Source organism: Ixodes scapularis, unplaced genomic scaffold (genome assembly GCF_016920785.2).
Source record: "Ixodes scapularis isolate PalLabHiFi unplaced genomic scaffold, ASM1692078v2 PGA_scaffold5__190_contigs__length_132052651, whole genome shotgun sequence".
Taxonomy (NCBI): Eukaryota; Metazoa; Arthropoda; class Arachnida; order Ixodida; family Ixodidae; genus Ixodes; species Ixodes scapularis.
Genome location: NW_024609880.1, coordinates 106474852 through 106619030, shown reverse-complemented (window position 1 = coordinate 106619030; position 144179 = coordinate 106474852). Strand labels below are relative to the sequence as shown.

Here is a 144179-nt window from a genome sequence, read left to right as displayed (position 1 = left end):
TCTTACTGAAAGAGGGTTACTCCACTACATCATCAAGCACGTGCCGCTCAAGGCCAAAGCGGACGGGCCTCATAAATAAAACACAAAGAAAAGCACAACAACGGAGATGCTTCGTCACGAAAGCCGGCTGGTGCGCGCAAGGTCAAAGCGGACGCGCGTACTTTATTTTCGCAATAAAATAATGAACACACACACACACACTCTAAATACTTCTTTGGGAGACACCCTGTACCTGTAAAAGCTTGGTCTGCTGGGCAAGTTGGTAGTGGACATTCATATTAAAAATAGCGCAAAAGAGACGGGACAAAAAGACGAAGAAGCACACAGGACAAACGCTAGTTTGTCCTGTGTGCTTCTTCGTCTTTTTGTCCCGTCTCTTTTGCGCTATTTTTAATATGAATACCCTGTACCTAACAGCTAGCTTTAGGATGGCGCGTGCAAAAAAAGAAAACTTTATATACGCAAAGCAAGAAAAATAAAGCGTCATCGCCTTGCGCCAATCCAAAACGCGGTTCGGATTTCGCCCATACGGAGTGGTGACGACGCAAAAGCTTTTTGCGCATGCTATTTTAAATCCCCCTAATATGTCGGAAGCGGGAGTTCTTCGCGGTAGAAATGACGTATCTGACTCACATGGGGTTTCCGTCAAATCCCTGGCCACCTGAGTCCCACCGAGGAGACGCCGACGAGAGTGAAGCTCCGAGCCGCCGCGCCGACAGTCGTGCACTATACTGGCACTAACCTTGCAGGCAGAGATAACTTTTGTTTGCTCTTTCGCTGCCCTTCTCTGAACCATATATCGCGCTGACATGCCCGCCCCAGCGTGCAGTACTTGAGCGAGAACAATGGTGGGGAGAGTAGATAGGCGAGAAATAAATGGACACGCGATAGCAGCACGGCCGCAGTCGGCCTGGTGCCGAAAGGATCGCATGGTGCAAAACTTCCTTTTGAGGTGTGCAGCAAAAAAAGAACTACGCGCTAATAAATGAAAAATAAAAATCCCTCGCGGTGGCTTTCCTTTCTTTCTTTCTTTTTTTTTCTTTTTCAGGCATTCATATTGCTAAACTCGTGTCCTACCGCAGAGCAAGCATAGTTCCGTCCAACACATACTTGTGCTTGAATAGTTCAGTTTCGAAGTCAAAGGAAAATTCGTCATCAGATGTTTAAACAGCACGAGTTTAGTCTGCCAGAATTTGTGGCGACATTATTAAAGGTTATGACGAGCCGGCGGATACTTTCTTCGGGGAAAGCATCCAATGCTTTAGCCATGTCATGATAACTGCATGTCTGAATCTGTCCGGTGATTATGTCGAGAAGTAGCTAGAGTGTATGTATCCGGATGATTTCATCTCAAATCGTGCAAGCAAACAGGGAACAATTTTGTTTTTTTAATTCTGGCGAAAATATGTATGTTCTACGGGAATTTTCTACTTAGAAGAAAGGGTAAAAGCCGCGTGTTTGGAGAATTTCTCGTTCTCGAATTTAGGAGCGCGGAAGCGGACGCGGGGGAAAGGAGCGTTCGAAGGCCGCATGTTTGACTCACTTTCCTTCCGTGGTTTTTGGCCTCTGCGTTATTTTGATATGTGTCTACAGCTCTATGGACAGTGTGACGAAGTCCTAATTTAATGAATTATTTATATGCGTTTTACATTTTTTTTTTAAATTGCCAAGCTCACTCCTCAGGTTGATTTTTTTTTTTTTTGTATGAACTTTACAGGTTGTTATTTGCGACCTGCTTAAGTTATATTTATAAGTTTCATGTCCATGGAAAGCCCGAAATGAACTCTTTGAAAAATATAAAAATAATTCAGTTTTGCGCAATATCTTCTTTGATGTTATAACTTAAAACCGTACAAATTGAGGGCACCTGCAAGTTTGAGATTAATTTTCTCAGAAAACAATATTTTTGTTCGTTTTTGTCGAAAAAATTAATTTCTAGAAAACATTATAGTATATAAATGTAATATTTTGTTTGTTTGGATTCGATTTAAGCCCCAATATTCTCAAATCCATGTTCATATTTAACTAGCAAAACAGGCAACTTAACGACCTTGGGCATCTCTGATTTTTTTTTAAAATATATTGGCGTATCCCTGGAGCGATATGTCCACGCCCTGGTGGTGGACTCACTGCGAGGCGACAGGAACGAGACCGAGAGGCGAGGCCGGGACTCCTCGTTTAGCGCGTGCTAGGAGTCGAGTATGTCGCTGCAGGCGTCGATCTTTGTTTGATCACGTGACTCGAGTCTGTAGTTACATAGCCTCCTCTCTACTGACAAAGCCTGGCAGACCGCCACCAGACGCGGCCGCCGAAAGTGAAAAGGTAGAGAGGAAGACAAAGGCATGTAACGGGCGCCCCGCTGCGGCGAGACGCCGAAACACACTTGTTTCGGGTCCTCGCCGCTGCAAAAGCTGTGCGCCGACTACAGGCTCCCCGAGAAATGCTACGTGCTACCAGATCCTCACGCCCCAAATCTGCGACCGGGCACTCATGGGTCCTTCCTTCATCGGACTGCCAGGCTTTCTCAGTATAGAGGAGGCTGTGGCAGTTAATAGGCGGTAACAATAAACTGTAACATGACGCGTCGGCATTCGTACGACGCGCGAACGCAGAAATTATGACCTACGCGTGGGTCAAGAGTCTCGATGTTTATCCGGTAAACATCGACGCTCAAGTGCGGACGTGTTGCCTGATCCGCTACAGACGCGCGTCCCCCAAAGATAGGCGCAAAGTAAAAACGCACAACGAAATAACCATTCACGTGTTGTTATTTCTTTTGGGGCGAAGCGAAAAGGCCAGGAGTGCGAAGACCCATCGCATGCTTACTTCATCGACGGTGATTTAGTTGTTCTCTGCAAGACCGAAAGGCGATCGCCACGGTCGCCTGGGCCAAGGATTTTCTTCTTTTTTTGCAGGGCGTCATAGAAAAAAAAACTTTGTCTAATTTCGATAATAAAACTTACCATCTACTGATAATGGTTGGCTGAATATTATCTCAAACACAACGCATTGTCAGAGAAAACACGTGCACAACGCAACACTGTTAGCGCGAACAAGCAATCGCCGGTTTCTCTTATGCCATTTTCATAGGTACGAAAGGTTGGCATAAAAACTACTATACTATATAGTGCGATGTAAAATGCTCACTCGGGGTTGTAACCTGATCTGTAAAATTTGGCGCCCACCATTTTCATTTCGAAGTAAAATGCGAAACGATGCTCCGTTCGTGCTAACAATGCCATACGCTGTGTATTCTTGCACACCTCCAAAAGCGTCCGCTTCTCTCCTTCTTTCACAATATAGAATACCGTTTCTTTCTTTATATGTGTTGTCGCCATGCGCGTATTGGAAAGGAGATAGAGCCATCGCGCTCCTAGTGGCTAAATTGAGAACTACACCAATGGGGGACAACAACGATGTAGACAATTTGCTTGTGTTTCGACGCAGCGCTTGGCCCACGTAGCCGAGGGTTGCGTCAGTGTTCGGCTGGGGCTCACGTCCAGTTAGAGAGCGAGAAAGAGAGAGAGAGGGAGCGCAGCTAAAAACTGGACACGAGTCGTGCACAATCTTTGCCCCGCGCTCAATCGAGAAAGACGAAGTGAAGAATGCTGTGCACGGTGCCTATTGTTGGTAAACACAAAACCCCGGAGAAAACAAGCTGGACGTCCTCTGGTTCGATCTCCTCGCCAATAGACAGAATATAAACATAATGAGAAAAAAAAAAGATACGTTCAAGATTGACATATTACTACCTTTTGACATCGACGGATGACTTGCAACCGAGGAAAAACGAGGTATTGATTCGCTGTCTCTACGTTGCTTGACATAACGAGGTTTACTGAGCGTCGGGGGTACATCCGCTTATGAGAAGAAAAAAAAAATAATTAAAGTTGCGGTATCCTTTGTTTGCTTGGTAAGCTTGCTTGCATTCAGTGCCCATAATTTATGTCGTCTCTCGAACAATTATTTTTCCGCCCGTATAATTTATTACTAAGCAAAGCGGACGAACAAAATATATGATTTTCAACGTTTTTCCATCTTCTCTTTTTTTTTTTTTTTCTTTAGAACGCAGTTTTGGTGGCTCGTACACTGGTACAAATAAGAGGAACAGCCTAGAGCCACTAAATGAGCTGCGCTCATTTAGTGGCACTAGTACAGCCAAATTCGCAACGTTCAGCGATGGTGGTACCGCGGTGTGAGAATCGCGCTTTCTAGCCCCTGGATGATCGGATTCACAATAGGGGTGCTTGCCAACACCTTCCTGACGTGAAAAAAATAAAGTAAAAAAAAAAAAAGAATACTGCTCCTATATAGCAAAACTATAATTACGCGTCGCACCGGCCTCGTACCACTGTTCATCGACGATCATCATGATGACAGCCATTTTGAAAGGCACCTTAGCTGCGCAGCAGTGCGGATGCTGCGTGTAGATTAACGACACGTACTTATAAAAACAAGGCCGGTAGCCTCATTACAGTCACCGACATGTTAAGAAATGTATCGCGTGGCGAGCCCCGAGACAATCTTATTATTGTTCAGCAACCAAATGAGGCTGCGGCATTAGCAAATAAAAACGCCGAAGAAAGATTCACAAATCAAAAAGCGTGAACTTAATCAGCCGCGTCCTGCGTTTATTAAGCTGTCAGTAAATATAACCCCCAATGCACGGTAAAAAAAAAAAAAAAAAATCGTGAACATTTACGCATACTTTTCGAGTTTGTTATACACGTGTCCTCACTTGTAAGAGCTGTTTTTTTGCTTGTTTAGTGGTACAGTTATGAAATGTTGCTAGTACCGGGAACGCGCAATAGATTTACCGAGCGCAAAGAAAAAAAAGTATTTCTTATTTTCTACATTTGGTAGTAAGAGAACTTTGGACTCTTCCAAGCTTTAAATTCATTTGAGAGGCAACTACTGTACGGTTTTAGTGCACTCCAACTTGCTGCTTTGGTGCTTGCGATCACTGTTTACGAATGAAGACAAAGCCTAAACACAAAGCCTAAAGCCTAAACGTCGGCGACGCTTGCGCGAAAGAGACGGAGGAGCGCCAAGCTGCCGACGGTGAGTCTTGTCCCGCGGTCCGGGAGAACGACGGCGGCATCACTGTTTCTAAGGTATCGGAACTGGATACCATTACCGACGCAGCGGAGGCTGTGGCTGTTCCAGGATCTGCACAGGTCTCGCCCTGTTCGCGTACGGGAGAGGCCACTCTGATCGCGGAGGCGGCGTCTTTTGATGACAGTGCAATCAACTTCGAGCTGAGCGCCAACATCTCGGAGCAGGAGCTTGATCAGCTGCTAGAGGAGGAGGAGGCAGCGGAGGAGGAAGAGGACAAGGTTTACGTGGATAAATTATATTGCGACTAAGTATTTGCGCATTGCAGGGCAATAAAGTAATTCTGAAAAGTTTTCTTGTTCGGATGAAAGTCACACGATCCGTTTACCTCACAAAGGGCTCCTGCTTCGTTCCTGGACAGAAAACGAAGATGCATGGTAAAAACGACCCAACTTGTGCACACTAAGTCATTGTAAAATAGAACAATGAAGCAGACCGCGCTTCTTCCAGCCAACGAGTTGCTATGAAAAGTTGTGTTTGATTCAACAATGGCCAACACAATTACAAACTTTCATCGGTTTACAAGTTTATTCCCGGCTCGGGTGATTCCACAGTGTTTCAAACCTTGTGTTTTTGCCATGCATTGTCTTAACCAAAAGGGGATCTCGCTCACTCTAAAACCTTGAAGTTGTCAAGCTATCTATAAACGCACGGTGGGATAGTGCCTTATGCACTAATGTCTACAGCACGTGAGGAAAAATTCCACGGAAGTCTTCCTGTTACTTCGTAGACCAACAAGACAACATATATATTTGTAGCTCCGGACATTAATCCAATTACTGGTTCAAAGGAAGCATGGGAATTCTTGTACGCGTTGTGCGCAAGCCAGACCGGTTTTTCGCGCGGCCCGCGAACCACTCGGCGGCGAAGACGAGCAAGGCGACTCCGTTGCAAGCCATGAAAAAGTAGAAGGCCGTCCTGATGTCTCTGGGGGACAGCTGCTGGGCCTCATGGGTTAGACTCCTGGAGCTAGAAGTCTCGATGATGCAGCTGCGAAGGCGGGACACTAACTGCTCCTCGCGGTAGAACTGGACGCCGGACTCTATCAGCCACTGCGTCCTGAAACCAAACAAAAAGGAAGACTGAGGCTGGGGAGCAGTTCCGTACGCAATAGCTACATACTTCGTTAGCCGACGCTACGAGTTAACGGGACCCCTCAAGCAGAGTCAGAAGGTGACGTCGCTGGGACCTTTCTGTTTGTAATTGGGTCAGCAATGATAGAACACGTACAGAAACCTCGTAGAGTCGGCTGCGTCTGGATCCAAGGCGAAACGAAGTATAGTTCACCTCCGATCGGCAAAGAAACCAACGTCTTTGTGCATGGGCTTCCCGGCTAAACGTATACAGTGCCGGTAATGCACGGTGCCTCTGAAAGCGTATAGACCCAACACCTCCTCAATGTGCGTGGCGTTTCACTTGCTCGTTGTCCATAAACACATCGGATTATTTTAAAGATCTAATTTTATCAGTACAGCTTCGACCTTTGTTGAAATCTTTCTATTGTTACCCGTGACTGGCTGCGTCCACTTTCTTTAGTTTTCAATAAAGCTGGAAGAGCGTCTTCCAGGTCGGAGTCACCATATTCTGCCATGCAAGCGAATATAGCAGGCGGTGATTCTTCACTTCCCGTGGCTGATAATGAACAGGACCAAGGTCCCGCTTATGTTCATGTTACTACAGAGGAACAACGAGTAGAAGACAGGTGCTATAGACGCTGCGTGAAAAATGTTCGTTGAGAAGATGCTACAGGTCGCCGTATAACAGACAACACCATTGTATCCAGGGCAGTGTACCTTTTGGTCATGGCGACCAGGAAGCGGCTGGGCAGCGTGTCTTTGTTGGAGTACCAGGCGAGCCACATGTGCATGACGGGCTCGCTGCCCACGTGGAAGTGCCTGCCTGGCTTCGAGCAGGCGACTTCGTGCCGGTCCGAGAAGGCCACCTCATTGCTAAGTTGCACCGCCCGGCCTTCCATGATGGCGTCGAAGACGCGCGGCGAGAACAGGTCCCAGTAGGAGGGGATGTAGCCGCCACGACGCAGCATCAGCGAGTGCATGATTTGGTATTCTTCCAGCGTCGACTCCTGCAACAGACAGGGTGTACGATAGAGCCACGAAGAGGAGACATCCACACCATCTTGGAGCCCTCCGGACGGAGTGTAGAGTCGTTGAGCTTTGCCAGATCACCAATTTTTCTTAACTGCACTAAACTTATAGGTGTCTAACTGTATGAAGCTGCCATTAAATACACAGACAAACCTACATGCGTGATAGATTTGTTCTGGGAAAGCTCCAAGATACTTAGTAAAACTAACAGACAATACGACCTTCTCCTCTGATGGAATAAACACAATAATACAATAAATTATGCCCTGTGGGCCGTTGCAACGTTTGATGTCACAAAAGCTGTGAGTGTAACATCTCTACAGTAACTCATCTTTACAATTTAAACTCTTGAATTGTTTACTTCTTTATTGCTTCACTTTGCTGGAACATTTGAGAAATGTTCACTGTGCAAAATGTTTGGTTTTGTGAAATTCGATTTGGGTAGGCTCACCCTTCAGAATAGGTTCATCCTGCAAAATTTTCGTACAAAAGGTCTATAAACACTTACAGCTTATCATTGGAAAACGAACACCGTAATTGCTATCCTTAGGGAGCGAATAATAAAAAATATAGAGATTTAAGGCCATTCTAATCCCTCTGCACCGTTACTTGAGCTGCTGTCCCTCCCTCCTTCCATCCCAATACAAAAGAAAAGCTTTCCAAAATTTAAGTTACACGGTGCCCTGATAATTATTAGTCTGATTCAAGATGGAGTTATCATAACTTCACGAAATCAACGAGACACGCGATGTACGCTCTCCTAAAGAAGTCCGATGACTCATCTAAGATGCTGAATCCACGGGACCACGAGGCAATAGGTGCTTCACGGTGTATAAAGGGATGTTTGTACTCCAACGTAAAGGCAGCGAGCGCCCCAGCGCTCTTGCGCAGTTGGTTGTCTTGATATTCACTTGCAAAATGAGATTGCATTTGCCTAGAGTAGCGTCGCTCAGCTCTGTTCGCTTAGAGTGAAGCCTTATGACGACTTTTTCTGCTTCAGCGCTAATTAATAACTTGCTTGGATGCGAACAGACACCGAGCGACGCCGAGAGACACAAAATCACGACCGTTCCACGCGAGCACGTTGACGTTAAACTGGAGTAAAAATAACACCGAAAGTATAGACACTTCAAGTGGTTCACAGCTGATAATAATAATAATAATAACTATAATAATAATAATAATAATAATATTTATTTCGACTCAGGAGGGTTGAGGTATACCAGAGAGGTAGGAGGCCCGTACCAGTTGGCCTAGTACATCGAAGAAGCAAGTGCTGTAGTACTTGGTGACTATAAACAAAGATGCAGTGCGGTGTGCCGACCACATAGAAACATTATGTGCGGCTAGTGACTATATACAAAGATGCTGGGCGGCTTGGAGACAGATCGCCTCCTCTGGGTCACTGGGGTGGCAGTCGGAGCGCGGGAGAGAACGTCACAGCTGGACAGTGCATGAAAGGAATAATTTCCGATGGCACAAGGTGCGTGCTAGATTATGGGACAGGCGGCCGTTTCGTGTGAGACGGATCTGGGAGCCCAACAGATGGGGGGGCACAGGAAGGATGAAGTAGTATCAAGAGAATCCGGAGGGATTCTGTATCAAGCCGCAAAGAAAGGCTGCCAGCGAACTGCACGGACTAGCTCTGGAGTTCGCATTTCTCTGTAGACACGAGTGGGGCAATGCACCAGGCAGACCACTGCACAGGCGTACATCCCTGGATACTCTGCGTTCTCGCCAAACGAGTTTCCTGGCGACGGAATCAGATTAGAGTAGCACTCAAACTGTAGTCGCATGAGTGCACAACAAACGCAGAGCGTCTGCTCTGGCACCACGTGTAGCACCTTGTGAGAAAGCCAGCATCACAGCCTCCTTTATATTGACAAAGCCAGGCAAATCTCCAAGAGACGCGGCCGCCGTAAGTGAAAAGGTAGAGTGGCAGACAAGAGGCATGTAACGGGCGCCCTGCTGCGGCGAGACGCCGAAACACACTTGTCCCGGGGCGATAAAATGTCCGCTCGTGCTTCTCGTGTTCCTCGGGCTACCGCTTCTTTTCTCGTCGGGTTTGAAAACCATGTTTCGGGTCCTCGCCGCTGCAAAAGCTGTGCGCTGACTACAGGCTCTCAGTAGGGTGCCTACATGTCTGTCTGTCTCAGGGTGAAGACATCCATTGTTGCCCTGAATGCGCCAGCGCGTGACGCTCTCGCGCACTTGGTGCGTGACTTGGGCGGTAAAATGGCGTCTATGCATTAGCCAAAGCTACGCGCTCGTGCTGAGTGACACCGGATTGCGCGCACTTCAAAATGCATAGAAAGAACGATTGGGCGGAAAAATGGCCGAGATGTCACCACTCAAGCAAAAGCGCGCGTGTGTATGAAGGCACTCTAGCTCTCAGAGAAATGCTCTGTGCTACGAGATCATCGCGCTCCAAATTTGCGACCGGGCACACTATGGCTACATCATCGAACTGCCAGGCTTTGTAAGTATAGAGGAGGCTAAGGAATAGCCTCCTGTATACTCACATAGTATAGAGGAGGCTACGAAATACTCATGATGTCCGAACCTATACAGCGCCGCGAGATTTTGCTCCACACCCACAAATCCCGCAATCTGCTGCTCCAAGAAGCATAGGACCAACTTTGTGCCTTGCGTTGAGGGGGTTGTCTATTCATTCCCCCTTTCATGCGGAAGACAATACGTTGGACAAACTGGGCGATGTTTAAATGAACGCCTTCGAGAACACTCCAACAACATTGTAAACGCTAACTCTGGCCACTTGGGGATACACTGTCGGGATTGTGGGTGTGTCGCGCACTTCAACAACAGCACCGTGTTGGGCAAAAGTGTAAACCAATTAACAAGGGAAATCATCGAAGCCGACAATATCATACGACTAGAGGACAAATGTGTTAATACGCCGTCGATAACACTATCACGAAAAGAGATTCATTATTTAGCCGCGAATTAGCCTAAGCGTTAGACAGGAATTTTTACTCTTATGTCGTTTTTTTTTTTTCTATTTGCAAATCGTCAAAAATCTGAAGAAGTAGAAGCCGAAGTAACGAAATACAAAGTTGTTAGTGAGCGCTGTGTGAACGGAGTGTTGTTTGGGTGTGTGAATGCTTGAATGACAGTTTTTTGAGTGCGCTAAACGTCGACAAACATGAACAACCAACTCGCCCAATCTCAAGTTCTCACAGGTTTTATTTCTAGTACATCGGGCCCCTTCAATCTTTTTCCTGTGCAACCAAGCGTCTTAATTACGTGGATCGCCATTTGCATCTGTCAAGCACGGTCGTACGGGTACTGCATCCGGCTACACATGTTACCTCCTGAAGTCAAGAAACTGTTCGGGGGGTTTTGCCCCGTCTATAGGCCATAGAAAAATAATTTGCAAGATTCTCCAGGCAGAATGGCATTCAAGCCAGGCATTACAAGAATTGCCTCTTCATACAAATGAGAGGCAACGGAAATTTCCCCTTTCGTAGACAGCGAGAAATTTCCCTCTTACTGGACCATACTACAGAACATCTCTGGAGACTTACTTTACAGCATCTTCGCATCAACACCCCTAGAAAAGAGAGAGGCTCGTGCAACCCAGTGCACACAATAGCTGCAGTCTTTGTACCAGATTTTGTGCAGCACGTCCTCAGTCTCGGTCCTAAGTTTGCTGTGGAGCCTAAAAATCGCCACCGGAGCTGCTTTTCATTGTGAGACAAGTGTCCAGGCAAGCTCCCGAAGCTGAGATTGATCGTTGCACTTATGAAGGAGTGGACCTACTCCTTCGACATAAACCACCTGTCACACCACTACCTGTAAAGAGAGTAGAGTGGTACCTAAAGGAGCATTCCCTAGCACTCATGCCTGCTGACAAAGAAGGAGGTTTTGTCCTTATGCGCAAAGATACATTCAGCGAAAAGGCAAAAGCAGCAATTGAATCCGTCTTCAACAATCATGACAAGATGGCATTAGGCAAGGTAAAACAAGCCGCAAGGCACTTTTGCCAATCGCTTGACCTCAAAAAACTTTGTTCCCACATTGACCGCAGCAAAACGTTATCCTTACAAGTATTTTTAGTGCGAAAACCCACAAGCCTGACTGCCCCCTAAGAGTCATCGTTTCAGAGCGGGGAACGTGGCAAAAATCAGTTGCCTTATTCCTACAAGATAGACTAAATATTTTAACCGTAGACGACCCCTACCTAATCCGAAGTTCCTTCGAAGTCTTCAACTCCCTAGAAGAACGAAAACACCAAGAGATGCAAGTTTTTTCAATTGACATTAAGGACCTTTACTATGCATTGCCCCAAGACCGTCTCTTAACAAGTATTGAAGACAACATTGGCACCTTTGGCGCTATTGCATTTCAGAATGCCTCAGGCATGCCCCACAATAAGTTTTTGGAATTGCTTAACATCTATTTTAAATCCACCTTTGCTGCCTGGGATGGACACACTTACTTGCAAAAGAGAGGAGTGTGCATAGGTTCGTGCCTTTCACCTGTACTCAGCGACCTATATCTCGCACATATCGATAGGATTCTACAACAGAGGTTAGATGGCACAAAAGTAGTGCGCGTGTTTAGATACGGGGACGATTTTTTAAATTTTTTTAGCCACCGATGAAAACAGTTGTTCAAGCTCGGTGGACAACGTCCTCTCGGCATTTAAAGACTGCATGAGTCCCCTAGAAATCACCCACGAGTTGCCGGTTGAAGGATCCTTAAGATACTGGGATCTCCGACTGGAGGTGCTACCTCACCACGTCTGCTGGTCCTATGAACCCGGGGGTAAAAAACCACTCCTCCCTTTCAACTCCGCGCACTCAAAACTCGTGAAAAGAGGCATAGTGCGGTCATGCCTTAAGAGCTCTATCGCAAAGTCGTGCTCGCATTCCATAGAAAAGAGTTTCGACGGGCAAATTGTAAGACTGAAGTCAGCAGGGTACCCTTTTTTCTTATTGGTTTCAGTGGTCGAAACTCTTCTTAAAGAAATGAAGCCAGAGAACTGTGTCAAACAAACACACAGAGGCAGGACAAGAAGACCAGTGATCGTCCCTTACATCCACAATTTTTCCCACAGCCTCAAGAAAACAGCGAACAGAGTCAATGTGGACATCGTGTTTTCAGCACTCACCAAACTGTCCAGCCTTTGCAAAAACGTCACCACACCCACAAATCCCGCAATCTGCTGCTCCAAGAAGCATAGGACCAACTTTGTGCCTTGCGTTGAGGGGGTTGTCTATTCATTCCCCCTTTCATGTGGAAGACAATACTGACAATACGTTGGACAAACTGGGCGATGTTTAAATGACCGCCTTCGAGAACACTCCAACAACATTGTAAACGCTAACTCTGGCCACTTGGGGATACACTGTCGGGATTGTGGGTAGGGTGCCTGCATGTCTGTCTGTCTCAGGGTGAAGACATCCATTGTTGACCTGAATGTGACAGCGCGTGACGCTCTCGCGCACTCGGTGCTAGACTTGGGCTGTAAAATGGTGTCTATGCATTAGCCAAAGCTACGCGCTCGAGCTGAGTGACACCGTATTGCGTGCAGTTCAAAATGCATAAAAAAACGATTGGGCGGAAAAATGGCTGAGATGTCACCACTCAAGCAAAAGCGCGCGTGTGTATGAAGGCACTCTAATTGTGGGTGTGTCGCGCACTTCAACAACAGCACCGTGTTGGGCAAAAGTGTAAACCAATTAACAAGGGAAATCATCGAAGCCGACAATATCATAGGACTAGAGGACAAATGTGTTAGTACGCCGTCGATAACACTATCACGAAAAGAGATTAATTATTTAGCCGCGAATTAGCCTAAACGTTAGACAGGAATTTTTACTCTTATGTCGTTTTTTTCTATTTGCAAATCGTCAAAAATCTGAAGAAGTAGAAGCCGAAGTAACGAAATACAAAGTTGTTAGTGAGCGCTGTGTGAACGGAGTGTTCTTTGGGTGTGTGAATGCTTGAATGACAGTTTTTTGAGTGCGCTAAACGTCGACAAACAGGTACCAAATACTGCGAACCTGCGGCACATTATCCGTACATTGGCGTCGATTCAGGGGGAGGGGAGGGAGCCCCCCCCCCCCCTCTTTTTTCCCCTACAGACAGTTAAAAATATTAAACAATACGAGGAAAAGGAAAGAAAATCCCCGCACCCCCCCCCCCCCCTTCCCTCTCGCGAGTTCTTCTGACGCCTCTGCCCAATCGCCAGAACGGTGGAGCACGTGAAGATATCGGAGAAGTCCTCCTCGCCTGCCCGGCATATGAATATGAGCGAAATGCCCCCCCCCCCCCCCCCCCCAGTGGTACGCCGTCAGTAGTTTACCTTACATGATTGATTATTTCACTTTTCTTGTGGATCACTGCGGACAGAACAATCCAAGCCATCCTGAAACTTATGAGGGAGACAAGTCTGGCGAACCGAATGTGACAGGATACACCGAACAAAGAACAAAATAAGAGTATATTTTCTATGCCGCCACCTCAAATGTCCTAGTCATAATTCGGACACCTATTAAATATCCATTCTATCTGGAACCACCCTTTTTTCGCATCTCTTGTAGCGACTTGTCCCGTCGTGGAGGACACAATCTTTTCTGGCTTTTTCGCTGTGAACTACAAAGCAAACACTGCAACAGCGTATTCGCCCTGACGTGTGTTTCGAGGTCGAGCCCGCCCGGTGTCGCAACACAGATCAGGTGACCATCAGAACTACACGATGCCCGGAACGCGTATTCGAGCGGTGTGTTTAGTGTTCGGTACCACCCATACATAAAATGTGGTCCCGAAGCGGGCATGAATGACATCACAAAAGCCGGCGTGTCATGTCGGACGTCGCAATCCTGGCGGCTAATGCTAAAAGTCCCTGTAAGAGGTACGAACAAACGCGGGTGCCGCTACCGTCGCAGTGTCCCAACTCCTGGTTGCCGAAGCTTCCGTAAACTGTCACACTGGAGAGCGACCCGCAGCAGGACAGGCGTCTACCACATCCACCATTGATGTTGGGACACCACCAGGATTACGAATTTAAAAGTAGCGCTAAAGACGAGGACAAGTAGAAGACACAGACACGGACAGGCGCTGACTCGCAACTGATATTTAGTGATATTTAGATATTCACTAAATATCAGTTGCGAGTCAGCGCCTGCCGTGTCTGTGTCTTCTACTTGTCCTCGTCTTTAGCGCTACTTTTAAATTCGTAATGTATAACCAACTAGCCCGTCACGTGATCCTTGTACCACCAGGATCGCGGCGCGACAGCACGACACCTGTATGACGTCATCAGGCGGAAACCAGGGGACCACTTGTGTGGACGCAGTCAACGTACCAGTCGGAAACGCGTCCTATAAGCACCATAATCAGGACCGCTCTTACACCGATGCCGCTCTCGATGAAGCCCATCTTGAGCGTGAACGGCGTCATGGGCGGGTCCTCCAGCTCCCGTTGGACCACGTCTCGGACGCTGTTGATCCTGGGCGCGGGAACCTGGACCACCAGGCTGCCCCTGATGGCTCCGGAGAGCAGAGTGCCCAAGAAAAGGCAGCCCAGCGACCAACCCAGAAACACCAGGCGCACGGGGTCGCTGTCCAGGGGCATGCTGGTCGCTGCGAGGGACATTTGCAAACACCCAGAAGTCTCTCGGTGTAAAGTCTCCAACAGTATAAGAAGACCCATTTTGGCAGGCGCCCTGAATTGGATTTGGCCAGGTTCTCACTGTTTACGTTCAGAAAATAACTGAACCATTGCTCGTGCTTTCTTTAAAAAATAGTGCCTCTAGTCATCGTGTGTTTAGCACCGCGGAACAAACGGCCTCGTCGAATGGGTCTCTCATACTGTCGGAGACTGTACACTTCGCCGCGGTGCCCTCGAAATTCCAATCGTCCTTTTTTAATCCGTTTTGTCAGCTTTATATTATCCGTACCATATATGCTATGCGGTCTCAGTGGCAGAAAGGGTGGGCGCCTTGCTGAACACCAGCGCGCGGCTGTGATGTGCCACTGCTATGGTGGCGCTGCTGTCGGCGTACGCGCAGCTGACACTTCACTTCACACAAATATAATTTCTGAGCACGCGCAGTGCTCCCACCCGGTCTGGGCAAATGTGGACTTGTTTGCAAACAGCGTGCCGGTTAAAGAAAGACAAATTATTGCTAGTTTGAATGCATAGTAGTATGCATGCAATATCCGAGGATGTAAAGGGCTGCAGGCCCTTTAGAATGCCAGAGAAGGGCTGCAGGCTGGTGTTATTTTCAGCGTTGGTGCACACGACGTGTGCTTTGCTCGATTTCCGAAGAAACAAGCGCGCGCGTGAAACCTGGGCGGTGGAGATGGCATACGCTTCTTGCCTGAAACACAGCTGAACATCAATTTGCACTCAGTTACACTTTCATCGCCCGATGAACATCTATCCATTACACAAACCCCAGAAACGTACATATACTGTTAGAGCGGTGTAAAATGAGGCACAGCAATAACGTTTCTCGGTTTATAGAGACCGCGCGGAACAGAAAAGGTGCTTGCAGTCGAGAAAGACTGAAAAAAAAAAAAAAAACACTAAAAAACGTGTCTAAAAACAAAAGAAGCGTGGTACAACAAGTAAAATGTGTAAATCAGTGAATATACGCTCTACCGGCGTCTTCCAGTCACGTAACTCCTCTAAACCGTTTAGAGGAGTTACGCGACTTCTGAACTCAACATTTAAAATGTTGACAGAACCACCATGATTCTACCGGGTGAAACAAGGAGACGGTAGGCTCTTTAAATCGACCGGAAAATTCGGTTTCTTAACCTATCGCGCTACGACTTTGTGCAGCGTCGCCCACAGATGGCGCATTTTTTTCGTAAAATTTGCAAAGAGCGAACTTACCCGAGGAAAAAGTAAAGAAAGAAAAAGGCTTAGCTCCTATGGAAACGCAGCGACGCCACCGGTCTGCAATCAACACGACGCCGTTTCGCACGGTAGACAAGAGATGGCGCAAGCGGTCGCGACGCCAACTGCCGCCAACGAACGAGCAGACGACGCCGAGAACCGGCGTTTTTAGCAGACAAGGAACTGCAGTTGCTTGTTGTTACCGCGCCTGTCTTTGTTTCTGCAACTGTCGCCGTTTGCGGAACGCGCGCCGCTTTTGATTGGAAAAGATCGTCTGCTAAAAACGCTGGCTCTCGGCGCCGTATGCTCATTCGTTGGCGGCGTTCGTTGCGCCATCTCTTGTCTGCCGTACAAAACGGCGCCGTGTTGATTGCAGACCGGTGGCGTCGCTGCGTTTCCATAGGAGCTAAGCCTTTTTCTTTCTTTACTTTTTCCTCAGGTAAGTTCGCTCTTTGCAAATTTTACAAAAAAAATGCACCATCTGTGGGCGACGCTGCACAAAGTCGTAGCGCGATAGGTTAAGAAACCGAATTTTCCGGTCGATTTAAAGAGCCTACCGTCTCCTTGTTTCACCCGGTATTATAGACATTGATAGCTTTCTAAGAAGCGCTGGTTGTGGCTTATGATCACGCTTCTTGCTTTCAGATTCCAACTTTGGTGCCCTTACCAGCTAATGCAGCAGTTTTATTCCCGCATAGCAGGTAAGAAAACTGACAGCTTAGATAACACTGAAGGTGATGACAGACTGTTTGATAGAAAGAAAGGGAAGAATGTGTAATTATGTTCCCCCGAGTTCTCCATAAACCATACTCCAAAACCGCTCGTTTGTTCTGTAGCTTATAAAGCAAAGAGAGTTTTCGTATGCATTCATCGCCATAATACGGTTGTTTTCCCTGGATTGTAACATTGTCTCACGGCTGAGAAGATTTATTAAGCATACGCCTACGTCCGGCTTACCATTCATGAGTAGCACTTCGAAATAGGATAAGAACTGCCCCGTGAGAGACAGTCTGGCGCGCTGTTGTTGAGCGCCGCTCTGGTACATGCTGAGAAGCCACGTGACCAGAGTCACTCCAATCCAGGAAAGGAGGATGGACAACCACACCTTCAGGATAAAGAATGTAAGCTGATCAGATGTCCGTTGAAGAAGATGGGATTTATAACGCTTATCTAGTTAAGATTTAAAAGCAAACGGTTCTTGGGCTCCAATACAAAAAAAAAAAAGAAAAAAAAACGCGGTGGCTTTTTATGAGGATAATAAAGCTGATAACCTTGAAGAAAAAAAAAAAACTAACACATATATGGGAGATCGATGCTAAATAAATATCCTAACAAAAACCGCGCTCATGCGAAAAAGATAGCACAATTGATCGCGAATGTTCGAATAAAAATGTTAAAAATATGAAAAAACGACAAAAACATTTTGCTGCTTAAAAAAAAAAAAAGACGTTGAAGTCGAATTTGGGGGATTTAAGTGCAAAACCAATGAAGGAAATCTGGCACATTCCAGTGAAGGAATGAGGATAATTTGACGTGCTACTGAAATCTCGGATACAAGGCGACTTCTCCGCAATACGCCTCCGTCAGATTGCGGACCACGTGGCCGGGATTTGAACCGGAACTTGGGGATTCGTAGGCCGGTCTTTGCTCCAAAGCGTCCAAAGCCACCAAAACCACAATAAAAAAAAAATTCTATTTATAAAATGAGTTAATATTTTACTTAAGAAAAAAAGAAATGAAAAAAAAAACGCCGCTATGTGCTTTTGGGCGATTATTTTCATCACTCTTCATAAAATGGCAATACATTTATTGGGTTTCTTTCCTTTTTATTTTCTTATTGTGAAATAAAATTGCCGAAAAACTACGTATAAGGTTACTTTCTGCGATTCACCATAAAATTGGTGTTTTATAAATGGTAACTTTCGATAGAGGCCAGTCCAAAGCCTTCATGATTAAGTTACATTGCTGCACCTCTGCATAATCGACATTCGCAATTTACTAAAAAAATATTTTGCAGTTGTATTTCAATGAGGCCGTCATACGCAGAATGGACCTTTTCCACATACCGACGGCACCAGGCGGTGGCCGCACAAACTAAAAATCGAGGAAGTGACCTACCTACCTGTGCTACCAATCGATAATGGGAGCTACAGCACGAGTTTCTTCGGTCTCTGAGCTGCGGCGCGTGCCCAACGCGACTTTCAAGAGGGGAAAAAAAAAAAAACACGACCCAAGCGTCGTGTTTTTCTTTCCGTTCACTTTCTTTTTTTTTTTCTTCTTTTTTTTTTTTTGTGTGTGTAACACAATTAAATATATGCTGCAATTAAGTGTTCTACTCGCTGATCCCCAGCCTCCTTCCGAATTTCCTCGATTTCTCGAGCCGACTTCCGCCGCTAGGCATCGGGCGCTCGCGCGTGCGCAGAACGCTTCTAGGAAAAGGTCCATTGTAATCTGAGTCTCGGTGTTCCAGGCACGTCATGCCGTGTCTAGCGTCGCCAAATCCTCTTTTCGTTCCGTTTATATTTTTTTTTTTTTTTTTTTTTTTTTGCGTGTGAGTGGTTGTTTTCGAAGCTTTCGCAGCTGGCGAGGTGTTTTCGAAGCGTCTCGGAGTCCTTTCTTCCGTCCCTTCTCTCTTTTACTTTTTATTCTTTAACAGTTGTGTTCCGTGGCTGACAGAACTCGCGGCGAGGCGTTTGACAGCCGGCCACTCTCTTCGAACGTAGCACGCTACACTTTTTCCGGGCTAAATCGTTGTTAGCTTCAGTAAAAATGCAATTCTGCATTAAAAGGAACTGTGACATTCAAAAGCCCACGTGGTATGGGGATCGGTACTCTTACGTTTGGTTCGAACGTAGTCGAAATGGCGAAGTCATCTTCCACGTACAGGCGCTTCATTCCGCTGACGATGGACACGGGGTCGAACCGGAAGACGGGGACCGAGTGGAAGTCCTTCACCAGGTACTCGTTTACGGGGTACGTGAAGAACGTCATGTCGACTTCCTGCGGCATAAAGGGCATCTTTTAGTGCGTGGCGGTGCGCCACGGACTGTTCTTTCGGCTCCTCCCGCACTGGGCAACCTTACCCCTCTCTGCACCATGCCGAAAATTCCGCGGTAAGTCCCGTTCGGATACCGAGTGCCGTGCTCGTCTCCAAGCACGATGTCGTAACTGCGGGAAGGGGTAGCGATTTCATCGAACGCGATCAATGCCCGGACCTGCACGGCACGGAAGCACCGCCATGAGCGATCTGAATAGACATATATGGACCCCAGTTACACAGGCGGAGTGAACTTTGCGTTTGCTGACTTCGTCCTGGCACGCAATGCACCGCAGACAAAACGCTACGCTCGGTTCTGGCTCATTAAAATGTCACAAAAAAAAACCGAGTTGTGATTAAAATTTAAAACAAAAAAAAATCTAAATTTTTGTTTTTAGCCAAACGTCGCTCTCCCTCCTCCTGCGTCTCCTTGGCACGTCCAGCACGGTTATACCAGTGATCAGTTACACCAAGAACGTTGCCGCTTTTGCATAGGCTTTTACAGCGCTTATCACCCGGTCGAAAAATGCTGATTCGCCGGGCCGTGAGCGAATGCACTGCGTGTCATTTTTTCGTGGGAGAGAACATTTGCGCACGTTCACGTTCAAGAACGCCTTTCACAGTCCAGTATAGACAAGGATGACAGCGGGCAGAAGGCGATTACAGTGAAACCCGTTTAGAACGAACCCACGTGCAGCGAATTATTGTCGATATCGAACTCACAGAAAATTTAAATAAAAATGCATGTAAAAAGTACTTTTTATAACAAACAACATATTGGCTATATTGAACTATTTCCCCCCGGGAAGGCTTCCAGAAACGCGCAAACAATGGTATTCTGCCTGCCCCTCCCCCCTCCATCCCCCCCCCCCCCCCCCAAAAAAAAAAGTATAAAAGGATGAAAATTTCAAAAGATCAAGTTGCGAAAAAATTTGACCGAAGAGAAGCGATTCAGAAGGAGAGAAAGCTAAAAAAACACTGAACGCACGCACAGAAGAAAAAACTTTTCATCTTAAAGCGGTTGCCCACGAAGAGAAGCGATTCAGAAGGGGAGATGAGCTAAACCACCAAGCTCTGCACGTATACAAAAAAAAACACACACACTTTTTAGCGCGTTGTTACAAGGCAGAAGCGAAGAGTTTAGAAAGAAAAACAAGCTCTCGCCTTACAACGAACGCATCGTGGAAGTTCGTTGTAAATGGTTTTTGCTATATCGAACTCTTGTTATATCGAACTGATCGTAGCGTTTCCTGCTGTTCGTTATAAACGGGTTTGACATATTGCCTTCCTCTTGCGAGGCATTACGGAGAAGACTGCGGCACACCCAGTGAACGCCACGTCCCGCGATAAAGAGAGGAAAACGGCACGTGTATCTCACTCTCCCGCGCGCATGCGCGTGTGTTTCGATGTGATGACCGCACCAAGCCTCAATTTGCCCGACTGAGAGGAAATCAAAGCTAACATAAAAGAGCGACGTTTCGTAAGTTTGGTCGACATTTTCCGAGCCTGAACAAACATTTTGACGAGGATTTGCGGAACACAACAAAGAGAACTATAATTCCACACCGTGCCATTCCCAGTATTGACTGAGTAATTGTTTTGTTTCCTTCATCCTTCCACGCGTGGTCTACGCAATCACACCAGATTTGTTCCCTCCGACAACCTCAGGCCCTCCGGGTTATTAATTTAATTTTGAGAATAAACTAAAAATTGGTTATTCTCAAATGTGCTGGTGAGGGCCTAACCAACAAACAAAAAAGTTGTTTTTTTTTTTCGCAAAAATAAACTACGCTTTGCCGAACGCTTATGATCCACACTAATGTAGCCCTAGAGGTCCGCACCAGATGCCAACGTTTCAGCACTAACCCTTATCTTATGAAAAAGGTATAAGTGATTTTCTGGAAATTTCAATGGGAAAATGGCAGCTAATTAGGTTTTGAAATAAGAGAAGCTTCATGGCCCCAGAAACCGAAAACGGGCGAAAATGGACCCCATTTTCACAATTTAAGTTTCAGAAAATCACTTATAGCTCTCGAATAAAAATATCGGTTCGTGCTGAAGCCTTGGCATCTGGTTTCGACCTCTAGCGCTACCTTTGGGCGGAGAATGGGCGTTCGGCGACAAGTTATTTTTGCGGTAAAAAAAAAAAAAAAGGACAGCATTTTTTTTTTTTTTTTTTTACAACCTGTATATCGCAGCTGCGTCTCAGACGGGGGACCCTCGGTATGTTGAGTGACCAATTTTGAGACCAGCAAAACTACTGTGCGTGTTGAGTATACCCTCACTCTGATCACTTACGCGAACAGCCCGCCCGTCAGTTACACCATGTGTTCCGGTAGCTCAAACTTGGAAAAAGGTGAAAGCTCCAGCCCCAGCCAGCCAGAGCGCTGGAGCGAGGCGCCTAATCAGAACGAGCCGTATACGTCTGCGGAGAGCTGTAGCGCAGGTTCGCTCCGTCCGTGTCGGTGCTATTGGCTTATGAAAGACCGCAGCTCTGGTTCTTTCGGAAGTAACTCACCTCACGTTCATCGAGTGAAGCACGGCCGACTGGAAACCGCCGACGATGCCCGTCTGTTCCAGGCGTCCGTCAACTTCGAAGTAGTTGTTGTAAGGGGGCGACTTGGGACGTGGGTGAGAAGACAGTTAGATCTTTGCCGTACAGATAACCTGCAGCCCCCCCCCCCCTTCCCAAACGTCTCTGTGTAGACGTTTGGTGCACGGTGGAAGATTAAAGTGGTATCTGAACAAGGACAGATAAGGGGCCAAAATTTCACTCGAGTTTCGCGCATCTCCCGGCTGGGGCACTGTCGGTTTAGGGCCCCCGGACAGGCCAAGTCGCGCGGTTATAAAAAAACATGCACGCGAATAAGGACGGTTCCTCGAGCTCCTAGTCATGTTCTGTACCTCACGGCGTGTGCCAGAAATGCGAACGAACCTTCGAGACACGTGCTCCACGTACGTTTTACGGCGAGGCGGCGCCGTTCAGACGCCTTTTCTTCCACCGTGGTTCGGGGGAAGGGGCGGAAATCCCTCCCACTACCGTCCCCCATCTCCCGAACACTTCGACGTCATTGCACCGTGCTGGCGGTCATTCCCCCCTGTTCTTGCCGAAAAAGAAAATAAATGGTGGGCAATGTTTGCTTGAGAGGACGCACTCAACAGCGAAGCCACCATAATGTGATGATGTTAGCGCAACCACACAATAATAACGACGGGCATCTCGAAGGACTTTGGATGAAAGGCTGAGAGAAAATCCTGGCCGCCCTGAACTGGCTTCTCGCGCCGTCATCAAACTTTTCTGTTCTGGGGTGTCGGCAGTTCTGTCGGAAGTGTTCGAGAAACGGCTTATTTCGGATATCTATCAATCAGGTTCAGCAAATGAGGCAACCCAAAAGACAATTCAGATAAAATATATCTAAGTCAAACTAATGCAGAACAAATATTTCAAATAGCAATTGATACGGTTGATTGGCCATCCGTGTGTGTTGCGGGGGAGCACATACATTTATTTTTAAAGTGTAGAGAAATTCGAAGAACATGAAAGGGAATGCGTAGACGGATACGTTGAGTGCGCTTCTCCTCCGACAGAGTCATGCAGCAGGCAAGCAACCCCCACAGGGCGAAATCGGAGAAGCGAAAGCTAACCGCTCATTCACACTGAAAGCGGATCCGCGTTCGCAAAGCGGTTGCGAACGCGGTTGTATAAAGATCCAGTACAATTGCACGCGCACTCGATTACATCAAGTGCGCGTGCAATTGTACTGGATCTTTATACAACCGCGTTCGCAACCGCTTTGCGAACGCGATCCGCTTCCAGTGTGAATGAGCGGTTAAAGTGACGGCACTTTGTCTCGCTCGTTAAGTAATGCAAAAGCATGACTCGAAGCACTCCGTTGATGCTCCACATGGACTCGAGAAACAATCAGCGCATCACTGAATATCCCGTGTAAACAAGGGCTAAAATAAAGAAAGAAAAAGGGGAAAGGGGACGTGTTTCTGCTGTGCTTCACTGCAGATTACGGTAAAATGCGGTAGGTCAACGACGAATTTGTAGTCAAAGGTAGGTGAGATGTTTACTCTAACACTTCCCCAATTAGTTCACTTTCTATCTATGCGTAGCACCAGTTCGTCTGCTTCTTTTGTGGGGATTGCGGTGACGTCGGAACGCCGAGCTCTGATTGGCTCTGAATGAAGGATAGCGGGTAGACCTCGAGGCAGCTAGCATTGAGGTCTACCCACTATCCTTCAATCAGAGCCAATCAGAGCTCGGCGTTCCGACGTCACCGCAATCCCCACAAAAGAAGCAGACGAACTTGAGCTACGCATAGTCACCGACAGCGTAAAAAACGCAGAGTGAGGCTCATTACGTAAGTCCCCGCTTTTGACTTTGTGATTGGTCCTTCGTCGTTCTCGTCTGCTAATGGCACAATCTGATTGGTTGCGAAGTGATAATGATATGGTTGGGGCTCGCCACGCCCCGTGTCCCTTAAGCTGTCAGCGAAGCACTTTTCTGAACACAAAAAACGAAAAAAAAAAACGCTATCACGTCAAAAAGAAAGAAAACACTGAGAAAGATGTTTTCGAATGACAAGTCCAAAGAACCGCAAAATCGCAGTCCCACTGCATATACACCGTACAAAAGACACGGAGTTTTTCCGCAGACATGACGGCAGAAATATTCGCGGATACGACTCAGAAATGTCCGAAGCATGCTTGGTTGCGTACGTATGCATGCTTTCGAACATGTCTGCAGTTTTTGTATGACGAATGTGACGTCATAATAAGGAAGAAACTCTCCACAGACAGTATCTGAAGACTCTCGTATGATCTATTAGCAGTTTGACCGCGGCTTAAGGTTACGCCTAAACATCCAAACACATCGAAAAAACTAAAGGTCATGCGGACGATTACCACGAAGCCACCAGCCTTCAAATTCCGGTCCAGCAAAGGAGTCGCCATTACTGCAAATGAACTGGAACTGCGCGTACAACGGCGGTGTGACAGCCTTCTGCGTATGGCTCGAAGAAGTACCTTCTGCCGGTGAACCTTGCTTGCACTACGTGACAGCCGGTTGACATCGTGTGACACGTGTATGATATGTAGCGACAACGTTGCCCCTCGATGTTTGATCGAGCGATGGACGCATTGTGTACTGTTGATGTTTGAGCAAGCGTCCGTTTTCTTCTTTGTGTGACCGAGAGATTTTTCATGCCGTGTTTGTGTAGATATGACTCGCTCTTCGGGAGGTCGTTCCGTTTGCTGGCGTCCTTTTGTTGACTAAGCTGAGATTGAAGGCAGCTCCTCGTTTGTTTAATCCGGGTCTTTGCGAGAGGATCGGACCCCATTGTGACACGACCTTACTTAACGGTCTCAAATGATTTACCGACTTCGGAACGCATACTGCTAAAGGGAAGCAGTATTTCAATTTTACTTACGGTAAATTCGCTCACGTCGACATGCTGCACACAACATAAACATTGAATAAATTTACAAAGAAATTAGTACATACATTGGCTAAAATTAATACATGAGAGTATCCGCGCTTCAAAAACTAAAGAGAACAACCCCGATCAATTCCCCCACGGAGCCATGGAGCGCCTGGCCGCCGGAAAAGGTGAGGAGCAGCGCCGTACGGTTACCGATATGGTAGCGTAGAGTCACTTCTGGAATGGCCTATAGTAACTGTACATGCTCTACTCTACATAGACCTAGAGTTCCTGTATACGCTCCCTACGTCTGTTTTCTACGTGCCGCACGCCGCTGTTCGCCGAAATCGATCACGTGAGGGGCAAAGAATCCAGCGCCGTGCAGGAAAACCACCGACAAGGTCGCGTCGCCGACCTTTCACGCGCCTCGGCGTATGTTACCCTGCTTTTGCCTCCTTCCCCTCCTTTCCAGGCGCGACGGCGAATGCGGCGCCATTCGCCGATTTCAATCACATGACGAGCAAAACTACAGGGCAATGCAGGAAAGCCGACGCTACGGCCACCCGCCGAGGATGAACGCGCAACTGCGCTACCGTAGGTAGCTATTATGAGGAGTGTCTGGCGAAGGACTATGCCAGGCGCACGTGCCACGCACGTGCCGCGAGAGGACGAACACGGGATGGGAAAGACAACGACGACGGACCGGGGGAACGTGCAGTTAGGTTCTGGGATTAAAGGCGGATGGTAAAGGTTCCATCCTAACAAGTGGGGGCCCGTCCGGGATCGAAGATGGACAACCTGGAGGTGCCGGATGAACTGATAGCCCGCCTTTTAAGACAACCCGACGGATCCGCGATGCAGCGGGAGCAAGTTTCTGTTCAAGCGCGCCAACTGCTACTGACTGCAGGGGGGCTATGTTGCGCTTTTTGCACTCCCAGGAGACTAGGGAGAGGGAAGTGACGTCAACAACGCAGCAAATGCAGATTGGATGTTGATTTTGTTTTCTTCTGTCAACATCCAATCTGCGTTTTCTCTAGTGGTTGACGTCACTTCCCTCTTCCATGTCTCCTGGGAGTGCAAAAAGCGCAACATAGCACCCCTGCAGTGCCCCCAGCCAACGAACCCGAGGTGACCGCGGCTGCAGTCCACCCGTCTGGCGGCCCTCTGCCGAGAATTGCGGCGCAGTTGCCGAAGTTTACAGGCTTCACTGATCGATAGTCGCCCGAAGAATTTATCGAGAGGCTAGAAAAGTCACCACTGAAAACCGTCTTAGCCAGGTCGTTCCGGCTGCACTGGAAGGGAGCGCCAAATTATGGTGGCGTTTTATCGGTAACTTCGGCAGTTGGGATGATTTCAAGACGGCGTTTCGTGCCGAGTTTGCCTCAATCGACGCCAAGCGACGTCTAAAGGACGAGTTGAGATACCGCACTCAACACCCCGAGGAGAACCTCAAGGAATTAATTTACACCATCGGTTGTTTTACGAGAGAATCTGGGAAGAGGTGCCCGACTCAGAAAAGGTCGACCGCGTGTTACGCCAAATGCATCCCCAGCTCCAGGATTTGGCGGAAGGGAAGGCAGCGGACGGCCTCATGAAGCGTGCCTGGCGGCGTCTTCAGTACAAGCCGCCCCCCACAAGAAGCAACCAGGTGGCCCGTGACCTAGCTTTCCGGGCACAAGGTAACAGCGACTTCCCCGGGACGGAGGCTGCAATTCCCGCTACTCTCGCACCAGCTCTAGCAGCGGCTGTGTCATCTGCAACAGTCGCTATGCCGTCGACGTATCGCTGGCCACTCCACCCCGCGGCAATCGAACCAGCCTACTACAGAGACCAGCTTTAAGGACCCACAACGTCAGGGGGAGTTGCAGATTCAGTTCTGCCGATGTCTCAGTGGCATCAGCGCCAACAAGGAGTCGACCGTTGCCGGAGATGTGGAGGAATCGGTCACCCCGCTCGCACATGTGCCACGGGTCGGCGTTTGGGTCCAGGTCTCTGCTTCAGGTGCCAACAGCCTGGCCATTTTCAAGCACAGTGTCCGGGAAACGGACACTGGTAGATGCTGTCCCGGTGAGCATCTACGAAAGAGCGCTGCAAGTGGCGACTACTGCCGGGGGAAAAGAGCCTCTCCTTGACGTTACCATTAGGTCATCAACGTTCAAGGCGCTGCTCGACACAGGCTCCAGCGTCAGTCTCTTGGGTCGGCCGGCCGTCGTAGCTGCTCAAGCCACAGGTGCCAGTCAAAAAAGGGAAGTGCGCACGCTGCGACTGGCAACAGGGTGGTCCCAGTCCACTGCATCTCTTCGGTGCAAGATCCGGTGGGCGGCCGGTTCCCGGAGACAACGTGTTCTGTGTATGCCCGACCTCTGCAGAGACATTGTTTTAGGAAGGGATTTCCTTACAGTGACAGATATCTCCTTGGATATGGCGCTTGGGGGATGGACAATTGGAACAGAGCCCCAGCGCATTGTTCCATTTGTGAAGGCCATAAAGCAAGCAAGCAGCGAGCTTGGGGCAGAAGAATATTCGTACTCCCTGGAGAACCTCTTCAAAGAGGAGTCAACTTGCGCCACCACATCCAGCCATAGTGCTACCGAAGGCGATGGAGACTCTGCAAAGACACCGGGAGTGTATGCTCCTGTAAAGAAATTGTTGGAGATCTTTGGGCCAATCTTCACCAAAAATCCCGGCTGCACTTTCCTTGCCGAGCACGGAATTGACACAGGAGACAGTCCACCCGTTCGTTGCAAGTTGCGTCCCATCAATTCCAGGAAACAAAAGATCCCATTAACAGTTGCCTTCAAGACTTGCGGGAACAGGGAGTTGTGCGTCAGAGCACCAGTGAGTGGACCAGTGCACCTGTTCTGGTGGCCAAAAAGCCCGGAGGCTTTCGCCTGGCCATAGACTACCGGCCGCTCAACGCACGCACCAGGGTGCCAGTGTATCCGATGCCCCGAACCGACTGGCTGCTGGCACAACTCGGGAGAGCGGAGTGGTTCTTAAGCTTTGACCTTTCGCAGGGTTTTTTCTAAATCCCTATGCGCGAGGACGACATTCCGAAGACGGCCTACATATGCCACCAGGGCACCTTCGAGTTTGCAAGGATGCCGTTTGGTGTTGCAGGTGGTCCAGCCTCCTTTCAAACGCTGATGGACAGAGTCCTAAATGGAATCAACCACCGATTTGCTATGGCATTTATGGGCGATGTACTTGCGTATTTAGAGACGCTGGACAGCCATAATGCACATGTCCGAGAAGTCCTGGAGCGCATCAGATCAGCAGGACTCACCATGAACCCCAACAAGGTTCAGGTGTGCTGCCAGTCGCTGAAGTTTTTGGGCCATGTAATAAGCCCTGTACAATGTAGGCCGGGCGAGGGGAAAGTATTGGCGGTGCTCGACTACCCCGACCTACCACAGTCAAGCAGTTGCAAGCCTTTCTGGGTTTGGTTGGCTATTACCGGAACTTTATCAAACAGTTCTCCATTATTGCCCGCCCTCTCACCGATCTTTTGAGAAATGACCGAAAGTGGATCTGGAATCACCAGCAGGAACATGCCTTCACCCTGCTCAAGGATGCACTGGCTCACGATGCGGTGATGAGTTTGCCAGACCTGAATCGGCCCTTGGTCGTCGAAACAGATGCCAGCGGAGTTGGCATAGCTGTAGTGCTTCTACAGCAAGTCCCCGACCAACTGCAACCGGTGTCATTCATCAGCAGGGTGCTTACTGAATCTGAGCGACGTTACACCGTCCAGGAGTGGGAGTGTCTAGCAGTGGTCTGGGCAGTAGACAAGTTCAGACCTTACCTCGAGTTACCGAGTTTGAAATCCACTGCGCCTCTAAAGTAAAGGTTCCATCCTAACACTATACAGGAACTCTAGGGTGATGACGATTATGATAATTTTTGGGCTGTTCCCTTCAAATCGTGCGGTTTGAAGTGCATTAAATCCTAGCCAAGAAGAAAAAAAAAAACGAAACATTTTTTTATTGCTTTTGTGTCCCTACCCACCAAACTTCCAGCCGCCTTTTAGTCCTTTCGGTTGAGTCCTTGCACTGCTCGCCGGGCCTTGGCGTCATTCCAGCTGCTGCCGTGTCGGTTACCACACCCTGCGTTGTCCCAGGTGTTTGGAATCCGAGCGGTTTTGACAGAAATTAATCACGGCTTAGGGCCCCGCCAGGCTGCTGTTCGCTGTCTTGGTCTTGCCACCTGTCCGCTGGATGCTTTGAGTGAAGGCTTGGACATGAGAGCACAATATGCTCGATGGTTTTGGGTGATGATCCACATGCCCAGCATGATGTTGATTCCACCCTTTGATCGAGGCGCACTCGGTTCACTAACGTTCTCAGCCCTCCAGCACCTGCTTCAAAGAGCAGGCGGCTGCCCAGGCTACTCTCATACAAGGTGTTCTCCGTCGATATTTCACATTTCCAGAGGCTGTACCGCTTCAGGGTTGACTTCGACCTGGTCGCTTCTGCTCATCGCAAGGCCTCCTCCTCAAGCACTCTCTTCCGCACCTCCGTTTTCCACTTCTGCTCTGTAGTGGCAGCCACGGGAACAGCGTGGAAGTCGTATTTTTTTCCCAGTTGGTACAGTCGCTTGTTCCACTTGGTCTGCACTCCTGTCAGAAATATATACACAAACAGTTTCTTGTGACCAGGAAGCCAGGCGCCACGCGGCGGCCTGTGGCCTCTCCGCGAAACACATCTGCGTTTGGATGTTTCCATTACCTCCGACTCCGAGATCATAGTCCAGGCGCGGTCAGCGCGGTGAACGAAAAAGCAGGCCACGAAAGGGTGCTACCGGCGCATGGAGAAACGGGAGGGTCGACGCAAAACTTTCTAATTTCCCAAAAGAAACAAGGCAAAAGGAACGCGTCTGTGTTTCCGGATTTCACCGCAGGGGCATCGTTTGGCGCTGCCTGACAGACACCCTGCGCGCGCCCTCTTCCCTGATCTCCTTTTCCCTTTACAGCGGCCAAGTTCTTTCGCGATTTGACAGGCTTTCTAGAATAAAGAAGGCTGTGATTAAATATGTAGTTGTCTAATTAAATCAAATGTTTATTTACTTTCAAGATGTCTCATTTTTGTGGGTGTAATATATGCGGTATCCCAAGCGGACCTTCCGCTGTAAAACGAGCCGGACAAATCGGCGCCTGCACATAAAAATCTCTTTCACCGAATATGCACTGAGCAGGTAAGTTTTACCTTGCGAAATTTCAAGGTGAAGTTCACTTCCTGTAAGAAATTAAAGCATAAAACTTGCCAGTCAATTAAGATCGACACCTTCGCAGACGACCGAGCTAGCGACTTCTGGCGACACCTCCTGATAGGCGCAGCAAGCAGACGACGAACTTTCTTGTCTGCTCGCTGAGCCCATCGGGAGATGACGGCACAGGCAAATAGCATGTAGAGTAACTGTATAGGCTCTAAAGCGCTGGGTACAAATACGTCCTATCCAGCGCTTTCATAGCATCTAGCGAAACTGTATATGCTCCCAAATAGAAGTTATTTCATTAGCATCTACGCCGTGTCCTGTTAGCATATATTTGCTTCTGTCCGTCTTTAGTTGTTTTACTTCAAAGTAAATAGCGTCGCTAACTCGTTCGAGCCAACCTTGACTATGGCATGTTTCTTGCTCTAATTTTTTTTTACAGGAAGAGAAATGCGCTTTGAAATTTCACGAAGTATGAACTGACCTGCTCAGTGCACATTGCGTGAAAGTTTGAACCTTCTATATGCAGGCGTCGATTATTGCGGCTTGTTTTACAGCAGACGGTCCACTTGCTGACACTCTACCTCATTATGGTCCAGCAGTGACGTAAAATTTTAATGAAACAATTAAAGGAAGGTGAGGAATGCGTTAGCATGACCCTTGGGAAACACCACACACGTCCCTCTTTGAAAAACGCCAACGCGGACCCCTTCACTTTTCTCTTTTGGTTCCTCTATTTTTTGCTTCCTCTTTTTGCCCTCGTTACGGGGTCAGTGTTCGAGATTCCCAAAGGGGGACGTGTGTGGCGTTTCCCAATGGTCATGTTAACGCATTACCTAAAAATCCCCAGTGGATCTCTCTTTAATTTTTTTCACCCGTCTCCTGTACTCTGCCTGTCAGAGCACGTCGACGCCTTTGGATACGGTCCTCCATACCACTAATGGAAAGAACCACGTCCATATTACTCGTGGAGGAAACCGCATTCATCGTTTGAAACAGGCAAGGCTGGTTAGCACATTTCCGTCGACCGCGTTGCGTCGTGCAGCACAACGCCTCCCCATTGGCTCGTCGTGTCGCCATAGCAACAGCTCGACGTAAGCAGCCCTGGATTAAGGGGGCTGGAGCGGCGGGGCCGCGGAGGGGCCCTCGCCCGGGTAGCCCTTTCTCCCTTGTATAGGATGCGAAAGACCCCCAGAACAGAGGCATTTTTCGCTTTTCTTGTGTGTTTGTTACTGGCGCGTCAAAGAACCGCTTTGACCATAAATCACCTTGGCCTGGGACAGTTGTTACTCGTCACTAGCGCGTCCGAAGCACTAGTGGCATCAATTTTCTGTCGGTTTCTTCAAAGGCTTTTTCCTCTGCAGGGTCATTTTACTTTTTCCAGCGCCGACCATACTTCGCTTCATCTCGTGTTGAACCACAACGGAAGGCTAGGGGCCTCCACAGCCAATCGAGCACCAGTCCAGAGGCGTCGTCACGCACTAATGCACGCCCGAGGAGCCAGGCGACGTCACTTCTGAACTTGCGCTTGATTGGCTGTGGAGGCCCCTAATCTTCACTTTTCTTTCTTTTTTGCGGGTCATTAGAAACCAATATTTTGAAGGGGGGATCATACTGAACGTCTGTACTTTCTGGGTGGCATTGGGGTGTTTTGAAGCTTCAATCTTTGGCTTAACAACAGAAAACGCTTTACGGTGGCCGATCGTTAAGGCCTTTTGTTCGCGCGTCTGTAAGCACTTTATTTATTTTTTTTTTTTTTTTTGCTTGCCACTTCGCTTTTGGATAGGGGCAAGTTGACAATCGCCTAATCCGCGTTTTTTTGTTTTTCTTGTTTTTTCTTTCAAATTACAACCAGACACGGACCTTAAGCGCCGTTCACACTCTTGCGACCGAGTAAGACCGAGAGAGACCAGACCGGTTTTTAAGCCTTTTGCGACTTCTTAGGACCGGATGCGCTGCAGCGGAGCTGGTCCTGAGAGATCGCAAGAGGCTTAAAAACCGGTCTGGTCTCTCTTGGTCTTACTCGGTCGCAAGAGTGTGAACGGGCCTTAAAGTGCCGTTCACACTCTTGCGACCGAGTAAGACCGAGAGAGACCAGACCGGTTTTTAATCCTCTTGCGACTTCTTAGGTCCGGATGCGCTGCACCGGAGCTGCTCCTAAGACGTCGTAAGAGGCTTAAAAACCGGTCTGGTCTCTCTTGGTCTTACTCGGTCGCAAGAGTGTGAACGGGCCTTAAAGCGCCGTTCACACTCTTGCGACCGAGTAAGACCGAGAGAGACCAGACCGGTTTTTAATCCTCTTGCGACTTCTTAGGACCGGATGCGCTGCAGCGGAGCTGGTCCTGAGAAGTCGCAAGAGGCTCAAAAACCGGTCTGGTCTCTCTCGGTCTTAAGCGCCGTTCACATATATGCGACCGAGTAAGACCGAGAGAGACCAGACCGGTTTTTAAGCCTCTTGCGACTTCTTAGGACCCGATGCGCTGCAGCGGAGCTGCTCCTAAGACGTCGTAAGAGGCTTAAAAACCGGTCTGGTCTCTCTCGGTGTTACTCGGTCGCAAGAGTGTGAATGGGCCTTTACTCTGTCGCAAGAGTGTGAATGGGCCTTTGCTCGGTCGCAAGAGTGTGAACGGGCCTTTATAACCGCTCGATTTACGACTGCCAAAATGCGTGTCCTGCTTGGCGCGCGCGCATGCATCATTTGTTTCACTTATAATTGTCTGTTTCGAGAAAGCATTGTAAGCAGCGTACCCAAGAGCACGGCCCTGCCCGTAGAGAACACATATGGCAATCTTTCTAAAGAGCAACTTGCTGCGTGGAACATCAATGATGGGAGGAGCCACAAGCACAGGGATTACTGCGCATTGAAACTTGATGGGTTCTGCTGGGTTGAAGGCGTGCACATACGCGCGGATAACACAGTGACGTATCGTGTTCTTTTTTTTAGATTTGACAGGACTAGCTCATTTTCAGCCTTAGTGTCATTCACGTGCAAAGGGGAATACGTAAGATTGTATTCTGTATGATACTAAGTGTATATATTGTGTAGTCAGAAATTTCATTGTAAATATTGTTAAAAGATATCGCGCTAACTTAGTACATTTCCAGGCATTCAAAGCAGGAACGTTTTAATAAAGTAGTTCTTTTTTTCTTTTACTGGAACTTTTCATTTTTGACCAATATTATCATCATCACTGTCGTCGTCATCATTATCATCATCATAATCTCAAATCCCATCCCACCCTATTGGAAAAACCAGCATGAAAATCAAACTGGCCAAGCTGGTAACTAAGCTGGTCAATCTGGTCAATGTGGTAGTCAAACTGGTTTAACTCGCAATCAAGCTGGTTTAAGCTGGGCAAGCTAGAATTTAAGCTGGTCAGTCTGGTTTAAGTAAAAACCATCATAGTCTCACTATAATCTGGTTTTAGATTCAATCTGGTGTAGCTGGAAGCCAGTCTGGTCTTAACTGGTCAAACTGGTTTTCCATGGAGCCAATGTGGTCAAGCAGGGAGACAAGGTGGTTATGCTGGGAGACAAGCTGGTGAATCTGGTCGGACTAGTGATCGTGGTGGTCAAGCTGGTCATGCTGGGAGCGCGCACGCCAAGGTCGGCTAGAGATAGCCGAACTGGCATTGCTGGGAGCGCGCGCGCCAAGGTCGGCTTAGGCTGGAATGAGGCCACGTCCTGTTCTTTGTCCTCTCGTTTTTGGTAGACGACCGGGCGCGTCAGGCGCGCTGCAAGCTACCTTTGTGTGCGAAAAGAGAGAGAGAGAGTGGCAGGAACGGAGAATTTGCGACGCGTTTGGCTATCTTGGACAGATTTTCGAAGGGACGGCTGTGTGCGCGTTGTTTGGAGACTAGTTGAATGACGGTGCAAGCGAAGCGGGTTTTGAGGAGACAGCGAGCGGCAGTCCGTTCAGTGCGGGAAGATGTCGGACGTCCCGACTGAGGCGTCACTTCATGTCTTCGAACGTGTGTGTGCTCAAGAATGACGGCGGTGCCGAGGAGTATCGCCAATGCCATCCAAACCACACGGATTTCCTCGCCTCAGCCGACCACGCAAGTTGCCGCTTCGCTCCCATCACTGGTGGGACCCAGGTTCGCTTCTCTCATGCGTGTAGTTTTTTCTTTAGCTATTGCCTGTTTTTGGCGTGTGTCTAGTATTTTTCGTGTTGAAAGATAGGCAATCTGGTTTTATTAACATTGTAGGCTTTGCACCGAGAATCACTGTCTGTTCGTCGGTTAGTTCTGTGTCAGCGCCGAGGATGTGTAGCATCCGAGTTCATGTGAGGCGGCCGCAAGTACGAAAATAATAAATTGGATGCCGAGTTGGCTTTTCTGAAGAGCTTGGCTTGTTTATCCTGTGTATTAATTTAAACAGGTTAAACTGGTTGGGAAGTTCACCAGCATGACCAGTTTAACCAGCATGACCAGCATGCCAAACTGGGCATGCTGGGGCAACAACCCAGCTTGAAGCTGGGACCAGATCAACCAGCATGACCAGCATGCCAAACTGGGCATGCTGGGGCAATAACCCAGCTTGAAGCTGGGACCAGATCAACCAGCATGACCAGTATGACCAGATCAACCAGCATAACCAGCATGCCAAGCTGGGGATGCTGGGGCAATAACCCAGCTTGAAGCTGGGACCAGCTTAAGCTGGTTTTTTCACTAGGGCAGGGCCCCGAAATCTCTTAATCCGGCCCTGGGCGTAAGCAGTCTTAACGAGACGCAAGCGGCTGCAGTCGCACTAGAACGCAACTGTGTGAACGAGCCTCAACCTACAATATCACAGCCCACGCACCGCTGCTACGGAAACCCAGAGCGAAGAATAGTGAGTTTTAGTAAACCGTGTTTCCCGCTCCGCTAAGCCCCTCCGCTACCCGGAACTCTACAGCCAAGGCCATCGGCGCGCAGGCGCAGTGGCGATTCCGCGCTCCGCTCTGCAGAGCGGCTGCACGAAAACGATCTACTAAAACTCCCTAATGTCCGGCGATGGCAGAGCGGCAACTAAGCACTCCCGCATTCCACCGCGCCGCGCCGCGGCGCCTCCTCCTCTCTCGCTCCGCGCCAGCTGTGCGACGCTCCTTTGACGAAAACCCGGCGGTGCCTGTCAGTTCGTCAGCGCCAGCGAGAGACAAGGAGAGGAAAATGGGGACGCGTGCTGGACGTCAGCGCTTCGGACCAATGGGAGGAGCGTCTCACGCGTTACCCTTTCCCCTTCCTTCTCCCTCTTTCTTCCCGACGCTGACAAACTGAGAGACACCGCCGGGTTTTTGCCAAAACGAGCGTTCTGATATGCTAACGCATTAAACAATCATAGCGGGCGATAGGGGGTGAGAATTGTCACCTTCACAAACGGCCTCTAACCAAAACTAAGCGAGTAAAGAGCGACGGTGACGCCGACCCCTTCGCTCTGCGCTTCTGCCGTACCGCTGACACCACCAGCAACGCTGGCACATGGTTAGCGGATTGACCGAAAAGCCAAAGGTTTCATCTGAATGCTGGTTGCTTCCTGATTCTGAAATGCTATTTCGTTCCCCCAGATTCACTCTAGTTAATTTAAAGAAGTGATATTTTGTACGCTGTTGAAACCGAAGCTTCGTTCTTTATAGTCTTTTCCACCATCCCATTCCGAGTGGGCTAGCGTACACCAGCTCGGCGCACGTGGAGCGAAAGCTCGCGCTGCAGAATTCAGGGATCCTGGGTTCAATCATTGGTTCAATCCCCATCCTTGCCAGTTTCGATCTGGATGAGCATTGCACCGCCGTGCGGTCGTGTATCACTATGCGTGGTGCACGTTAAAGACACCAGGCTAGCGGTTTATACTGCACTGGCTAAATTTCTCATCTACAGCTGGGGGACAAGTTGCCGTTGAGGCAGACTAAGCTCTAGGCTGTATAAACATACACCTCCCTCCCCCCCCCCCCCCGGGTCATTTAAGCGTGACGTCACCGGTGGGAAGCGAAGCGAGTGGCTGGCAATTAGGCAGGCTCGTGCTCGCCTTTCTCGTGTATAACAGCGAGCAAACAGGGGCGTTTGTACTGTCTGAAGTTGATAATAATATCTATTTTCACAAAGTATGACTTTGGCCGACGCGCTAAACTAGAGGAAAAATATGAAGCCATTCGGATTTTGAGAAAACTGTTTTTGCAACTGGGTGCGCTCAAGCCGCGGCTCGCTAGTTTTGCGAAATCGCTGGCGTAGTTTTCCTACCACAAACAAACAATTACACAAACAACAACAACAACAACAACAACAACGTCGAAGAGTCACGCAATACATTTTTTGACAAATTACCTAAGCAACACGGAGAATGCACGGAATGTGGGTAGAGGTGCCGCACACGCTCGTCTCACCAAAACGAATGTGCCATTTGTTTTAGATATTTTTTTAAGCTATTGCTCCAGACGCCAGCACGTGTGATTGCTCTTGTAGCATGTATCTTCACTTTGGATGCTTGGGTAGTTTAGCAAAACGTATATAGCCCATTCGAGAAAAGCGCCTCTGGTCGATGCCATTTTCAGCGTCCGTGCATACCTCGGCAAACCTCACTCATGAGGGCTCTCACTCACCCTTAGTCACCCTCAGAGAGCTTTTGAACCAGGAAACTTCATGAGTTTGAGAGTGGGTGAGGGCCGTGAGGGCCGTGAGGGCGGTGAGTGCGTGAGGGGCGTGAAGGCCGTGAGTGTGTGAGTGGCATGAGTGCGTGAGGGGTGTGAGGGCCGCGAGTGGGCGGCGAGTGCGTGAGGGGTGTGAGGGGCGGTGAGTGCGTGAGGCCCCAGAGGCCCCCTTCGGACGGAGCGACTTTCTCAGCAATTTTAGTGTTGCTGGCGGGTTGTTCCCTAGCTTTCCCTAGATCGACACCAATTGCTGACATCGGGTCCCGCTCGAAAGAAGCGAGCAACTCGGAGCAATTTGAAGACATTTGAAGCGGCTGCATCCAATCAGGGGCGCGATATTTTCACGTGATACCTCGTGCCGGTGATGATGACAACAAAAGACTTGGTTCTGGTTTGACATTGATCGTTTTTGGAAACGAACTGTTTCAGAAAGGTGCATTAATATTCTCAACGAGATTTAAAAGCCTAAAAACACGTTTATATCGCGTAATTGTGTCCAAATATTGCAAGAAAAATAAAATTTTATGATGATGACGGCAAATTGCAGCAGTTGGCTGCTGCTCGTGTCACTAAATAAACCGTAGCTTATTTAGTGTCTCTAGTTGCTGCGTGTGAAAGCGGGCGACCCGTGTTGCTGGTGTTGCGACGCCAAGTTTCTGGGCGAAATTGTTCCATCTGATCAGTGGCGTGAGGGCCATGAGTGCGTGAGGCGCGTGAGGGCTATGACTAGGTGAGGGCCGTGAGGGCGGCGAGTGCGTGAGGGAGGTGGTGTTGGTGAGGGCCGTGAGGGCGGTGAGTGCGTGAGGGGCGTGAGAGCCATGAGTGAGTAATGGGCGTGAGGGAGGTGAGTGGCCTGAGGGCCATGAGTGGCGTGAGGGGTAATAGTGCGTGAGACGTGAGGGCCATGAGTGCGTGAGGGCCGTAAGGTTCAGTGATGGTGAGTGAAGGGCAGAAGGTGAGTGTTACTGTGAGGATGAGGGTGAGTGAGGGGCTGAAGGTGAGTGTGGTTGTGAGGGTGAGTGAGGGGCTTAGGTGAGTGTGGCTGTGAAAGTGAGGGCGACCTAAAATGCCGACCTCTGGTGACGCGTACTTTGCTCGCCCTCCGAAGCGGCGAAGACGCGCGTGCCGGGCTGTTACCTAACACACGCCAACTGTGATTCTCGTAAACATTGAAATGGTGTATGGAATGGAATGAACAGCATTCGTGTAGTAAAGTACACAATTGAATAATAAAATATTTAATTAAAAATTAGACAACGAAGTTACGTAAAAATGGTACGTATATTTCTGTTTTTACTGTCGCAGGCAGATACAACGCGTTCACTCATCCACGAGTACACATAAGGAAAGCGGGTAATTCTATACATGGCTTGTTTCAGTTTTGCACAGCCTCTAACAACAGTAGATTTACACGCCTCCCTAAATGGTATTCGTATTCTCCTAGTTTGTAAAAATGTTCAACTCTACTTAACATTTCAGTGCAGTAGAATAAAATTGACGTTTTCACCGCCTCTTCTGCGAAAAAATTGCCCGCCAACCATTTGACGAACAGACCAGGCAACAGCTCTAACGTATATTAATAGAGCTCAACACCTGCTCCCTAAAGCTATGTAATACCAGACACGAATAGCAGTGTGTCGAAAGTCATGTTTAAAAACCGACCTGAAATTCGTTTTTGGACCATTCACTTCCGGTTTTCAACAGATTTGCCGCGTGATTAAAACTTCGAGTGTAGCCCGAGCTAGGTGCAACGGCTTTCGATGTCCGAAGTGGATGATTAAACCACTCTACTGCAATTGCAAACGACAAATGTGACTGCATCAAATGTCTACTAGTGCTAGAATATGCACTATTTTCCTTGATTTGGACGGAGGCCGTACCAGTACAGAGCCGGGTCGAGTCTGCGATTGGCCGCTCCTGAAGCTGTTCCAACTGCAGGAGAACTCTCAGCACAACAGTGAAGTTTCATGCGGTTCTCTCGGAACACGGCTCGCGCCAAACCACCTTGACGTGGCTCGCCTCCACTGCTGCCGGGGAGCACATTTTTCCCCACCAAAACAATAAGAAGCTTTTTTCGACACTTTTCGTGCAATTTACCGCGGAGCAGAGATCGCTACCCATTGCAAAGGAACTTGCAACCTTGAAGCTGCGAAAACAATCTCGACCTCAGGAGACCCGGAAAGCCTCCGCTTCGCGGCTTCGTCGGTCGCTCGTCCGCCTTCCCGTCGGCAGTGTTGGCGGTAACGCGTTAAGGCCCATACGCACATTCGCGTTTGAACGCGTTTGAGTGCGTTGCGGAGTCCTTGCGGCCAGGCGCAGTCGCTTGCGGAGCGACGCGCGCCTTCCGGCAACGCTCAGTAGCGCGACGCAAGCGAGTGGAGACTCGCTCAACTTTCCGAAGCGTTGCGGTGCGTTCGGGTGCGTTCGGGTGCGTTCGACCAATCAGAAGCCGAAAGAGGAGAGGGGATGATGTGTTCGCTCGCCCCACCCGGCCGACTCGGCGAGGCGTATCCGGTTCGCCGGTCGCAGTGCTTGCTTTTTCGTTTTTGGGAGCGGTGGGGACTGTATTTTCCAAGGCTGCGATGCTTCAAGCTTGACAAAACGTCGGGGAAGCCGGCGAGATTCTCCCAAGATCGAACACTTCGACGCTGTCGCCGTGCGCCGCCATGTTGCCTTGGATTTCGCTTACTATTGGTGAGCCACTAGCGACGATAGCGCGTTCTTATTGGCTCTTGACTGCGGTTGACTGCGTGTCAACGCGACTGTGCGTACAAGTTTGGCGCAAGCGGTCTTCGCAACGCAACGCGCCCGCATGCCGCTACGGAACGCACCGCGCTCAAACGCGAATGTGCGTATGGGCCTTTACAAGTAACGGGCGTTACCGGTAACGCGTTACTTTTTCAAAACAGTAACGGGCAACGTACTTACGTTACTTCTTTTGAGTAACGAGTAACGTTATCTTCCCAAGACCTGAAAAAGGTAAAAAAAAAATGGCTTGCATTGACGTCACGTCAGCCGCCATTCCTCCGTACCATGTTCTTGTGCCTGTACCCTTTGCAGCATACATTGTTTGCCGCAAAGGGCCCGAACCTGTTTTAGATTGCCCGAACCTGTTTTACTCCACAAGGCTTGCCGAGAAGAACAAATTCGATTTTGCGAGATGTATGCCGCAGAAGGTGAGGGCTCAGGAGCATGGTACGCAACAATGGCGGCTGCTACAGTGCCATGTGACGTCAAATGCAAGGCTTGGTGTAACCTAAAGCCCAGACGCTACGAGCTGATGGGGCCAATCAGACAGCGTAAAAAAGGCACCATCATGGTGCTCGTCGTGTTTCTGTACGTGTTCTATCGTCGCTCACCCAATCGCAAACAGAAAAGACCCAGTGACTTGCGCTTTTGACGCTGCTTGTTGGTCCCACATGCTCGTAGTGTCCGGACTTCAGCTGAGAGTCATTAAAGGGTAACTGCAAAGAAAAAAAAGTTTTTTTTTTAAACAGCCTAATTGGGACAAGCATGTCACAAAACAAATGTTCCACGAAAAAAATGATTTTTTTTATCAATATTTACGCCACAGGACGTAATTTAGTAGAGTCAGAACCTCTCCACATTTGAAACTCCCGCTCTTTCGACCCCCGCGGAAGAGGAGTACGCCCCGCCCCTCACTCTCCTTGCGTTGCGGAGTTCAACCGTTCAACGACGCAGCGTCTCGACTTCCGGCAAGATCTGGCAACTACACTACGCCAGGCCGCGGTATAGGTTGTTTGCACATGACGTCAATTCGCCATTTTGTTGTTAGTTTGCTTTTTCAAACAAATTTACTACATTGAAGGATTACATCGTAACCGGTTGAGATAATGTCAGCGGTGCTCTACGCATTTGAGGGGGCATGTAAATCCTTGGAATGCTCGAGTTTGGCACACGCAAGACAGCTCACAACAACAAAATGGTGGACGAAATTACGTCAGTGAAAACACCCTATTGTTTTGGTTTGACGCGGTTTGCGAGCACATGTAGCGAAGACGTGACCGGAGAAGTGCCCCTGTGATGTTCCCGGAAGACGGAAAGTATCGTTCGTAATCGTCGTGCGCGCTTTGAAAGCGAAGGGAGTCACAGAATCCACGAGTGCGCAACCACAAGCCAAGGTTCACGACAGCGCTGCGTTGGTTTCGGCGATCTCGTTCTGTTTGGTGCAACACGGCGATGCGACAGAGCTGAAACGTTCGTGGTGTGTGTAATGCGGTGCTAACACGGAGCGCAAATTGGTTGTTGTGGGGTTGACGTTCAACCAGTTAAGTCCCGTCGTCGTCAGCTGATCCAGTAAACTGGTCCGGGAGGACGCTGGGAGCGTTTTTAAAAGTAAATCTGCCTCGTTCTGTTTCAAAATGTGGAAGTTTCCCGACGCATACCGTGAGTAAAAAGCTGCGGGCGTTTTCAACAAGATTACGTCGTTTTAATTGAACAATGAACTCCGAATTGTTGTCCTAAATCTGCCGTTTTTATGCTTCGTGTTGGACTGCGTTTGCACAGCGACGTGTTGCATCGTGCGGTGTGAATAAATTTGAGCACGATTTCGTACCTGCCTACAGATGCATGAACTGAGACCATTTTTACGTAGTGGAAATAGTGCTTTTTTATTTTCTGTCTAGTCGCGGACGTGAGGTGCACACGGGGCCAATCTCGACGGCCTCCAGAGCGATATGACGAGAACGTAACTAGACGCGTTGGTCGCTACGCGAACGCCCGATTGCCTCCAGCCAAATAGCATTCCTTTCGGGGCGACATGGCTGCTGGAAGGCTCACTGTCGGGATCACGCATCTGACATCTCCGAAAAGTCAGCATTTGCACGCGCAAACAACCAAACAAAAAAAAAAAAGCACGCTAAGCAAGCAAAGAGGAAAACGAAAGAACCGCGCTATGAAAGCCAAAACCCCGCGTCGCTTCCTATCACTAACACCTGCGACAGCTGCTAAACACACACTACTTCACTTCAATTCACTTCAAGAAGTCTCACCCAAGCACCTGGGTCAGCACGAAACACTCATCACTTCGGCGAAACGATTAGTCGAGGTAGGCGAGACAGGCGGGAGCAGCGACTTCGGCGGCCATGAAAGAATGGCGAAGCGTTTGTTTGTATGAATCCAAACGGAAGTGCCCTTCTTGTAAACCTTTTGTAAAGAATAAAAGCTCTCATCACGTGGGTTATTCTTTAAACGTAAAAATATGCCGCTCAAAAGGAAATTGCAACATATAACAAAGGTTTAAAACCAAGATCTAAGCTGTCAATCAAACTCTTAGCCAATGAGAACCTTTTGGGATTGACGTCACATAATCACAACTTCGTGGCGCGCGATTTAAAACGGACGAAATAGCCGCAAACTAAAATGAGTCTCACGCAATAAATATTGCCGTAAAAAATGTTTTTTCTCGCGGAAAAATTGTGTTTTGACATGCTTGTCCCAATTAGGCTATTTAAAAAAAAACTTTTTTTTCTTTGCAGTTACCCTTTAACTATTGTGCCCATTCTACATACCTACACAATTTCGCCTTTTTCCGACACAAAAGGTCCCACTTTAGATGAACCCCAATGCCCACGCCCTTTGCCCCCCCCCCCCCCTCATAAAAAAAAAAAGCTGTAAAAAAACCTTTAATTTATCAAAAGTAACGTGCATTACATTTTATAGGTAACGGTAACACGTTCCTTTTATTTTGAGGTAACTTAAGTCGGTAACGCGTTCCTTTATTTTGCAAGTAACGAGCAACGTGTTTGGTTACTTTTTTTTCGGTAACGCCTAGAACGCTGCCCGCCGGTGACGTAGACGGTTAGGGGAAAGTAGGGCATTTTCAATGTTGCTATAGAGTCGCCTTCTGGAACTCGCGGCTGGCGTAATTCGAAAATTCAATAACTCCACGAAAACTCCGTTATTGATGCGGTCTGCCAATTTCCAGCCAAATCAGAGTATAAAAAGAAAAAGAAAAAAAATCAGTTTTCTTAAAAAATATATTTAAAAAAAAATTAACGAAATATCTTTGTAATCAGTTAATTGATTTCACTTCTTTTCTAGTGGCACCCATGGCCAACTTACCCCAAAGCTAAAAAAAACCTAAAGCGTTATTTTTGTTTAGGATGCTTTGGCACCACTGTCTGTTCAGGTCTTTCATTCTTTGTGCTTCCGAGTTCCTTTTAAAATTGCATTAATAATGAAGTCTAAAAATCTGCTAATTATTCACAGAAGCAACTCACTTCAATATAAATTGCGCAATCAAAGTTGCGCTATTCTTTCTTTCGGCAACGAGAAAGAGAACTAGAGGATTCGGTGCCTCAATTTTTTTAAGTGCGAAGGGTAAAAGACTTAGCGCTTTTGTAGAAAATAAAAATTAGATTTTTACAGTCCTACAATATTTCTACCAATTCATAAATTAGAGAGAAATCCCTGGCACCGAAAAGCAACATCATTAAATGACCTCAGTCGGGCTAGGCTGTTTGTTGGAGGTACTGGACCCATTTTCACCTCAAGGACCCCAGTAGGGAGAGGAGGACTCTTCGTGAAGTCATAATTCCCCCTTTACAATAAATTAATATAATGCATATTTATAATAAACCATGTTTTATTAAAACAGGCAATTCAAATACAAGGCATTGTTTTTCTTTCCGACAACCAAATCTAGTAAGAAATACCTCATCTAGGAATTGAATTATATGTGCAAAACTTACATTTTAATGAAGTGACAATGAGTATAGTAGCTCTAATATGTACAGACTATAAGACTGCAATTACTCTTGGAGCTGCACAGCAATCACTGGTTCATGCTTACATATAGAACACGCTTTTACTCTCGTATTTGCAACTGAAACAAAGATGGCAATGCCAGTAGTTTTACAATATACAAAGTATTTATATGGATAAGAGCAAAGGCTCCTCCAGAGCAGAACCAGCCTTCGTTGCTCCTCACAAAATAAAACATGCAACCACACAGAACACCTTAAACATCTCCCCATATCCAGAATACAAAAGTAGCACCTAATGTTCCCCTGGCAGGTGCAAGACATATGTTGAAGCTTCAGAGAAGTTTCATGTGCAAGCCGCCTCCGCAAAAGCTACGTGACGAGCGTACCTCAGTGGCACCTCTTCTGATGCTTATTTAAAACAGATCTTTGTGAGAACCCTCTTTCGCAGACGTCGCACTTGAATGGCCGCTCTCCCCTATGAAGTCTTTCGTGGCGTTTCCAGTTAGCTGCGTCTCCAAATTCCCTCGCGCACGTGCTGCACTTGAACGGCCTTTCCTCTGTGTGAATCCGTTGATGACGAATCAAGTCGGCCTTATGCGCAAACGCTTTCTGGCAAGTCTGGCACACGAATGGCCTTTCCCCTGTGTGGACCCTTTTGTGACGAGACAAAAAACACTTTTGTGCAAAAGCTTTCTGGCAAATATCGCACTTGAACGGCTTCTCCTGTGTGTGGACCCTCTCATGACGAGTCAAGTCACCTTTTTGTGAAAAGGCTTTGTGGCAAAAATGACACTTGAACGACCTTCTTTTTTTGTGGATCAGTTCGTGAATCTGCAGCTCAGTCTCTGTTCTGAACGCCTCCTGGCAGATACGGCATATGCTGTGGCATGACCGAGGCCAGGACTGATCTTCTGATTGCTGGCACGTCTTCTGCCGCTGCCGGGCTTCTTGGGAAGAGTAGTCGCTTTCGGGGTCCCACCAGCCGACGCTCTCTCCCTCCTCCTTAATGGCTCCCATGGCAAACACTGTGCAGGAGGCACGCCAAACCAGATTAGGCTTGTCAGGCTTTCATTTCCTCCAGCTAAGATTAACTCGCAGATCTCAACTCTGGCAAAGTTCGCTCGCCTAAGGCATCAACACTGCAGTAGAGGGAGGTGGCCACAAACTTAGGAACGATAGATTCAACACATATAGCCAGGCACATAATATTTGAAAAAGGCCATAGATTACTGCACTAAAAGGGGAGGGTATGTTTTGGCCACCCACGTTGTATAGCACTGCCCAAACACCGAGACATTCGCTGACCACAGGCCGACATGTTCGAAGGATACCCCATATACTATTTCACTTAAAGTAACTGCCTTTCTAAGCACTTAACTATATAACTTCTGATTAGATGTTTTCATACAAGAGCTTTTAAAACAAGCTATTGACTGCTGAAAGTCCGAAGTTTGTAAAATAAATGCAGTCAATGTGACTTCACTACAGGATGTGCTGTACCCAACAAGCCTCAGTCTCGGGCTAAGAACAAAATGGTAAGCATATCATGTACCTTACAATTAGCTGTGCAATATCCTACCCTATACTGAGTGCAACATGCCACTCTACCAATGTGAGCAAAGATAATGGTAAATACTGCACTGCTCAGAAAAAGAAGCACCACTTGCAATGAAAGATGCTCCTCTACGTAGAGGCATTTATTTATGGTTTGTTTTAAGCAGCCAGCCGACTTAGGCCACCCTACTGTGCTATTGATGGGGTTTTGATGTCTTGCCATGTTCTCTTTGTTAACGGCCCTCCCAACAATCCCACACAGGGTAAGACCTATTTAGTACACCATGTTCAAATGGCACAAAACAAAGATGGGGCTTTTGTGTGGACATACCAGACTGTGCCTTCTGCAACGCCACTGTACCAGTGCCAACTTCACGCAGTATACCAGCATAAGGGTAAAACTTATTGGTGCATAAGTCAATGAATGTGCCTTGCACTAACCCACTCTGATGCTGTTTCCACTCCATAAAAGCATCACACCAGATGCAGAATTTGGCAATAGCCGCATGCTATGAGGTGGGTTTCACAAAAAAACACTGGTCTTTTAAGCAAAAATAAAGTAACAATTGTTGAATCATAGACTACTATGGTATGGTTTCTTATTCCCAAAGTAAGTGTACCTAGTACACTCTAGATGTGTCACTTGTGCCCGTGACACTCTGAGAACCCTTGCATGTAAAAAAAAAACCTTTCAGATGGAAAATAAAATTAAAATATTATTGTCGCAAGACTCATTTCAGTGATATTACCAAATTCCATTTCAGGGTCGACGTTTCAAAGTAAAAGGTTGTTCCAGAATCATTACTAACTCAAGACGAGTCTCGCAAAATAAATATTACACTTAATTTTTACACCAAAGGCAGTTTACTGCAATAAAACCCAAGGAGTGCTTTAATCACCTATGTATGGCACTAAGCAAACTAAACTCCCACAGACCATAAGCTTGCAACATGTTTGAAAGGTGTGCCATGCACTCAGCAAATTTGCAGAAATATACAAGCTCAACACCCACATGAAAACAATTTGTAGGTGAGAACAAAACTATTCTTACACATTTAGAAGAACTTAAAGTAAAATCTTAACCATTTTTTTTCCAAAATATTTTCTTGCAAAAAAAAAATTTTTTTTGAAGAACAATTGACACCGATATTGCTGCTGGGTCTTTGAAACAATTTTAAGGACAATGGAGGTTTGATTGTTGGAGTTGCTCTGAATGAATGCCCACAAATGATTCCTCAGTGCATTTTCTTGCTCTGCCACTACTGCAGACCAACACAACCAATAGGTTGTTTGCACATGACGTCAATCCGCCATTTTGTTGTTAGTTTGTTTTTTCAAACAAATTTACTACATTGAAGGATTACATCGTAACCGGTTGAAATGATGTCAGCGGTGCTCTACACATTTGAGAAGGCATGCAAATCCTTGAAATGCTCGAGTTCGGCACACGCCAGACAGATCGCAACAACAAAATGGTGGACGAAATTACGTCAGTGAAAACACCCTATACAATCACTCTATGGACCCTCGATTGATTGGTGCAGAAATAACACGTGTCAGTATAAATCAGAACTTTATCCATACTATAAGTCTGAAAACACTTTTAGGGGCGAAGCTCCTTGGGGGCTAGCCATGTCCGTATGTCCGTCCGATGTCCGGCGTCGGGTGCTCACGAGCACGTGAGCACGTGCTCCCGTAGGGCAAAAAAAAACAAAAAAAAACAACCGCATCTCTACGTGGTTAATGATGTTGATTGGGGCGAAGCTCTGGTGGTGCTTGTCTGCGTAGACGGTGAGCCGCAGCATGCCGAGCCTTTCGTTCGTTTTCATCCATGTCAGAAAGAGAATGTGTGGTATGGAACGTGGTTATATACGCATTTGAGCATTTGACCGCAGCGTGACATGGATGAAAACGAACGAAAGGCTCGGCATGCTGCGGCTCACCGTCTACGCAGACAAGCACCACCAGAGCTCCGCCCCAATCAACATCATTCATCACGTCAGGCACGTAGCCAGGGGGGAGGCCCATGGGGCCCGGGCCTCCCCCGAAATCTTCCATTTTGCTGGGACCTCCTCTCCTCCCTCTCCCTCATACAGCATTTTGTCATGGGCAGGCCCGCCCCCCCCCCCCTCCCCCCCCCCCCCCCCCCCCCCCCGAAACAAAATCCTGGCTATGTGCCTGCACCACGTGGAGATGCAGTTGTTGTTTTTTTTTTTCAAGGGGAGCAATAGGTGGCTGCTTTTCTACAGCACCATCACACAAGTCTCAAAAAAAGTTCAATGTGTCTCCAGTATAAAAATATTTCACGCAATTCATTCATTGTAAAGAAATCTCTGGAATCGAAAAGCAACCCATTAAAGGCCTTCAGGCTGAGCTATGCTGCAAGCACTAGTCATTTGCACCTAAAGCATCATAGTAAAAAAAGTTCGCTCCTCTAGGAGTGTTGCTATTTTACCCAATAATGAGGTGAATTAAGATACTAGTATACACATTAATAAAAGTTATTTGTTCTTCTATTAGGACAAACAATTTTTTCCCCCTCGCGACCAAACCTTGTAGGAAATACTTCACTCAGCAAATAAATGTGAAAAGCTTGTATTTTTTAGGTGACAAGTATATTCGCGACTCCAACTAACTATAGGTGGCGCCACTCATTTTCCAAGATGGCGGGTTTAGTGAGGGTCAGAGATGCGTGCCGCTGTTGAGCCTGTCTAGTGTGCTGGCTTCACTCAGCGACATAAATTATTTCTGGTAATAGGAGGAAGCTAATGTTTTATGAGCGCAGGCCACCTCTTTAACCTGAAAAAAAGAACGGTGTTTAGCGTATTGTTTACGGAAGGATGCGGAAGGATGTTTTAATTCTGGAGCGAAATCGAAACTTACCTCTATTTTGAATTTAATTTCTCGATATAGGTCTTAATTTCGAATTCTTTCATGACTCAAGATGTGTCTCACATTGTAATTATTTACATAGAAAAATTGTACGCGGAAACTTTATTTTGTGACATACTATTCGACCCAGGCTGATATTTGTAGTTGTTGAAAAAATCAGTGCTGATATCTGTGCGTTCTCGTTGCCTTCTTCTCGCTCAGATAGCCATCATGGGAAATAATGGCAATTATCCCAGCACAAGAATAATAGAATAATTCCAATTTTTACAATATGTCCACGAAACGCATAAACTAATAAACGCTGCTCTCACTGCAACAACCCGAAGAAGGAATCCGAATCAGACAGCTGAAGTGTGTGTGTGTTTTTATAGCACCGCGTGACGCGTAGGACTTCATATCACATCGAGTGTATGACTGTTTGTCGATCTTGATAACTATGTCAGAGTTTTTTATATGCTGAAAAGAAAACAGAATTGTACCTTTCTGGAAAGACTATTATGGTTAAATAGTGTATTCTCGTGATCTTGATGTTAATTGGAGGCATACATTGCCGCGATTTGTATGAATAATAATAATATTAAAATTCACATATTTCAATAAGCAATTTTTCAAGCTCTAGTATAATTTGTAGCTTACGATCGAATTTTAAACGCGCGAAGAAATATGACAATGAAAACTGTGCTAATTATCATCACTGGTTCCAATTGCTGCATTTTAATTACCAATAAAATAAAAAGATAGTCTAAAATCAATGAAAACATTTTAGCTTATGTGAGAAATCCATGTAAAATTACGTTAATTGTGGATAAAGTATATTGTGCTATCAAAGTCGAGACTTTTGACACTCGGCGAAATGTCCAGAGTCACCGCCAATATACTTCCAGACCATAAGCCCAAAAGTAAAAAAAAAAAAAATGTTTTTTTAATTATTTGTTTTTTCATAAAATGTATTTACTTTCGTATTTGCTCGCCGTTGTTTTGCCAATCACAGCCTTTCCAGTTCGAAGGAACGCCTACCTGCTTGCACGTCTGCTCACTGCAGCACGTTCCATTGGCGTTGGAAGCCGGTGAAACAGTAGAGTTTTAATATTGCGTATACGAGCGAACTCAAGCCCTGTGTGTTTGTGTTAGCTTTGCGTGTTCCACACTGCGCGTGCGCGGAGCCCGAAATTGCGGTCTTGGATGGTGCATGGCAATGAGGCGCACGCACAACGTGAGGCACGCAACTCTAACGCAAACGCACACCGCTTGCGTTTGCTTCTATGCGCAATACTAAAACTCTCCAGTAAGGTACAATCCCATACCGGCTGCAGCACTACGTTGGGACAGTGAAGAGTGTTGTTTGCATTCGGAAACGACGTTTCGCGAGCCATGATCGCGAGCAGTTCCGCCGTGCCCGCTGAGCAGGAGAATCGGGGGACCCTCACTAGAGCAGTTCCCGTTTCCGCCACGGGAGGGCGAGCGTCGAGCTGGAGACGCGAATACAGTCAAACCCGTTTATAACGATGTAGCAAGTAATTCGATATAGCAAAAACCATTTACAACAAACTTTCACGGTGCGTTAGTTTTAAAGAGAGAGCCTCTTTCTTTCTCATCTCTTCGCTTACGCCTTGTAACAATGCGCTAAAGTTTTTTTTTTTTTTTTTTTTTTTTTTTTTTTGCATGCATGCAGAGTTATTTATTTTAGCTTGTCTCCCCTTCTGAATCGTGGGCAACAATTTTAAGATGAAAAGATTTTTTTTTTTTTTTTTTTTTCTGAGCGTGCGTGCAGGGCATTTTTTAGCTTTCTCACCTCTTCTGAATCGCTTCTCTTTGCTCAATTTTGTTCGCAAATTGAGCTTTTGGAATTTTCTTTCTTTCCTACTTTTTTTTTTTTGGGGGGGGGGGGGAGGAGGGGGGCAGGGGGAAGGGACAAGCTAGAAGACGATTGTTCGTGCGTTTTTGGAAGCCTTCCCGGGGGGGAAAGTTCGATATAGCCAATATGTTGTTCGTTATAAAAAGTACTTTTCTATGCATTTTTATTTAAATTTTTCGTGTTTGATATCGACAATAATTCGCTGTACGTGGGTTCCTTCTAAACGGGTTTCGCTGTAGTCCGTTGAAACTCAGGAAGGTAGGGCGAGAGAAAGGAAGGCCGGGGAGGAGAAAGCAGATGAAATGCTGGAATGACTTGAAGGTTTCCCCCTTACCTCTCACGTGTTCCATCTGCTTCTCCCTCCCCCGCCTTCCTTTCCCTCGGCCTACCGCTTTGAGTTGTAACTTACTATAGCATGATGGTTATTCCAGGCACTGTATTGCAACCACTGGTTACATAGAAAATTATTATTTCACTGTCGTATCTGTCACTGGAAGTAAAAATGGAACTGGCAGTACTTTTAGTGTATGCTAAAAGTACTTACAAGTATTTGCACGCATAACAGCAAGGGTTCCTCTGCAAAACCCCAGCCTCCTTTACTTATGAGGAAATATGCACATAAGGAATGCTGCAAACATCTACCTAACTCCAAAATACAAATAAAGCACCTCTAGGTTCACTGGAAAATTTCAAGACCAACGGTGAACCTTTGTAGGAGTCTTACGTGAAGGACATCTCCGCAGACATCAGATGATGCACATCCCTCACGGGTGGCACCTCTTTTGATGCTTGTTTAAATGAGACTTCTGCGTGAATGCTTTTCGACACACCTCACACCTGAATGGTCGCTCTCCCCTATGAAGTCTTTCGTGACGCTTCCAGTTAGAGAGAATTCCAAATGCTTTTGTGCATGTGCTGCACTTGTATGGCTTTTCCCCTGTGTGGACCCGTTCGTGACGATCCAAGTGACACTTATGTGCAAATGCTTTTTGGCAAGTCTGGCACCTGAATGTCCTTTCTTTTGCGTCAATCCGTTCGTGAATCTGCAGCTCAGTCTCGGTTCTCAAGGCCTCCTGGCAGATGTAAGAGCTGAAAGGCCAGTCTCCCGTGTGTGTTCTTTTATGATTGGCAATGTGCAATGGGCCATAGCTTGAGCGAGGCAAGGAGCAACGGTGCCTGTCTTCCGATTGCTGGCATATCTGCTGCCGTCCAACTTCTCGAGAAAACTGCTTGCTCCTAGTGTCCCAGCAGCTGAAGCCCTCTATTTCGTCCTCAATGGCTCTAGCAGCAGGCCCTGTGGGGGAGGCATGCCAAGTCAGAATAGGCTTATCAGGCTCTTAGTTTCGCCAACCAAAATTTACTCTCAGATCTTAACACTGATAAAGATCACCCCAGACATCAATGGGGCAGTAGCGAAAAGTGGCCGTGAGATTAGAAACGGCAATTTCCTCAAATATACTGGCACTAACCCTTTCATAAAAGCTGTAGTTACTGTAGGAAAACCGGAGTGTTCTAGTCACTCACGCAGTACGGCACTCCCCACACAGTGAGGCATTTGCTGACCACAGGCTCATGCGGCAACATGTTTGAGGGACACACTATACACTATTTCGTGTAAATAAAGTAGCTGCATTTCTATAACCACTTACCAGTATAACTTACAGGTTAACATTTTCTAGCTATAGCTTTTATAACTAGGAATCGACTATGAACATTGCCAAGTTTCTATTTGCAGTTCGCAAATGGCTCAACCAGCGAGCTAGTATTAAAACTAATGCAGTGGGTGTAGCTTCATTGCAGGACACGTTATACTCCCCATCTATTTTATGACAATTTGCTGTGCAATATCCCACCCTACACTCGGAGCAGACATCGCTTCACCAATACGAGAGAAGATAATAATGCTAAATCATGCACTGCTCAAAAAAAGAAGCACTCTTTGCACTGAAAAAATGCAATCAGAGTTCTGGAATCTTTCAGCCTTCAATGCAATTATGGAGCAAATGTCACTGTTGCAAAATAACAGCATCGCACTAGTATTATTCACTTGAACACAGCACAAGCAAACTGGACCCAGTGTTGGTAGTTTGGCTGTGCGGTAATTTCTATACCTGGCCCACACTCGATTTCAATAATGTCGCACAGGCAAAGAAGACATGGATGCTTGAGACAATACTGGTGGTCCCCAAAGCTGACCGGGTTCGTGGAGCCGCCTCCACCGAGGCAGTGATGAGGCTTTTGGCAGATTTTATTTGAGACAATGTGCACTCACATTTACCAGCAAGATTTACAAATGAGTACAGGGACAAGAAAGAGTTTCTTATGATAGTTCTCAATGCAGCAGTATGACACACAATATAAGTGCACATTTAAAGACCATTGCAGCAAACCACTTTGTACTGGAAGAGTCCAGGCTTATGTATTAATAAAAACATTAAACACACACATGTCAAACTCACTATAGAATAGTTACACACAAAAAGTGGTAGAGACCATAAAGCATCAATAGAGAAAAAAATACCACCACTCAGTACAATAGTGAAATTCAACATACAATGAACAATAAAAATGTATCAAATGATAATAATGCAAAACAATTAAGCACATTCCTTGTTTAACCCTTCGAGTGCCACGCCCGAGTATACTCGGGTGCACTCCCATGTGGTTGCAGTTTCAGTTTGCTCCTTTTCACTCTTAACTGGGCTCTCAACTTTTTTCACGTGTAGCATTATTTATGAGCAAGCGGTGAAAACTATGTTGTAGTGTCACTTTTTGACGGCAAGTAAAAATGTTTGCTTAGGAGACTTTTGCTTCGGTGTGCTTCTTCGGTGTTACACAAGAATGAATCTAAGTATTTTAATCTCGGACTTCACGGCAAACAGTGAGATCGAAAAATGACTAATGAATAGGCACTTGGCCCTGTCTCTTCTTTCTCATGTCCATATATTTTTAGGCACTTTTCCAGTTAAACATGTACCATCTAGCCAACTTAGCCATTTGACTAATGAACTCGATCTTCCATGATTGTGAAAACAAAACAAAATTAGTTTCAAATTAAAAAAAAAAGGCTTAGTAGGGCTACTCGAAAGAGTGACGTCAGGGCCCATTTTCTCGAACGCAAACAGTGGTTTAAAGTTGACTATTGTCCCTAGAAGAGGGAATGACTGAGAGACTAGGGACGCCGAGGGAGGAGCTGTACCTACAAGCAAAATGGCCGCGACGTCGCTTAATGAGGGCTAATTGTTCTTCTTGGTTCTGCTGAATATTCATTTCGATCCGGCTGGTATATTAATGACGCACCATCAACCTATTAGCATGTCAAGCAAAGCGGTAGTTCAGAGGGACTACTAAACTAACCGACGGCAGCATTCCGCGAACGCATCACTCTTCGGCAGTCCGGGATCCAAGACATATGATGGTACATAAGCCTCGCAAATGTTTTTATGGTGAGTGAAAAAATGTTTTGCGAACGAGTGTTGGTATATATTTATACTAACACGTTTAATTTGTTACACTATGCACGTTAACTCGTGACCAGCGATTACTTTGCGAAGAAAGGGGTTGTCCTTGATAAAGCCTTCGTTCCGGGTGAACAGCTGGGACATTGTACTGTTTTTTTGTTCGCAGTGCGCCGACAGCATGCCGGCAGCATCGAGGTTTCTACATATCCCCGGTGGCCAGCTATTCAACGGTGACGAGAACCTTAGCTCCTCGTCACCGGTGGATCGGTTGGGCAAAAGGAAAAGGGGGTAAACAGTTGAGATCAGCAAGAATCGCAGAAACGTGCGTCGCAAGGAACAAAAACGAGACTACAGCACCGGCGTTGCCAGACTGGAAGGCACACGGGAAAGTTATGCGTTGTTTATGGCGAAACATATCGAAGGAAATGTTTCTTACATTTTCGAATATTCGTCGGCAAACGCTAGCATAGTAGCTAAACTTTCTTCGTACCATCTGAAGCAAATAAATTGGTCTTCAAGTACAACATTACTATATTTTGACTTAAAATACCATACTAGATCGATAACAACCAGCGGAAAAAGATGGTGAACAAAATGACTGGCTTGTTTCACCGATAGATGGCGTATCTTACTGCCCAATCAAAAATTATTATTGTTGTTCTATATCCAGCAGTTTATTACAGTACCTAGGTACTTTTTCCTTCCTAGGCACCGTGGTTTACCAAAATGGGTTTACCATCACTTCGAGAAAACCGGCCCAGGGGGCGAAGTCAAGGTGCGATGCCCCGAGCAATACAATATACTAGAAAAATTCTCCTAGTTTGACGGCATGCAGAATTTTTGCCCATAGAGCTATGCATCTTTGATAAATAAATATTCTTGACAAAGCATGCTACAGTGCTACCAAGACCAAAATTTGTGTTTGGCATACGGAAAAACACCCCGGCACTTAAAGGGTTAAGGGTTAGGGGCAGAATGAACATACCTGTGAACATAAAGAAAAGACCGATTACGATACAAAACCGATCAGAAGAGATGCAACTCTGTAGAGAGAGCAAGAAAAGCCATAACATGGCTGCTGCACCCTGGCAGTTGAGTAAACAAAAGTAAATAAACTATCTAAACTACCAATTGGTCAACACCCAGCAACTTCAAATGTGGCCCAATGACTTGGCGTGAGTAGTACGAATAAGGGCGCTGTGCGAAGAACCAAAGCTAGCCAGAGTCGGCTAGACAGGCGGGAGCTGTTCTTTGAGACAGCAATGCAGGGTTAGCCAGATTTTCTTTGGAAAAAATACTGAAGAAATCGACCTGCAAGTACAAATTCAGAATTTATTAGGTTTCAAGTGGCAAAGAAAAATGTGACTTAATTTGCAGTCTACATGAAAAGCACAAAAACAAGCAATATCCTCAGCTGACCAGCGAGACCAATATAACAAACAGGGAAAGTTAGTGCATACCCTTACTGGCCACCCTGGCACACGTGCCATGCCTCTAGTAGTTTGCATAGTAGAAGTAGGTCTACTAGAGACATCATTTATATATGCCCCACTTTTAGGGATGAGCTAGAGAGTATGATTGATGTGATTTTATAGATTTTATCCTCCAAAGCGTTTAGGATTTCATCCTCTCAATTTAAGCCTTTGAAAGTGTCTTCACAGCACCACCGTAACTATCCATCAAAAACCAGCTGTTGAGGGTTGCTTCCTCTCCTTTTCGTTAGTCACGCGCAACGACATGAAAACTCAAAATATTTGAGAAATAACTTTCTACCCGAGGCACATTGTCGTTTTAGAAAATAATAAAATTTAAATAAAAACGTACGACAACGAAACATCACGCGGTGTTCAACACCATATTCTAAATAAATTCCACGAATTGGAAGTCAGAAACGGCGGCTCACACAGAGCCTTCACCGATCCGGTCTCGACATCGACGTATCCTGGACTTCCGGAAGACGGTCGGCATGGCAGTTCCATTAGTTCCGGGGCAAGCCTCCTTACAAAGGCTCAATCTACTGGCAAGAGAGTCATAATGAGGACGCAACTGGAATTGATGCGGCCTACATACGGGGCTGTAAGGCGAGTTGGGAAAAATTGGCACCTGCACTACGGTGTGTTTAGCGTCTCATTCTGCCCATGCATCGAAGGCGGTCCCGAGGTGGCAACAAACAACGTCACGGAAGCCGCAGTGTCTCGCTGTCGGGCGTCGTGATCCTGTCGGTAAGGCGTAGAAATTCTGGAAAAAAGCAGGAGAGAATGTGCGCGTCGCTGTCGTCGCGACGTTCCAACTCTTGACTGCCGAAGCTTCAGCGGAACGTTAAGCTAGGAACCGACCTGTGGTAGAATGGACGTCTGCGACATCCGCCGCACGCAACGCGGCCAGGATCGTGGCTGGCGACGACATGACACTTACCAAGTCGTCAGGCAGAAATTAGTAGACAACTTTTTCGGTCGCGGCAAACACACCGGTTGAAAACTCGTCCCAGCCACCGTGCCTGCAGGTGGTGGGCTCAAATGATTGTCAAAGATGTACCTCAACAATGGACTTTGCCTCACGAAATTGCCAAGGCATAGCTCTGTTCCCGCAAAAAGCTAAAACATCCTCCTTCTGGAGTCACGCGAGTTTTCCACTCGTAGGCCTCTCTAGTCTCAATGAATTTAAGCGAAAAAAGATCAGATCAATGAGCGACTTCAAATTCAACTCCTGAATATACTATTATCGATATTATCAGCTTGAAGTAACTATGCACTGTAAATAATGTTTTCATTTGAATTATTGAACTATACCAACTATACTAGTGGTATATGCACGGCATACAATACTTTTTGAAACAAATGTTGAGGTGCAAGTCAGGGTGTCGAGCGCAGGTTTTACGGTAGAAAACATTTTTCATGTCTGAGCTCATTTACTTTGCAGTCACTGCTGACTGCACAATCTCCAGACTGCAATGTTTGTAAAACGCAGACGAAGTAAAGGCTGCCATCTTAAACACCCAAAAGCATAAGCAAAATGCCAGTGCATCCATCTAAGTTTTTTTGTTTGTTTTTTACTGCATTTGTTAGAGGGATAAAAGACTAAGTATGCATAGTGTACAGTCGGGGACAAATGTCCCCAGGACGCGCAAGCTGCGACTGAAACGCATTGCTCTGCCATCTGGCGGCGTGTCGCCTGGTCTCGAGATCACACAGAAAAGCATGTGCGTCCTACTGCGCCTGCAAACATGTGTTTTCCCGCTCTTCTGCGGCACGGCGCCCAACTCGGAATCGGGCGCGCTTACTGACATTGCACCTATAAAGCAGAAAGTCACGGCAGCTCAACTGGTTATAAAGCAAGATGTGCTGACACGGCGAAATGCAGCGTAATGCCGCAAGCGGTATCTCCAGTTTCGGAATGTGTAGCAGATTGCCGTCAGCCGCAAGCGCTATCTCCGAGGCGGTACCACGCGCCCGATTCCGAGTTATGTGCCGCGCCGCAGAAGAGCGGGAAAACTTGCATGTTTGCAGACACAGCAGGACGCGCATGCGCTTCTGTGTGATCTTGAAACCAGGCGACCCGCCGTCAGATGGCAGAGCAATGCGTTTCAGTCGCAGTTAGGGCGTCCTGGAGACTTTTGTCCCCGACTGTACATACCCAATAAGAGATGGCGGAAGTTGAAATTGTCAGGAGGCACCCGACGCTTGACCGCAAAGGAGAAATAGGCTTGTCCGGGGAGCCCCGACACTTTCCCAGAACAGGAATATATTTGTCGGTAGATATCCAACAGATGACCCCAAAGGTTTAATATTTTCAATGGTGAGCTCTGACAAAGGCGACCGAGTTGCCCGAGAGTGGTGCATGTGGTGCCATCTCCCTATGGACGAGACAAGCTCTCAGTCGAAAGCTGCCGATAGAGTTGCTCGCTTGCTGCATTGATTGGGAGATGGTGCCGCAAGCATGACCATTGATTAAAAGCATACTTGGGCAATTTTTTTGAACCAACCAAACTAACTATATGTTCAGGATACCTGGCATTTAACCTTTTTGGCATGCTCTTAAGTATATCCAAATTTAAAATAATTGTAAAATTGGCAACTGAAGGTAATGTCATAACCAACGTCCACATACACTCAAGCTTTTTGGTGCAGCGACTTCACTGGCAGGCGGGCTCCAAGGTCCAGCAGCCAGTCTATTCTTGGGGACAACTTTTCTTGGCAATGCAGTCAAAGGTACGGGCACGCATGCCCTCTCCCATTTGAGCCCTTATCACGCAAAGCATGCAGCACATTTGTTTTGTGCTGCTGTGCAAGTGCTGGAGCGAACTTCCAAAGCATTCCTTTGACGGAATCAAACTCCTCGTAATCAGATGAAAACAAATTCTATCGCCTGAGAGTGAAACCCTGCCTGCCACTGTCGATGGACAAATGGATGAATAATGGCTGTTCCCTTTATACAGGGCGGTAGCTTGTGCCACCTAGCCTTAAATTAATTCATTAGAAAAAAAAAAAAAAAAACTTTTTCTTTCTTTTTTTTTTTTACCTTTCTGCAACTATCACCGGGCAGGTAGAGTACTTTCCAGGAAGACCTCTGGGCGATCGGGCAAAAAAAAATTAAACACCGCCCCCCGCCTCCTCCCCCGGGCGAGGGAGTCGCCAATTTTCCTCTGGTCAACTTCGTTGGTGTTCCTCCTTAAACCACACCCACTGGGGGACAGGTGTGAGACTTTGGGCCGGAGTTACGCGGGAGGGAGCCCCAATATTCCTCTGTCCCTCCTGACCCCAGCTGTGCTAATTGTTCGTCCTTGTTTCATTTTCCCTAAACTGCATCCACCAGAGTTCCAATCTCCTTTTTGTTATGGTAACCCTTTTTTTCTCCATTCTCCCATCCTCGTCCGCAAAACCGAGTGCCCCCGCCAAATCCGTCGACCCGCCCGGGAGAACAGGACGAAGCCTCCTGCATTCTAAAACAAGATGTTCCATTATTTCATTCTCATTTTGGCAAACGGCACATAATGTGTCCATTTTCTCGAATTTAGCCCTATATGTTTTGGTTCTTAAAACCCCTGTTCTAGCCTCAAATAGTAGGGAACTACCCTGTGAATTATCAAAAACCTGTTCTTTTCTTATTTCCTGCTTATGTGACCTATAAATTGTTAAAGCTGATTTTCCTTGCATCCCACCACTCCACATTTTCTTTTCGGCTTCTTTTACGCCCTTTTTTATCGATGTGTTCCGCTCAGTCTCCTCCCTAGATGACAGATATTTAAATTTTAGTTTTCTCGTTCGGTTCGTCCATTTTGTATTCAAACTCTTCATGTATAAATACGTGTACACCTTCCTCGCCCATCGTACGTCCTCCATTTTTGTTAGTCTGATCGAATTTCAATTTGCTGATAGCCTCTCTACTCTCAAAAGACGACCAGCCCATGTCCCCTTGTACCCCTTCATTTGGTGTGTTCCCAAGCGCACCCAGTGCCAACCTGCCTACACTTCTCTGTCTGACCTCCAATCCTGTCTGAACCTCTGATCGCATGCACAACACTGCATTACCAAACGACAAACCTGGCACCATTCCTTTCCAAATGCCTCAAACTACTTCACATCTATTATAATTCCATAGTGCTCTATGCTTCGTGATAGCCAAATTTCTTTTCCCCTTTTTTATTATATTTTCCTCATGTTCCTCCAAATATTTCTTTTCCTGTTTCATCCAGACCCCCAGATATCTGTACTTATCTACATAGTCTATTTCAAAGTTCTGAATTCTCAGCGGCTCCCCCTTTTCATCATTAAAAACGATAACTCCAGATTTTTCTCTACTGAAAATCAGATCAAGCTTGTCGCCCTCTCCTCCACATATCCCAATTAGTTTGTCCAATATTTCCCAGCTATCTGCTATAAGTATGATGTCGTAGTCCAGGTACAACTTCGTTTACTTTACTCCCTCCCTCCATATACGTCAGATGAAATCCCAAGTTGCCCTGCTCTAACCTGGTTTTTTTTTTTTTTTTTTTTTTTTTTTTTTTTTTTTTTTTCATTGTTGTTAGTAGAGACTTTTAGTTTGACAAAATATGTTAAGGATCAAAATTAAAATTCCACAACTTCGAAAAAAAAAAAAAAAGAGAGAAACATTTTAGCCTATTATTTGGGTTGCATTTAAGCAATGTGTGCTGGTATGTTTAGTTCATTTTTAGCAAATCGTACAAACCAGAGCTGTCGGAGCTGTTTGGAAGATGGGTTAAGGGGGGGGGGGTAACCTTTCCCACTCTGTTTTCCCAGTTCCGACACCCCTGGTAGGAACCTACCCTACTGCTGCGTGTTTGGCCCCGAGGAGAACGTCGTGAGAGCCGCCGGACCCGGCCATACACAAGACAGTCGCATGCTATGAAATGGGTTTTGCACAAAACACTGAACTTCCGAAAATATATATATATGCCCGCACTTGTTGAATTATGCCCTTCCATGGTTGGTTCTTCTTCCCAAAGTACTTGTCTTGGAACACTCAAAATGTGCCACTTCATCTTGCTGGGGGAATAAAGGTTCTTTGCATCTCTGCAAATCATGCAATGGCCTCAACACTTCGCAACTGGCCGAAACACTGCAAAGGCCAGGTCATGGAGAATAGAAGGGTAGGAGAGGGCATGACGTCGGCCGCGTAGCCTCCACAAGCCATGCTCCCTTGACGCCTCGCCTCTTTCTCATTTTCCTCCTTACTCTCCTCACTTACCATGCCAACGTGACCACATCACGTGACCGTAGCTAGACTTCGTCTTGCTGCGGGGTAGTAGAATACACCACACTCAAGACTTCGACCTGATAAAACCTACCGGACGGAGCGCGCGCAAGCCTGCAAGGAGTCCTTCTACAATCAACCATCCATCTCACACGTGACATGTCACGCGCACCAATCGCCAGAGAGATCTGGGGGGCTATGTTGCGCTTTTTGCACTCCCAGGAGACTAGGGAGAGGGAAGTGACGTCTACAACGCAGCAAATGCAGATTGGGTGTTGATTTTGTTTTCTTCTGTCAACATCCAATCTGCGTTTGCTCTAGTCGTTGACGTCACTTCCCTCTTCCAAGTCTCCTGGGAGTGCAAAAAGCGCAACATAGCACCCCTGCGGTCACGCTGGGCACAAAATCGTTTAAACTTTTTATGACTAGGCTTCACCAATATCGCAACGTGCCCCCTCCTAGTACTTCTAACCTCCTTGGGCCAGGTGCTCAAAATCGCAAAAGGTTTCTGCCAGTCCTTTACGCTCAAAATTTGGTCAGAAGCATCGTTTTAAGGGTGTAAGATTACCAGTCAACGACACCTTTCGGACCACAACACCAACCGAATGGCAGAGGTAAATCACGTTGAAGTTGGGTTCTTGCAGAAAGCAAACGACGAAGACGGTGCTTCACTTACTCACTTAACGCTGACGCAACTGGAGCTCGCTGCCGACCGACGTGGTTGCCACGCGAACAACACGCATTCTTAGCTTATATTTATGACACAGGATAGAGCGCCAAGCGACTCCAATCTGAAAACGAGAGACGCCGGCTAACATGGCTAACGTGTCACGACAAATAATGTACCTGCATCCAATGCTGGTCACCACGCTACACAGACCTGGAAGCTAACTTCTGAACATCACACAATCATTCAACGTTGCCAAAAAGGTTCCAATTTACGTGACTCGGGGATCTAGGCGACCCTTGTGATGCGGGTGCTACAAAGATAGACATTTTCGAAGGCTCTATTGGATTGGATTGGATCCAAACACAGCTCATAAAGTAATTGTTTTATTAATATAGTACTCTCTAACGTCAAAGCCTTTAGTTTTATATTCACATCCCGTACACTTACTAATAATATTAACTAAAGAACTTTGTTTGAAATGTGTTGCATGTGTCGCATTAGTTTCGGTTTCGGGGTAATGTGGTACGTTTTGAACGACGTACCCTTGAGCGTCGGCGAGCAGTAGCAATACCGCAGTAGTCGACGTCAGACACGCCTAGTCGAGGCCCGTAGCTCTCAAGTTTTGAGCAGCGCTCCAGGCGAGCACAATCGAATATTTGGCTCGCGTTTCGAACGTGCGTCGTCACGCTTCCCCACTACAGTTTTTTTATACTCCGTTGCATTATAAGTGCCAGCGTAGCAGAGGCTACAAGAGCGAGCTCCGAGCTTGCAGTGTCCCTTCCAAGCACGCGCGCTCGTGCAGTGCCAGCATCGCTCAGTGGAACATGTCTTTGCAAGTAGCTTCGGCTTCGCTATCATGTAAATTGAAACATACGGGCTCACAGAAGCTATGAAAGAACGCAATGAAATAATAAAGCTGATTGGGACGCCGAGGCCGCGAGCTGCATAATTCGTTTTTATTATATTTTTTTAGACTTTTTGTTATCGCGCGCCTACAGATGATGACAGATGCTTGCATTCGAACGTGGCACGTGCAAAATCGAACGTTACAGCGCCACCTGGATAGTGCTGCCAGCATAACATGGTCGCGTCTTGCGGACGCGCTCGCGCCCCCTGTCCGAGAGCAACGGGAACTTTGTTCGACAGCGCGCTCTACTAATCACCCTGCTACAACACAAAGCTGGCGCTAAAGTCCGAAAATGTAACTCCAACCAATACTCGAAAGGAAACGACGGCAACGCTGAGAGGATGACACATCAAGCGACGGCAGTGTGTCATCTCAAGGCGAAGGCCCTGCGTCTGCATACTAAGGGTTTAGGAGCAGCTTGCCACATCTACGACATCTTGAAATGTATTACAAACATTTTATTTTAAACAAAAGACAATGTTCCACACCCGTTTTTACGGTTACACAGTTATGAAACCCCCGCCCGTAAAAACTTTTTCAGTGGGATTGATGTCCTTAGAGCACTCGCTCCTCTCAAGGAAAGCAAACATTAAGTAGAGGATGTTTTGAAGAGTTGGAAGGGACATCCTGTTTCTTAGGTCCGATTTTGTGAAAGACATGTGACTGAATACTCTCTTCGCGGGGGCATTCGATATGCAGCGTCAGGAGCGTGATGGCAAACAGGGATAGCAACGGAAACATGGCTGCCCTTGCGCTTCGAACAGTCTTGTTCAGATTATTCATTGTTCTAAATCTGTTATCCAACGTTATGGCTCATTGCGCTTTAAGAAACTTCCATGTTTCGCAGAAAAGCCTCCTCAAATTCAGCTAATGTCTTGAGTTGCCTTTTGTGTCATTTTTCCTCGGAAGAGGTGCCCCGGAGGTGGCTGGTGGGAAACTCGAGAAAATAAAAGACGCCAGTAGGAAGAAGGAAGAACTTGGGAGGATAAGCCATAATGAATACAAAAGCAATATTCAAAGCTGAATCTAGGTCACTCTAGCTCGCTGGAGCTAATAGGATCTTAAATCACGACTACGCATATTCACAAAAAAAATTCCTGAAAGCGGGAATCCGGAAAAGGTGGACTGTCGCTTTGTATTCATACTGAAATGCCTTTTGTACATCTACTCTAAACCAAAAAAAAAAAACACTTTAGGATTTTAAATGGGCCACAAAGCCAACCGCCAAATTTCGAAGCCAAAAGAACTATAAAGTAGCCCAATTAGGCTATTAATAGCCCAACCTGGCAACCCTGATCGGGAAATGGACTTTGGAATATCACGCAATCATTCAACGTTGCCAAAAAGCTGCAGTTGACGTGACTAGGGGTGTCGCGAACTTTTGTTGAATCGGATTTTTAGGTCAAAGTTTCGGAGTTTGACTAGGTCGAACGGGTTTGGAGAACCTTCAACTTTTAACCAGATTAGTGTTCTAACCAAGGAGATTATAAGCACTAGGAGGGGGCACATTGCAATATTGGTGAAGCCTAATCATAAAAAGTTTAAACGATGTTGTGGCCAACGTGACCGTAGATCTCTCTGGCAATTGGTGCGCGTGACATGTCACGTGCGAGATAGATTGTTGATTGTAGAAGCATTCCCTGCAGGCTTGCGCGCACTCCGTCCGGTAGGTTTTTTCCAGATCGAAGGCTAGACGAAGGCTAGCTACGGTCACGTGATGTAGTCACGTTGGCCTGATAAGTGAGGAGGGATATGAGAAAGAGGCGAGGCGTCAAGGGAACATGGCTTGTGGAGGCTATGCGGCTGACGTCATGCCCTCTCCTACCCATCTAACCTCCTTGGTTCAAATACCCGTGCCACATGGGCAACTCGAATGCCATTTACAATGAATGACATTTGAGCGGACAGCCAATCAGCGCGTGACAATCCGGGCACAGCGTATTCCACGCGCGACAGATTGCGAGCTGAAACGCCGATCACACAAATGTCATTCGTTGTAAATGGCATTCAAGTTGCCCGTGTGGCACAGGTATTACACTGTAACCAGATTCGAACGCTTCGACTTTGTGGACAGTGTGGCCAGACCTTGATAAAGCATGTCTAGGTTTGGAGAAATTCTTTTATGGAAAGGGTCATTTTAATATTATGAACAGTTGCAATTAAAATGAACTAATTTTAATCACTAAATAACTGAATAACTTACTTTTTTGTACTGTATTAACTGAAATAACCAATCACTGCTGCCCTTAATTCATCCCTTAGCCATCACCATCCAATCTGAAGCCAACTGGCCAGCCTGTTGCGCATGCACATAGCAGTCGAACCTTTGCCGAACTTGGTCAAACTCTAACCTCCACCAGTTCGCGACACGCCTAGACGTGACACAGGAATCCAGGCGATTCTTGTGATTTGGCCAAGGAGGGTACACGACTGACCGAGAGAACAACATTTTAAAGTCGCCGCAACGTCGACCAACATGAACAACCAACTCGGCCAATCTGAAGTTCTGACATTTTTGAAGTTTTCTATTGGAATGGATTGGGTCTAAACGACATTGTATAACTATATATATATATTTTCATAACTTCGAAGCTATTTGGTGGTATATTCACGTCCAGCGGACCCAAAAAGATTGAGGTACACCTAAGCACTTCTTACGAGTTGTGAATGCGAAAGCATGTACATCAATCTTGCTCTACGCGTGTTAGCGCTGACGGACACACAGTGCCATGAGGTGGTTGGTCGCGTGTCAGTTTCAACGACCGGCCACCCCATGGCGCTGCGTGACCGGCAAGGTTGACACGCGCTAGCCAATGGGATCGCAGCGGTGTAAAAGGTGCCGTTGGCTGTGGACGCAGACTAGCCAATGGGATTGAAGCGGTGTAAGAGCCGTTTGGCGTCGTTTCAAAGCTGATGACGTCGGCTCACTCCGTGAGACAGTTAATGCTTTTGCATTAATAATAAATAAAATTTCATTGAAACTGACCTGTTAAAATTATTTAATTATTTTGGTGGAAGGAGGGCATCGCTCTAGTTTCGGTTTAACTCTATCGTGGTGTGTTTTATTTATTGTAGCAGCGTTTCGAGGGTCTTCACTTTAACTGGCGTGCTGTCATACAGAGAAAGGACGTATCTTTCGAACGCCCAGTTTCCAGCATGAGCTCCATGCCTTCCACCGGGCTTTGGCTGTGCGCTCGAGGAGCACAAGACGCCAAAGCATTTATTCAAGGTAAGGGGCTCGCGCTCGAGTTAGAACTGAAGCTCCTCTCAGCAGTTCTCACCTTGTCAGTTAGAATAGTATGCACATATAAGTTATTCTTCCTATATTGAGACACACAGAATGCAAAAATAGTTTTGTTCCCCCGATAACCAAATCTTGGAGAAAGAAGTGTACAAATTAAAAACAAAACTTGCAGTTTTTTTTTTCTTCTTCAGAAGAGTATGGCAGTTTAAATAGATACAGCAACAGCTGGCTCACGTTTATATATAAAATAATATGCTTTTACCGCTGTATTTGCCACTAACTAAAATGGGACTGGGAGTACTCTTACTATGTGCAAAGTATTTATCCCCATAGCTACAAAGGGATCCATAGTAGAACCCAAGCCTTTGTTGCACACAAGAAAATAAAATATGAAACATACAGAGCACTTCCTATACCAAGAATACAAATGCAGCATTTCCAGGTTTATTATCAAATGCAAGACATATGGTAAACATTTAGGTAGCCTTACCTAAACGCCATCTCCGCAGATAACCCATGATGAGCGTCCCTCACAGGTGGCACCTCTTCCAATTCCCATTCAAGTTAGACCCGTCCACGAATGATCTTTCGCAAAGCTTGCACCTGAACGGCTGCTCTTCCTTATGAAGTCTTTCGTGACGTTTCAAGTTGGCTGCATCTCCAAATGCTCTCGTGCAGGTGCCACACTTGTAGGGCTTTTCCCCTGGGTGAACTTTGTTGTGACGAGACAATTCAAACTTTTGCGTAAATGCTTCTTGGCAAGTCTGGCACTGGAATGGCTTTTCCTCCGTATGGGCTCTTCTGTGGTGAACCAAGTTGCTCTTCTGGGCAAACGCTTTTGGACAAACCTGGCACCTGTATGGCCTTTCCTCTGTGTGGACTCTTTCGTGACGAGACAAGTCACCCTTTTGTGCAAATGCTTTTTGGCAAGTCTGGCATTTAAATGGCCTTTCGTCTGTGTGGATCCTTTCATGAACCTGCAGCTTGGTCTCTGTTCCAAATGCCTCTTCACAGATATGGCAGCTGAACGGCTTCTCTCCTGTCCGCTTTCTTTCGTGATGAGCACTGCACAATGTACGATAGCTTGAACAAGGCCAGAGGGGTCATCGCTACCTGTCCTCAGGTTGCTGGCATGTCACCTGCTGCTGTACCTCTTCTTGAGAAGGGTACTCACTCTCGGTGCTCCAGCAGCTGAAGGTCTCTCTTTCGTCTTCAATGGCTTCCATGGTTGACCCTGCAGGGGAGTGGGGGGAAGGTCTAAGTCAGGTTATTTCTTTGGCTAAGATTGATTAGCAGATCTTGACATTGACTAAGTTTACCTGAGACAACACTGCAAGCTTCCAGACGTCATGGCACATACCATTAGGCAAAGGTCATAGGTTACTGCAGTAAAACAGAAGTGTCCTAGCACCCATGTGGTACAGCACTTCCTAAACACAAAGGCATTAACCGTTGCAACGTGTTCAAAGGATGCACCATACACTATTTTGGGCAAATAAAGTAAGTTAAAGGAGTCATGAAACGCTTTTCCAACTTTTTCCTGTTTAGCTTTCCTCCTCAACTCATAAATCGCGCATTCTACCAAACAGTTCAAGAAGACGGAAAGGGGGGAGTCCCTCATGCTCGGACTCTCATTTGTGTAGCCAGACACAGCCATTCTCTACCTAGAAGATTAGCCCGTCGCTCAAAACTCAGACAAAAGTTGCTTTCCCCACCCCGTTCACCCCGAAGCTGACAGTTCTGTGGAAGCTACATGCTCGTTAAACCAGCCACACTTTTGTTACGTGATCATGCTCTCTAGCGCATACCCATGCGCAGAGAATGAGGTCAGGTGATGAAAGGGAGGCGGCTGATTGGTCCGGCAACCTCGTAGCTTCCACCACAATGTCAGCTTAGGGGTGAAGGGAATAAGTGAGGTCCGCTGTCGTGCGACGCGCATGCGGGGGCCCGGTGACGAGCTGCGGGGACCGCGGATGTATCACAGTGAAAAGGCAGGGGAGCTTACGAAGGGAAGGAAGTATGAAATAGACCGCTGTGTTTTCAAATTTTTGTACCGGAAGTCAGGCTTTTGACTTTCTACCTTTTTCTTTTGGCCCACTGAGCAATGTCCCAATATAAATTGATTTATTCCAGCCCAAAATTCGTTTCATGGGCCCTTTAAGTGCCTTTCTAAGCACTCACATGCATAACTTTTCTATTTATTATTTTCTTACTATAGCTCTTATAACTAGCTGTCAATACTGAAACGCCCAAGTTTGTATTTGCTGTTTGATAGTGGTTTAACGATGTGAGCTGGCATCAAAATGAACGCAGTGTGTGTACCGTAAACTCCCGAGCAAGCAGCCACTCAAAAATTCTGAGATAATTGTATAAAACTGGGGGATGGACGCTCCTTAGGTCAACAATATGTAAAAATATGTCCTTCACATATTTTCAGAATGTTTCAAAATTGAGGGGTTGACACTTATTAAAGAAAGGGTGGATGCTTGGTATTTTATGGTAGCTTCATTGCAGGACCTGCTGTACTCCCCCATGAGCATATCAGCATGAACATCCTATCCTATACTCGGAGCAACATTCCACTTAACCAATACAAGGAAAGCCAATGTTTAATCGCACACTGCATAGAAAAAGTTTTACAGGGAGTAAGGACAGGAACGCTTGCAAAAGACTGATCATGCCATTAGTTGACTGGGCTTGTTTTGATACCCCCTCTGAAGCTGTGATGATCATTTCACTAGATTTTCCTAGCGAATGCCACCGATTTTGTCCTGCAAGATTCAAAAGTGGGTTCTGCGACAAGAAAGTGTTGCAGATGATAGCACATGACAGTTTTCAATGAATCAGTATGCCACAGGGATCAAATTTTCACTGCAAGTTTCCAGACTTAGCTACCAATGCAAACCACATTAAACATAATGCAGCATGTCAAAGCAACAACAAAGCAAAAAGAAAACAAGAAACACTATTGAATATATAGAACTCAATTGGAAAAATGTGTAATGCAATTAACAATAGAAATATAGCAATTAGAGATATCAATGCGAAACAACTGAGCATATGAGGACAGAATGAACATATCAGATAAATTACAGATGACAATCGGAGGTTGATCAAGGGATGCAACTCTGTGGAGGAAGCAGGAAACGAAAGCTATAAAGCTAGGGCATGACCCTGGTTTCATTTACATGAACGTGCCATTAATAGATATGAAGTGGTGTGTTGTTTAGCTAGAGTTGGGCAAATTGAGCAAATGGTGGGCACCCAGCAGCTCTGAATGTGGCCCAATGACATTGTGTTTGTATGAACAAGGATGCTGTGCAAAGAACGCAATTTGACAGACGTTGGCTGGGGTGGTGGGAGATGTTTTTCGAGACATCGATGTGGGATTGACCCCATTCTCTCTCGGCCAATGCTGGAGGAATTTACCTGTAAGTAGAAATCGAGTATTTATGGGTGGTATGTCACTGGCGGCCATAGTTGAGTCAGTTGCTGCTAAGCACGCTTTTGTGATGAGCGTCCACAACGGTTCTACACCACACATCACAGAGATTGTTTTTCTTTTCAGAGGACAAGTGGGGGCTCGTTGTGAGCACGAGCAATGAACACTGCGTTCAGATATGGTGTCCAGTGAATACCAACCAGGCTACTAGGCCTTGGTGTCGTTGACACCACGACGCAATTTGTTTGAGGAGCATGCCGTGAGTGTGGCGGACAGCTGCTGAAGCGAGACAAGACAAGCGCGGTTGAAAGGAGAGCGGTGTCGAAGGCGGGCGTTGGGACAGCACGGTTGGCACAGTTTCTTATAGAGAAATCTACACTCCGCTTACGTTCACGCGCATGACGCATTCTGCATCAGCAACGAAGGACGCCAGCTAACATCTCAAGAGAAAGAGCACCTTTCAAGATTGGAAACTTAACTTGAAAATATCACGCAGTCGTGTAACATTGCCGTTTAACGTTAACGGTGGGGTTCGGGGGACGGTAACGGAGTGCCGGGCGATGCCTCCTTGGGCGATAGACCACAGGATACGACGATACGACCACAGTATCCACTGTGGATACGACTTTCTTGGGTACACACAAACAAAAATTGGCTTGCTCTTTATGTTTATACAGCCTTGATGGAGATGCGCCTCAACGGGTAATCGGTCTCTTAGCTGTAGATGAGAAATTTAGCCAGTGCGGTACAACCGCTAACCTGGGATTTTTAACGTGCATCACGCAGTAGTGATCTCACGAACGCGTGCCGGTACGAAACTCATCCAGATCGAAACGGGCAGGGGCGGCGGGGATCGAACCCAGGAGGTTCCCAGCGCAAGCTTTCGCTCCACGCTCCGAGCTGAGACGCGTTAGCCCACTCGGCCACTTCCTCCCTTGTACACACAAACACGCACATTGAGACATTTTTGAAGATTTCCTATTGGATTGGATTGGCTTATAGTAAAGCCATTTTATAATTTTGTATTGCGAACTTATTTGATAATACATTTATGTCCAGTATAATTATCGAGTAATCATAAGTTAAATTTCAAGTTACTTATTAAAATGTTATTTTTTTTGTTAACTTTCAGGTATCGTTTTAGTTTCGGTTTCGGTATTGCGCCTGCGGAACAGTGCACCCGGTGGCTACTTGTTCCCCTTTTACTTAGGGTGCCTTCATGTCTCTCTGTCTCAGGGTGAAGACATCCATTGTTGCCCTGAAAGTGCCAGCGCGTGACGCTCTCGCGCACTCGGTGCGTGACTTGGGCGGTAAAATGGCGTCTATGCATTAGCGAAAGCTACGCGCTCGAGCTGAGTGACACCGGATTGCGCGCACTTCAAAATGCACAAAAAAAAAAAAAAAAAAAAAAACGATTGGGCGGAAAAATGGCTGAGATGTCACTACTCAAGCAAAAGCGCGCGTGTGTATATGAAGGCACTCTACTTTTACTTGTTTTAACTGGTTTCGCCTTTAGCGTCACGCGACATTTCACTACAACGAAATTTCGGCACTCATTTTTTGGTCCATATGTGTTTAAAGGAGCAGCATCACATCGAACATACCATTATATTGTTAAAAAAAAGTCTCGAAAAGGAATTTTAAAACGAATTAAACGATTAGCAAAGAGCACCTGGTGGATCATAGAAAAAATCGTAAGGGTGGATGTCGCTAACGCCTCGTTTGTAATGCTCATCTAGGAACCTTGACAGCTAGTGACGGAGGTTGTCTCGCCTCCGTCCACGACGAAAGAAGAGGGGAAGGAGGAACTCCCCTCTTCCCGAGAATGCCTTTTGTGTGTCGCAGAAGTCGCTATTGTCCCCCTACAAGATTATAGAAGATTAACCCGTCACTCAAAATTCGTACAAAAGCAGCCGCTTCGGTGGCTGGAACGAATAGGCCATCCTCTCGACGTCAGCCTCACCATAGCTTTGCTCGTCCTGAGACGACCTACATCACGATTGCGTTGGATGTCACGTGGTCTCCGCTGGGCCTTCTCTGAGCGCTTGCCAGAGTGGAATACAGCCACCAGGCTCAAAATACAAACGTGCGATTGTCTTTTAATGATATTCTGGATCATATTCAACCTATTTTTGAACACGACGGAAATATTTCAAATTTCGTTGAAGTATCCCTTTAATACATTTCTTGCTTCCGTGCGCACACTTTAATTCGAATATGACGGGCCGTGCGTCGCATGAATGTTCTCTTTGGGAAAAAGACTGTGTGCACAGGCGAGCTAGTGGTAGCTATATAATCCCTCCTGTGTCTGCCCAGTCGAAAATTCTAATTAGATTCCAATTAGAATTTCCAATTGGTAGCAGTTAGGTTTTCGGACAACCAATTGGTCACTGTATGGCAACCAACAGGAACCATTTGAAACCCATTAAGTTTCCAACTGGAAATTTTTTTCCAACTGGTGAGACCCATTGGCCAGTGTGCTTCCAATTGGATCTAATGATAATTTTTAGCTGGGTGTTCCTTCGACTAAAACTTCTTAATTTTCTTCACCACGGTCTCAGGTTTTAAACGACATGATTACCTCTTTGGGAGATGTCTGAATATCTCGTTTGAGACATAATAAAAAAACTCACCGTACGACAAAAAAAAAAAAAAAAAAAAAAAAAAAAAAAAAACAGATTTAGCACGCGAGGCTTTTGCACATCGCAAAGCTTGACGTTTTCGTCGTGGGATGCGCGTGCCGGGGAGAAGTCCCCGGGATTTCTCCCTCGTGTGAATACCCCTTATGCAACATGATGAAAGACTCACCACAAAGCTCAAATTTATCTCATTTGTGTTTTGCTAGCTGTTATGTTTTTAGTCGTGTATTTAGCTGCGCGACCGATAGGATTGTGACGAAGCGGGTTACCATTTTGACATTTTGGTTAGGTCCTCGGGGTCCTAGGTATGCCCACTTTGGCCCGTACGTCACCGCATGCGCCACTTCACGTTATGTAGTAGTAAATTCTTTTTGAATTATTTTTCGCACATGTATGCCCATGTGGGCCTTAGGACGTCCTCAAGTGGTCAAAACGTCTTCGTTCCGTCAAGGACGTCCGCCTCAACTGGTCGGAGTACCTTCGTTTCGTTGACGTTTTAAATTTTAAATCATAACACAAATATTTATTACATGCGAGTTACAAAAGTGGCTGAATCTGCTCCATGAAGCCAGTGAGCCATGTGAGCGAGTGCACAGAAATGATCACTCGAATATTTGGATCTCCGATTATTCCTGATCAGTGAGTGATATGGCCAACGTTGGTGATGGCGGTGATGGCAGATGAGCACCGCTCCTCGATTGCCACTTCCCTCCAGCAGGGGTCTGAGCATCGTACCGGCAGCCATCTTGATTACTGATGCGCCTTGAGGAGGAGTGGTGGAAGTGAAAGCGCCCTGCGACCACCAGCACTGGCCGTTCCACCCTTCCATCTGATTAGATTGACACGGTTATCCATGGTTTCCTGGTGATATCGCACGCTTCCCAAGCACTTCGCTTCTGCAATGAACCAGTGACTACAAGGAACGGATTGTATTCCTCTGGTCAAGCTGGTTTGGGGTCGCCTCCCGCTGCGAAGGATACAGCAGGTAGGTTCGATTGTCGTCTACTACTGTTTTGCCAGATAAGTTCACAACTCGCGTAGCTCGCAGCGAAAACACGCAATCTTAGTGCACTGTAGCTCCAAGGAAGCAATGCCCAAAGTGCCACCCTAGTCCCCCCCCCCCCCCAAAAAAAAAAAAAACGACAAAAAAATGCCCCAAAACACGCAAGTCCGCTCTCTGTGTAATGGATCCGTTTGTGTCGACAAAAGAGGAGGGTCCACCTCGCTGTTGCGACTCGGTTGCGCATTATGTTATAAGAGTATCGATTTGCTCTGTTTCGTCCTCTGGAATAACGTAGGTGACCGCGTTCGCACTGAACAGCCCGGCTGGTAAACGTCCATGCGTGGAATGTTTTCGGCTAACCAACCACGAACCCGATAGCTATCAACAAGTTCTGCCTACGACCGGGTCGTGGTTCTGCCCCGCTAGGATGTCACGGGTGTTGGTTGCTCGGTATGTAGTATTCAGGGTTTGGGTACCGTACATTTTTAATCTGTCGATGGTATTCGATGACGTGCTGGTGTTGCGAGCAGGGTAAACGCCTGCTGCAGTGTCACTGACATTTTTATTTGGCAAAGCGGACAAGAAGAAAAAGAAAAAAAAACATAAATAAACAGCAAAAAAAACCGCCTGACCGACGTGTGAGTGTCTGCCGTACTGACTTCGGGGTTCTTAACGCGTAATAACCACAACCTCTCTTATTGACTCAGCACCTGTGTTTCATTTATTTGGGCGTGCTGCCTTCAATTCCGCAGCGTTTATGTTAATAATTGACCTTCCTGTTTGCTTGTCCAACCCCGACATTTTGCGAAAGTCGGGCGATGAGTACGGGGGGGGGGGGGGGGGGGGGGGGGGGGGATGGGATGGGAATGGGAATGGGAGGATGGGATGGTGACTGCTTCTTGCATATATCCTTGGTTTGTAAACATATTGAGGCAACGGATATTAATTTTCTTTTCTCATGCTTGTGCCTTGAAACTTTTACTTCTTTTGGTTTGCCTTAGTTGGGAAATGAGTGCTTCCTGGGGTCGGCTGTAAACAAGCAGAATTTCCGGCTTTGTTTTGCGTCGTGCACGGTGTGAGGGGCGTTCAAGTTATAAAGTCTTCTAATTTATTTATTAAAAAAAAAGTATGTGCAACAAAATGGTGACACTTGTCACTTCTCCACATGGTCACTGTGTAGCTCTGCGCAGTTTTGCCAGCATCGGCATCACGGCAGCATAGCTGCGGCAAAGATTTGTTTGGGGGTCTGTTGAGACCACCAAACAACACAACAACAGAGCGCCTCATGAGCACTCGCCCAGGCAAAGTGTCCTTCATTGTCAGAAACAGATATAAATCATTGGGGGCAAGATCAGAGGAGCAGGGGGTGCGAGAATTCAGTTTAAAACCGTTTTCGTGGAGGTCAGTTTAAAGTGTTACACTATGAGTCCAAGCATTGTCCTGATGCAAGATCACAACTGCTGCCTTTTCCACTCACGTTTCCTCCCAAGCAGGAAGAAATTTTTTCTTCATATTGTCTCTGTAGGATACAGCCATCACTGTTGTGCCATTTGGGATACAGTGGGTGAGGATGATGCCTTTATTATCCTGGAACGTGGCCACCACCTCCTTCTTTGCACTGGCAATAGCGCAAAACTTGGGCGGAGGGAAGTTGCAACGCTCCCATTGTTGCTTTTGGCGTTTGGTTTCGGGGTTGAAAGACAGCGCCCCCTCTCATTCATCAGGACTATTGCTGAAGCGAAACCACTGTTCATGCCATTACCACTCGACAAAATCGTTCAATCTTGCGCATTTGCAGAAAACAAGCAATTACACACTGCTCACAGAAGGTAAATGCTCTCATTTTCAATGTTCGATACATTGGTGAGATCAGATGGTGCCGCGATCGTTGGTCGACTTTATAGCAATGTTAGTGTGTCTTGCGCTTATTCACAATAAAATTCTGCATATTTTGAGATGCTTTTCATGCCCCTCCCCATTCACAATCCCGAGAAAAAAAAAAAAGTTGGGAGACCTAATTTGAATGCCTTTCGTATGTGTCATCACACCTCACTTCCAGCTTGTGATGCTGTCAGTGGACATAAATAGTGAACTCAAAACAAACTTGGACACCTGCCAAAGAAGCTGTGTGCACCTTGTTTGCTTACTTTTGGTCTGCAAAAATATTTTCTCATGTTCCTTCTGTAACGATTAAAGCAGTTGTTGCTGTGATTTCCAATTTTGTTATGAGTCCACATTAGGAAAAACTAAAGATTCTGCATTTATTTTTTATCGTAACCGGTGTTTATCCTTCAAAATAAAAGGACCGTTTGGGCTGCTTCATGATCATCTGGTGCAAGAGGCCTGCTTAGGGCCTGCAGCGTTGTGTGTTATCACAATTAACAACTAGGATGCTGTGGACAGATGCTTTTCTGGAATTCCATAGTACAAATTCCATGTATTCATAGCAGGGGATTTTATGGCTGTTGAAAACACTATGGAAATTATTTAACACATAGGGTACGTGGCAGTCAGTTTGTCGAACAATGTTTCGTCGACATGCGACATTTCATTGGCAGTTTGTTTCGTTGAAAGGCTTCTCACATTTGTTTCATAGAGACATTTTGCGATGTTTTGTCGAACGCAACTCTGCTGTTCTTGCAACAAACTTTTTGTGTCTCCCTTGGTTTATGGGAGGAGAGAGGGGAAGGGGGGAGGCTCTGAGGTTTAGGTAAACATGCCTCAACAAGTTATGTGCTAGTCTTTAGCGGCTTTCAGGTTTCATTACACACATTAGAGAAAGAAAAAAAATGTTGTGGACGAAATGTTCTTGACAAAACTTTTTTCAACGGAATGTGTTGTTGATGAAACGATACAGACCTATTTGGGTCATATGAAAAGGGTCTGACATAATGCGTACAGCTTATGTAACTCAACATAGGTGCTAACCAATAGATGGACCTGTTCACAAAGTAACCCTGCTCTGCTCGCGTTAGCGTGCTGCACATGAATGAGTCGAGTGCATTACCCACTAGAGCATAGTATGCTCAAATCTCTATCTTCTGTACAACTAAAGTCCTCCGAGTTTAGTGTTTTGTCAAGAGTGCAAAGTCAAGAAATAATGGCATATTCAGCGGTCATTTTCGTGGTGAACTGCACAAACTATTTTCGCTTTTGACAGTGCATTGGGGATGGGTTTCGAAATCTCTATAGTCACCGATTTTCCTCAAAATTATTTCAACACACTAATCGACACGTCTGAACTACTTATTAACTAAAAAAGTCACAATAACATTTTTTCCGCAAAGTTATTCAAGTGGTTCGAAAGGCTCTACTGGCAACACTGGAAATATGTGACATCAGTGTAGGTGGGGCTGTTTGTTTGAAACCTCGTTTATGAATGTGGGGTATGCACAGAAGGCAGAGTTCACCTGCAGGATCTAGGACAAGTAGAGCTTAGCGAGAAATAGGGAGGGAGGGTAGAGGAGCTGGTGGAGGAACTGCGTAAAGGAGAGTGTAAGGCGGTGCTGGAGGCCGAAGTTAGGGAGCTGAAGGAGAACCTGATGGCTAAGATCGAGAATGTAGCAAGGCAGTTGAACTGCGGTTTGAGGAGATAGATGCAATGGTGAAAGCAGGAGGAGAGAAGCGGGAGGCAGAGGAGACGGAACTGGAAGGTCTAAAACGCAAACAAGGTCAGATGGTGTGCATGCAACAGGTGGGAGAGCAGAGTGCTGACGGGGGTCGCCTTCCCCAGCAGGAGGATGTAGAAGTACTGGGAACCCCTCTAGTACTTCTGGAAAAATAAAGTTTATTGTATTGTATTGTTTAGCCAGGATGATGCCCTAAATGAGCAGCCAACGCTGATGTTCAGCCAGATAGTCGGAACAAGTGGGGCCATGGGAGGACAGACCAACACAGCATTGGAGGGTACAAGGAGGAAGGTGACAGGACAGGGAGAAAAGGAGACAGAGCGCAGGATGGTGTGGGTGCTTGGAAGTTCGAATGTGTCAAGATGCAAAGACGCGGTTTTGAAGACGGTGAGCTATGATGAGAGGGTGCAGGTAGACGACATGCCAGGCAGGAGTTTTAGTGAGGTAATGGATAGGGCCAAGGACAGTGTCTGGGGCAACATGAGGGGAAAGAACCTAGTTGCCGTACACGCAGGGGTCAATGACGTTCTCAAGCTGAAGGGGCGGCATCTGGGGAAACGAATGGGGCGGGATCGGCCTAACCCCAAGCCGTCTCGGAGAGAGCGTGCATTGTGTTGTGCACCATCCGAGAGGTCCAGGGAAGGGGGCTAGAGGTAGCCAGGCAGATTATTGAGACAAACAAAATTATATGGGAGATGAGGGAGGCCCTTGTGTACGACCTGATGGATGTCAACTAGGGGATCTATGGGGCTGGAGCACACCACCTTTCCCCTGGGATGGCATTCATTACAGCGTGCCCTCAGGGAGGCAGGTGGGGTACAGGATGGGACGTAGTGCTAGGGTTTTTTTAGGGGTGCAGACAGGCCCGAGGAGAGCCCTTGTCTGACGAGGGAACAGGTAACAAGGAAATGCAGAACTGAGACTTGCGGGAGAAAGGAGGAAAATGCAACAGAACGTAGGGTTTATAAACATGCAAGGTGGCAGGAATAGGGTGAAGTGGATAGAAATTGAGGACCAATTCCAAAAGGAAAATTTCGCAGTATACGAGGTCACGGAAACACATCTTAGAGACATGGAAGAACCCTCTTTATTGCTGGAGTATGCTTGGATAGGATGCAACAGGAAAGGAACGGAAAGGGGTGGTCTAGGGGCATTGGTGGATGGACAAGATTGGAAGAGAGTCAAAGAAGATTGTAGGGAACATTTATAAATGAAAGGTAGTAACTCATCTCATCAGTAACAATACTGATGAGATGAGTTATTTTTCGCTTGTTTTAAGTCCATAATCTGCTTTTACGACAAAAACTCGGGCAGCTTCGCAATGCCTCTGCTAAATGCCTTCAGCCGCAGTGCTGTATTATTGGTTTTTATCGGAGCTAGACACTGATCTCTGGGGCTAACAGTATTGAAAAAATAGTTTATCATGTTTTTTACAGCGATCGCAATACGATTCCCTGCTCAGCTTTGCATAAAAGCCTCAGGATTTGCTACTGTCACGTTTCTAGGGGTCAAAATTGTACAACATGGTGGCGGCCAAGTGGGGGTCACTTTTGCCTGGTGTATGCGATATCAGTTTATCACTTTAAGCCCTTCTACCTCATTAGTCGCCAGAGAGTGCGCTGTCTTCGGTGGTTTGTTATCACCAGGACCACAGCCGGTGTCACGATTCGAGTGAGCCAATGAAACTGCAGCAAAAGTGCGTCGTTGGAAAGCGTGTTGTCTTTGGAGGTTCGCTATCATGTTTTCATGGGCGCTTGGGCTTTCCAGGTCATCCTATTGATAACATAAGAGACCCTGTAAATTTTTTTATTACGGTTCTTGAGGTGAAAACAGGTATAGAAGATAATTTGTATGCGGTCACACAATGTATAGAAATAGCGCAGACAGGCTAACAACAATTCTGGATGGCACTTTTAGACATTCAGAGAGCATAGAATAATGTTAATCAAGAAATTCTATATACACAGCTAAAGGAGTCTGGCTTAAATATGAAATTGGTGAGGTTTTTGCAGGAAGTGTACATAGACAATACAGTAACTGTAACATGGGAGGCTGAAACCACACAGCCAGCAGCAATAAGGCATGGGCTTAGGCAGAGATATCTTCTGTCGCCTCTACTTTTCATTTTATTTAATTTCATTTATCTACTCTCTTATAGTATATATTTCATGATATACTTAGGAAAGTTGGAGAAAAGACTAGAGAAAAGTGAAGTGGGCATCAATATATCGTCCATTTCATTTCATTTATTTACTCTCAAGGCCGAAGCATTACAGAAAGGAGTGGGTGAAAAAAACACAAAAAATAATAAACGTCAACATAAACACAACAGCAGGGTTACAGAAAATGGTTGCAGATCGCAGATTTGAAGCGGACGGCGTCTGTGACCACATCGATGGAGGCGGGGAGGTGGTTCCAGTCGACACAAGTTTTGGGAATGAAGGAGTAGAAGTGTAAATTAGTGCGGCTGCTTGGCATGCCAACCTTGTACTCGTGGTCGCTGCGGGAGGAAATATACAATGGTGGCAGAAAGAGAGAATCACTGAGGGGAGAGTTAAAAGGATAAATCTTATGAAAGAGACAAAGAGGAGACATTTTACGACGCAATAAAAGATTGTGCAAGTTAAGATTAGATTTCATTGAAGAGACACTGGCAGTGTGGAAGTAATTCTAAAAAAATGAAACGCACCAAAGGGGTCTGGATGGCTTCGATTTGTTAAATTAGAGAGTTAATATTAGGGTCCTAGATTAATGATGTGTATTCTAGCTTTGATCAGACTAAAGATTTATAGAGCAGAAGTTTTAGGTTAGTTGGGGCTAAAGAAAAGTTATGCCGTAGATAACCGAGTGAACGATTAGTGTTGTGACGTGGTCCACGTGATTTTGCCATGAAAGGTTATCAGAAATCGTAATGCCTAGATACTTGTAGAAGGAAACCTTCATTACAGAAACATTGTTAAGTAAGTAGTCACATGGTAACACATGATTAGAATGTCGTGAAAGTCTCATCTACTTTCATTCGATAGCGTTAAGTTTCATTAGCCAGGTGCCACATCAAGATGAAATATTATCTTGGTCAGACTGAAGGACGGAACAATCGCCAGGATCCAGAATTTGGCAATAAATAACACAATCGTGTTATTTATCGCGTACATGCTTCATGAGTTTGCATGGTATGCTTGTTAGTGAAATGGGTCTAATTATTGGGACAATGGGTGTTACCTGACTGGTGCAGAGGAACTACCTTCCAGTCTTTTGGGAGCGTACAGGATTTTAATGACTATGCAAAAATCTTTGATAATGTTATAGAAGAATACACTTCGGTGTTCTTCAAAAGTTTGGAATTAACGTCGTCATCACCTGGAGAAGAGGCAAGCTTCATATTTTGGATTATTTTGCATATACCTGCCCAGTCAATAACTATTGGATCCATCGGGAAGAAATCATGAGACGGAATATCGGGAAGCACAGCCGGTGTAATGTTAACAAAGGACAGTGAGAATACAGAGTTTAAAACAACACAGCAACTCTCCCTAGGAACGACCAGTTCGCTGTCAGTGGTAAGCTCAATTTGTTTCCTTTGCTTTCCGTTCACCACGTGCCAAAACTTGCGGAGATTGGTTTCCAGTAGCGATGGGAGGGTGTGACTAAAAAACATAATTTTGGCAAGGGACAGAGCACACGCATACTCATCTTCTGCACGACGGTAAGCTGTCCATCTATCGGGAATCATAGATAGATTGGCCCATCGGAAAGGCACTTTTTCTTGACTTTACAACCTCACCGCTCCGAGCGCTAATTACCTACACTGGACTATAGCTCCCCTTGTTGGAAATACCCCGACCCATGTGCTGAACACCGGCCACTTCGTGGAACGTGCCTCGCAAGTGAGGCTCAGTGATAATGACATGATTGTGTCTTTTGGTGTCGTCACTCTTTACCAGTGTGCCAGTTCCCTTAGCAGTTGCTGCAGCCAGAGAGGTTCTCGAGAAAGACAAAACATTGGGCTCAAGAACCAGCCTCAGTGTTGATGAGCTATGCTGCCTTCTCGAGTTCTGCCTTGGCAGTACGTACTTCAGCTTCAAGGGTGAGCTTTTCAAACAAGTCAGCGGAACGGCAATGGGCTCCTCTATTTCGGTCACGACGGCAAACCTCACAATGGAAGTGGTTGAACAGAAAGCGCTTAGCACTTTCGCCAACAGGCCAAAAGAGTTCATGCGCTATGTAGATGATTGTTTTTGCATTGTGAAGAAATCGGAAGTGAACCACTTCCTCGCACACCTGAATTCTATCGAACCGGCCATCCAGTTCACTGTAGACTACGAGCGAGATGGAGCCTTGCCGTTCCTCGATGCTCTGGTGAAAAGGCTAGGAGACAAGCTGGGATTCACAGTCTACAGGAAGCCAACACACACCGGACGCTACCTTGATTATGACTCGAACCACCCAACGAGTCACGAGTTGTCGGTGGTCTCTACTCTCTTGTCTAAAGCAATGACCATCTGCTCGTCAGAAAGAGACAGAAGAAAGGAGAAACAGACCATACTTGCGGACCTCCAAAAAAACGGCTATTCGAGGAGTTTTGTTCAACGTGTTGCCCGTCGACAGTGCTGCTTGCGCAATAACCATGGATCGTCGGGTGACACACAGCCCTGCCCCATCGCGCGCATCAGTGTCCCCTATGTAAAAGGGACGAGCGAGACACTGGCGTGCGTGCTCCGACAAGAAGGGATCCAAGTGGCGCGCAAGCCAGTGTCAACATTAGGACGGCTCATGCTAAGGCCGAAAGATCACCTCCCAAAAGAGAAAGCACAAGGCGTGGTCTATAAGATACCGTGTGCAGAGTGCCCTGCGGCCTCCATCGGTGAAACTAAATCTTTTCCCGAATGCATGCGCCGGCACCAGAACGATGTGCGCAATTTCGATCGCGAGCGTAGCGCCGTCGCGGAACATTGTGAGGTATTTGATCATCGGATCAACTTCGGAAACGCACACATGATAGACACGGAGCCACATATTCGAAAACGCCTGTTCTTGGAGTCGTGGCATATCCAGAATACACCGGGTAACATAAACAGGTCCCTCGGGGCCTTACCATCTTTTTACGTCCATGGCCTGCGTCACGTTCACAAAACATCACCTCGGTAGAAGAGGAAGGAGTGGTCGAAGCTCGTGCTGTTCCATTCCATTTTTAGTCACCCCTGAAGAAGGAGTCAAATCGACCCCAAAACGTTGGGAACTCTTTGTTTCTAAACTTTTGGTTTGAGTTTTCTTTTTTTCGAATTGTTTCCCAAAACCAGACAGATTTTTGTCGAAGATGTTTACTTTCAAAGGGTACAGCCGTTATCCAGTTATCCATCCATGCACCTCTTTCCAGTAAGCCTCTGCACGTGCGTACACCCTATCCCCTCACTCTTGCTTGCTGCTGTCTCCATTTTCGGAGGGCACCGTCCTGGATGACCACTATCGTCGATGCCTACCTATGCACCCGTTTTGTATTTTTGACGATTTTTTTTAGTACAGGTAGCAAATAAACCAGTAAAAGTTGATACAACTGCACAATGCCATTCTGTACTGGCGGGACGAGGAATGGCGGGCTGACTTTCCTTTGTAGTTTGCAAACAACCCCCCGAATGGCGCTCGTTATCCGAAAAAGGTCCATTGTTGTAATAAAAGGGCAGTTCAGCTCGTTCCCGACGGGTTACAAGAAGTTTACAGGTGTGAAATGAATGCCAGGGAAACTTACAACAGCAAGACAAAAAGAAACATGCAAAATAGTGTATTTTTTTAGACTGCCTGCACCACTTGAAAGTTGTACAAAGTGTGATGTCCCCTCGCCGGAGAGCGCGGGAAAATTTGTACATTGGTTTTGGCACAACCTTCAATTGCCGTTTTCTTGATAGCTATTTTGAATTTAGAGATAATATAGGCAGCGTGCCGAAAAGAGGTAGGCCCGGGTACTCCAAAAATGTGTGTACTTTGAGTAGCAAAAAAAAAAAAAAAAAACCGCTGCAGCTTGTTTTCAAGAACACGAGCGAGTTTTTAAGTGCTACAAAATCTCATGAAAGTGCAACGGTTCCTTGCCGTGGCCATCATCTTGCTGCATTTGTTTTCTGGATGTGCACTGTGGGAGAATGAGTTTCTTTTCTTTATTGTTGGAGTTTGAGTTTTTAATTTGCGTACACGCAGAAACATGTCTGCAACAAGGCAGTGCTGTCTCGTCAACACGGTGACCCTCCTGCGGCTACGGGAGCAGGGCCAAGGGCCGCGGCGGCCCACCCACACGCTGCGCTTTGACAAGATGGCCGAAGACAGGGCCGCACACTACGAACTGGAGGAGACGGTAAGGGGGGGAGGAGCTGGCGTGGCGGGGTCGGGCATCCGACGGCCCGTGGCCACCGATGCTTTGCTTTTTCTACAGGCCTGCAAATTGCCAGCCTCCGTGCGGTCGACATTCCTGATGGCCTTCAGCCCCGATTGGTGAGAAAACGAAAGAACTGTGTTTTACCGTGGCTTTTGCTCAACTTCATTTCGGCTTACGACGGACCACAGAGGATGTTACGAGCCATTGAAGCCGATTTAGTGCCCTGCGAAACATTACATGACCTGCTCAATTGGCGCAGCGACGTGCGCGCAGTTGCAAGTTGCGATCACGGCTTGTAGTGTCTGCTGTGGTCAACGTAAGGTGAAATCGAATGTAGCCTTCCTCGAGGTTGTTTGTACATTTGGTGGAGATTCGTCATACCTGATGATTTATTTATTTTAGACATTCTTACCGAACTCTATGAAAGCAAAACTGCTATGCTTTGGTGCTGACTGCCCGTATTGATTAACAAATGTCTGTGGCACCACGTTGCAGCAGTGAGGCTGGTTACGGCATGGCGCGCATGCAGGCGCTTGGAGTTTAACGAAGCTTTTTTTTTTGTGCAAGCGCGCATGCAGGCGCTTGGAGTTTAACAAAGTTTTTTTTTTTATGCAAGTGCATGCCAATGCCTGGGATTGGCATAGTGTTGTTGTCCCTAAACAGTACATTGGTCTATGGCAAATCCCCTAATGTCTCATATCTATATCGTTTTCACTTGGAAAACGTAATAAAGCGGTTTGGCTCCTTGCGGTGCATTGCTAACTTTCTTCTTTGCCTGGTGAAGTAAAATAGTTGTCTTGGCGTTCAGATCAGTAATTTTTTTTAAAACGAAAATGCGTGCATTTCATATGCACAGTCTATTTTTTATTTTTTTTTTTTTGCCATCAGCAAAGTTTTATAAGAACTGCTTGGTGCAGTTTCTGGACTATGCTCAAAACCCTTTTCACGAGGGAACTATGGCACTTCATTCGATCTTCCCACTTGTTTACCTACCTTCTCGTTTGCTGTCCTTGCTTCAATCACTGCCGTTGTCCCTCACCATGGAGGTAGGAAGCTTCTGAAGGCGACATGAGGCCTCTAGAATTGAGGCCAGAAGTGTGACACATCCCCAACGATGATCAAAACAAAGAGGTGCTATTGGACGAAAAAGAGAGCTGACTTGTCGCCAGCAGCTCTCCTTTTTGTTCAATAGTGTCTCTTGGTTTCGGTCATTGTTGGGGGCATGTTCCTCCACATTTCTGGCTTCACCTCTGGTGGCCTCATGTCACCTCCGGAAGCTTCCTACCTCCATGTCCCACACGGTCGAAACAAGAAGCTAGTCCTTGGCAGGTCCGCATTTCCGAGCCTTGTGTACGCAGCACGAAGGTGGCGTCCACCCACGGCGACCATCGCATCCACGTGTGTGAGGTTTCCACGGGCAAGTTGGCACACACCCTGGAGGGCCACCCACGCACGCCCTGGTGTCTGGCATTCCACCCGACCTCCAACCACATCCTGGCATCCGGCTGCCTGGCCGGACAGGTGCGCGTCTGGGACCTTAGGGTGAGTGGCCCTAACACGATCCAATGCAAAACTTTGACACAATTCATTGTTGAACTTCGGCGTGATCCATCTCGAAACTCCTCGTATGCTTTCAAGTCCCCTTTTTTCGTCGTTGGAATTGAGCGGGTCGTTGGATGAATGAAGTGATCTGCGGTTCGTAAGGGGGGGGTGTTGTAGATGGTGTAATTTTTGTCGAGGAGTAGGTGCAGTGTGGTAAACTTAGTCACTAGCACCTTCAGTATGCCTGAGCAGCAACACTGTTTTGCCCTCGTCAGAAATGTTATATGCGTTTACCATAACTAAATTAGACCTCGGAATTCCCTTCATTCCTTCTTCGCTGAACTTCTGCACTTCTTTTGGCTGCAGTTAGGCACGCACAATCTTCAATAACATGAGAGACTGTGGATCGGTAGTTTGGACTGCTTCAGACTTTGTGGCAATCTTTTTTTGATGCAGAATGTGTTTATGGTCTGGACTTGGCAAGTTTTGGCGTTGCGTTATGTGTGACCTTTGTTTTTCCTTGCTAAATCTAGTGGAGAAACTTCCCTGCCAAGTTCTGTGGGAATTTAGCTGGATTGGATCCGTGCATTGTGGTGTGCAAAATCAATTGGGATATAGTGATGTTCACTCATCTTATAATGCTTTGCTGCTTTCTCAGGTTCACTGAAATAACATTGATCCACCTTACCTCGACTTCTCAGCATCAATTACGATGTATCGTCAACAAGTAAAGAATCTTGCGATTACCTTGTAACATTCCGTATTTGTTTCTCGCTACTAATAGTATTTTTGAATACTGTGTGCGGGTGTCTGATCTTTGTTTCTCGCCTATTACGTCTTTGTGTTGGCACACCAAACAGGTGACCATTGTGGTTGTTGGGTACCCAAAAAGAAAGACAGTTATCAATGGGCTCATTCGGTTTACCTTCACCAGCCCGCACCGGTGCAGAGAAGTGCAGGGCATTGTACTTCCGGTTGTGTTTTTAGGTAGGCTGCACTCGTAAATCAAATATGACGGTGTGCAGCTGGTGCAGGAGGTACAAGTAAATCGAATGATCCCAATGTCACATTAATTTATGCATCACTTCAGTCGGTGCTTGATGAGCACAGGCTCCAACGCTTGAGCACATTCTGTAATTCACCGCCTCTATCGAACCTCTCTTCCCCTCGCTCCCCGACAGGGCGGCAGCGAGGTGTGGACGTCTCCCCAGGGCACGGTGATCTCGTCGCTGGCCTTCCACCCCTGGGAGCCGCTGCTGGCCATTGCCAGCGCCAACCGGGTGGTGCTGTGGCACTGGCGCAAGGGCCGAGCTCTGGCTACCTGCAAGACGGCCTCGGAGCGGGAGAAGGTGCGCTTTGTGCAGTTCTCCGGCGGCCGCTCCCTAGTGACGGGCATCACCAACCTGGACCCGTCATCGCTGGCGGGCCTGTCGGGGGCCCTGCACCTGGAGCGGCCCCCCCTGCTGGGGCCTCGCCTGGAGGCGCCCCTTGCCGGGGGCTCCTCGCAGCGGAGGAGCATCCTCACCCGCCTCATGTCCATGTACCAGCACCTGGAGGGGCTCGAAGAGGTGGGCCCTCCCGTCTGTTTCAGGAGGAATGTGTGACTCTTCGGTGTTTCCGGTCTCTCCATACTCGGCATCGACTGTTTTGTGCTGGGTTGTCGAGTCTATAGGTACAGGAACGGAGGGAGAGGAGGAGATGAGAGCACCGAGCTCCGCTTAGAAGGATTAGTGGGTGGACACAAGGCGAGCTGGCTTTGTCTCTACTCGCTGTTCAAAGGCAAACCGACTCCGGCATTTGGCGTTCTCTCAGTTTGTATACTTAGTCACTGGCAGAACGAAAACTGGGGGGCACGTCTTTGGAGCACCTGGCCTTCGGCACGCGCTTTGTGCCTTCCACCATGCTTTGGCTGCATGTAACTCGCCATATGCTCGGGGTGCACAAGACACTGAAGCGTCATCGAAAGTGGGAAGCTTGCGCTGGATACGATGCACCCAAAGCCCCTCCCCGCTGCTGTCATTTTGTTGACTACTTTGGCTTCGTTTCCACTACGGGGAACGGTTGCAATGCTGGGTGGGGCTCCGTCGTGCATCTCGGTTTTGTGCGCTTGCGAAGTGTCTTTGACAGGTCTGCGGGAGTTACGCTAGCCTCCCAACATGGCATAGAAGAGTCAACGCTGAGAATCGGGTGGGCCTGGTTTTGCGCCACGGTTTGCCCGATCCGTCGACCAGTCGCACTTGCGGTGGAGCGATCGAGTTTCCTGGCTGACGAGGCTCATGCATGTTTTCATACTTTCAGCTGTCGACCTATCAGCAGCCGGGGCCCAGTCTCGAGCCCGAGGAAGCGCTGCAGCAGGCCAGGGACTACGCCAGAGACGTCACCACTTACTCCACTCACCTGCAGAGGCTGCGAAGGGAGGGGAGGGTAGGACCACATTCTTTTTCTCTCTGATGTGCTTTGGGCAATCATTTTTGCGGTCTCGAAAGTTTGGGTTCGTTGGAAGCCTCGACTACAGCGTAAATCAGCTGACTAGTCTCTGCATCCCGGCGTAGAGTCCCGTTGCCACTTTAGTGCCCCTTGAAAAGGCTGCGTAACTATTTTTGTACTTTGCGCAAAAAAACACTACGAACGAGTCCCTGATGTTAATAAACTCATGAAACACACTTTAGGTTTTCTTCCCCTGCAAATTATAACCGCAGAAAAAAAGAAAACAAAGAAGTGCAGCATTTATTTCCTCAACTCGCTGCCAAAACAAGCGGCCACGTGACCTCGAGTTCATTATATGCCGCCAATGTTCGTCTTGCGCTGGGGTTGGCAAAGCGCTGAACGCATGCCGAGTTCCAGACATTATTAGGGTTCGGCTGCTGTCATCATTGCAGATATTCGACACGAGCCGTTACCCGAATGCTCATCTGGCTATCGATTATTGCGAGCCCAAACCGATTGCTCACGCAATGCTCTAGCCCAATCTATGACCCGCATTCGCGTATTGCCTCTCGGGGGACTAACCCAACACTGCGACCTTTGAGCTACGTGACCAGATTTCGCGAAAGAGAGATTAAAAGAAAACGCTTGCTGGAGTTTGTCTATACATTCGTTTGGCCCATACAGACTGACAGGCTCTTATTGGATGCAGCAGCGCTGGTGGGAGGAGGGGCTTCTGGACGAGGAGGAGGAGCCTCTGCCCCCATCGACAAACCCCGCCCCTCGCCTGTCCGGCGGCAGCTCCCCGCACAGCCGCCACTTCTGGGCCACCTTCTACCGGCTGCGCTCCATCTGCTCGCGGCTGGAGAGGCGCATGCAGCAGCACCAGCGCTCCACCGGCGCCACCTCTAGAGCCGGAGCTGATTTGGGTGCGGAGCGGACGGGTCGGCTGGGCAGGTCGGGCAGTGCGACGTCGTCCGCCGCGACCTCAACCACGGTGTCGTCTGCTAGGTGAGGGGGAAGCATCTGTTGTAAAGATACGTCAGTGCATTGGAACCTCTACTTATATAGCACTTTCTTTTTTTTGCATTGGTATACTGGAAGCAACTTGATACGTGTGGGTTTTTGAGTATTTCATGGGCACAAAACTTTGCTACTGGGAGTTGTATGTTGTGTATTCGTTGCTATGGAGATGATGAATCTTTGCGATCAGTGTGCCGTAATAATTTTTTAAATTGGGAAATTCACGGAAATTAGGTTAACAGTATTTGCTATAATCAGCTCCATAGTGTGCTATAGATTTTTTATCATACCTTTGCTTCATGAGACTGCTGAAGCGTGGTGTTCGCTTTAGTTTTTTGTTTTGTTTCTCTTGGATCACAGATGCATTGATGCTGAATTGAGTTTGTCAAGAACACAAATTAGGACAGTTTACTGTCAAATTGGCGTATCTTGCACCCTGCCAGTGCACAGCAAAGACAAAAGTCGTCCCAAGTCTTAGATTGCTTTAAAGGACACATGCAAAGGAAAAAAACATTTTTTTTAAACTGCTTAGATGGAAAAAGGACGCCATAAAACGATTTTACAACGGAGAAAAAAATTTTTTAGAGCTATATTTATGGCGCAAAACGAATTCATAGTTGGCGCCCGCGGGCACCGCGGAAAAGTGGTCCGTATTTATCACGTGACTGATCTTTCTTTATCACGTGGTGCTTGCGTTCTTTCGGAAGCTTCCTATGGCCTCTAAAAGTAACTTATTCATCTTTGTTTGAAGTATAACAAAAAACTAAGATGAATAAGTAACTTTTAGAGCCCAAAGGAAACTCCTGAAAAAGCGCAAGCAGACGTGATAGACCTATGCGCCGGTCAGACGACGGCGGCGGCGCCCCAAAGCAGACGAACTTGTGCGGCGGCGGCGACGGCGGCGCGGAGAAACGCGTTGAAGCGGCGTTCGCACAACGCTCAGCGTGCGGCGGCGACGCAGCGCGGCGGCGCGCGGCCTACCACGTGACCAGCGGCGGCTCCCGCGAGCGCCAACTACAAATTCGTATAGCGCCGTAAATATAGCTCTAAAAATTTTTTTTCTTCGTTGTAAAATCGTTTTATGACATCCTTTTTCCATCTAAGCTGTCTAAAAAAAATGTTTTTTCCTTTGCATGTGTCCTTTAAACAAATAACAAAACAAACCCTAACATTTTACAGGGATTGGTATAGACCTTTAGTGATTAAGGTAAGGGAGCACAAAATTGATTTGTTGCACTCTAGCTGTACTCCAGGGACTGTCTTTCGGAAAGGTAGCATTGGGCAAAAGTTCACCAGGGTCCCTAAACTCGTCAAACGCAAGGTTGAAGCTGAAAGTTTGCGCAGTGCGCCGATTCGACGCCAGTGGCGAAAGCGAGAAGTCATCGTCGTGATTGTCCAATCGCGTACTTTGCGAACTTGGGCCTCAACTTTGTGTTGGATGAGTTTAGAGCCCCAGATGGGATTTGGCAAGAATGCGAGTCAGAAGTGGGTCTTATGAAACCGCACTATGGTTGGAATCTGCGCGGCAAGTTTTGCAGCCTGTCCTGTTGGGCGACTCATGCGGTAAGTGTGTGCATCCCCCCTAAATGGTGTTGCAATGGCACGAGGAGTGCACTTCCGGCGAGACTTGAGGCACGTGGTGCGCCCAGAATGGAGGTTAAGTGGGAGAACAAAGAGAAAAGCATGATGGCAGAGCTGACAAGACGTGCGGCAGGGTTTAATGCCAGAGTGCGTAAACAAGTTTTCGAAGTTATAAGCGTTCACTCGAAGTTTACATGAACGACTCTTCGGCGCGTGGAACTTGACGCCCACGCTCAATTCTTGGCACATGGGCTCGCTCGTCCGCAGCTCATCCGCGGGGACGACGTCCGAGGGGGCGGGCGGCGAGGGCGGCGGCCCTCCTGGCCGTGGCGGCAGCGGTGGGAACCCTTCGGGACAGGAGGTGTCCCTGTCCCTGGTGAGCTTGCTCACCCGTCTGCAGCTCTCCCTGCAGAGCTTGAGCAGCGCCGCACTCACCACCGCAGTGGCCAGGGAGCAGATTCACCAGGTGGGGAGCGGCCTCGAGCCTCTCTTCTGTAGTTAGTGACAGCCTGAGAAACGCAGGGAATGGCGAGTCCCAGGCACCTCTCTTTATTGCTGTGCCACCAACGAGATGGTGGCGTCGGCCTGTAAGAGCGCCAAAGACCGAAGCGTGAAGATGACTGGCCATGCCCTGCGTTTTGCTTCTAGAAGTTTGTTTGTTCACCCGTGTGTATTTTCTAATTTCTGGGAGAAAGAGCGAGAATGTTAACGGGCGACTGCGCGGTTGCGGTGACGACCGTCGCCAAATGCTTGTGAATTTTCCGCCTGAAGTAGCGGTGCAACATATTGTTACGTTTTTCGGAGGTCTGCAACGAAAAGACGTGCGATTCTGGAAAATTGAACCGACGGTGCTTTCGGGAGCCCCTGGACGAGATGGGAGGCAGCTTTTTCGCGGCAGTTTCTATTACGTGGACTTCCACAGCCGTGGAAGTCCCTATGAATTAAAATGCGAGTCGGTCTTGTCTGGGCAGCTCTTATTTGAAACTAGGATTCAATTATGTTTGTAATCATGGAATGTCGCCCTATAAAAGTGGGCAAAATTCCTGAGCAGATTGAGCTAACCCCAAATGCTGTCCCGCGTCAGCACAAGCTACGCTGCAAAGTGGTGTAGTTTGATGTGTGCACACACCGAGATTCCGGTGGCATGGTGCATGAATGCGACTCAAAGTGAAACTAACAGAACTGGGGAACCAAGCCACCGGGCATGGCAGAAGAGCAAGCACGTGTGGGAGAAAAAATTGGAAAGATGAATGTCTGTTGCAAAAGCCTTAATTCCTTCCGACCCTAGTTCTAGGTCATGTACGCCGGACGAGGACAGGGAAGACGCGCGGTGCAAGGAGGTGAAAAAATGGCAGGTGGAGCAAAACGAAGAAGGTCGCTGAAACCGGGCAGCCGATACATCACATTAGCCATGTTCAATAGCAGTTTTTAGGCATGCAAGTTGGGAAGCCGTATGCAACAAATAGAGAAGTAACATATTCCTATGGGTATTTTATGGAGACCTGTGTTTGTAAACATAGTGGCTCGGAACATGCATTAATTGAAAACATTAATGAGGTTATACATACTGCAGTGTTTAGGGGTGTGCGAATAGTGATTTTTGAAACCGAATCGAATACGAATCGAATAATTGTGGGACCGAATCGAATACAAATACGAATCGAATAATTTTTGAATAGTTTCGGAATAGTAAGTAGACAGCTATTAAAGTAGAGCAAAGAGTTTAAAAAATTGATTTTTATTGTTCCAAAACATTTCTTAAAATCCTTGTAAAATCGCAGCTTGACAATAATAACTAGAGTTCAACTATATATATTTAAATAAAGACAAAAGCTAATAAAATATTAGAATGCTAAACATAATATCACGGTTCACGCAGATGCTGAACATAAAATCACAGCTCGCTTGAGCCTGGTAGATCCTGAAGCATTGTCCATGATAGGAACTCGACATTATCTTTTTATTCCTTTTTGTAGCAGATGTCCTTGAATTGAGGATCAAGGAATGTGTAAGGGCATCATGTGCCTGCACTTACGTCCAGGAACATTATTTTCACTGATCTGAGAAGATTCTGGGAAAACTCATTGTCTTGACCTACTTGCGCCCTCAAAAAGCAACATCTTCACACACTGAACAAGTGGAAAAACCATGGAAAGTGTTGGGAAAGACTCGACACCAGCAGCTGTTGTGGCTTATTCAATTGATTGCATAGGAGCGGCCGAAAAACTTCCCAATTCTAGTGTGCTTTCTCTTCGAACAACTTCCTGCTTCTACCACTTTTACTTCGCTTACACAGAATGGCGGTACCGTTGCAACCAGTTCTGAAACGTCTCCACCACTTGCTTTCCGAAAGAGTGCACAAGCAATCTCGTGCGAAAGTTGTTCCTAAATGCTGAACCGCATGCAAGTGATTTAGCGAGCGACAAGACGAGCGACAGCGACGACGAGAGTCAGCAGCGAGCGACAGATTTCTCACTGTCGCTCGTCGCGTTGCTCGGTGTTTGGATTTCTAGAAAACGTCCTCATCACCTTGGTCACTTGCTCACGCCACTTCCGTGCGGCTTGCCTCATCGCGCGACTGATCGAATGACAGCGAAGCGGGTCGACGTCGCCTGTCTCGTCTCTCGGCAAATCGCTTACATGCGGGTTATACTTAACATAGTGGTCCCTAATGGAGGCAACAGCAACGTATGTACGGAGAGGGACGGCTGTTGCCGGTGATGAAAATCATTGTCTAGGAGAAGAGGGTACGTATTTCCATCTTGCGGGCACATATTGCAGGCGTGCCGGCGCGTTGTGGGACGCCTGTGAAGGGAATCGCGAGGCGCGACACCGTAACGACTATTCGAAACTTCTTTGAAAAATATTCAAAACTTTTGAAAAATATTATTCGATTCGATTAACGAATCGAATAGGGTAATATTCGATTCGTTATTCGAGAATGGCGAATATTCGCACACCCCTAGCAGTGTTCAATATCTTACGATGCTCTTTAATAGAGTAATTCCTCGTTATAACAAAATCACTTTTTTCGAACTATCGCTTTTATCCAAGTTCGACGTGGTCCAGACCGAAATACACGGTTTTTAATCGGATTATTTGAAGTGTATCGGCGGCTGACCACACTTATTACGAAGGCCGAGTTGTAGAAAACCCGGAAGCCTACGCGGAGGCGCACGGACACCCTTGCTTCCCCTCCCCTTTCTTCACCGGGGCAAACTGGAAAAATGGAGTAAACGGGTGACGGAGGGCAGAGCGTGCTGAGCTGGCAGAGCGCCGTCTCCGATGCGGATGAGCCGACGCGGGGACGCAGGTAGGAAGCAGCGTCAATGTTCCGATGCTACTCACAGCCCCCGCGGCCGACGCTGCCCAGCTCCTGTCGGAATCGGGTCAAGGGAGCGATGGAGCCCGGAGGAGATCATCCCCTCAGGAGCCCCCAACGCGCGTGCCTGTAGCCTTCTACACGCACACGTGCGTCGTATGGGAGATTGGGAGTGTTTACCGAAAGTCGCTTAGATCTGCGAGGTTGAGAAAAGTGGCTGGCCCAGTCCAAAATCGCCAAAAAGTTTGACATTCCAGCATCGGCTGTAACACTGTCCACCATTTCGCAGAACAAGCAAGGCCTATTGGACAGGTTCGAGAAGCCTCTCATGCAGGAGACAGCGTGCCCGCTACCTAAAGATGAAAGATTGCCAACTGCTTTGCGCACGTCGGATTTTTTCTCGCTAGCACGCTTGCCGAGCTGGTGCACGATTTCCATAGCTGCAATGATCTCTACAGGAGTTTGTGAAAGCATGTTGTCAAAGCAATCGAGGATAACTTTGATTCGTTCGTGCTTTTCAATGCGGACATTCCCGTTGTTGCCATGGATGCTGCAATTGTGGACCTTGTGTGCGGCCAAGGTAAAACGAAGCGACGTCGGAAAGGCATCTCGGGGAAACGCCAACGACTGTGGAGACGCGAAACATCCTACGGCTGCTTCGAAACAAAGTGGAGTGCAGTGGCGGTGACAGTGTTCTTGCAATGCCTGGAGCAGTTCAAGGAAAACTGATGACCGGATGAAGTTATCGGCAAACTCCACTTAATCACTTTTTTACTCGGTAAAGCTGCCGTGAGGTGTTCATAAGATTAAATATAGTCGGAGTTTTCTGCAGTGTTCCCATCCACATTCAAGGCTGCTGGCATTGTTTTTTTGGCTCTAATGCTTTTATCGAATTGCCGTTTCTACCGAATTTTTTGCCAACCCGTTGACTTCGTTATAACGAAAGATTACTCTACTATGATAGTTTTCATTAGTGAGCTGAATATTATACAGTAATACCTCGTTAACTCGGAAGTCATAAAAGCTGTGAAAAAATTGGAGATAAGCGAAATTTCGAGATAAGCAAAGTACTGGAACTTTTTACCTCTGATCGCACTCTGTTCTAAATAAAACTTCTAACAATCGCGGCAACATCAACTTCTCTGATGAGGGCAACTTTGCTCTCAAGCGTCAGTGATTTGCACTGTTCGGGCTCCGCCATCTTCACGGTCAATCAAGTCGCACGCCAGCAACATCAGAGGATTCACAACCGATGACCGAATTGAACATTTCACCCTTGCTCATGTGGTGCCGCAAGACAATCGAAACACCCCCAAAAAAAAAATGACGGACAAGCAACAAAGAGCAGCAACTCTCGAAACGAGACACCTATGGGAAACACGAGACTCACGACGACCCAGGATTGGACTGGGAAGGGAAATGGAAGAACCCAGGAACAAAGAGAAAACGAAAGACAGCGGAACAAAACGCTCAAGGGAAAGGGTTGCATGGAACACCAGGCATCCCGGCTTGCCAGCGATTAGCTTGTCCAAATGGAAATCGTAAAAACAAAACAAAACAAAAAAAAAAGTTTTTCAGTTGCACATTTCTTTGCGTCTGCGTACACCGCACCGGCGGTTATTTTTTTAAATTGTTTTCTTGCGCTTTATGCATGTTTTTTTTTGTCTTTCTTTTTTTTTATGTGCCACACACATTTTTTTTTTTTTTTTTTCAGCAGTTTTTGTTTATTGTGTTTTTCTCCGATTTTTGCTGACGAGATTTCGAGATATCGGAAGTCCGTCATGAAAACCTTTCGAGATAAGCAAGGACAAAATGCATTGTGCCAATGGGAGCTTATTCCGTGACAAGGAAATTTTACGACTTAACCACTTAACTTAACCACGAAAGAATCCCTTGAAATATTGCTATTCAATAGATGCGATTCCCATTAAATTTGTTGACCACTATAAGTATCTTGGAGTGACAATAACCAGTAAACTTCTTTGGAACCAGCATATCGATGACATAACGAATAAGGCCAGGGCAAAATTATACACACTAAGACGCACCTTAAAATTTGCGGATAACGAAACAAAGAAGACTGTTTACCAATCAATTGTACGAACTATTCTAGAGTACGCACACACAGTATGGTATCCGCACACGCAGAAAAAATTAGTAAACTTGAAAGCGTACAAAGACTGGCTGGAAGGTTTATATTTAATAAGTTCAGATATAGTGTGTCTGCCTCGAGCTTACTAGAGCAAGCTAACATCCCGCCATTGGAGGTTAGAGCTAAAATAGACAGACTGCGAAATTTATATTCTTTTATTAATGGAATCTTTAATGTCAGTAGTGATAGATACATACAATTTTCATCACGCGGATCAGCTAGACTGAACCATACTAGGGCCATTAAACAATATCCTCTTAAGCACGATGTCTTCAAATATTCTTTTTTTCCTCGGGCAATCAGTGAATGGAATTCTTTGACGAATGAAATAGTCACCCTCCCATCACTTGATATTTTTGTTGAAGCAATCGCTTCCGCCACGAGAAAGTGCTCATAAGTACATCACATCATGCCATTATGTAACCACCCCTGCTATGGCTCACAGATGTGAGCCGCACTATTCTTTAAATAAATAAAATAAATAAATTTCAAAATAGCCGTGTTCGAGTTAACAAAGTATTACTGTAAAAGTAAGAGTTAAAGGGACCATGAAATAATTTTAAAATCGAGTTTCATCCACCACACGTCGTAAAAGGTGTGAAAAGAAACACAAAAACACAAAAATAGGGAGCCAAAAAAAATTATTTGCTATAGAACTTTTAAAAGAAAACTGGACTCTTTTGCGCCTTCTTTCCTTCGCCTTTTCACTACGATGCATCCGCGGAAACGGAGCACGTCAGCCGAATCCACGTCGCCTATTGGGTAAGAGCCTACCTCACCAGCACCGCGATCGTAAACAATAAATAGCCGGCGAATGTTTCCTAAAAGTTTTGTTAAATAATATTCAGATCCACATTTTGTAGCATAATTAGAGATGCGTGGCGAAAATTGCCAAATTTGATAATGCTGAGAGCCAAGCGCCATGTATCGTGTGGTAAACGAAGCAACTACTGTGCGTGCGCAGTAGGGCAGGGCTACAGTGTTCTAGAGGGGGTTGTAGTGGCAAGAGCGGCGGCCGCTTTGTGAAGATTTTGCGCGTAGACGACATTATGGCGCTGCTGTTCTGTGCCCTAGGAGCGCGCCCCCGTCAGCCCCATCATCAGCACTGTTCGGCGCTTACTACTGTGGTTTGACTGGAGCTTTTCGCAGTGCGAAAAAACTGCTAGTGTTGTTCTGTATACTCTGTTTCACCTTATAATGTACCGCAGGAAAGGCTACAAGCGCGAGCTCTTTGCTCTGGGGCACATCTCGGCGGCACACGCTCTCGGGAATTAAGAGCAGCTGCCAACGCTATGAGCTCGCGCTTCTAGCCTTCGCTGCGGTACAACATAAGGTGAAACGCAGTATAGTAAATTGTAGTTCTGCCTTTGAACTAATGCCTCTAGAGTGTGTGCTATCCTCTATTTGAAATATTCCCGTGTTTTGAGGGAGATTAATTAATATTGACTCCCCCCCCCCCCCCCAGTACTGACACATCGCTCAGCAACGCTATCACTAGGGCTGCAGGCTGAACAGCTGCGAAAGAAGTTCTACGGTGCTACATTTCGGAGAAGCGTACCGCGTCACCCTCGTCGTCTTCTTCGTTCATCGCACACGTGCCATTAATTCTCCTAGGGCACAGAACTCCAGCGCCACTCGCGGTATCTACATCGACCGTCTTCATGTGCTTCATTGTAAGCGGGCGCCACTCTTGCCACTACACCCTCTAGAACACTGTAGGCAGGGCCGACTTCAGTTACTTTGGGTGGCGGTGACCGACGAACGTTTATTTTCTTTGTTTTCCTTCCGCTCAAAACTCTGACTGACTGAACGTTTATTTTTCTACATGTTCTTCTCGCGCGTGCCGACTTCAAGCAGCAAGAAAACAGTACTTAAAATAGACCACGACGAACAAGAACGCTGGATCCACCGACTCCGACGAAGCGAGCTGCTCAGGATATAGGCCTAGCAGGCATTCCGACTCGGCGCTGCGTTGCTTAGTCGCAAGACCGTCTGCCTAGGACCGGCTGGCGTGCTGAATGGAATATGCCCGCGCGACCCTTGTGGACCCTTCCCGTGTTAAATTTTGATCGCTGACCTCAATTTTAGATTAAGAGGTGAGGTCAATCTCTTCCCCTTGTTTTCCGAGGCAGTGTTGACGAACACTCGTCGAAAAGGGACTCTCGTCGATTCTATCTTCTTGTTTTGTGTGATATAGAGCTGAAATAAACGCCTTATGGATTACCTTCGTAACACGGTATGTACACTTTGTTATTGGTATGCCATTTTTATTCTGACAGACTGCATGTCACTGTCGTGCTATAACAGTTCGTGGGAGGTATACGTGCAACGCCGGTCCAACCTTTCTTTGCCGAGTGTCGCGTCAGTATCGAGTTGCAATCGTAAAAGAACGGTGCCGAAGCGCTTACCAACAGCACGAATACAGCACTTCCATCAAGCGCGCGCATCCGCTCCAAGTGTAAACAGGTATTTACGTGGCTCTTGCTGACACTCGTAGTTCAAACGTATCTTTTTTAACGTCGGCTCGCTCCTGCATCTCCGACGCCGCGAAAAACGCCGAGGCAATTTGTTTCCATCTACGTCGCTTTGCAAACGACTGACACGGGCCGGCCCTTTTGCCAACAGTGACAGTTGGGTTGACTTCTGGAGTCTTCACCGGAAGACTCAATGCACTTCCCAACAGGCATACCGGTGTATGGGACTAGTCCCATGCTGTCGCTGTAGCGCAACATATCTCATTGAATTTCGTTCAGCTGCGATGCGGCGATGAGGGGCGCCGATTGAGAAAATACGTCGGTGACATCAGCGCAGTAAAACATACTGGCGCACCCCAACTCGTTGCCGCTAACGCTCCCATTCTCCTACTACCGAGAGAACTTCCGGTTACGGAAATAGCGTACAAAACGGCTTGTTTTGCGGTCAGTTGGAGAGAAAGAAGTCGATATTTAATTAATTTTTTGTGTAGAAGTTAATAAACCGAGACGAAAACGGATGCCTGTTCGGCATTCAGTGAACATTGATGGTTTAATGTAAAAGTTATCTGGAAAAAGTAAAAAGGTTATTTCATGGTCCCTTTAATATCGTATTCACCATCCAGATTGTTGCTTCTGCAAGTGCCATAATGCACTTCAATATCGTACGGTACCAAATGGTAAAATATTTTGCCGGTTAAATGTTCAGTCACATACTTAGTCAATAATTCAGCTGCCGCCGAATATTCGCCGGCAAATACCGGCTAGAAAGTTCCCGAGTCTGATATGAATAGAAGGATAAGTAACGTTCAATCCATGTTTGGAAATTTCAAGTATTTGTGCATCCGCAGGTTTTATAAACTCGAGCAACCTCGAGTTTAAATGTAACATTTTACTGCAACCATTGTGAATACTTTTTAGAAGAAGTTAAATATTCCTTAGATAGATTGATGTTCCTTTTCAATTTTGTTTGGTCTACTTTATTTCTTTCTAGCTATGGGGTTTTTATTTTTTCATGAATTCCTTCAACTGTGAGGAACATCAATATTCTTTAAGAGTGCAGTCCAAGCTTGAAATGGCCCAGGAAACTTCCCCGATTGGTCGGATTGATTGTCTCGATTTCTCGCAGGTGCGCATGCGCATCACGGAGATCCTGGAGAGGCTGGCCAATGTGAGCGGCTACAGGGCAAGGTTGACCAGTCTGAGGGATCAGATCTACGAAGGTAGGGAGGCAGCCCTTTATACCACATTCAAGAAGTATCCCCGTGGGTTTGCACAACATCTGGGAAGCAGAGGTGTTTGTTTGTTCATTGAATGCATGGATAACTAATTTGTTTGTGCAAGGTGAATGCGAATGTAATCACGAAGGAACAGATGCGAATGTGTTCTACACTGCAAGTGATTTTGGGTTTAGTGAAAGGAGGAATAGGGTCTAATCCGATAATGATGAAGTCAGTGGGAATTGGAAATATGTTTGCTACATCAGGAATTTGTTTTGTCTGGGATTTGCTGAACAATGGCAATTAGTTTTACGTTTGAGGCACATACTAATACAGTGTAATTCTTTTATAACGATACCACATATAACAACGTATTGCTTATAACGATCAGTGTCTACAGTTTCTAGTCTAGCAGGGTGTCTACCGACCGGGAAGACCGGGAATTGTGAGGGAATTTTAAGACACCTGGAGAACTCGGGGTATTGTCAGGGAAATTTTGAAAAAGACTGCCGAGTCGGGGAATTTATCCCATGCTATCCCGCTTGCGCTAGAAGCGGCAGGCATGGGCAGGCATAGCCACGAGCGCAGTCAAGTGCGGCGTCGCGACCCCATAGGCGCGATGCGACCCGCCCAATTTTTCACGCGCTGCGCTTCACACGTGAGCATGTGCGAAGCTGGCGGCTCATTCTTTTAGTACACTCTAAAGTCACTAAATATGCTACACTTTAGAGTAGCAACGCTAAAGTATGGCGGCTAAAGAGTTACAGCTACTAGTGAAGCAGGTATCAGCGGCCATTTTGTTTAGTTCGTGACTCTAGTCTGGTGGTGTTGCTCTAGTACGAGGAGAAACGGTTACTCTAGCAGATACTGGGTGACGTGACTCACCATTCACTCGAAAGAGAACAGCCGTCGTTCATTCATCTACCCTCTCGGAGGCACACGCCTAGCTATTCATTCGTTTGTCAGATATGGTGTTTTTGCGCTTTCCCGTAAACTCAACCTGGATGCCTGCACTCTACGAGCTCTGCCACTTGCGTTTGTGGCTTTGGGTTGGCCTTTCTATATTGTTATTTTCTGGAAGTGGAGATATGTGAAAGTGACTATGTCGCTGTCGAGAAAGTGCTCCTTCAGCCTCAACTGGACGAACCCGGACATATCCACGAATGCAAGTTGGATTTGGCCCATTCCAAAGGATCCAAACAGTGCTCACTGCACAAAGTGCTGCAAGAAGTTCTCTGTGAGCAACATGGGGAATAAAGCGATTACTACTCATTTGGAGGGTAAGAAGCATCAAGCTGATATGAAATATCTGCAAAGCGTTTCCCAGAGCCCAATCATATTTTTCAAAACTGCGACAAATGTGGACTTGCCTTCCTCGACAGCAACGGGTGTTTTTTGTCCGGAGGTAGCAATAGTGCTTGTAGGGCTCCGGCAATGCGTCTAACCACTGCCCCGGAAGCTCTTAGCCCCTCTGTGAAGACGTGGGTGGTGGCTTTTTATTGAAGAAGGAAGTCACAAAGGCCAGGGATCATGTGGTGCTTGAACACTATAACAACTCGTGGGTCTTTCTGTTCAGTGGCAGTGTCTCCCTCGCTGTTTCTATTGATGTTCCCCATGTGTAAGCCGCCAGAAAAATGCAGCTTGGGAAAGACAAAGTGGGATATACCATATGTCATGGTATCGCCCCATACTTTCAGGAGAAGTTGCTAGCAAGTCTCTAGTGTGCCATATCTGGTGGCTGCTTTTGATGAGTCACTGGACAAAGTAACTCAAAGAGAACAAATGGATGTACTGATCAGGTAATGGGACCAAACTCCCTGAAACAGTAAACCCGGGTCAATGCTGTATCCTAAACATCTTCCAAAGTTTGCTTTATCTAACTTAAATAAAATATTTTACGTTGTGAATAGTGTCTATCTATCATATATTGTGTTTTGGTGTCGGTAGTTGTGGGTCAGGGAATTTAATTAAAATAGTCAGGGAAAACCTGGAAAAGTTAGGGAATTTAAAAAAAACAATTTGGTAGACACCCTGTTTAGAAACGATCCGATTATAGTCCAGATACAACGATAATCGGTTATGACGAATGAAATTTGTGGTTTTATCGTTATAAGTGGATTGCACTGTAGTCGTGCAGGACGTACAGTGGAACCTCGTTGGTACGTTCCTGGTTTTTGCATTTTCCCGGCTTTTACGTTCAGAAGCGCTAGTTCTGCCAAGCTCCCATGGGAACATGTGTATTAATTTCCTGATTAGTGCGTTTGCTCTTTTAATTTTTACGTCCAAAAAGTCACTGACTGTGCCAGCCGATTCACTCAACGGACCGATGCATCGACGGATTGATCTCGTAACGACACGTTCGCGGATTGTCAGCCTCCCAGCAGATCCACACAAGGGGGCGGGTACAAGGCGGAAAGGGACCGAGGATCGCCCAAACCACTTACCGACTGCACAGTGTCACTGTCGTTCAAGAGCTAATGCAATGTTTGTTGCTATGGTTGAGGCACTACCGCGCTAATACGAAAAATCATCATTGTGTGCTGCTGTCGCATGCCACGCAAGACAGTATGCCGTAGGAGGCCTAGTGCGAAGTGCCACTACCTTTACTAAACCAAGGCATAACACAAATGCAATCCTGCCTGAGGAGGGTCGGAATAGAAGCGAAGGAGTCCTGGCTTGCGAAGGGGCGTTTGCCTATGTCCTCGTCCCCGCGCACTGGCACACAACACTTGAATACACCACAGATGCAAAAAGGTCTTGCCCAACCTTGTTGGGTCTTTGTCTTGCCCGATGAGAGGCTGGATGGATGTGCAGGACAGAATGCAACGTGCTAGATGACTTTTGACAGAAGTTTCGCGACAGGAACCTCGAGAAGTACTGGAACCTTCAGTGCGTCAGTTGGGAACAGTACCTGCTGCTTTCTTGCACGTGAAGCCAAGAATCTTGCGGCAAAATGAACTAGTGAACGGACGGAACGGTCATATTTCAGTGGAGGCCGAATAAAAATAAAAATAATGTGCCTTTGTCGGCTGCGTCACGCAGCGCCATACAGTGGCCGGTCGTTGAAACGGACGTTGCGCGTCCGTTTTAACGATTGGCCGCATTATGGCGCTGTCTGTCTGTCAGCGCACCAACAGCGGAAGTCGAAAGACTGTCTTGTCTGTTTGTCTTCAATGTCCCTCTTTCCTTATCATAAATTAAAAACCAACACACTGAACCATCTACATCAAGATTGATGTATATGCTTTCGCATTCACAACTCATAAAAAGTGCTTAGATGTACCTCAATCTTTTTTCTTTTTTCTTTTGCCATATCTTGGTTTTGACCTGGTCTGGCTGTTGCTCTCACGGGAAGGGTCCCTCCCTAGATGGCGGTGCGTATGGCTGAAAGATACTTACAACATTCTGAAGTTAGTTCTCCCCTGCCCCAGTTATGTGGATGAATACATGTGATGATATTTGGATTAGTGCGTTTAGATACAGGAAATTATGCGGTGTGGCTAAACCCCCTAGGGTAACAGAAACAGCGTCGCATCTAAGGCTGTCCCAAGTATATTTTTTACTAGGTCCGGGTCTTGGCCGCAGACCGTCTTCCCCCTTATTTCTTAAGTATGCCCTTTGTTGTGTTTGTGCGTGTAGGAATTTTTATATATTTTCTAATTTTATACCTGTTGCCCTCTCCTCTTTTTGCTTCGTCAAACCGATATACTTTTTTTTTTGATGTAGATAAAGTAAACAATGTGCCATCTTCGTTTTGCTTGTCAAAGAAAAAAAAGTTGTTGCCAGACAACGCTTTTCCGAGTAGACTCCAGCCAAAAATCCGTGAAATTCGCAAACTGAAAAAGCCGAGCGCCTTTTCGCTCGGACATTTTTTACTTAAAAAAAATTTAAGCTGACAAAATCTTTTTTTTTTTTTTTTTTTTTTTTAGCGAGCAATTTGAAGATAGTTTATTGTTGCGCTTGGTTCTGTTTTTGTTTGTGTGCTGGTATGTTGTCATGCGGTTCTTAATTCCATACGACGAAAGCTGCAGGGACTTCGCCCTGCTGACGCGCTGCAGGTTCTGGTGCTCCTCTGGGTTCGTGTAAAGAAGCTTCTGTCAAAACTCGTCCAGCACGCCGCAGTCTTCCAGATGGGTACTACAGCCTGTCATCCAGCAATACCATTTTTGTGACTGTGATGTACAGAAGTGTTGGGCACGATTGCGCGTGGACAAACCGACAAGGACATTGGCATACGCCCGTCCACAAGGCCAGGGCTCCTATGCTCGCCGTGTTTCACTCACCCAAAGTGCCAGGTGGAAGTTACGAGCTTCTTCTTGGCTTATTCGAATTCACATCGACGATGTTTACAAACTTTTCTTAAACATATTTGAGATCACGCCTACAAACGTTTACGCCGCATTTATTTCAGTTTGCACTTACGAATGTTCACTAACTCTTTCTGAACCCATTTGAGTTCACACCTACAAACATTTGCGTAAAATAAATTGTTTCGTGACAGTCACTATCGGCTTGGAAATGCCTCATTAATTCATATTCACCGAGAGTGACGCGATTTTAAATTCTCTTTGAACGAGTCTACAATTTTAAAATTGCAGGAGGACATTAAGGCTGCTAACGTGTAGGAATGCGAAAGCATTCGTGTTTGTAGCATATTCCTACAAGCTGCCGCGCTGAATCTGGCCGGGCGACCTCTGCTGAGGCTGCAGCGGCCGGGCGCCCGAGCCCCACCACCCTCTCCCTATTACCGGCGATCGGACCGCTGCGCCATGGAGAGGGCTTCTCTGTGGGGCGGCGTTTCTTAGAACTATACGCGTCCCGGCCACCGGCTATATTCGCCTCGAGATCGAACCGTGTCGCCACCGTGCGGCCAAAATTGGAAACGCGCGAAAGCGGGGATACCGCCGTGCGTCGTCTGCTACGGGCGCACGCTCAGAGCATGGATCTCGACGACGCAAGCCCGTTTGAGGCTGAGCTTGACATTCCTTATTAAATGTTTTATGTTTTTGTTGCCGTTTCTTCTTACTAAAGGTTGTATTGTATCGTTTCTCATGCGTAGAAATTCAGCAAAGCGATTATTATTAAGTCGGAACATTCCATAATCTTAGTGCGTTGGTTTGTATACAATCGCTGTCCCCACGTATTTTTATCTCGCACAAACCGTGGCTTTCATAAAGCATTGAATGTTGAGTCGGTCTGTGGTTTGATTAGAAAATTAACCCGACTGATCGCTATATTTTAATAGACAATCAATCCATAAATCCGTATGTTCATTTTTCGCCGGCAATATGCGTGAAAGGCGTTAAAACCGCATTTTTTTACTGGTTTTACTATGTCATAAATGACATATTGCATTCCCATTCTAAACTTCACGTTGTGACTCCTACAGAAATATGAACACGGGAAGCCTCTTAAAGTGAAATATTTTTTAAATTATTATTTAAACGGTATAATCACCCTCGGAGAAATGACAAGCACGCTGAAGTGGTTTACCGTGCAAGCCTGTCACAAAAGAAATAAAGACGTCAGAAATATTAAAGCAGGCATTTTTTACTCCTTGTTGACTTTCTCCAGCACAAAACTCCAATTAACCGGCAAAAAAAAAAAAAAAAAAAGAAAAAAAAAACTGCAATTAAAGCATTACTTGAATAATCTGAAAGTTAATCGATGAACTGCCCAGTCCCGATATACGCTAGGTGAAAGCAGAGGGTGATCGCAAAGTCTCGTGAAGGTCGAGCCCTCATCAGTAAAAGAGTATCAGTGCGGCCGATGCTGTCTGTGTCGTGGTGCGCGTAGTCTGTTGGGGTTGCAGAATCTACTGTGTTTGATGCAAGAAAATTTGTAGTATTAGCCTCTTGACATCCGCGGCTCTCGCCAAGAAAATTGAAGCGGGTGAACCCACACTACCGAGAAAAGCATTTAATAACAGTAACATTGCTGCGTTGCTCGGTTGCACCCGTTTATTACAGTCACGGCAGATATATTAGAACAGTTTGTTTCACTTATTTCAGTTGTCCTGCCAACCGTGCAGTTTGCAGGGGGGCTATGTTCTACAAATATTTTGTTTCTCCTAAAAATAAACGTAAGTGACAGAAGTGACGATATCCCGTCTGATTGGTTAGAAGCTCAAATGACGAAAGAGGGAACTTTCGTCATTTGAGCCTCTAACCAATCAGAGGCGATATCGTCACTTCTGTCACTTCCGTTTGTTTTTAGGAGAAACGAAACATTTGTCGAACATAGCCCCCCAGATCTTAACTAGAAGAGACACACCCTCCTCATCGCAACGCAGTAGATTTGTTCAGACTCCAAAAAAACCTTACCCACACTATGGCACAGTAAAAGGGCAGAGGAGCTCAATAGCATAGTAATTTCCAATACAGCGATAACTTATCTTTTTTTAAATAATTATATTACTGAAAAAGCTAGAAATTAAAAAAACAGCATAGAAGCTGCGATTTCACAGCCCACAGTACCAGTATTATGTTATCTGGGTTGGAATTTATTGTTTTTTTTTTAATTCCCACGTTGATGAACCGATACACCCATTTTAAAAGAAACGAATATTTAACATAAATATTCCAGTTCAGCCGGAGACAAGCATCAGTCGTGATCCATACTTTCCAACGTCTGCCTAGAGCAGACGACGCACCCACAGAAGCGATTATATAAATTTAGGCCTCACGCTGGCAACACGATTCGATCTTCACTGAAGCACCAAACAGTACCGCATCCTTTTCCGCTAGAATTGTTTTCCCACCGATAGTATGCGACAAAATAAACGCAAGAATCTACGCCGTCTCGCGCGCGAACGTGGAGAGCCGATGGGGCGGCCGTTCTCCTATCCCCGCTTTGATGATGATGATAGCGCGACCGTAGCGCCACCTCTAGGTCGATCTCGAGGCCAATAGGAGCCGTTCTGCTGGGAATTTCTTTCGCATTGTTTCGTCGTAACAGCGGTTACAGACGGTGCCGGCTCCTGGGAATTTTTTGCACGTTTTTTGCAGTTACAAACGCTGCCGGCTCCACTCTGGGACAGTTAATGCTATTGCATTAATAATGTGGGACAAGGCACTAGTTTGACTTCTGCCATGGTGCTGTCGACAAGCTTTTGGCGTCCGGAGGCTTGAAGGCATTGCACATGCTTTTATCTGTCCAGCGGAGAGGATGGCTCGAAGAGAAGACGAGGGATCGCCGAGCCAGCACTGGGACCTTGCCTACTGCCTGTGGCTCGTGGGTGAGTGCGCGACAGCAGCCCAGTCCGCTTTGCTGCCGGGGAGACCGTCACAAGTTCTACGTTGAGCGTTGGCTGTTTCGGCAGTTTGGGGTTGGCTAGCAACACTACGCTTTAATGAAAATATAGACTTATAGAATTTGCAGTTGGGTCCTGTTCATTCTATCTTGCAGTAATTGACGATGCAAGAAGGATGTGGTCGTGGCGGTTGCAAACATATTTTCTCCCAGCGGCAACTTCGGTAAACTTGTTGGCCACAGACAGCTTCTCGCAGAACCTACACTATTTGAAACTGAGCGTGGGATGTCGTGGGGGGGGGGGAGCACTAACACAATGGTGGATGCTCCTGTTGCTGCTCGAGGCGAGTACCCTGGTTGGGAACGGTGAAGGGTACAGCAGGGGTGGTCCAGTTTTGCCGTTTGTGCCGTTTGAACAAACATGCATTGTATGCATGCTTGTGCATGCAATGGACAAAAAACGAAAGGGTGTGTATATATATATACACACTGTAGACGACTTATTTTTCGTGGGCTCAATATTTCGCGATTTAGGTCAAAGCCGAAGTTTTGGAATAATTCGCTGGTTCTAATTTTCTCGATTCCAGTGTGTTTACGCCTTACCGTAATTGTTTGCGGGACTTATTTCTCGCAAATTGTAGGCGAGCCGCGAAATTCGCAAAAATTGGGTTTTTGCGAAAATTAAGTTATTTACAGTATATATATATATATATATTTTTTTTTTTTATGTATCTTATTTAGTTGAAGAAGTTGGGAGGGAGATAGTATCTATTGAAGGAGACGTCAGTAAATGTTTGTTGTTAGTTGAAAGAACTGCTCTGTCTGTCCTTGTCCCTAAGTGTTTTTATTCTTTCTTTGAGTCTCGAATGGACAAACATTGCATGCACAATATTGTGCATGTAATGTTGTGTATGCAACATTGCATGCACAATGTTTGTGATAATGCATGTAATCTTTAGGAGTTATGCGAGTTATGAGGTTCAGACAGTGCCGATGTTCGTGTCGCGTAAGAAGACTGTGTAGTTCCAGTTTACCCCGCTTTATCATCTAGAGCAGGAGTCTTCAAACATACCTGCGGAGGTGCTCCGTCCGGCCCGCGGGTTGCCTTAGTCTATCCAGGAGCCTGTCACGGGGCCCGCTGCTACAAGCGCAAAAACAAGCGCGCAAAAAAGTTACATAAAAGCGGCACTGTGACATGCTTTAAAAGCGCAGGTGAAGATATCAAAAAGCATAGGAGAAAATCTGCATCGAAACGTGGGTTTTCAGTATAATATTCGTTGTACATTGCCATTGCCTGTATTCATAGTTCACCGTTTCATGTTCGTGTAACTATGATCTGTGTCATAACTCTCGCATATTGTCATCATCAGATCTACCATTCTCTTTAACCTCCTGTCCCACGTTAATATGTGAACTTTGATATATGTCTGGTGAGGTCTCTATGCCTGGTTCCTTTATGCCTGGTGAATGGCAATGACTGCATATGAATTCATCGTCCTTAGAGTTTTTAAAATTTTTTCTGTAGTTTTAAGTTTTGTATTTAAATGCTTATTTAGGCTTATTTATTTAGTATTTCCTCATTTTTGTTTTGTTTACTTTCTGGCCCTTGTGACTGCGACAGGTCCCCAATTTGGAGAATCTTGATCCAGAGGTTTAAGTTGGTACTCCACATCGACTTCTCCTTGGTCATAATTAACACGCTTACATCAATCCTGCTAACCTTTGTCTACTAGCAGTAATAAAAAACAAAACCCAAATTTGACAGTTTATAGGCACAGCTTTGCAGCAGTTGAAGGGCAATTTGACTGCAGTCAAACCTCGATATAACGAACTTCAATGTAACGAAATCCTCGATTTAACGAAGTATTTTATTTTTCATAATTTCTTGCCCATAGACCCCATGTATTTTTAGTCCCCATATAACGAAGTCTATTTTGCTGCTATTTCAATATAACGAAGCGCCATTGCCATAGAAGGCTATAAATAAATCAACTCTAAAAAACAACTTCGCAAAAAAATTGTGGTTAAAAAAAAAAAAATTATGCGCAAACGCGAGCGCTTGATAGGTTACTTCACGGAGACAGGCCTTCCAACGTTCCTAGGCTGCCCGAGGATGCGGCGCCGGTAGCGCCGGCGAGGCATGCGGCAAAGCGGATTTCGCGAGGCTGGCCAGAAAATGCCGAGCAAAAAGTTAACACGGCATAACAGCATCACCACTGACATTCACTGATCATCATAGTCCACTGTACCGCGTGTAGCGCGGGAGCCAACTTCAGCGGGGGAGCGACGTGCGACATGATGGCGCGACCGCGCGACCGCACGGGCAGTGCCATCTAGGAGAAGACCGAGAAGACCGATTATCGTCTTGCGAGCGTGATGTGTGATGTGATGATGTCGTGATGTGATGTGTCGGTTGGAAACATTGGCACCGCCTAAACTAAACAGCTCTATTTTTCAACCGGGCGGTTCACTCACGTGCTTGCTGCCATAAGGAAACGTAAAGTTCTTTCTTTGGATGAGAAAGCAAACGTTTTGGACGCCATCCTGAAGAAACTGCCGAGATCACGAGCACTCGGGAAGTGCTCGACGCAATGGACGTACTGAGGAGGTACACGGTGTCGCATGGGCAGCAAGATGCCGTGCAAGCGCTCTGGGCGCTCGAACGCCGTATGACGCCGCCGACGCCGCTGCTACTGCCGGACAAGGCGCAAGCAAAACGCGCGGACTACTTTGCCCCTAAATAAATGTCATTTTCGGTGAGTTTTCATACCCGTAAAATGTTTCGGAATTTTTTTTTTTTTTTTCGCATGCTAAAGCCAAAATTTGATTTAGCGAAATTTCAATGTAACGAAGTAAATTGCGAATTTTACCGACTTCGTTACATCGAGGTTCAACTGTATTACCACGGTAAAACTGTTAATTTGGGATTTGTAATGGGTATCATACAACTGATCACAGGAATGCATGCTGGCATCACTACAGTAAACTTTCGTTAATTCGACCTCGACGAGACCTCGAACTTTGGTTGAATTATCCGAATGATTGAATTAAAAAAAGGACAGAAAAACGCTTAAAATTAAACTTCCTTTTATTGTCCACAGTACCCGCGGATGATCTGCTGCCGTCTGCACTTAAAACGCGTGTTTAAAAGCATGCTTTGGAGAACAGCATAACTAAACGTCACAAACCCAAAAAATCGAGCCAAAAAAAAAAAATACGCAAGTTTTACGAGCCGATTTTGAGGCGGAACAGCCAGACCCGCGACAACGAAAAATAACAGAAAAGGAAAAGAGAACCCGCGCTCTCTGACGCAAGATGGACCCCACACGATGCTACTGAAAAGCGCTCTGAGAGCGCGCTCTGAGAAAGCTTTACGAGCTGACTTTGGCGCCGCGCGGCCAAAGCGTCCGCAACAAAAATAACAACAAAAAAAAAAAAGAAAAAGGAAAAGAGAACTTGAGCTTTCCGGCGCGCAAGATGAATTGGATGCTACAGAAAAGCGCTTTAAGAGCACGCGCTGTCTCCGCGCCTGACCACGTGCTACGATCTCCGCGCTATCTCCACACCAGATTGGTTGCGCTAGCTCGTGTCATTTGCTACGGTCCATCTCAACGGCGTAGAGGAGCAAACGCATATTTGTGCACATTCGACTTTGCAGCAAAGGGTCCGTGTTTCGCAGTTTGTTGGTGGTTTTTCTGCCGTGGTGCCGTGCAAAGTGAGCCCGCGCGCATTCGCTCGGGACAAATTATTCGATGCGGAGTTTTCTCGAGTTCGAACTATCAAATTTTTCCTTCCATAGAAATGTATGGGCGCTCGCCGGGGCTTTTGAACACAATCGAATTAAACAAAAAGTCGAATTAACCGAGGTCGAACTAACGAAAGTTTACTGTAATAGGGAAAGTCCCTATTATAGTGGGGGTGATCCAGCTCGAAAATTTCGGGACGTCGTAGCATCCTCGATCGACGAAGAACGCAGTGATGGAAGTGCTGCGCCAATTGCGCCAAATTGCGCCAAGGACGCAATCTTGCTACATGTAGCGCCAAATTGTCATTTTATCGAAGAATTGCTCCATGCCTGCGCCGAGATGAGATGTAGCAATAAAAAATAAAAATTGAAGTCTTATCAGAGCGCGTGGCGGTGCCGCGGTATTTTCCACGCCGCAACTGTTACGCAAACCGAAACTGCGAGGGCGCATTATCATCATCATCATTATCATTGAAAGGAACAACATTAGCAACATCTGAGACCAAAGCCGCAGAGGCTAAGCGAAGAACCCTCCCACTGAGCAGCCTATTAAAAAAAAAAAAGAGAGAACGAGCATGTGGATGTTTTCAATGTTGGCCTGCCCTGTTCCCGTGCGCTAGCTACCAGTGAAGTCAAAGCTAGCGCGAGCCCAATGCTCTGTGCATTCCTGACTCGCGCGTGGGCTCGTGCAGTGCGGGTACCGTTACGGGCTCCAATGCGCGCGCTTGTAGCTTCCGCTGCGCTCGCACCGAAACTGAAAGAAAGTATGGTTTAGTTGCACCAAACTCTGGATGTAGTGCTGGTAAAGCCTCACCGTCCTTTTCGGAGCACAAAGCACTGCGCGACTCGCGCGACGGCGTTGTCTGCTCCGCGGGTGTCGCTTCTCCGCAGCGCGTCGGTGCATGCCAAGGAGCGCACTCAACGGGTTAACTCGCCGTGATCCGATCGTGACTTCACCAGCACATCGAAAATGAATCGGAATTTTTGAAGCGAATATCAGATACCGCAATATTTGAAGCTGCTGTCCGAAAGACAACTCTAATCTGAACTAAAACATTCCACAACAGTGAAGGTCGTTAGGTGCTGCTACAGATACCTTAAAGGGATACTACAACGAAATTTCAGCGCTCATTTTTTGGTCTTATGTATTCAAAAAAGAGGTATCACATGGAACATACCAATATCTAGTTAAAAAAGTCTCGAAAAGGAATTTTAAAACCAATTAAATGATTAGCAAAGAGCACCTGGTGGATGTCGCTAACGCCTCGTTTGTAATGCTCGTCTAGGAACCTTGACAGCTAGTGACGGAGGTTGTCTCGTCTCCGGCCACGACGAGGGAAGGGGGAACTCCCCTCTTCCCGAGAATCCCTTTTGTGTGTCGCAGAAGTTGCTATTGTCCCCCTAGAAGATTATAGAAGATTAACCAGTCACTCAAAATTCGTACAAAAGCAGCCGCTTCGGTGGCTGGAACGACTAGGCCATCCCCTCAACGTCAGCCTCGCCGTAGCTTTGCTCGTCTTGAGACGACGTACGTCACGATTGCGTTGGATGTCACATGCTCTTCTCCGAGCGCTTGCCAGAGTGGGCCGTTTATAACGAAAAATACAGCCACCAGGATCAAAATACAAACGTGCGATTGTCATTTACGGGTATTGTGGATCATATTCAACCTCTTTTTGAACACGACGGGAATATTTCAAATTTCGTTGAAGTATCCCTTTAAAAGATGTGCAGGCTGATAAAACTAAATATCCTGTACCATCAGAACTCAGTGTGACATATTTAATTGTATTTTTTCATCTGGCGAGCAGATAAACTTTGTTTAAAAAAATGTTTTTTTGTGTGTGTTTACTTTGTTGAATTTTATATATCTTGTCTTAAAAAGGCGACAGGCGCTGTGTTCCAATAATAGAGATGGGTTTTATATAGCAACGCAGCATTATTTCATTTTCAAGTATTATGCTAACATATGCCGGACCCTGCTCCAAAAGGGCCACTACCTGCTCCAAGACAACGTTTTGCCTGCTACAAGGCCTGCTCCAAAAGGTCAAATGGCACTTCCATCACTGAGAACGTCCCTGCCGTGCTCGTCCCGTCAATGACTGTACCCCTTTCCACGGATTATGATAAAACGGAAAATGCTAAAGCGCAATTCAAACAGGCCCGTGATACAAATATAAGTGCCGGAACCCGTAGTGACGTCAGCGCTACCTCCGTACAAGCGGTGACGTAATTACGGTTTCTGGCACCTGTAGTCAAGAGTTGAAAAATTTTCAACTTTCTCCTTTCCATGTCGTGACGTAGGTTTCCGTATTTGCTCCGCGGCCAATCAGCGCGGCGCGCTTCCCTCCTCCGCCCTCCTTGCCACCGGCGTTCACGTGATTCCACATGCAAATGCCTCAGACACTCCGTGCTTGCTTGCAAGAATGGCTGCGACAATGAACTTCTTGCCCGTCTACGACGCGAGGAAAGTTGCTCAAGCTGCAAAGAACAGTGCCGCTGCCGCGAAGAGGGCTGAAGTTGCCGCTGCATTTGACGTACCCGAGAAAACCTACAGATTAATTCAGCTATTTCAGGTGCCTTCTGGTCAGGAACTTCAGTTGGCTTCAGTGTTTTCCGAGACTTCAGGAGTGTGGAGACCATGCAGGGCAAGAAGAAGGTTCGTCTGAACATGTTCGTGCCAGAACCAGAAGTGACTTTATTCTTTCGAAAATAATATACGAAGCTGCGTCGTGGTGGCAGAGGGTTGCCTGCGGCAATCACGTACGCGAGGGTTGCGCCCTCTACATCTCCCCCCTCAGAATCACACTAAAGATTCAACTTCCTGGGACACACCACCCGTCTGCCACACCGGGTTCTTTGTACAGGTGAGGTATCCAAGTCGGGTTCGTTGCGTTGGAGGTTATGTCTAGTAGGCGAAGGTAGCTGTTGAGGTTGAGCCGATCCTTGAGCTGCAGGCGCAGGCGGTTGTCGAGGTGAAGCCCGTTTCTGCGCGGCAGGTGCCGCCAGCTCTTGAGTAGGAGCCTGTCCTTCAGCTGCAGGTGGTTGTTGAGGTGAAGCCCATTCCTGCGCTGCAGATGCCGCCGGCTCTTGAGAAGGAGCCAGTCCTTGAGCCTCTTCTTTCGCGGTTGGGTCTTCACTGCCTGTCCTAAAAGGCACCAAGTTTCTCCGGTTGCGCTACCAGATTGCTCCCTAGTCGGTTTCCACCACGTTTGACCTGGGACGTTGCGCTGGACGGAGGACAGTGGCCTTTACTCGTTCTGGATGAACCCAGACGCGGGTACCGTCTTCCAGTGGCGAAAGGCTTCTAGCCCAATGGCGGCGATGGAAGTCGGTGGCTTGCCGACGTTTGAGCTTCGCGGCCTTGGTGGCCACCTCCTCCTGCGGCTTGCTACTTGGCACCAGCAATCTCCCGTCCTTGGAAAGTCGAGTGCGGAGTCGGCGCCCCATCAACAATTGTGCTGGACTGAAACCCGAGGGTCCCGGGGTATCTCGATAGTTAAGCAAAGCCAGGCACGGATCGTGCGCCTTGCGTAGCAAGTTCTTCACCGTGCGCACCATGCGCTCTGCCTGCCCGTTGGACTGTGGGAAGTTGGGGCTGCTTGTCTGGTGTGCGATTCCGTAAGATGCCATGAATCGAGCAAACTCGTGGGACTGGAAGGGTGGTCCGTTGTCTGAACGCAGAGTGGATGGGATGCCGTGACGAGCGAAAATGCTCTTGAGTACTTGGATGACATGCCCAGCTGTTGCAGAGTTGAATGAGTCCACTTCCGGGTAACTGGAATAATAGTTGACCACGAGGAGGTAAGTCTGTCGGTTCAGGTGAAACAAGTCAGCGCCCAGAAAGTCCCAAGGTAGACTTGGAAGCTGCGTGCTCTGAAGTGGCTCTGCTGGATTGTCTCTGTACGACGTGCACTGTTCACATTGTGCCACGAGTGCTGCTATATCAGCGTTGATACTTGGCCACCAAACTGATTCCCGTGCCCGAGCCTTGCATCGGTTAATGCCTTGGTGGCCTTCATGAATCAAAGTCAGCGCTGTCGCACGTTGCAATGTTGGTACTACGATGCGAGTGCCTTTTAGAAGTAAACCATCACAAACCGAAAGTTCGTCCAACACGCTTGCATACTTCGTCAGGTGAAGCGGTAACTTCGACTTCGGAGGGAACCCGTTGTGGCACATTGACGTGAGTGCGCGACACTCCCTGTCGTTTGCTTGAGCTGTTCGAAGGGCCTCCAGTTGTAGGGATGCTGCTTCTGTTGAGCTGTGAAGGACCTCCGCAGCAGACACTTCGATTGTGTCTAGAGGGCGAGACGAATCGGCAGGTTCTGTGGGGACGCGAGACAGGGTGTCCGCTGTTGCGAGAAGGTTCCCAGGGACGTACGACATTGTGAACTGGTACCGCATCACCTTCAGTCGAAGGCGCTAGATACGTGGAGGTACCACTTCCAAGTCCATCTTGCCAAACAGTGAGACCAGTGGCAGGTTATCTCTCTCTACGTCAAAGACCAGCCCACGGAGAAACTCGTTGAACCGTTGAATAGCCCATACAGCTGCCAGGGCTTCCTTCTCCGTTTGGCTATATCGTAGTTCAGTCGCTGTAAGGGACCTCGACGCGAAAGCAACTGGTCTTCTTTCGCCGGAAGGCTGAGTTTGTAGAAAGACTGCCCCCAAGCCGAATGAACTGGCATCCGCTGAGACGACTGTTGGGTACGCCGGATGATACTTCGCCATACAGCGGTCCGAGACGAGCATCAGCTTGAGCTTGGTGAATGCTGTTTCTTGTTCGTGGGACCAGTTCCACGCAGCATTCTTGCCGAGGAGCGCTCTGATAGGAGCTGCAATGTCCGATACGTGCGGAAGGAAACGCCCGAGGTGGTTCACCATGCCAAGGAGGCGTCTTACACCTGCTAGGTCAGTTGGCGCACTCATCTCCTTGATCGCTTGGAGCTTGCTTGGGTCCAGATGGATGCCCCTTGCAGATACCATCACCCCCAGGAAGGAAACCTCGTTCTGGCGGAAGCAGCACTTCTTCTCATTCAAGGTGATGCCTGCCCGAGATAGTCGCATCAGGACTTGCTGCAGGCAGGAGTCGTGTTCTTCGAGAGTGCGTCCGAAGATAAGTATGTCGTCTATCATGCACACAGTGCCTTCCAGGCCTTCCAAAATCCTGGACATCTGCTTCTGGAAAAATTCCGGCGCAAAGGTGATGCCGAAGGGCATCCGACGGAAGCAGTAGTGTCCGAAAGGCGTGATAAATGTGGTGAGTTCTTGCGATTCTTCCGCCAACTTCACCTGGTAGAAGCCTGATTTAGCGTCCAACTTGGAGAACACCGCTGCGTCTCCAAGCAGGCCCAGGACCTGGTTGACCGTGGGAAAAACGTGGTGTTCTCGCAGGACCACCCGGTTTAACTTTGTAAGGTCCACGCACAACCTATGGCCCCCAGTGGCTTTGGGGACGACCACCAGTCCGGCGCACCATGGTGTTGGCGTGCCAACTCGGCGAATGACACCCTCTTGTTCCATCTTCTGCAGTTCCTTGCGGACGACTTCACGCAACGGGAGGGGGATGCGCCTTGCCACGCTAAGAGAAAATGGAACAGCGTCTGGCTGGAGGCGGATCTTGTATTCTTCATAGAGAGATCCGAGGCCATTAAACAGCTTGTCACGAGTCTGAGAAGAGACTTTGACGGTAGGAAGGTCCTTTTCTTTCAATGAGACGCCGTCGACGAATTTGACGACTTGAAGTGCCTGAATGGCTGGAAAGCCAAAAGAGGCACGGAGAGGGATTTTACTTTGTACGGTCTTTGCTGGGTGGACTTGCCTCTCCACAGCAAAGTGGCCATAAGGGACCCGAGAATGTTGAGTGGCTGCTGCCCTGGCCCGAAGAGAGTGTTGTCCACCTTGTCGAGGGACGGCGGCAGGTTGGGGAAGGTGTTCGAGACGGCTGAAACTTCGGCTTCCGAGTCAACCTTGAACACTTCCGTGTAGTCGTTGACAGTGACTTCCACGAACTTGCCTTGGTCAGTGTTGCGAACGGCATACAATCCCAGCGCTGCCACCTGGGTCGACCGTTTCTTCCGGGAACGGCAGACGTCCGCGAAATGGCCTTTTTTCTTGCAGTGGTTGCACAACGAGTTGCGGGCGGGGCATTCCGAGCGAGGGTGTGAAGCGCGGCCGCAGTAGCCGGACGAGCTAGAGCTTTAGGTGCGCTTGTCGCGTGCTGAGCTGTGCTCGACGCGTCTTGCTTGTGGCTGCCGAGACTTGGCAGCGTCGAGGCTCACCGGTCGAGACTGCGTGTCGTGGCCTGTGAGCTGGTCTCTCTGCTTTTGGGCGTCTTCTACTTGTCTCGCCTGCACCCATGCTTCTTTGAGGGTCAACTTGGGGTTGCGGCAGAGCTGGTCGGCGAGGCGAGCGTCGCGTAAGCCTACGATGAAGCGGTCGCGGACAAGGCGTTCCACGACCTCGGGTGACGGGTAGTTGCATCTTTTGCAGAGCTTGCAGAGTTCCGCATAGTAGCTGTCCATTGTTTCCCCCGGCTGCTGGACGCGCCGGTGAAACTGCGCCGACCCGTGCACCTCGTTGAGGGGTTGGGCGAAATGGGCCGTAAACTTCTCTACGACCACCTTGTAGTCATTAGGAGCGTCGCCGAGGCCGAACGTCGCAAGAAGAGGACGAGCTTCCGGCCCCATGCAATAAAGAAGTGTGCGGACCTGAACTTTGCCCGACGCCTGTCGAAGCCCGGAAGCGAAGGCGTAGTCCTCGAAAAGGCTTAGCCACGTCGGCCAGGAACCGGCGTTCTCAAAGTCGAAGCGGTCTGGCTGATGCAGAAAAAGGCCCTGTCATGAAGGCTTCACACTGTCTCCTTCGTCGTCGGGCATGGCAGCGAGCAGGAACACGGCAGTCGAAAGCCGGGCGACGGGCGAGCGAACTACGCAGTTACGGCAGAGACGATTCATGCGAAGGCGATGCCTACTTCGTTAGGCATAACGTTAGGCACTCCTGACAACATGTGGAGACCATGCAGGGCAAGAAGAAGGTTCGTCTGTACACGTTCGTGCCACAACCAGAAGTGACTTTATTCTTTCGAAAATGATATGCGAAGCTGCGTCGCGGTGGCACAGGGTTGCCTGCGGCAATCACGTACGCGAGGGTTGTGCCCTCTACAAGGAGCTCGCGGACGGCCTTTCGCTTCTTTTCACGCTCCACAGGTACTGCTCACACGCAGCCGCGAAAGTAGTCAGCAGACGCCAGTTGATAGTTCTTGCATTTGTGACATACCTGACTACACAAAGGTTCATAAGTGAGGCAATTCGAGCTTCGTAGCCGGGATCCTGCCGAGACGACGCCATTGCGAAACAAAGCGACGAAAACGAGGCGCCAGTTCCGCTCTAGACGGAGCGCGAAGCGTCGCTGGCGTCGCCTGCCTCGTCCAGAGCGTCTAGCCTTGCCCGTGCAAGCGGCGACGACCCCGCTTGACGACAGCCGTTGATTGGTTGCCTGGGGAGCCGCCGTGACATCAGCTCCCGTATATGGGGGCCCGTGGCCACGCGTTGTTCAAACCAAACCGTGAAGACTTCGATCCGTAACGGGGGCCGGAGGTGATTACGTCAGTACGAATCCGGGTCCCGCATTCCGTATTTCGAGTCTGTTTGAACCACGCTTAAGTCACCGAGCCGTAGGTGCGTGCACTACATCCGAGTAAGAACTACTGCGCGTGCTCGAAACGCAATCTATGGCCCGGCCAACGAGGACGGCGGCTTGCAGAGGGCGACTAAACTTCGTTTCACCTCAAGTCCGGACGCAGTCGACACTTCGAACTGATGGGACCAATTGGACGGTGTCAAAAGCACACTGTCATGGTGTTGGTCATGTTTCTGTACGTCTTCTCTCCTGGCGGAACGTCTAGTGACTTGCACTTTTGATGCTGCTCGATTCGTCACATTACCTCATAGCGTCGGCTGCATCTGGACTTATGCCAAAACAAAATGTGGCGTCGTCCAGGGGTTGTGAGCTTACGCAGAGGGCCCCTGCCCTCCGTTTAAGCCCACGACCTTCGGCGGTGACTCGGCGTCTCTGCGAGGCTCGATTGCGAATGTGCAGCGACGACCGTCGTCGGGAGCTGCCGGCTTTGCATTGACCTCGACATGTGGCCTTTTTCCCACAAGCCTTTCGTTTATAACTTGCGCCGGGAATAAGTTGAACTAGCTGATTAAACGTACGGGGTGGGATGAGCTGAACATAAGAGGGAAGGATAAAGAGGATTGTTGGATCGTTGGACTACAAACTGTTTAAATTTCGTTGACAACAATTTTGATTTCCTTCAAAACAGTTTGGTTTACGAGGCGTAACATCGCTCTGCGCAGAGATGAGCCTGCAGCTGACACGCCAGATGCAGCGCATCCTGGCCGCAGACTATCGCCTCACCCAGCTCCACCTCAGTGCCTCCTCCACGTCCTCCTCCCCCGCATCTCCGTGCACTGCCAACGTGCCGGGCACCACCCCCCGCCGGGGGGGTGGGGCCTCTGGCCCCTCCCCCCCTTCCCGCCGCCTGGGCGGAGTCTTTGGGCTCGCCTCCCTCGCCACCCTTCCTGAGTCTCCGCCGGGCGGCGTGGCCTCCACGTCTGGGATTCCCGCATCCCCTGCACGGCCACGCGTCGACTTGGAGTGTCCGCCGCTGCGGAGGCGCAACCCCAGCTTTCGGGACTTGTCGGACTCCTCAGACTCCTCGTCCTTGTCGGAGTCCTCTGATGACGAGAGCTTCAACTTCATCCGCTTTCCGAGGATGGGGTCCGGGCGCCGTTGGCTGCGGTTCACGGAGGACCGTCTCAGGGAGGACCGTCTCAGGGCGGAGGAGCGTCTCACGGTGCCCGAGGTGAGTTTTGCTGGGGAGGGGGCACAGGTTGTGACCGCCCTAGCTGAGATAAATTATGTTTCCGTGTAGCGAAGTAAATCTCAAGTTATTAAATGTAGCTCCTTCTATCTTCGTGTGTTGGAGGACAGCAATGAGGTTGCCGACGTAGGCGACCTCGGATAAACTCTTGTGCAAACTTTGAGTTGCAACGACATTTACAAATTCAAAGACTGAAGAATAAAAGGGATTTCAGAAAGTTTGCGTGCGTAGCTGCTCTTCTTGCTTCACAAATTTCTCGCGCTGTAGACGCTTTTGGTCAGCTTAGCATCTGCGCAGCCGGAACTGACCTAAATGTTTTTTATTCTTTCGTTTCGGTCGCTTTGCCACACGATTGCGGTTGCACGATAGGTTATTAACCTCCTAGATGCCACAGTGCTCTTATTCCCAAAGCAGGCTTTGCACAAATTCGCCATTGCCCATTTCGGTGGCCAGGAATGCCTGTGGAGGTCGGTTACGGCTTCTAAAACATGGTCTGTGCTGAAAGCACCTACAAAACCTGTAAAGCAAACTTAGCAGTTCTCTAGTCCGTTGTGGCGTACGAGGACGCAAGTGCATGTGACTTTGGGAAGTGCTTTTTATTTTTTTGTGAGGGCAGACAAAAGTGTTGTGCTTAGTCGTCCTTGCACTCATGCCCTTGAGGGCACCCATGCACATAAATTGTCGATTCCAATGGGACCTAACGACTACGGTCAGCAACAAAAAAGGCATGCTGGAGTTGCAACAGACGACAATGTTCCACCAATAATTGTGCCTTCTACTAGCAAAAGTGCTGCATTTAAGAATTTTCTTGTCACAACTGTCTGACCATCACATCCCTGAGTGATGATGTATTAATTAGCTTACCTGGGATTTGTTAAATTTCAAACTTGTTGCATCATAAAATGTGCAATCTAATTGCTTGTGTGCGTGTGTTCATATTGTCTATTTTTTAGTGGTGTCTACCAATTGCGTTAACTGAATCCATCTTCTCCTTTTAACACAGAATGCATTTCATCTGGCGTTTCCCACGAGAAAACTATCACAAACAAACGTCATAATGACAGTCAGGAACAAGTGACACGCTGGAAGTGTTAGGATGTTATATATAGCATTGAGATGTTAAGGGTATATAAAATATCGGGCTCATACTTGAGTTGGTGCAGTGATAGTCTGATATCATAGCCACTGACTTATTGGCACAGCTGATCAAGCCTGATCACAGCTGATTAGACCACAGCATGACCTAGCCTGTATTTAATTGTACATGCCTCGACTAGAATTTTTACGTCGTAAAATTTCGACGGAACCGTAAACTTAGTCTGGAACTCGCTCATTGTATTGCCGTGCGGATGGGCCCGGCTTCTAAAGGCTTCTAACGGCCCCTCGTGCCAATTCCCTCCCAGGTGCACGTGTCCCCCCCCGTCGTCGCCCCCTCCCCGCCCCACGCGGCCGGTGCCCCTGGAGCGCCCCCGGTCCCCTCCCCTGCCCCTGATCCTGTCGTACGGCGGGTCGTCCCGTGCCGCCCAGCTGGCCACCGAGCACCCCTGGGGGGGCGGGGCCACGCCCACCTACGTCTCCATGCTCTACGAGGGGGGCTTCAGGCCCAGGCTCAGTGAGTGGTGCACACCGCCGGGCGGGCGGGAGTAACGGCACTTGGACTGTCTCCGGCAGACCCTTTGCAAAAGCGAGCGCCATCCGGCGGCTATAGTGCTGATCGTCCGAGTCTGCCATTGTTTGGGTACCTGCTCCGAGTCTGTATCGGACATGAGGGTTGCGTCGGCGATTGGCGCAAACTTGGCTCGGCTCGCATTAGAAATTAACGCCGTGCCGGCATTCGGCGAGCACTTGGATCCATTCGCACTCTCCGTACGCGCGCTGCGTCAGTGTTGCTCGACGGGCCTTTGGGAAGGGTCTGTTGGAGCCCCAGACTCATCGAACGCAATGTTGGGGTCGAAGTTTACGGAGCTCGCCGATCAGACTTTTGAGGCGACGACTCCATACTTTTGTCGCGGAGGTTCAATCGGCCTGCTCCGTGAAATTGTGGCTCCAACTTTGTGTTTGACAAGTCTAGAGCCTCTCTTGTGCCACCGTGACCTGTAATAATAATAATAATAATGATGATGATGATGATGATGATTTTTTTTTCTTTCGTTGTGCCCACAAACAGTTGTGAAGTCTTTTGTGTTGTGCACTGTCAGTTTGTGTTTACAGAAACACTGCTTAAAATGCACCAAAACATGTGGAAGTACACGAATGCATTAAAACAGGCCGCCGGCGTGTCTTAGTCGCTGGCTTATTTCTTTTCTGTACGTCCCTCAGTTTCACGTTTTTGTTACTAACTCGCTTATCTCGTCCAAAGCCCCGTTTATAATGCCAGTTCAAAAGAAACCACAAACTGTCGAGAGAGGAAACTGAGGTATGGCTCGAAACTGTATCTGGACGCACAATTTTGTTTGTTTAAACTGCTCTAAATGTCTTCCCAAACTCTGTGTTTATTCTCGTAAGAACTGATCCCAGAGCACTAGACAATCTGAAAGCGTCTTCCGCTCGAAGTGTTACGTCAACGACGTTTGCGAGCGCCTGTTCCCTGGTGCCCAGGCGTGTACGAGACAGGGCCCAACCTGACACATCGCATCCAGTGCTGGGACATGACTGGGCCAACGCTTCCAGACATCGGAGATGGTGAGACAGTTGCTCATACTTTTCCTCTCGAAAGGGGTTGCTGTCTGGTCTCGTGAATGACCTGGCGTGGCACCTGTCGTTTTCTACGTTGGACAAACATTCGGCTATCGGGGTTGGGGTATACCGGTATGTACAATGTCAGAAAATCAAATGCATTAGAGCCTTTCTACTGCAAAATCTTATCTAGTGAAACAATGCACACTTGTAGCACAAGTTTAGGTGTTTGAGGTAGAAGCCATATTGCAAAGATTTTAATAAGAGGGAAATCTTTTCTACTAAAGAAATGAATTCACTATGAGGTGTTCTAAGTTGTGTGTTAAGCTGATCTGGAAGTGGGTATCTATAAGTATAAGGAATAGAATGGTTTGGGGTGCTGGGAAAGAGACTGGCCTTGGGAGTGCCAGCCTTGTGATTCATTCTGATTTCTAATGAGGATTCGATTTTCTCGAACATATCCTAGATTACTACATGTCTGAAATACCACATTGTGCTGAAATAATAAAAAAAAAAATAATTTAAAACATTTTTAAAAATTGTTTAAAGGGGCCCTCCGGAGCATTCTGCGATGGTCTATTTATGGCGGTAACTCAATCCACAGGCCCTAAGGATCCTAAAAATCATAAAATTACGGTCATGCGCGGCGGATTTCAATATTAAAATTGCTATCGAAGTCCCCGGCACGCCCCCCTTTCTGAGATGACCCCGGAAAACGGGGAGGGGCATCTCTTTACGCGTCAGCCAATGGCAAACGAAGGGTTCCGGCGTCACTGCGCGTCACCAACGCGGCCGACCGCCGACCCGCGGAGGAATCTCTCGAACACGCGCGGACCGTCGTCAAGGAGCCCGGACTTTGTGCTCGGCAGTCGTCGTTCGTTGCACCGCACCGTTGCGCTGCTACTGCAATACACAGTCGCATTCCACAGATGACAAGGAAAAGTTTGACTCGTTGACGTGGAAGGATCGCAAAGCTGGCTTCGGAGTCAGGATCCACGGGAAGAAGGAACACGTGTCCCGCAAACGCACGCCTGCAGACGCCCCGGGAAGCAGACGAGCCGACGCGCCGACGCATCACCCCCTAGCAACAAGCTTGCGGGGAGAAAACATAGTTCGCTGGTTTTGGAGCGATAATTGCGGACTATGTTTCTCGCACCACGATCAGTTTACGTTTTTCTCACTCTAATTTACAACAAGCTTAAAAAGTGTTGCAATAATAACGTTCGCATTCACCGCGAGATGCAGCATTTTCATTGGTCGAGTTTTAGTAATGGGCAGGGAATGGGGGATTGTCTTCCAAGAGAAAATAGTCCCGATATATGTCTTCTGCCATTATCTTAATAAACAGTTTTGTAATCTAAAATTTTGTATACTATTAACTTGCACCTACTACGCAATATAACAACTGTGGGAGCGCCCCCTTGCTCCCCCAGTTGGTACGCCCATGTCTACTCAGTTTCTATACCGTTTGAAGTGGCCAGACCCTAGAGAGTTTCAGCAAATACCGTGGAAGCCAATACTGGCAACTCCCGCGGAAAACGGGCGAAAAGTGATTGCAGCACTCCTGGCGAGCTCGGAGTCTTTGCTAGCAGACAAGTTCTCCAAAATGCATTGGTTTTGCTTATCTCCGTGCGAGGTGACCAATGAAAAAAAATTGTCACGGACATTCGCCGCTTTGAAAGTTAAGAAATGGGTGCCAGCTCATGAGTGAAGGACATTCTCTTTGCGTGGGAAAGATGTTACAGCTTCCTGGGTGCGATTTCCGAGTTCTCTTGATGAAAACATTCTGTCACAACTTATGTAAGCCAAGCAAAACACGAATGTATGCCTTCGCGCTGTTTCGTGAAAAAGGGCAATGTACAAACATTTCAGAACATAGCTTCGTTTTAACTTTATTGTTCTTATCAGTCAATTCGTTTTGTTGTTGCAATTCCCATTTCTCATGACAGTCTTGCTTATAACCGTTTCGTCGAACAGGCAAGCTGGCTTATCCCGTTAAGATTGTCTCCGGATGAAGAAGCAGAAGTCAATTTCGAACCACGTACGTTACGGCGATGTCAGTATGCTCCGAAAGAAGTCGTCGTGCATATGCAAATCTGACGCGATTATAGATTAACAAAAGTGGAGTTACGAAAAAAGCAGACTTCTCACGCTTGCAAAGAAAGAAGGGGAGAGCGTCGTAGCCCAGCGAAAAAAGCTGATTTCAGTCACGTTATTTACAGTGCACAAATTACGATTGTTAGCGCGGGGACGACCAACATCTTCTGCTTTGCTGCTTCTTTACTTCTACAATAAAGGCCGACACCCGTTGAACCGTCTTTACTCTTTCCATTTTTGAGTCTTATTTCTTTTATATCTTTAAGGCGACGCCACTCTGCCGCATTATTTCTTCCTCCTGCTTATATGTTGCTGTGTATATTTTCTGTTTTCTTTTTGGTCTTTTTTTTTTTGTTTGCCCGACGTGTAAACCATCGCGTATCCTTGCTTTGTTTGGCTTAGTTTTTACTCCGTTTCCTTCGATTCGGCGCTTACTACCCCCGGTTCGTCTGCTACGCCAGGCCCGGACATTTTGAGGGCCGTTGGCAACTTTGCTGTTGTTGTTGTTTTCTCCCACTGTCAACTGCGATAACCTCCTATTTTCGCCTTCGATTGAGTTTCTAATCCAAAATCGTCATACGTGCTTTTTGATATTTATTAAATATATTAAGAAGTGTAAGCTCGTCCATTTTTATTCAAATTTTTATTTGTGTACTCCGGCCGGAACGTCTGCTACGGGTCATCCATCGTTTGTTGATCAACAGGCCGCATTCGAGCATACACCAGAGCACACTTAGAGATGGCAGGCATGCTATGTGCTGCCTATCATTGCAAGAACAAGTTTGTGCGATGTGGTGGAAAATCTTTCTTCGGCTTCCTACATCAACAAGTACTTGAATGTGCTTTTAAACTGCTTTGCCAAGCGAGCAACCCGCCAAAGTCACTGGAAAAAGAAATTCGAAAGCAAAAAAAGGTTACTCACTGCTAGCACATATAGAAGATTGCTGCCTGCGGCCAAAACATTTCTGCGACTCTTTTTTACCGGGCGGTGTGAGCTGCACTACGTTATTTATTTCCCCTGTTTTGTTTTTAGTTCGTACCTACGCCGCGAAAGCAAATAAACAAACGTACCGCAAGCAGCCGAAAAAAAAAAGGGACGCTTTCTCCTTTTTCCATTAGTTTCGTCTGTTGCCTCCGCTTTGTTTGTTGTGAACTAAACACCGGTGGCGACCACCAGCTATTCATTTGCTGCTTTCCATTTTTCTTTCTTTTTTTCTATAAGCGCCGCAATGATCGTCGTCGTTGAAATAGTTTTTTGCTAGCTTCTTTGTTTTATTCGCCGTTGTTTGCTTCTCTTTCTGTTTCTTTTTATTTTCGTCGGGAATGGCGACACAATCTTTTCTGCAAAGTTCGGTAAGTGTTTGCACGGTCATTTTTATCCTTACTTTTTGTTTTGTTTTTATGCTCCAGCAGCTCGTGTGCTTGCTCTGATAATATTAACATGTCGTTTTTGAATGTTTTAATGATTACGACATAGTTCGAGTAGCTAAACGCCTTTTTTCCGCTTCCCAGACGCGTTTCAAACGCGTGTGATCCCCTGAGAGGCATTTGAGACTGCTAAATAAACTGTTCTATCTTTGTTTATGCGCGCATTGTTATTCGATTGTTGTTGCAGTTGCAATCAGTGGATTCCACTTTGCAAGCGGACTGACCGTAATAAATTGTTTCTGCTGTTAGGGTGACGAAACGGGGCTCGTAAAGCTCGAGGACGTCGCGGAGCCTATACTTTTCCATTGCGTCGACTGCTTCCGTAGACTCCGAGTCCGCTAGAGGCGCCACTGTCATGTTCGCCGCCGCTCCTATGGGTTTTTGGAGGAGTTTCCAGTATTGGCGAAGCTATATCGTATTTGGTTTCAGTGCCTCTGCAAGTGGCAAATCTTGCGCACTTCCTGCGCCCTTCGAAGTGAGCAAAGCTCAAGTGCCGTGCTCTCCCGCAGCCAAGGCCTGTGTGGTGGCACCCCGCTGCAAGATCCACAATGACGCGAGCGTGGCCCTGGGGGGCGGCCTCCTTTGCGCCCTGGTGCCCTGCGGCCTGCTGGGGGCCTCCCTGTGCGTGTACTCTCTGTCCCCCCGGTCCCTGGGGCAGCTGCTGCACACCTGGAACTTCGGGGCCAATGCCATTTCAGTCAGCCTGTCCCCGCTCGCACGCTACCTCGTCGTGGGCTTCGCGGCCACCAGGGGATACTTCCCCCACGAGAGGGAGGTGGGTACTTCTTGCCACGACAACCAGGTGGCGCCGGCCGCCACCCGACTCGAAGGCTTTGGGTGTGCTCGTTAAGCCGTGGTCGCACTACTAATACATTGTATGAAAGAGGGGTGGGAGCAGTGTGACTGCAGCTTCACTTCGTCCATCAACCTGTCTCCACAATCTCTTTGCTACAGAATGCGTGCATTGCGAGTGATAGTTGGGATGCAATTTGTTTTCCCTGATAATTTTTTGTCGAGGCTCTTAAACGTCAAGCCTGTGTAAAGCCACGAAGAGCTTTTGTGACTTCCTACACGGTTTTAGGCTTTCGTATGCAGTGGGAGCATAGAAGTGCATATTTCTGGAGTAAAGCTTTCCACGCAAGCTTTGTACGTTGTTGGAAGATTCGTTGTAGGGTTTGTTTGCTTTTGATAGGGTGCATTTGAGAAAATGCTGAGCGACGTAAAAATAATCCTTATTTAGTTTTTTTGTTGAAAATTTTGTGGAAACCCTTGATTCTGCATCATATCTAAAATATTAGTACATTGGTTCTGCTAATCATTTGTTCCTAACTGGCCCTGTAATTTATTGCCATTATAACTAGACTGTAGGCATGGGCGAATAGAGGATTTTAGGTCCGAATCGAATTCGAAGCGAATAGTGATTTTTAGGGGTGTGCGAATACCGAATAGTAGTTCTCAAATCGAATACCGAATCGAATCAAGAAAAAAAAGCCGAATATCGAATAGTGATTTTATTTGTAGGAATTTCTCAAAGTGTGCTGCGAATGAGACTATATATGTGCAGAGTATGCGCCTGGTGTAGAATATGCATCTTGTACAGAAAAATAGCAAATATGTAAAAAAGTTCTGGTGAAAAAAAAAAAAAAGCAGTTGCTGTTGGACGTTGGGCACTAAAGATCCAATCTTATGGCGCAAACATAATCTATCTACCCTAAACGTCACACACAGAAAAAAAAACAAGAAAAGTTACAGCCACACGTGCCTTTTTTTTTTTCTCGTTAAAAGCACAATTTAACACCGCAACTTTTTTTTATATATATATTTGTGTATCTCAGAAAAGGGGCATTTTGCGATATTTGGTCTCCATTTTAAGGAAGAAAAAGGACACCGGGGATTTTATTTCCCATAAATAAACATATAGGTGTTAAATCTGAGTAAACAGGCTTAAACAATATAATCTGAAGCAAGAAAACAAAACGTGGTTAGGTGGCGCAAGTCACCGTCCGACTGCCTCTATGCATCCATTTTTCCGTCGTATCTCTCCTGTTTTAGAGAGCCTTGATTTAAAAGAGGAAGCAAGCGAAACTGAAATTACGGAGACGGCTCCAGCGCAGATTGGTCGTAAGTGCGGATGTGTTGTGTTGTCGCGTGGAAAGAGGGCGTGCAAACAAAAGAGCGACGACGCCTGCCCTGCCTGCCCGATCCCGATCCCGATCGACGCTTTCGTCTTTTCGTCACCTTCTCGCAGTTCAAAATTCAAGCGCGGCTATCGAATGGTTGGAAACCCTCTCAAATCTAGGCACACTATTTTTCCGTTCCGTTTCGTTCCGAATCAGAAATTGCGGCTTTCGGCGCTTGGCAAGTGTGTTCTACATCGGCTTTACTCGTCAAAAGAATTGGGCATGGCGCGGAATTCCGGCTTCTCTGTTTCGGTTGTGATTCAATGGAAGATTGTGTCACGATCGTGAGTAAATCTGCGTGCTATAAAGTTCGTGGCGTTCGTTACTTTTCTTTTTTCTAACCTGTGCGTTAGATTTTTGTGGAATGGTAGGACCAAGAGGTGTTTCTCGCATGGTCTGTCTAATATCACGGCGCTTACATCGGGAGAAAAAACGGCTTTTTTGTCAGCTCCGCGCCGACCGCGCGTCTTTGGCCGAATATATCGAATATTCGAGTGACCGAATACTAGGAATTCGATTCGCGAATCGAATTATTCGGGATCTTTCTATTCGATTCGAATTCGTATATTCGAGTATTCGCACACCCCTAGTGATTTTGGCCGAATAATTTCAAATCGAATACTTCGAATAGTACAAGCAACAAAGACCACAAGATATGTCTAAACTATAGTTTTATATTTGCCCTTATTTGGTATTAGCAGTACTTTAATTGTTAATTTTAAGTGTATTGAGTTCGGGAGCATGAAATGGTCAAAATGGTCGGAAGCTCGCGCCTCCTGGCCAGAAATCCAAGCCAGGTGGCGCAAGCCAGAGTAAGTCAAACCCGTTTATATCGAACTCGCAAAAAAACGTCTACCAGTTCGATATAGTGGGTAATTCAATACAAAAGTTTTAATGAATTTGACTCTCAAAAATCCACTTCCTGCTGAAATATTACACAACGAAGTAGTCTTGCATCTTCTGCCGCTTTTTCTTCATTGCATCCGCAATAACAATATTTTTCCACACTATCAACGGACTCCAAAATGCTCAGACCGCTGCCTTCTATATTTGCGCATTAGCGCCAAACTATGCCGAGAGCAAGGAATACGTCCGAGCAGGTGCACCTTCTGCAGAGCGCCGTTTTGCTCTGCAAGTTGGCTTTTCCCTACAGCAGGTGGCTGCGTTGGGGGAAAATTAACTAACAAATCGAGCTGGCTTTTTTTTTCTGGGCGGCAGCGTCAGTTGTTTGGAAAAAAAAAATAATATTCTCTTTTACGAACGGAGTGGGGAGAGGAAGCATGGAGCACCCTCTCTCCGCTGAAGCTATGTTTTCTTTTCTTCCCTGCAGCCCACGCGGCCGCCCGGAAAAAAAAAGAAAGCTAGCCTGCTCTGCAAGCTGGCTTTTCCCCAATGCGGCTGCTCGCGTTGGGGGAAAGCCAGCTTACAGAGCAAAACGGCGCTCTTGGCAGTTCAATATATCGGTAGCAGATGCTATTTTTGTTCGGTGTAACGATAGTCTTTCCTATATATTATCACCGTAACATTACTGCGCACGAGAATCGTTCGATATAAGGGATAATTCAATGTAAACAGGTTCAATGTAGTCGGGTTTGACTGTATTTAGAAAGGTTGAAAATCCTATATTGTCGAATAATTCGATATTGTTGAATACTTAAATTCGATTCGAAGTGAATGTCGAATAGAACGGAATTCGATTGGCTGTTCGTAATAACCGAATATTCGCCCAACCCTACTAGACTGTGAAATCTAAGTTGTGGTATTACACTGCAATGCACTTATAATGATAACGAAAAAACCGGAAAGTTCAATCGTTATGCAGTAAACTTTCGTTAGTTTGACCTCGGTTAATTCGACTTTTCGTTTAATTCAATCGTGTTCAAAAGTCCCGGAGAGCGTTCATACATTTCTATGGGAGGAAAAGTTTGATAGTTCGAACTCTGGAAGACTCCGCATAGGATAATTCGTCCCGAGCGAATGTGCTCGGGCTCACATTGCACGGCACCACGGCAGAAAAACCACCAATGTACGGCGAAACATGGGCCCTTTGCTGCAAAGCCAAACATGCGCAAATATGCGCCTGCTCCTCTACACCGTTGAGATGGACTGTAGCGAATGACACAAGCCAGTGCAACCAATCTGGCGTGGAGTAGCGCGGAGAACATAGCACATGGTCGGGTGCGGAAACAGCGCGTGCTTTCAAAGCGCTTTTCATGTGCAGTCCATCTTGCGCGTCAGAAAGCACAAATTTTCTTTTCCTTTGTTTTTTCTTTGTTATTTTTCTTGCCGACGGTTGGGCCGCCTGGCGCCAAAGTCGGTTGGTAAAGCTTTCTCAGCACGTGCCCTCAAAGCGCTTTTTTGTAGCTTTGTGTGCAGTCCATCTTGCACGGCGGAAAGCGCTTGTTCTCTTTTCCTTTTTTTTGTTGTTTTTTTTTGTTTGTTGCCGACGGTCTGGCTGCTTGGCGCCAAAGTTGGCTAGTAAAACTTACTTTTTTCTGGGTTTCTTGTTTTTTTTTGTAGTGTGCGGTTTTTTGGGGACGTGACATTTAGTTACGCTGCTCTCCGGAGCATGCTTTTGGACACGCATTTTAAGCGCAGACGGCAGCAGACCATCCGTGAGTACTTTGGCCAATAAAAGGAAGTTTAATTTTAACCGTTTTTTTTGTCCTTTTTTTAATTCAATCATTTGAATAATTCAACCTAATTTCAAGCTCCTCTTGAGGTCGAAATAACGGAAGTTTACTGTAACAGATATTGTATTTCTAGTCTAGAAACTCTAGAAACTGATTGTTATAAGCAGTACATTGTAATATCTGGTATCGTTATAAGTGGATTGCACTGTATTCCGCACCTTTTATTCATGTCTCAGAGACACGGATAAAGAGGGCACTGAAGAAAATGCACTTGTGCTTTCCTCGACGATAACATGCCAAAGAAATGATTTATTAGTGTCGTCCCAACATGCTTTGGCTTGGCATATAGTAGAAGTAAATAAATATGCTTAAAGGGGCACTGACACCCCAAAAGGTGATTATTTTTTTATTATCTAAAATGATGCAAGTTATAGTCATAGACACGCAAAAAGAAACTGCATCGCAAAAAAAAAAAATCCCCGCGCGCGCGCGGGGCTTTTTATTTTTGGCGTTTATATTTCCCATGCTCACCTCCTTGCTTCTTTTGATCGTTTATGTCAAACATCAGGAAATTTAGAAGCTCTGTAGGCGACATTTCTATAACATTTAATAACGGCAATCGTAAAACATGTTTTTTAACGCAATTGCGAAGGCCCCTCTTTTTGAAATACCAAAAATCAGATTTCGGTGTGATGTCGCTTCCTGGATTTGCCCTCGGAAAACTTGGCGGCACTCGAGCAGAGGCTTATCGGCGAGTCAGGGAAGAAACCGGTTTTTTCCCGTGCCGGCGCCCTTCTATCCCGCCTAGCTGCCCACCTCCTCCTCGCTTCGGGTCGCGGTGGCAACGATAGCATGGAGCGGATGTCCGAAAGAAAGTCGAGTCGCAAGAGACCGCAAAGTTTGACTCGCTGCACTGGCGCGGATCGCGCGGGAACTTCAAATTTGGTATTTGGAAATTGTTTTTTTAATTCAGAAATACTGAATTCCCAAGTTTCGAATTTTGAGGGTAATGTCCCGGCATCGTTTTCAATCGTTTCAGATAATAAAAAAAAAATATGATTTTGATGTGTCAGTGCCCCTTTATTAAGTGAGTGGAAAGTTGGACAAGTTTGTGATTGTTTGTGGTAAGTAAGTAAACGGTACAAATAAAAAAGAAAAAATGGACAAAACAGTGTGCTCACTAACAATTTAAGGTTGTTCGTGAGCACTTGCTCCTGCCCACTTTTTTTTTTCCGTCCTCATTTCGGTTTGAACTATTTTTATCATATAAATGAGGAATCTTCTCCGTGGCTTATCGTGGCCCCGAAGACTTTTTCAGTGAAAGCAAGATTGCGCGAGTTCGAGTGAGCGAGCCCTTTTCTCATTTCAGGTGGTGGCCCAAATCTTCAAGCTGAGTCCCACAGATGCCTCTTCTTCGTCCTCGGTATGTGTTTCCATTAATCTCGAGGCCTTTGTCCTCGTTTAGCAGTTCAATCTCGTTCTGCCAGTATTAGGAGCATTTTGCTCCATCGCGTTTTGCTCTATCCGGGCTTCATCGCGTTTTAAGAGGCCTTTGAGGACGGATTAAACTGACGTTATCAGACTCCGCTAAACCTAATCTTATAGCAGCTATTTAAGTGAGATGCTCGTGGTTGTGAGCAGGCTTTGAGCCAATGGTGTTACAACGTGCCACCTAAAGGCCTCTTCACGATACGCGAGATCCAACCCGTTTCCATTTACAGACACTGTGCAGCGTTCACTCGCTGCCGACGCGGTGCCGATACTGTTGCCGACTCGGTGCTATCTCGGCACCGTGCCAAATGTGTAAGCCAGCCTAAAAGCGTGCCGCGCGTTTTAGGTGTCGGGGCTGCTTCAGCATGTGGGCAACATGAGTCAGCAGGGTGGCAGCCAGCCTCCGATCAGCCTCAACTCGGTGCGGTGGCTGCCGCGGCCAGGGGAGGGCCTCATCTACGGCACCAACCGTGGCTCCCTCTGCATCTGCAGGCCCCTGTGAGTGCCCGGGGCACTGGGGGGTCACTCGGTTGCAAGGGTGCGGACTCGCGTGGTTAGGCATCGGCAGAAACCTTCTAGTTGGGAGTTGTGAACAGCACAGCCAGTGTCGAAGTGCAGAGTCGTATAACGAGCATTGGTCGGAAGAACAATTGAGGAGTTGAAGCATTTTTACATTTGGTATCCTTTTGATGTTTTCTTCTGTCACTTTTTATTTGGCAAGTGGGCCACCCCCCGGGCCATGGCAGGGGAAGTAAGTGCGTAGCACTTTGTAGATTACTTGAGAAAAAGAGCAAAAAAAGATGGCATTAATAATACCCATGTCAGACAAACTGCTTACACTCCTTTAGTAGAAAGGACAATCTCCTAAAAGGAGAAGGACTTTGTGCCACATGGCACTATAAATGCTCCTTCAACTAAAGCATTATTTTTGAGAAAGAACCTCGCTAGCGTCATTTAGTAGAAAGAAAGTACTCTTGACAGTAGGCGCTAACGGCACCGGAGGCGAGCGGGCAAATCATTTTGTCTCCCTGAAATTATAGCTCTGAAAGACTGACCTCGGCATGGGTTTTTCGGGCATTGGCTGAGGGCATTGTACCAATGAAAGACTTTCGTTGCCAATTGGAGCCGTAACCCTGTCAGTGGAAACCTGTGTCTCCTTCCTCCTTCTCTTTCAGGTATTGCTGGTATAAAGCATTAAACTCTGGTGTAAATAAAGTGCAGACTTTAAGTATGAAAAGATTGCAGGCAATAGTGTGGCACACTGCTAATTAATGCAGGGGTTCCACAGGTTAATAATCCCTCTGCGTTATTCTCTCTTCAGTACCCCGTTTTGTCGTATTCTGTCAGTGCAATGAACTCTTGTTCACTATCTAAACTCCTTCATTGCCCAGTATGATTGGTTGGCAACAAGGGGGGGGGGGGGTCTTGGTACTCTTTGAGGCTTGCTGGGGTTCGCTGGGATGAAAACCCCTGAATCAGTGTATACTCGTGGCTGCCAGTGTACAGAAAAGCTTCTTGAGTTTCTTTTTTTTTATTATCCAAATTATTTCTATTTAAGAGATGGTTTGTAAAATAGATGGTATTAACTTGTAATGCTTGAAAGTAAGTATAAAAATTTAAAATTTAGTTCAGCCCCAAAGGAATCAATATTGGTGATAAACAGCATTTTGCCAGTCGTGTGAGAGCAGCTCCTTTAGCAGAATATCCTTCAGCGGAAAGGACATTTATTACAAAGGAGCTTTTAGGGCGTCGTCTGACAGGGTTATGAGGCGCTAGCAAAAGATGATGACACTGAGCGATATCAACACCTGACATAACCTCAAGCAACATACCTGAACTAGTGTAGCCGATAAATTTGACTCGGAATGTTTTAGCCTAGATTCCTAGATATAGCCTTTTCAGGAAGGACCATCAGCGCTTTGCGTGGGGCTTGCACCAAATCTCGTAACAAGCTGACCAGCATGGTGAAGGATATTTGAATAATGACGCTTTTTGTAGCGAGGAGGTCCAGGCGGTCTGTAAGCGCCCGAGATTTCATAGACTGCTTTACCTCAGTGCGGGGATTGACTATTCCAGAAAGGGTCTCGAGACGTCCCTCCCTCCAATGTTCTGTGCAGCAAGCCCATCTCAAAGGAAGGCAGTGCCTCGGCCCGCAACCACTCTGGGCCCACGCGGGACGCTACCAGCCCCTTCGTGATGCTCACGGATCAGGTGGATCGAACGGCGCGCAACACCACCATCCAGGTGAGGCAGCGAGCGACCATTCGTCCAAAGTTGACCCCACGGCCCGCGGAGGAGTTGACGTAAAGAGGGAAATTTCTTTTCTGGGAAGTTGGCATAAAGATGGAAATTAAGGGGTGACGTGACAATTTTCGTACCTTCAATAAATACAGCTTAGAATTATTCCTCGACATTTAGAACTTATGGAAAGCACATAGTTTTTTTAACTCCACGCAACGGCAGTCGCGGAGAAAATCCGAGAAAAGCGAACGGCATTTACCCCTTAACTTGCAACCGGAAAAAGCGGCCATGTGATCTGGAATATATGCTACCAATGTTTTTAACATAACCATACGCTGGGGTTGGCAGGGCACAGGAAGCGCACGCCGGGTTCCAAGCATTGTTAAGGTTCGGCCATTCTGTCATCCCGGCAATTGGGCATGAGCCACTATCTGAATGCAGGTCGAGGCATCGACTGTCACGAACCAAAATCCAATGCCTATGCAGTGCTCGTGTCCACTGTATGAGCCGCATTTAAATATCGTCTCAGTGGGTATCGCAAAGCTTGATGCACTCTCAGGGATCACGTTGTTGGCACTGTGCCCGCAGCTTCGTCGTCGAGTTTTGCGAAGCTGAGACTGAAAGAGAAGGTCCGCTTCTATCCTTAAAATTTTACCGCGACGAAGGCACTTCTTGGTCAGTGGCATTGCGTTCGAATATGCTTGGGTCCCACTGGGGCCAGTAAGCTGGTGTAAAGTGGGATACATTCCTACTCAACATCACTGCACAGCCCCCTTGAGACTGCTTTGTCACCTTTGTGTGTTGGTCCAGTGAAATGTTTTACAGTGAAGCTGTTATGCGCTAGGGTCCGGGAAAAAAAATGCCTCCTCACATGCCAACAGAAAACTTTCTGTTGGTCGTGACAAGTATGAATAAATAAAAATAAAAAGAGGGGGCAACCGGCGTGAGTCAGCCTTCCTTGGCATTATTAGTAGTGAGGTCCTCGAGGTCGTCCTAGAAGTTGTCCTTGAGGTCGTCCTTGGGTCGTCCTATAGGTCGTCCTAGACGTCGTCCTCTAGGTCTTCCTCGAGGTCGTCCTAGAGGTCGTGCTCTAGGCATCGCCCTAGACGTCGTAAAGATAAACAGCTTTGCTGGTCCCCCTTCTTCACGTGAAGTGGAAGGGCTCTACAACTTTTTATGTTACTTGTCAAAAAAAAATGTTGCCACACTAAAGGCTTTTTATGTCGGTCCCCGCCCAATATTCACGAGTGAAAAGGGCTCGGCTATTTGGGTCCACGCATTAATGGACTGAAATAGTATTTTATTTCTATTCTAGTAATCCTTTCTGACAAAAATATAGTTTACATTGTTATTGAATTAAAAAGATTTTTTTTAACTATTTGTGATTGAAAACGAAAACGAATTTACTTCGTCCAATCGCCTGAAAAGCCTGTCCCACTTCACGTGACTCAAAAGCTGTATTTTTGGCAATTTCGGATGTCACTGTCATTGGTTCCGGTGCGATGTTTGCTGGATCTGTTAAATTAATTTGTGTAGCGCACAAGTACAATTTTGGGCAAAACTTCGTCAACATTACCTGAAAGACACCTGACATTCATTTCAACCGTTAAACTGAACCTCCAAATTGTCTTCACGGTTTCTTTATGGGGTTCCCCAGAGCAGCTTCAGGGGCTCCTAGAGTTCCCAAGTTTCCTCGGCCATTTCCGCGCCCTAGTAATGTATTTGTCCAGTTTAAGCACCAATTTAGAAGATTTGAAGCATTCATCGAAGCACAGCCATGTGAAAAACTCGCCTTAGTATGTGCATCTCTTTTTTTGGAGTCCGTAGATCTCTGCCCTGCTCTATACGTCAGCACTAAGACCGGGAGGGATTCTTTGGCTAGTAATCAAAAGGGAGAGGTGTTCCTCGAGATAGGGAAGTTTGGGAACTTTTGATGAAGGGTACCAAACGTTTTGGGGAATTGGGCTTGTCTAGTTAGCAAGTTCCACTTACCAAGGTGGTCTTCTAATACTTGGAGCGTCTGCCAAGTTAAACAGCTTGGCCTGGTCGCATAGAATACTACCTTTTGGGATTCTACATTAATATTAGGTCATCTTTTCGGTCCCTCGTATTGCATCTCCCTCTGGCTGATCATCGAAACTGAGTAATACAGTCGAACCCGAATAGATTGAATTCAAAGAGAATCGTAAAATAGTTTGATATATCGATAATTTGATTTACAAAAATATGTTAACTTAAGCTCCAGTTGAAATTTCCGCGCGTCTCTGCTAATACCGAAGACTGTGACAAACGGGACCTTACCAAATAGGGCCTCTAAGAGCCGCTAGATACAGTAGAGCTTAGTTGAGGAAGATCACGAACACCGCAGCGTTTAGGCGATGGTGTAAACACGAAAATAATTTTTAAAAAATGCAAAAAAACTAAAAAAGTGAGTTGCATAAAAAAAAAGAAAAAAACTTCTATCCATAGAATAAAGTTAAAGCAAGCAAGAAAAAAGAAACCTCATTAATTCAGGCAGCAAAGAAAGAAAGGCAAAAAAGAAAAAAACGGGCAAAGCAAAAACTGCGAAAGAAAAAGGTAAACAAAGCTATGGCATTCAAAGTGCGATTGCTCAACTGTTGTTGTGGACACACTCAATATGATGTAGACTTTTTTTTTTCTTATTTTATTTTGGAGTTAAGGAGTCGCGCAGCGACAGCTGTGTTTGGGGATGGAGCGCATGCTGATTGACGTTCCAACAGCACAGCAGACCCTCCCTGCCCTGCCTACGCTCGCGAGTGTCCTTCCCCTTTTGCCATCCTCCACTTTTTTTTTTTTTTTTAACGATTGCCTTTTTTTTTTTTTTTTTTTTACAACTGGTTCTTTCCTTGCTTATCCCTGTGCGCATACGCTGGCTTGGCGGTCTGCCAGACCCGCGAGGTGAGCTACGTGCTCGCAGTAGGCGCAATCTGACAAAAGAAGCACAGGCAGCCGTGCTTAGTTTGCTATATCGAGTGTCCCACACCATGGGAGTTCCATACAGAAAAACAATGCTCCTATACTATTACATGTGATTTTCAAGGGGATGTTTGGACTGTTCGATATAAACAATATTTAAAATACCCGGGTGTGATATAACCGGGCTTGACTGTAGATACACACTCGTTCCGAGACGGACTGCGAGATTACCACCAGAAATAAAATGTTATAAAGTGAGGCTTTAAGGGCAGAAGCAAAGGGAGCTCAATTCTCTCCCAGAATAATTGGGGCTCAAAGGATGGCACATTTCTTTCCAACCAGGTGCTGTCCACCGCGTCTCAGACAGTGCTACCGCAGACGCAGACGACGGGCACCCAGACGACGCTGCGTGGGGCCGGGCCCTTCGCCGATCCCAGCTCGAACCCCGGCTCGAGCTCCGTCAGGCCGAGCAATTCCTCCAGGTTCTTCATGTGTTAGCCGTCGTCGCCACTGCTGCTGCAATTCGTTTGTCGCCGAGAAGGATCGACTCCCCGTGCCACTCGTGCACGGGTGGCGCATATTTGGGGAAGCTTCGTCTGCCACCCAGTTTTGCTCAACTGTCTTTTGCAATGAAGTCGCCGTACTCCGGTTGACTTTAAGTGCGGCCGCAGCCGACGCTACGATGCGACAGAACGGCGCTCGTTGCCTTTGTGCGTTTCCTATCACTGACTGGACCAGTCGCGCACAGCGAATGCTCTGCAATCCTGCACTTTTTTTTCCATGCACGATTGGTATTGCTGGTGATAACGTACCCACAAAAACGACGAGCGCTGTGACGAGGCGCTTTTTGCGCTGCTCGATTGTCTTCATCGGATTGTGGTCGGACTTGAGGTAAAACAAAGTACAGCATTACAACCAATACCTCCGCTTCTCTCGTTTCTCACGAACAAGTTTACGTCTTTGTACGTCGTTTGGAAGGACTGGGCAAAGGCCAGAGAGCAGAGCGAGTGACTTTGCGTACGGCTTTGAAGTGGATTAATATAAATGTACAGTAGGTTCCACACCTATGCCAGCACCACACTGTTAGCTTCTCATAGTTTCTGCATCACTTGGAATGTGTGTTCAAATATCTGAAACAAAGCTTGTATAAAAAAAAATATGCAATAGAAGCACGCCCAAATTATTTTGTAGAGATGACGAAACCTTCGAGCATATCGAGCGATACGCACGCTGCATGATCCTTTTGAAGTTGATTCCGTATGCTTCAGATTTGAAATGAAGTGTACCCTTGTTGAACGTGATGCGAGATTTTGGGATGCTGATGCTGGAACTGCGAGGAAGGATGCAACATTTTTTTTGGAAAAGGAGGTGTCCCGGGAAAGGGGGAAGGAGGAGGAGGAGGACTCGAGCGTCTGGAGAGACTCGATAAGGGAATAGGGAAGAGCGTAAGACGTGTTTGTAGGAATGGAAATGTTACGTATATATTTATTGTTACGAGGCGCACGTTCGACGCATTGTGTGAAAGTTTAAATTAACCAGGAGCCTGCCACGAGCATGCTATTCCGTACGAAGCGCTCAGCCATCTTGACTCCAAACATGCTTCTCCTCTCTGTGTAAGCAGCCAAGATAGAACTGTCGGCAGTGGGTTATGTCTTTTAATGTGCATGCCCCACGAAGGGTTTCTGGGCGGTGTCTTCTTGTTTCAGAAAATGCTTCCTTTTTGTAGTGGAAGAGCAAGAGTTGCTGGGTTTAGTTTGCTCACCAGTACTATCTAGCAGTGCCGGTGTTTCTATGTTAATTTTTTTTCCTTTGACTGCAGATGTACTTTGCAGATTGAGCTGTCTTTTTTTGAGAGACTCGGTTGGTTGGCCATGCCATAGTATGTATATACTTGCAAATGACTCGTGGGCCGTCGTCTGCATGGGTCACCAGGACAAGACTAGTGTACAAAGTTCGAGAGGAAATAAAATGTGCACACTCGTGCTGCCATTTAGGAGAGTGCTTGATTCTTAGTGGTTATCGTTGCCAGCGACATAACAATGACATTGTTTTCTCTAGTTTGTCTTCTTTGCTTAGGAGCTTGAGCCCTACCGCGAGTTTCACATATTTAGGAAGAAAACAAATTATTTTGTCGGGTTTCTCATCGAGGCTTGGAAATTGAGGAACACCATTTAGCATGAAAAAAATTCCGAGGACACCTAAGCACTTCTTAAAGGGCAACTCCGCTCAATTCCGAAAAATTTTGGCTTACATGGGATTCAAATATACAAAGCACTACTAAACAAATCTGTTTTCGGATTCGCGAAATGTGAAATAATATTTGTGTAATCCTAACTTAAACATCAGCTGATACCGAAACTTCGGTTGCGTCAGGCAACATTGCTCTCGGGTCGTCAGAGTCATGGCCACGTCACGTCAAACCACGTGGTCTTGTGACGTTCGGGAGGGAGCGAGAAACGGGACACGCGACGCGTGGGCAGGTCGCATCGCATGGCGTGGACGGTGATGGCCCGGGGGAGAGGGGGAAGGGGAGAAGACGAAAGAGGAGAGGAAGAGCGGAGAAACGGGCCGATAAGCGCGCAGGGCAGCGCAAACTAGCGCATCCGCGTTACGGTGATCACGTGAACGCCCGGTCAGCCAACACCGGGAGGAGAAACTCATGACGTCATCGTTCATTTTCGCTCTAAGAAGTAAAAACGAACAAAACGTGAGAATGACGTAGTCATGCCTCTGACGTAGTGGCTCAATGTCGGCTGCTCCAACTCCGTGGCATTGACTGCGCTGATGATTGCGCTTCGCGCCGCACGCTAGAGTTGGCAGATTTCGGCGATTTTTGGCTCGCTTGGTTTGCTGGCCAGTTTATTAAATATATAAACGGAATTAGATCGTAATATTTGACATAGGGTCTTCCTATTTGATACTGAAGAGGGCTACATAGTTTTCTAAATATCAAAAATGAAGCGGAGTTGCCCTTTAAGGGGAGACACTCCCCAGAAAAACAAATTTTTGCAAAAAAAGTTAATTTTGAAAAATGACATATTTACATCTACCAACATCTACGTAGAGAGTATCCCCAGAAAGTTTAATTAGTTTACACTGTATAGTTCATAATTATTTTTTGTCCACCAAAGCTAAAGAAAAGGTAGGGTTTGGAGCACTTTGAACACATTCTTCTCCGTTCCACTTTTTGGTATAAATTCCATTTTAGTCAATCTATCGTTTGATAATGGCAATACAGGGAAGACTCGTTCTTCACTTTTCCGGACTGAAATTTAATGAGGAATGTGGCTACCTAAATTTTTGGCACTTTACGAATGTCTTTTATGAAAAATTGTTGACATTTTGTCGAAGACACAGAAGACCAAACAGTTGACCAATTTTGCAAAAGAGAAAATTCGTGGAAATGACTTTTTACAAAAAAAAAAAAAAAAAACACTTTCCATAGCCGCACCCCCTAGGCATTCTACTACATATCTAGCGAATACAAATCTTGAACATTGTTCTAGTTTTCTGACGATAGATTAACTAAACAATGCAGGCATATCGCTGATAGAACCTGCTCTAACTTCCTTCCCATTCAACCGACAGGGCTGAAATTTTGTTATGCACCCTCTAGCGTGACCACCAGCCTGTAAATTTCATTAATATAACCCAAGGGTTCAAAAGTTGACCCCCCCAAATGGGAACGCATGAATGTCGTTCTTCCGCTCCCGTAGTTCGTCTGCGGTGTACTGGCGTGGACGGCCATGTTTCGCTACTGGCGAGGTTGCGGCTGCCGACGATGTACAGATGGCGCCGCCTTGTTCCTCGGCGCCGAGAGGAGCCGAAGCGGCCGCAGTTCCTTACCCCCCTCGGGCGACGCCTGCCATGGCGGCCGAGCGCTTGCTCGCGAAGCCGCCGCAGCCCCCCTCCGGCAACGCGGCTGAGCGCGCGCTTGCTCGTCAAGCGGCCGCTTATGGCTGTCGAGGAGCCGTTGTGCTCAGCCAATTGGAGAATGGACATTTTTTTCGCGTTTTTTTGCGGTTACAGACGCTGCCGGCACAGATTGTGCAGACATGGCTTCCGAGATTTTTCTCTCGCTGCCTGCGTTCCTCTGGCTATTGCATTCGCGCGGTAGAGACACACTGCGTCTCTATCGCGCGAACGCAATGACCTGAGGAACGCAGGTAGCGAGAGAAAAATCTCGGAGGCCATGTCTGCACAATCTGCCGGCGGCATCTGTAACCGCAAAACAAACGCGAAAGAAATGTCTGAAATGCCATTCTCCCATTGGCTGAGCAAAACGCCTCCTAGATCGCCATTGGCGGCCGCTTAAACAGCACAAAGAAAAATCCGCGAATTACCATCATCATTATCGGCGATCTACGGAACTTGGGAGCCGCGCGACGTGTGCTCCTCGCCTCTCGCTGCAACACACAGACCTTTGGCAAGGAAGAAGTTGATCGAAATTTGAGGATTCATCTTTTCGAGGTGCGAAACGTGTAGAACGAATGCCCACAATGTTGTTTTCAAGCAAATTGCGCGTCTAATCACTTCGGTAAAAAGACAGGAAGTTGAGTATATCAGGATCGGGAAGGCCAATAAAAAAAGAAGTAAGTTGTGATAGTGATTTATTTTTGCTCAGGAGAGCCGCGGCGCCACAGAAAGGCAAGTCGCCCGTACCGTGAAGGCCCACGGCGCCGCGTCCAGCGATCATGAAATGGTATTGTGCAGAGGGTGAGAAGTTGATGTCGCGGTTGAGGAGGGTGAAGAGCGTTAGGCATGCAGCGATCTTCTCGGCGGTGGTCGTCGTGGGGCCGCCATCGGCTGCTGACTTATAGCAGGCCGGTCACGAGCGCCTGGCCAGGGCTGCGTGCATGGCTTGCGGACGAGCCGCCCGAATTTCCAGCGACGCAGAGAGTCCACCAGCACCCCCGTAATGTGGCTCCAGGGGTTGGCGCCGGTGTTGGCCGGCAGGTGGTCTTTGCGAAAGCGGACTCTGAAGTCTCAGCTTGCGGTCGAGCTTGTAGCCGAGCAGTGTGAGCACCCTGTGGATCAAAGACGTGTGTGCCACTGGTCCATCTGGTTCTCTGGGAAAACACGCCCAGCTGGCTTGCACTTCTTCCGATCTTGCATTCTGAAGTATCATCCAGCGATAGAGCGCAAAGACCAAAGCAGCGAATAAAAATTTCGAGGTACACCTAAGCACTTATGAGTTGTGAATGCGAAAGCATGCACGCCGCGCTCTTCCGCCCCCTTCTGTCGTTTGCTTCGTATTTGTGTCGACGGTCGAGCGCGCGCGCTGACCTTGGGCGTGGAGCCGCTGCCTCGCGGACACTCAGTGCCATGGGGTGGCGGTCGTTAAAAATAACGCGCAGCGGCCAATGGGAGCCTCGTCGACGCGCGCCAGCCAATGGGACCGAAGCCGAAATCCATCAGCTTCACTCCGCTCCTTTGGGGTCGGGGAAACTACTGCGTGTCCCAAATAGCGGCCAGACTCTTTAAATCGACCGCAAAAATTGGTTTTTTTAACCTATCGCGTTCTGATTTTGTCCAGCGTTGGCTACAGGTAGTGCATTTTTCCTTGAAAATTCGCAAAGAGCGAACTTAATGAAAAATTAAAAAAAAGAAAAGAAAAATCCTTAACTTCTACGGAAACGTAGCGGAGCCACCGGTCTTCGAACCACAGGGCGCCCCGTGGTTTGAAGACCGGTGCCTTCGCTGCGTTTCCATAGGAGTTAAGCCTTTTTCTTTTTTTACTTTTTCCTCAGGTAAGTTCGCTCTTTGCGAATTTTATAGGAAAAATGCACTACCTGTGGCCAACGCTGTACGAAATCGGAACGCGATAGGTTAAGAAACCGATTTTTGCGGTCGATTTAAAGAGCCTGGCCGCTATTTGGGACACGGGGTATATTGCACACGAGGTCAACCAACGAAGGCTCGGTGAGGTACGCTGCGTTGAGTGGCATGGTGCAAGTCCACGGTGTCCGCTGGCGGCTGGCCGCGGTACGATTGAGGAAACCGAAACTGAAATACTAACACATTCGTTGATAAACGTTTTCCAGAATGCACTTGAGCCGCTAGGGACACATAGTATCCTTGGGTTCTGTAGCGCGAGCTTTCGCTCCACGTGCTCCGAGCTGCGATGGTCGTTTTTGCATTCGAACAGAGGAATGCATCAAATATACTGTTTTTCAGAAGAAGAAATTGTAGAAGGAAGGAACTCCCGACGCGGATGTGGGCCGATCAGGTATTTCAATCCGCGTGTGCCGATCTCTTTTCGGCGTTTTTCCCGACTGTAACGGAAACGAATTTCTACAGTCTCGCGAGTCCCGTGAGCTACAGAAATGTCACTCTTCTCTCATTCGATCTTGCATTCCAGAGTTCACGTCATCACGCAGGCCCTGATGGCGACGCTGAGGCACCAAAAGATGAACCTGGTGTTGACACTCGCATTCATAGTTATTTCAAGCTACTGCATTTATGTCTACATTGACCTGCAGACCAGCGTGCCGTTGCTACGATTCTCCTCCGACGAGCTGATTAATTATGGGAACATAAGTCAAGCGAAAACTGGCGCTGTCCCTTTACCATCGACAACGCTTCCCAAACCCGGTTTTAAGGTTTTAAGGAAACGCTACCTCCGAAATTTGATAGAGTATTCGCCTGCTATTGAGCGGAACGACTCAACGAATTTGAAGCGACCCTGCCCCGAGATGCCACCCGCCCTTGGTGAGTAGGAATCTTTGATTACCCCTCGAAGTTCCCTCCAGAGTGTACAATACGTATTCAGCTAGGGTGTTTGATTTTAACTCGAAAATACCTTTTTTTTTTTTTTTTTTTTTTTTTTTTTTTAAGGAGGTGAGAGTTAGACGAGTGCTGTCTTAAGTTGACCATGTATTTATCAGGCTCGGCGGACATTAGACGAGGGGAGAATCGACGATGTAAGTTCACTAATTAACTTAAATCTGTTAATGCACTTCTTAATGATCGGTTTTAGGGGTTATGTTGCAATTGCATTGTTGTCTGAAATTAATATTAGAGCCCATACAAATTTAAAGAATGTAAGCAAAAAGGTAATGCTTTTTTTTAGATAATATAGTCGATCAATTTTTGCGTTTTTTTTTTGCCGGATGTAAAAATTGCGCCTAAAATGAACGCCGCAAGCCCCGACCCTAATGACGCTTGAGAAGATTGACGTAGCCGTTTCGATCACATCGTCAGTTGTGTCGTTGGCGCACCCACCAAGGACACGCTTCCGAGATAGTGGTGAGACAATTGCCGCATCACTTTTCCAAGCGTCGTTCTGGGCCGGGAGTGTGGCGTCTTTTTGAGTGTTTTTTTTAAAGTCGATCTAAAAAAACGTGAAAATTTATAAATGAATATTTCAAGATCTATTGCTTTTTCGTAAATTATATCGATTGGTCAGACATCTAATAGTAATAGCCGTCAAATCTGCAATTCCAGTATGACCCTATAGACCAATAATTAAAAAAAAAAGGATTTTAGTTAATTAGCCAACTTACCATGACGATTTTCACGTCCTCTCTGCCCAACCTGATAAAATAAAAACATGGTTAAAATGGCATTCAGTTAAGTTTCACCCAATTTATTAAGAAAATATCTGTCCTAATTATAATCAACCACTGTATGCACCAACTCTCTGACATCACGCCACTGCGGTGGCGCTGCCGTCGGCACTGCGCATGCGCAGAAGCCTCGCCTCACGCGAACCTGGCTTCTGCGCAAGCGCAATGGCCCCGCCCGGAGTGGGCAAGCGCGGCGGACTTGTTTGTAGGCAGTAGCTTCGTTCGATTTACCTGCATTTCCTGCACCGGTGCAGAAAAGTGAAGGGTAGTGCACTTCCGGTATGCGTATTCAGATACGACCGGAAGTACACCGCCTTACACTTTTCTGCAACGGTGCAGGAAATGCAGGTAAATCGATCGAAGCAAATGTGTTGGTGTTTAGTCTAGACTTGAGTCACTAAGTAAGTAACGACATTTCAGCCATCTTGGTGCTTAAAATACTTTGTGCCAGTTGTCTGAAGCTTCATCTGAGATCGCAGGAGTCGGTTTTCCTACGTCTAGAATTCTTAAAGCAGTTCCTGACTTGCAGCGAGACGATATTGCCCGAGCTTCCTGCATATTATCTAAAGCTCTGGAAGTAGCGTGTTCGAATCGTCGCACCCGCTTTGCAGTGAATACCACAATGGCAGCGCCCACAAGATGATCGGTGAAGCGGGGTGTCGATACTCTCTATACTCGTTTTTGCTCCAAAAATCGCAAAAAAAAAAAAGACAATCTTGTTTTTTGCGGAGCATTACTAACTTCTCTCTTTATATGGATAATTAGGGCATATGTAGGTCAAGACCTACATGTTAGATGTGTCTAATAATTTGTCTAACCAATTTTGAGGTAAATCAGTGACTATCAAAATTTCGCGGGAGCTTACTTGAAGAAGGGCGTCCACCCAAAACGTCGTGTAGACCTCCTTGTCCGCGTATTTTTTCGAGAAGCACAACCATATTCCTTGCGAGCTTCGGTGACTCTATTTGCGCTCTCTTTTTACCAGTGGGCAGTATTGAGGTGAACCAAACGGTTCTGTCAATAGGAGATCTCGAAGGCATGTTCTCGCACCTGAAGCCCGGAGGACACTGGCGTCCAGAGCACTGTTATCCTCGGCACAAGGTCGCTCTCATCATCCCGTACCGAAACCGCGCGCAACAGCTTCGCATCTTTCTGCACCACATGCACCAGTTCCTTCGCCGGCAAGAGCTTGACTACAGGATCTACATCATAGAGCAGGTGACGGCGAGCTCTTGCTGTTTTTTTTAAAGGTTAAAGAGATTTAACGGCTTTGTTTCTTTGATGACATCTTACATCTCTTATCGGATTATTCGTAGTCATCAGGTCGGTGTTTCCAATTTTAATATATATATATTTGTTTTGTTTTCTTTTATACCGCAGACATGAAATGATTGGAATTGCCTTCCCGTTTCGACCGCTAACACCATTAGCGAGTTTTAGTCGACCGTGTTTCCCCTCCGCTACCCGGAACTCTACAGTAAAGGCCATCGGCGCGCAGGCGCAGTGGCGGTTTCTTCGTAGCGGAGGGTTTGCGGAGGGGGAAACACCGGTCTACTAAAACTCCCTATTTATATAACTGGGGTAACCGCACTGCTCAGAGTAGAAAGCGGGACACCATGGGGAAAGGGAGGACGAAGCGATACAGAAACAAAAAGCTCTGCTACTATTCAGTGCAGTGTGAAAACGCACACTTTTCTGTAGCTTTTCGATGAGTATAGTTGAGTACACAAGTACCTTTCTTAATTTTACCCATTCTACAAAATCAAAGCATGCCAAATGTGGTACTATAAAAATGTGCTCCGAACACTCCTCTGC

At 47.0% G+C, this 144179-nt stretch overlaps 5 protein-coding genes across 19 annotated transcripts in view; 2 read left to right on the top strand and 3 right to left on the bottom strand.

The window, feature by feature from the left end:
• Positions 1–5596: 5596 nt before the first annotated feature.
• Positions 5597–21780, bottom strand: LOC8051700. The gene is made up of 7 exons (XM_002433477.4): positions 21650–21780; positions 19178–19262; positions 18933–19094; positions 17052–17199; positions 14601–14830; positions 6909–7198; positions 5597–6174 (listed from the first exon to the last, which is right to left on the bottom strand). The coding sequence occupies exons 1-7, from the start codon at positions 21658–21660 to the stop codon at positions 5892–5894; spliced, it is 1209 nt and encodes a 402-aa protein (XP_002433522.4). The 5' UTR covers positions 21661–21780; the 3' UTR covers positions 5597–5891.
• Positions 21781–43200: 21420 nt separating this feature from the next.
• Positions 43201–60586, bottom strand: LOC8034052 (zinc finger protein 271). Of its 15 annotated transcripts, none has more exons than XM_040213852.3 (4): positions 60268–60586; positions 54984–55118; positions 50596–50713; positions 43201–44143 (listed from the first exon to the last, which is right to left on the bottom strand). In XM_040213852.3, the coding sequence occupies exon 4, from the start codon at positions 44133–44135 to the stop codon at positions 43506–43508; it is 630 nt and encodes a 209-aa protein (XP_040069786.1). In that variant the 5' UTR covers positions 44136–44143; positions 50596–50713; positions 54984–55118; positions 60268–60586; the 3' UTR covers positions 43201–43505. The 15 variants fall into 15 exon arrangements, 10 of the variants coding, with proteins under 10 accessions (XP_040069786.1, XP_042149725.1, XP_042149724.1 ...); XM_042293791.1 differs by having other exon boundaries at positions 60272–60586; XR_006078340.1 differs by lacking the exons at positions 43201–44143; positions 50596–50713 and adding exons at positions 53576–54191; positions 54784–54897.
• Positions 60587–64847: 4261 nt separating this feature from the next.
• Positions 64848–65500, bottom strand: LOC115321311 (zinc finger protein 454-like; the record flags this gene model as incomplete). The annotated part of the gene is made up of 1 exon (XM_040213876.3): positions 64848–65500. A coding segment is annotated over one exon (558 nt), but the record flags the coding sequence as incomplete, so codon positions are not given.
• Positions 65501–71244: 5744 nt separating this feature from the next.
• Positions 71245–136789, top strand: LOC8037488 (activating molecule in BECN1-regulated autophagy protein 1). The gene is given in 19 exon segments (XM_029981520.4): positions 71245–71478; positions 81315–81468; positions 81547–81605; positions 82848–83031; positions 84213–84599; positions 85330–85455; positions 86168–86466; positions 88327–88525; positions 97134–97227; positions 104384–104461; positions 116587–117095; positions 118517–118528; positions 118530–118725; positions 119712–119795; positions 123824–124089; positions 129497–129550; positions 129965–130116; positions 131736–131862; positions 135139–136789. Coding segments are annotated over 18 exon segments (3132 nt in total). The 5' UTR covers positions 71245–71478; positions 81315–81318; the 3' UTR covers positions 135295–136789.
• Positions 136790–143417: 6628 nt separating this feature from the next.
• LOC115321314 (beta-1,4-N-acetylgalactosaminyltransferase bre-4-like) overlaps positions 143418–144179 on the top strand; it is a 17974-nt gene continuing 17212 nt past the window's right edge. The window contains exon 1 of the mRNA XM_040213877.2: positions 143418–143582. Coding sequence (XP_040069811.2) covers positions 143526–143582 — 57 coding nt within the window. The 5' untranslated portion in view covers positions 143418–143525. The remainder of the gene's footprint in view (positions 143583–144179) is intronic.

Excerpts from the sequence above, each read along its gene's own strand:
- LOC8051700 (XM_002433477.4), bottom strand. Across the intron at positions 19,095-19,177 it reads TCGGCATGGTGCAGAGAGGG|GAAGTCGACATGACGTTCTT; the intron begins GTAAGGTTGCCC and ends TTTATGCCGCAG. Across the intron at positions 14,831-17,051 it reads CGAAGTGCTACTCATGAATG|CGACCAGCATGCCCCTGGAC; the intron begins GTAAGCCGGACG and ends TGTCCCTCGCAG.